Source organism: Calonectris borealis, chromosome 3, assembly GCF_964195595.1.
Source record: "Calonectris borealis chromosome 3, bCalBor7.hap1.2, whole genome shotgun sequence".
NCBI classification, from domain to species: domain Eukaryota; kingdom Metazoa; phylum Chordata; class Aves; order Procellariiformes; family Procellariidae; genus Calonectris; species Calonectris borealis.
The window spans coordinates 44483649-44627827 of NC_134314.1; positions in this window are offsets into that span (position 1 = coordinate 44483649).

Here is a 144179-nt window from a genome sequence, read left to right on the forward strand (position 1 = left end):
TTTAAACTTTTTCCTGTATATTCATAACCCAAAACATCTCTAATTTCTTCATGGTGTTCCCACTTTCCTGAATGAAATCTTCTACTTCTTTGCCAAACTTTCTACTAATCCCCAAGTTCCTACTTGAAAAAGACAACTCTCTAACCAGCTCTGAATTGAATTTTCTTAGTTTACAAATCTCTTTTCCATTTAATGTCCTTTTATAGTAGCTATTGAGTTAATTTTTTTATTCTCTGGATCTCTCATCTGTTTTTCTTTGATTTCATTAAAGAGCATAACCTGAATTGAGGAACAGCTGAGGCTCATCACAATGTGTCAGGGCTATTGTTCTTAGCTGAAAAGGAAAAAGAAGAAGACACAGAAGAAAACAAGCCACGAAAGTAACTGGAAGGAAGGGGATTAGAGACCAAGTAAAAGCTTACACAGAAGCATTTTCTGAGGGATTAATATCCAGCACAGGAAAATCAACTATGATAATTCTGAACTTGAAAAGGTAAAGGGGGTACCAAAAAGAATGTCAAAGGAATTGAGAAGATTTGTTTTTTCCATCTCTAAAGCTTTGTATTTGCTAGATAGGGACATGGGGGAGAAGCAGATATGCCTAATCTTAAGCGTTGGAGTTATGTCACAAAACTTCTGCTATGCCTTTAAAAATCTAGATTATTTCAGTAACAAATCTAATATAGGAGCTGCAATCCTAAAAGAGGTGCTGGGGAAAACAAAAAAAAGAATAAGAAAAATACTTGCATTATGTTTTGGTGGGGGTTTGTTTGTTTGTTTGTTTTTTTGTTTAGCTGGAGTGGTTTTGTTTGTGTTTGTTTGTTTTTTTTTTTCTTGTATGTAGTTAAGCAAGCTAAAAAATCACCGAGGGAAAACACTTACGCTTTTCTAGAGTGTCTCTCTTAAAACAAAAATAAGCATAAATCTCCCCCTTTTTCACTCTAGTCGCATTAGTAACATTTTTTTACTTTACAAGCAAATAGCACCTTTCTTTGGCTGTTTTAGTTAATGTCATGATCTATGCATTTGTCCGGACTCAGAAATGAGTGGTGCTTTATACAAAAGCTCAACTGTTGCTTTAGCAAAAAAAAAAAAAAAAAAAAAAGGTAAAAAAATCATTGCTAAACTGGACCAATGATGTAACATTCCAGGTGAACCTCATCTTTGTCCAAAGTAATAAAGTTGTAAGAAAGTGATCAACAAAATTTCTGTCTAAGTGTTTGATTACTGAAAGTCCATAAAATTTTATATTTCTTACCACTAAAATACGTGATCATTTAAATGTTAACCACTAGACCAGGTCTGCTATCTGCTTGAAGAAGACCAGTTCATCTCACCGCTAATTTTACGTCTAAACCCATTTGTTAATGGTCATCTGAGGAGTATTACTGTTGCTTTTGTTTGAAAAACAAGCTAGCTGTCCTTATTTAAGGAAGGAAAAAAGTATCGAAGTCTAGGTGTAAGTTTCTGAATCACTCTATTTCATAAGCACCTAGCTGAGGGATGTCTGCACAGGTTCAAGTCAAGAACTGAACTCCAGAAAAAAGAATTCACAAGAATTCTTCTCTTCCAAAATTCTGGTGTAAGTTTCATAAAAATCACTTGATTAAAATTGATTCAAAATTTCTTTGTATATATGAGCTCAATGAAATTGAGCAGAATGAAATCCAGAAGCCTGGATGAGGTAGTACCACAGTTTATGGACAGAGTTAACCCCCTAGGATTAGGATCAAGAACAAGCAGAACTGTAACAGATCTGCCTACAATAGCATCTTCAAGAAACTAAAGGATGACTTTGTAGGTTAACAGCTAAAGCAAACACATGGAAAGAGTGGAGTTTAGTTCCTGCTTCCGGAACTATTGATGTGTTTTAGGTAATAACTGTGAAATATCCATAAAGGAGTGAGTTATCTCTCTACTCGCTGCTGCAGAAAAGGTGAAGAAGGAGATACGTGAAATGGCTTTTTGAATTAAAATATATGCAAAAACTGTATTTTGAGAAAAATCTCAATTTTGACAGTACATGGTAGTTCATTCTAGGACCAAATGTTAGATCAAGTCGCTCTCAAGTTACATTTTCCACAAAGAGTCCTGCTGAGCATTTTGAAGACTGAAGTATATTTGGTCATGAACGAAAAAAGAATCTGAATGGCTTTACTCTAAAGCTACAGTGTGTCATTCATCTATAAACGTCCATGTGTTTGCTGGGAGCTCATATTGTTACTGTGTTGTCTGCCTGAGTACTAAGGCACAGCACCCTGATAAGCTAAGTCCATTCATTAATACACTAAAGTCTCAATATCTCAGTATATATATTAACTTCTTCTCCATTAACTGTTCATTTTTAACTAAATAGCTGCGCAGCAGTATTAGTATTATTCTGTAGCAGCACAGCAAGCACCATACAAGTAGCAAGTCTCATGCCTGTATTTCAGATTCTGTCCTCCAATATTTAGTGAGTCTAAATGAAAGACTTCTGCATCCAAAATTATATCAACCTCTGGTTTTTTTATATATTTGTGGTGGGCCCATCAAGTCAGTTCTAACAATCCCTAAAATTCTCCCTGTTTCATGTGGCAAATAAAGCCCTTGTTCTTATATAGAAAAGGCCAGAAAAACTCAATCAGGACTATCAAAGAAAAGTTTAGCTCCAGGGTACCTGGACAATCAATTGCTGCTTAATTAGGTTTATAATTACTAGTGACTGTCTCATTATAAAAACCAGCTGGTATTGATGTGCCACTTGAACTTACCCCTGCATCATGAGTATGTGGTAGTAAACATCAGCAATACAAGCTGCACATCAGTGCTAATGTTTGCTTAGATCTAGAAAGGAATTAAAAAACTAGTATTGAAGTGGCAGAACAGGACAAACTTTGTCTTATTCTAGGCAATAGCATTCTGGATTTTTATTTTGGCAACCTTGTACTGGATTCCCAGGGAGTCCTGATGTAGTCAAGCCAACACCCAATACAGAGCTGGAGTTCCTACAGAAGGACTAGTAAGGACTTCAGAAAATAACACCCAAAAGTGGTCACACGCAGACATACCTGACAAAGCAGCACAACGCCTGGCTCAGACATCAGCTGAGTCAGAAACAGAAGCTAAACATGGAATAACTAAAGTTAGACTGAGCTAATCACCTTATGTCCATTTAAAAGTCATATGAGAGACATCGGTGTCCCCAAAAGGGATTCACCTCATCCAAGAGGCATCTGAAATATGTGTGATTAAATGTTTCAGAAGGTGCCTACTTCTCTCCTTCACACAGGCTGGAATGATTAGTTCAGATTCTGATGTCTTTTATGTGCCTAAAGGTGCATGAGATTAATCCCATTCTAAACGTTCCTTTGCCTAAATTCCCAGAGGAGTCTGATTGGGCATGCCTTCTCGGAGCATGCCTAATTGGTACTGACAGTTTTAAGCCGAATGTAACAAGGGCCGACTCACGTTTTATCTAATGTCTTAATGACTAAACCAAAGTATGGTGCCTATGCCAACTCACTCACCAGCTTAAAATTTTCCACTTCACAGGAAATTATCCTGACCATATTGCTGTGAGTTATATAGGGATGAGAAACTCATGTCAGAGATGAATATTGTAACCATTGTATGACCAGTTAAGTTGCTCTACTAAACCTCTCATGTTAAAGCAATTCCACCTGGCTTCCACAGTTTAATGTAATAGTCATTGGACTAGAGAGTGAAAATGAATCTAAAGTTTGGTGTAACATGCAAAACCATGGGGAAAAAGGAGTCAAATGTGAATTCCAATCCTTACTACATTTAACATTTATATAGTGCATAGGGGAAAAAAAAGCAGAATAGTTTGAGTAGAAACAGGTAAGATAGATTGACATATAGGGAAAACTTGCTTTTCTTCTCCCGTTCAAAAAGAGGAAAATTAATAATGTGAAATCTGGGTGAAGGTAGGTGAATACATGGGCCATTATGCAAACAGAAGTGCATGGGTGGAAGCAGACACATCTTACTTTACTGTGAGACAACTGAACCTTCTGTAGTTTCCACCTGTTTTTGGTCAGTTCACAGTAGTCATTCCTGAAAAAGAAAATTTATAACCAAATGTAAAAATTGTTTGTAATGACTGCTATGCACACTCTGGAGCTTCAGGCTATCATTTGCTGCATAATTTTTTTTTTTTTTGTCTGTATTTTCTTAGGGGTCTACCAATCAAGGGAGTCTCAAATGACTGGTTAAAGCAGATGTTGCTCAATACATTTGTTACAGTAAGGGGGCAAGGATCTGACTCAACAAATGTTATACTCTCTGTAAGTACATTACAATTATGTTCATGAGTAAAAATCTATCTGGAATTCCATAGACTTCTTTAGGGCAGCCCGCTATGCTTTAAGATATTTTTACTTGCAAGGTGCTAATTAAAAAAGGTAACAGAATTTGGTAGAAAATGTAGGTTGATGTCTACCTTCTTGGTAAAAACCTATTTTCAAAAACAGGGAAAAGCAAGGATTAAGTAAGAAAGACATTTTATAAGATGAATTGTTTTGAAGCCCAGAATCTTTTGGATGTTTTATGTCCAAAGACGGGATGACATGCTTATAAGATGTGTACATAACCATACAGGCATTAGAATTTCAGATGCCAAAGATCCATCAATTTATCAGTCATTTTATTTTTATTCACTATGGGGGAAAAATAACTCATATGTACTAACTGAAAACAGCCATCCTCATGTAAATTACTAGATTGGTGATTCATTAGGAAAAGATTCTATTAGAATCTGGGTACATTTCTGGAAGACATGAGGTATAACCTCATTGTATTCAAGAATTTGGGTTCAGTGATAGATAGCTGAATGAAGCAGAAATAATCTGTGATAAACAGGATATAAAATTAGATTATATATTTGCCTTTTGTGGTAATAAACCTTTCCCGTATAGGGGTGATGTGGCAGCAGCTTTGTCATTTGTTCCAGTTTTGAAGTATTATTATTTCTGAGGTTCTTGTCCCAGCTTGTACATATGAAACAAGGATGTCCTGACAATCAAAGTCATAGATTTAATATGGAGCTGCACGACATTGACTTACTTCAGGACCAGTCTGAGACTGGAAGTGAGTAAAGAAGGGTTTGTGAAAAAGAAATTGGTATATTTATTTGCTTTTAAAACTCTTAAGTATTTTTGGCACTGGGAGTTTACCTGAGAAATTAGGTAGAAATGAAATAATACTGGATTATTAAACTTTCTAATAAGCACAAAAAACTGAAGCCACTGCACACTTTCTTTTCAAAGCAAGTATCAATCTTTGTGAGTACATGCATTTGGTTTTCTTTGAATGATAGCATCATAAAGTCTGCAAAATATTTTAAACCAAAAAACATTTTAAAATACTAAATACCACCTAAGAAAATCAGGAAATTTTGAATAAAATCCATCACATCTGAATAATTTTTTCTGTATTAAAAACTTTTATAATCCATCACAAAAAAAAAAGAAAAGAAAAAAAAAGGAGGAAAAAAAAAAGAAAAAAATCCTCCTACTAGCTTTTAGGTGTTCAGATATGCTGCCTTGTTTTAGGTGAAGATTATATTTTTTGTACATTTTCAAATATTTTAAATTCTTTGATTTCTATGACAATGATAGCAGCAACTTATTAGCAGTTAGTTGCATCTGTAAGCATTCTTCAGTCCTCTCAGAGTGTTCTTGTGCTGCCGGTTGTGCAGTCTGGGATTTTTTTAGTGTGTGCCAAGAGAGACAATAGACTCAGATAGGCTAGCTGTAACCAAGGGAGTCTAAACTCTTCTAGCTTCCTCCATAAAACGTTATGCATATAGATGTATACAGCTTTATGCTAAGAAAACCAACTACATTTAAAAAAATAATACTTTTTAAAAATTGTTTTAGGGTTCTCCTTGCCTAAAGGTTGTCCTGGAAAAGAAAGGAAAATAAACAAAGATGAGGAAACAGGGAAACACAGAAATAAATTATTAAGATGATGCAGTCAAAGAGCTTTCCTTCTTTTTAGGAGGGAGAAGGTTTATGAGGAAAGTAAAATTAGGAAGTCTGGAAACTTCATTGGAAGTCTGCTTCACAGAATAAGGCAAAATTACCAAAATAGTGAGGTCACTGGGAATCTAAAGTATTGTTATTTTGAGTTTTTTGACATTTATTTCATCGTAACCCAAAAGTGTGACGTTTCTGCTTTCCTCTTGGAAACTGTATATGGCTTTTTGTTTGGCTGGTTGCTTGGCTTTTTTAAACTACTCTCTAGCTTCCCAGGGAGCAGCTGCTTTAGTTTCCAGCCTTGGCCATGGTGTTCACGGCCAACCAGGACAGCCAAGCTGAAACATTATCTTCTGTGAAGCTCTCACCATATGATTTGATAGAGTATCTCTGCATGTAGGTCATCAACCTCAGGTTTGGAATGGACAAAGACGAGACATCTGGAATTTGAAGAACATTTGAACGTATGACAGAAGTTTTCCTGAATCTTGAAAGTCTATTTCAGGTTCACTTTGTTGAAGGAATTGATTTCTTGCAGTTTTCTGTTTGCCCAATGTTGGGAAGGGAGTACCAACTATCTGATGTGAAAGAGGAATGATGAATGGGATAGCAAACCATTGCCATCTGACATGTATCAATAATAAAATTTGTGGATTTTTAATATCCATAAATTGATGTACACATAAATGTACAATTAAAAATGCACTGGTATATCCATCAGGTCCCAAGGACTGCTTTAGTTTTCTTTATTCACATTTAGTAAGTCTCAGAAGCTACTTGAGAGCAAGGTATTTCTCAAAATAAGTAAAGCTTATTGAATTTGAATACAACCTTAAAGAAACACTCCCACAGATGCTCTTTATAATGTCACTTTTAAAATAAAAGAATATGTTCCTTTGCACTGGAACCAGCTGGCTTCACCAAATAGTGTATAATTTTAAATGATAAAGCCCTTTTACTAGCTCTTGCATTTAGAGGTGTAATTTGAATACCAGGGAAATCAATATCTGCTTTGCTACATGATTACAACCAAATAATTGAAATATCAGAAGGGCAGTGAGCCATAGAGCCTTTGTACTGAGCAAATAAGACATTCTAATGACAATGCTTTCAGTACAAACACAGTTCTTAATGCAATTGTGTGCAACTTTTGAAAGTACTGTTTTTAGCACTCTGCAAAGAATATAGGTGTGTAAAAATGAGCACCTGAAAACACCAGTGGCACTTTGTGTCATCAGTTTTTAAATAGAACTTCCCATTGCTCCCTACAGTACTGCTGCAGAGAAGACAGCGAAACTCAGCTCAGGGAGGAATATTATGCAAATCTAAGCCAAAGTGACAAGATTGATTTTGGACAAGTCTGAAGGTTGGAAACAAGCTGCTACTTCTTGCAAGCTAGAAACAGTGCTTTATGAACCCTGGTTCCTCTGAAAAAATAAACAGAAACGATCTGTATAAGGGAAAAACTTAATTCATGTTTTCACTTGTGAAGAAAAAAGGATTCTCCCTTATGATATAAAATCAGGAGAATCTGTAGGTGAAGAACAAGTCAAGGTTAATATAAATTATGTATCTGCTACTTAGTTGCAAGGCAGAGCAAAGGGAAAAAACAGGTTTTCTTATCAAAGAATGACTGCAATATTATTTCAAAGGTATTCACTGTGATTGTAGGATAATAGTTTTAAAACTGGAGTAAGCACGAAGGTTGAGCAGCTTACTTAATGAAGCGCTAGCCTTTCATCCCTAGCAGTATAATTTAAATCCATCTTTCAGTCCTAAGTAAAATGAGTGGCCTCATCTTCGTCCCTGATGGACAGTAAAACACCTTATATAACTATTGTATGTAATTTGACACAATTTAGTACAACCAACAGCCGTTTTGTCAGTAGAATACCAAGCTTCAGCTACCACAAAGGCTGAAATACCTCTCTTTTTTTCCAACAGAGCAATTTGCAAAATCGTGCTTTTGTTTTTACTGAGGAGTCTGTAATAATCCCCACTTTTTCCCACTGCAGCCCTCATTCCAGGTGTGATTCCTTATCTCCAACTTCTGTATCAATCCCTCTAGAATCCAGATTTTAACAATGAACTTAGTGTTACATCTGTAATTTTCTTTATTTTTTCTTTAAGTTTCCACAGGATTTCACTTTTAGATCTGAAACTCCAGTCATCTTATGTACAACATCAGTATCTGCTTGAGTGGAGATCTAAAGCAAAGCGATGTCGGGTGTTGTGGTTTAACCCCAGCCAGCAAATAAACCCCACGCAGCCGCTCGCTCACCCCCGCTCCTCTGGTGGGATGGGGGAGAGAATTGGGAGGGCACAAGTAGGAAAACTCCAGTCTTATCTCTTAAACTGGAGATAAGAACAGTTTAATAATTGAAATAAAACAAAGTAGAACAGTAATAACAATGAGAACAACAACAATAACAGAATATACAAAGCAGGCGATGCACAATGCAACTGCTCACGGACCGCCGACCGTGTGTCACGAATGGGGAGCGAGCCCCCCCACACACCTGGTTTTTATACTGAGCATGATGTCACATGGTATAGAATACCCCATTGACCAGCTGGGTCCACCACCCCAGCTGTGCTCCCCCCAGTGCAAGCACCACCCAGCAACAACCAAAACATCAATGGGCCATCAACGCTCCTCTCATACCAAACCCAAAACAGCACACCCCCCAAGCTACTGGGAAGAAAGTTAACTCTGTCCCAGCCAGAACCAGGACATCGGCTTAATATGAAATTTTGCAGAAGGTCTTGCAGCTGTTTTTCAGTTAGCTAATCTGAAAAAATGCTTACTTCTGTTATTAATTACAATAATATAAGACATCTTTGTGTATTCATAACTTACAGGGATGAATCTGAGACTACTTATCGATCTCAGTCTAATAATATATTTTCAATACACATAGTAAATTGTTACATTACACTTTGTGTTGGCTTTCCAATGAAAGTGACCCCACACACTGATGTTTAGAGACCCCCTAACTAAATTTATCAGATTTGGAAGATGTGTACTGTGAAATCATCTAGTGACCTAGTGAGTGATAGTGAGTATGGGCAAAGTGCCAATTGTCAGAATATATGGAAGCTACCTTTGCTTACATCAGTCATTTTTCTCAATATTTCACCTGCCCTGTAAAGAACATATAAAGTTGTCTTTCTTTAAGAAATGTTAATTGATTCTCATTCTATGTAGTGAACATAGAGCTTCAGTTCATGTCAGGAGCTTTTTAGTGCTTATATTTGTGCATAAGTATAACAAATTTCAGTCACATTCAGTCCCATTGACTTGGATTAGGACAGGTAGTATACACAATATTGCTCTGAGAACCTCAGTTTCTTAATTTCTTCACGTGTGTATTTGCAAAGATGAATTCCTTCTCTCCTATTCCCATGATTTAATGGGAAATTTTCTATTTAGTGATTGCATCAGTGGTTCCTTCTGCATATTGTGCAGTCTGTACCTTCATTTTTAGCTTGCTGAGCTCTATCAGATGCTATTGTTCCCTTCTGAGTAGTGAAAGCTAAGGTCTTACGTATGTTTGTGAAGCCTTTACTGAGAACAGCAAGCCCCAGTGAATCAAAACCTACCTCAGCAAAAGCAGTTACAAAGGATTGAGCTTGACTCTTTGATTAGTAACATATTTGTTTTAAATATATTTTTTATAAAAATAAATTTATAATAATGAATTCATAGGTTAGCCAAATCTGACTAATTTTGATAAGCATTGTAGTGGTATAGTCACTAGAATATTCAGATTTTTTTTTTAATTTATTAGGAACATTATCTTCACTCTGTTCCTGAGACACAATAGTAAAAAAAGACCCAGCTAAATCCTGAATGGGTCACATCTTTTTTGATTTGAAGGCACAAAGGCAATTTTAAAAGACTCAAAAACTCACGATAGATAGTTAATCTAGTACTGAAAACAAGATAGTGTTTTTATCTAATGCTCATATGTTATGGAGTACAATTATGTGATTTATAATTAAACAACCTCACTAGTGTAAGTCATTATAATTGCAAAAGGAAAAAAATTATTCTCCTTCTCTCTCAAAATTATAAACTATCCACCTCTGTTTACTCGTAAACTGTACATTTTCTGTTAGCTTATAAGGTTTTAGGCCTTTTTTTGTCTAACTTCAATCCACTTTACTTGCAGCTATTTTCAAGCAGATAATAAATTCAGAAAGGGAGAAAAAGAGCTGAAACATTATCCATTCTTAACAACATGATAACCCAGATCATTGTTGTAGCACATCAAGATACATTCTTTTTAAAAAATAATGACTTAAAAAGCATATTGTGTGTGAGTGATGGTTTCCTGCACTCAACCCTATTCAGCCCAATATAGAAATAATGTTTACAATTACCTGGAAGCTGATTACTTCTCTGAAAAATAGACATGTGTATTTAGACTAATATTTTCATTCACTTCTGTCCACAAAAGCTTTCCTTTACAAAAATAATACAAAACCCCATTACTCAACAGTACTTGAATAATAGCAGTGTGAGCTGTTTTTTCTTGGGGCAGGCTGGAGGGACTTAAGGAAAAAATAGAGAACCCAAGAACTGGATTATGACTTGACATGGTACTTAAATTCACCTTTCTAATAAGCCTGAAATACCACATCAAGGAGAATTTCAAAGACTGCCTTTTTACAAAGTCTGTACAGAAGTCCCTTTTTCTCAGTCTCAAAAGCTTTCAAGGGCAGAAAGGCCAAGACATGAACACTGTCTGGTCTGCAGAATTCCCATCAAACACAGCATTTAAGAAGACAGTTTACTATTCCATGTTTTATGAGAGAGATACTGGTTTAAGTTTCATTTAATTATTAAAGAACTTATTCCATCTTGAGTATTTATTATGAAATCCTTTTGACAGAAGGAAAACCCATTTAAATACACTGATTATCAGTTTAATATTTGTGTATTATGAAAAATGACTACACTCTGTTGTTTATTACTATGCAATCATGAGTTTGCAAAAAGACACATTACTTGATTAAGCTTAAGGAAGAGGCTGTATAGTTGACACCAGTTGTTACCTACAGGCCTGGAGTGTACTGATCTGTAAAGATATTACCAAAGAAAAATCTATATGATACTATTAAATTAAAACCGACATCTACCTCATCATCATCATGAAAGGAAAATAGAAAAGGCCATAGAAGCAAATATCTCATTATCAAGTGTGACAAAGATTTAATTAGGGTAATTTTTCAATAATGTTTTGCTTACAGGTCTGTGGCTTTTACATGTCCCTGATTCTTCAAATATTTAAAGTCAGTATTGTTCACTTCCTATTGACAAGGCACCTCTACAATAAACAAGCAATAAATTCAGCAATGTCCTCGTACAGCTTTTTTCCTTTTTTCCCCTCACGTGAAGGGGGAAGGGTTGGATACCCCAAGTCACTGAAGCAGAAGCTGTTCTTTTTTCTGCTCAAGGAGGAACTGTTGCAGGAGTGGAGCTCACAGCTGTAATCCAACCACATTTTAATGCCAAACTTCATTGAAAACAGGAAAGCAGTCTTGGAATTCTGGACCTTTATTTCTTTTTAGATGCAGTTCTTGTGTCTGTTGAAATATTTTTTTTTTTTTTTGAGGGTGCTTATGGAATTATAACACTGACTATGACTTTAGTAAAGGAATTATAAAACTTTGTTGATTAAATCCTCTTCCACTGAGCTGGGAGGAGACGTGGAGACATGTATTCTAGCAAGATACATCATGTCCATGTATATTTGACATGGTCTGGGTTCTTTAGTTGTGTTTATGAAAATAATTGTTATGTTTGGGGGGGTTAAGGGGTAACTACTCTTTGTTGATATAAGAATGCCAATTTTATCAGATAGTTTTAATTATAAATATTGCATACTTTTATAAACACAGTTATAAGATTTATAATTATAACTATTATATATAATAACTGTAAGTATATAGTTATAATTTTGTATTTATTGCCTATTCCTGGGCTTCTCTACTTAGGAAAAAAGTGAGGGGGGAGAGAAAGAGCGCACACTTGTGAGATAAAGTTTGTTTTTCTGGCTGTGGATATTAAAACAAAAATCAAGGAATAATACTTTGGATAAATGAAAACAATTCAACTTGGTGATTTTGAAACTTGCTTGGATTTTAGCATTTAAAAACACGGTCTCACTCAAGCATAATAAAATACATAAATTAAAAAAAAAAAAATCATCGGTTCAACATTTCAGAGGTTTATAGACCCAAAAGTAGTAAGATCAGAAGAAGGTTCAGTCAGAAGTCCCACGACTGAATAGGTTTTGCAAAAATTCTTGAATCTTCTTTAGAAGAATATTTAGAGGTATTTTTTATCAACATGCCATCAAAAGGAGGACTAGTATCTGCAATCAAGGATCCCTACAGCTAACTCACATTCAGGAATGGGCATGTAAAACAGAAATTTGTGTTGGCTGGATAAAACATCAAGAATATGAAAAATTTCAATGTCATCTTTTTTTTTCAGACTATATAAAAAAGAAAAATTTATTTTTATTTTTACTTGAATAAAATGAAGACCTCTGACACCAGTAACAAATTATATGCATTTTAAATAAGAGGCAAGTTTGCTTCTTATGTGTTTTAAATATTTAGGTCAATAATTTTCACTGTAATATTATTAAGGAAGAAAAATATGCCTGTACTTGATGTTGCATTTTGTTACTTATGTGGAATTTAATTTAATCTGAACCCAGCATTCAGAACAGCTTTTATTTAAAATAAGATTTTCAGCCATTTGTGAGGAAAAATATTAGTTCTGCTGGAATTATTTTTAGATATTTTTGGATGCATGTAGCTGTAAAAGTGAAAAGTTTTATTTTTGTTTAAATGTAAAAATAGAGTATCTCATATCTTTAATTGTTTTCCTTCCCTGCTTCCCTTCCCTTCCCTTCCCTTCCCTTCCCTTCCCTTCCCTTCCCTTTCCCTCCAAATTATAGGTCCACAAAAGTGCTTGACAGAGCTTTCACTTTATTTTGTAAAATTTATTTTTTATCATTTAATAAAATGTCATCATTAGTGTTTCATTTAATTGTAGTAGATTTACAGCCCTTCTTCTACCAGAAAATGAAAAGCAATTTTTCTTTCTTTGGTTTCCTGAATTACTTGTGTATTGCTTGTATGTTTACTGTGATTCTGATGTATACATCTTTTCTTAGTCATTTTCATCAAATAACGTCCCGAGACATACTGCTAGCTGAGCCTTTATGGCAAATCTCAGACCTATATGCTTTGTTTTGTTTTGTTTTGTTCAGAGTTACATAATATCAAAGAACACCTTCAATTGTCTGTGAAGCGCAGAGTGAATACTTCCGTAAGTCATAGCTGATTTTGTTTTTAACATGCATAAGAGTTAAAATAGATTTTCAGCTAAGTTGGTGTATCTTCAGGTGCTACTTCAGTGACCATAAAGAGAGTTAAAAATGTCACAAGAAAGGTGATAAGCAAATGCTTTATTTAATATGAATCTTCAATATGTGACTCTCAAGCGAAAAGGTTACACATGCCAAAGGCCTATCTAAAGCCTCCAGGTGGACTGGCTAGAGGAATCCTACTTGACTGATCCCCGGGGGCTCTGGAGATTAAGTCTTCTCTTTCGCTTGGATAAGGTCTGGCGAAGGAGCTGACTCCAGTAGAGAGTGTCAAACCTGTTGGAGGTTACTTTGTGTTGCAAAGCAGCTGCATAAATGGAGAGTTAATTCTCAGCTCCCCAGAAGTCATCTATACTTAGTTTCAGGAACATAAGCTTCATGTGGCCAAAGGCTAATGATAAAGTTAAGACATTTCCCAGATGAAAAGTAAAGGGCATAGAACATGTGCCAGTAAAACTGAAAAAGAGTGAAAAGAGTGAAAAAAAATGAGAGACTTTGAGAGAGAGGCTTTTAGAGCTATTTCTATAAAGTCTATATAGTCTTCTTTTAGGAACTTGCATCAAAAGAATTAAGTGAAGTGTTGTTTTGTCTCCATTGCTAGATGTAAGAGAAATGCACACACTCGCTTTTTTTTTTACAAGCAATTAAAAATATTTGTCTTTTTTTCTGTGTAATTTGACAGGCTATAGTGCCCGAGAATCCATTATGAATCAGAAAATGATCAATAGTAACAACAATGCTGAGTCTCATAGTTGTGTCTTAGGATATAAATCAGTCTCCATATAGAAGAAAGAGCTGTTCTGACAATTCTCCTCTGTAGTAGTGGAATAAATATATAAATAAGATAAAAGCATTGCAAAAAAATAAATTCAGTCCAACAACCATGCAATTGATTAATAAAGTAATACAGTGAATGTAGAATTTGGAAAATTGAAAAGCTAACTGGCTCCCATAAGCTGCAATATAAATGACTTTAAATCATATGGCTATCTTCAAGATTAGTAGAAGATACTTCTTCATGACCAGTTAAAATAATATATATATGTGTGTGTGTATATAAATATATACATATTATTTCTAAAGTGATAAACAACTGAAACTCATACTATGAGTTAATTATGTTGATTCTCAAGAACCCAAGGAAGGCAAGTGAACAAACTGTGGAATGTGAGTAATATAGAAGGTAACTGGCCTGATGGATAGGAAGGAGGCAATAGATGTGATATTTCTTTAATTTAGGAGCATTTCCTACACAAGGCATTCTCAGAAGCTGATGCAGACTAAATTAAATTACTATAAAGTAGGTTATGATATCGGATACTATTTCTTTATATCACAATAACTTTATATCACTGAAGTGATATAGAAATAAAAAGATGCTGGTTCATATTCTGCAAGTATGCCAGAGCAGGTACATCTCGAAGCGTCTGTGGCCGTGGTTATGTCCATGCTGCAGCAGGTATACCTCTGAAGGGATTGTGGCCCAAGGATAAGTCCACACTGGAGAAGGTACACCTCAAAGCATCTGTGGTTGCGGATAAGTCCATGTTGCAGCAGGTATACCTTGAAACATTGGTGGCTGTGCGTGAGGTCATGCTGGAACCCCTTGAAGCATGTGGCCATGGATAAGCCCACGACAGAGCAGGTACATCCCTGGAGGGATTGCAGCCATGGGTAAGGCCATGTTGGAGCAAGTTTACTTCTGAAGGGACTGTGGCTGTGGGTTAGGCCACGCTGGAACAGATATATATCTGAAGGCATTGTGGCCCATGAAGAAGGCCATGCCGGAGCAGGTGCACCTCAAAGCGACTGTGGCTGTGGATAAGTCTATGCCACAGCAGGTATACCCCTGGAGAGACTGTGGCTCATAGATAAGGGTCCACTTGGAGCAGGTACAACCCTAAGGGACTGTAGTCTGTGGATAAGTCCAAGCTGGAGCAGGGGCAAGGGGAAGAGTTCATCGCAATGTTAAAACCTATGGTTTGGTCCAAAGGGACCAGGGCTGGAGATTGTAATGGAAATATCTTTGAATTGTTGCAACCCATGATTTCAGTTGTATGTTATAGGAATTACTATACCAGGAACCACCTGAACCAATGGAGGACAAGTCTTACCAGACTTACCAGTGCAAGTGCAGCAGTGACGCAACCTGAGCTGGCTTTGGTGCCCAATAACTCCATGCAACACACCACCTCTCCTGACCTGAGTGACCACCATAACAGATGGAGCCTAAAGTCATGGACTTAATGAACTCAATGGACATTTTGTGGACATTTATGGACATTTTACAGACATTTCACAGAGGGGGTCCGTAGACTAAGTGAATGATACCTGTGTATTAAATCAAAGGATGGGAAAGTGGATGATGGGTAATGAGAATGTATTGGATGGTGTAGGACCTGAGCATGAAGTAAATGATATGGAACAAGGGGTGGACACTGTCCTGGTTTCAGCTGGGACAGAATTAATTTTCTTCGTAGTAGTTGGTATAGTGCTGTGTTTTGTATTTAGTGTGAGAATAATGTTAAGACACTGATGTTTTAGTTGTTGCTAAGTGGTGTTTATTAGTCAAGGAGTTTTCAGCTTCCCATGCTCTGCCAGGTGCACAAGAAGCCAGGAGGGAGCATAGCCAGGACAGCTAACCCAACTGGCCAACCAAGTCTTGCAAATCATATGACATCATGCTAAGCATAGAAAGCTGGGGTAAGAAGAAGGAGTGGGGGGACGTTCGGAGTGATGGCATTTGTCTTCCCAAGTAACTGTTAAGCATGATGGAGCCCTGCTTTCCTGGAGGTGGCTGAACACCTGCCTGCCGATGGGAAGTAGTGAATTAATTCCTTGGTTTGCTTTGCTTGCATGCGTGGCTTTTGCTTTCCCTATTAAACTGTCTTTATCTCAACCCACGAGTTTTCTCACTTTTGCTCTTCCAATTCTCTCCCCCATCCCATTGGGGTGGAGTGAGCAAGTGGCTGTGTGGGGCCTATTTGCTGGCTGGGGTTAAACCACAACACTGGACAATGGCTTTCTTGTGCTACATAAAAAGGAGCTGTGGCTCATATTTAATGTCTACGTTTTTTCTCAGGTTCCTAAGATGCAAGTCTGAACTATGTGTGAACAAATCATGACAAGTTTCCTTTATAATTATGGAGAAAAATAGGTATTTCTGAAGTATGGTTCATCTTATCTCATGACAATAGTTGTCACGTGAATTGTACCCTAGGCGTGCCTGTTTTGTTGCACTGGTTCTAAAGAGAATGAAGAGTAAATAACTCACAGGAAGACACCAAAAGGAGGATAATTAAGCCCCTCTACAATAAATATGTAACAGTTAAAGTAAAAAAGAGATTAAACTAGAAAGCATTTTTTTTTTTTTAAAGTCAAAATACAAAGGCTTACAACCTTTGTTCTCCATTGTACAGTGTGGCAGACTTGCTGAGAACTACTGGAGTTGGGATAGCATGTTCATGTTTATGATGGAAAGATTTGAAAATCTAAAGTTCAATTAATATAGGATTTGGTTTGTGATAAAAGAAATCAAATGCCCAGAACACATTGCACAGATGATTGCCAGATGATGAGCAAAGCTGAAGTTCCTAACTATGAAACCACTATGGAGCAAAAGTATCTCAGGATGATTGGACTATTTATTCATCATAGCCAGGAAAAAGGACCTTTTCCTGAGGCAATGGTCATGGTAATTTGCAGTGTTCATGAGAACGTGACGACGACAATGACGGTGACCACGCTCCAGTGTAACAGCATTTGGTTTGTATGATCATAAGAAATAAATCACCATGGAAGCAAATGCTTCCAAAGATGTTCCAAGAGCTTGTCCAATACAAGACAGAAGCTCTACTTCCAGTGTACCAACAGTTCCAAGAGGAATAAATCAAAATTAAGCCAAGAGTAGTAACAAACTTACTTTCTTTTGTGTCAGACATGAGATTTTATTAGCACATATGCAGAGTGCAGAAAGAAGCACAACTGAATCATAAGCCCTTTGGTTCAGTTCTCATGAAACCTCTTGCAAAGCCCCATGTCAAATGACAGTGTTTGCTACTTTAATGCGGAATAGTCACAGATATTGCTGAGAAGAGAAATTTGCAATGCAATATTGTAATCAAGAGCTGCAGAATCAGTCATGGAAATCAACAAACACTATCTAGCATGTGGCTGCATGTTCGGTTATGCTCTGGGCTAGGAAAACATATTATCTAGCCAAGTGAATTACTATTTTCCCGTTCTTCCCCCAGGCAGGAGAGACTATAAATGACTACATCAAGAGACCAGGCGACTGGTATAAAGGGGCCAAAAAGAGGCATTACCTGGGTCTCATCTGTCCATTCCAGGAAACATGCTAAAAGATTAGGCTAGTACTGTAAAATACAAACGTGTAGAAGTAATAGTACCACTTGGGTACTAGGGAATAAATTGGGGAAATCTATCTCCAAACCCAAGAAATGTTCTGAAACAAAGGTTATTAAATTCAATAAAGACAAATACAAAATACTACACTTACTTGTTAGTACATACATAAACCAGGGAATATCTGGGCAGGCCAAATGATTATATATTACTTGGGGTCAAAGTGCAATGCAAACTGCACGGAAGTCAACAACAAGATGCCACTTAAGAAAAGGTAAATGCCATTCTGAAATGGATTAAGACTACACTTCATATTTAGCCAGATCCTGCTCTGACCTGGCAGTAGTCTAACCTTAGGCTATATTCTCATCACATCCAGTTCTAGGGAATCTTACTGTAGATGGGACCTAGCTCATCCAGGTGATCTTGAATGCCCTTCTACATCCAATGTAGACTGTGGGCAATTTTGAAAACTGCCAGTGGAGGCACAGGATTGTTCTTTGCTGACTGACTGAAGAAGTGCTTATTCTTAAAGTGTGCATACCGTGAAGTTATACATGTTATTAGTTGGATGCTTGGTGCAGGAACATGCACAGAGTCATGCTGAATGTCATGGGCAGTGGCAGCCAACCCCAGAGAGCAGCACCCAGCCATGCAGCCTGTCCCCATGCCACTTGTGCTTCAGGTGTCATTGACTGATTGTACCCTGGGTAGAGCAAAGGAGAAGCAGCCACAGAGTCACAGTTTTCCTCATATGAGCCCAAAGCTCGCTTGACCTGCCACCTCCTAAGGAAGGTGGTGCCTGCTGCCTATGGCCTGTGCTGTTTATCTGACAGCGTCCAGATGAGGATACAGCAAGAGTGGATTAGGAGTTCACTAAGGTCACTAGACCAGACACAGAAAACAGACATAGCCGAATAGGAAAATTGTATGTTCAACAGGGGAGGTAATTATGTAAATTATTCTGATCAGTTTAGCACTGATGAGGCCTCAGAAGGATTATTATGCTGAGCTTTACACACCAAAGTTTAAGTAAGTTGTAGGAATACTGGAACAAAATTGAACAGCAAAATAATGATAGGGGTTTAGGAAGAATAACCTGGAAGAAAGGCTGAAAGCACTGCTTTGTTTAGTCTTTGTTTAGAAAAGAAGAGAAGACTAAGGGGAGACATTAAAAGAGTCTTCAAATATGTAAAAGATTGTTAGAAAGACAATTCGAGATCTCCACTTCAACCAAGGACAGAACAAATCATAATTCACTTAGTTTGCAGAAAGAGAGATTTAAATTAGTTATTATGGAAAAATATTTCTTAAACTGTATGGGTAGATAAGTGCTGGAACAAGTAACCCAGGGAGATATTGGAATTTCTGTTGTTAGATCTTTTTTATGAACACGTTTAAAAAACATCTGTCTGCTACTCCCATTTTTGTGAATAGGAATGATTGCTGCATTCCTAAAAATTAGATTATTTTCTTTCTTGAAAATCTATACCTAAATGCATGGTTTGAGATATTATTTTAACTGTGTTTTTTTTCCAAGGGGAAAGGAAATGAAATATTGTAAAAAAGACAGTAATACTAAAATCAGAAAGTAGATCATGGGAGCCTTGAGACTAAACTTCTAACAGAGATTTTGTACAGCACATGCTGGGGTTGGGTGGTTTCAATTGTTCTTTAAAGGGTTCTTGGCCTCTATTGTAAGAGCATTTTTTTAAAAGAAAATGACACCTCTATATCTGGAGTTGCATGACTTTGGTTATACCAAAGATGAACTTCTGTGCTATTTTTTGTAGTTTGTCAAGTGAGTCTGTAAGATTCTTCTTTCTCACTGATATTATTACATGTAATTATTTGTTGTTGTGTTTTGTTTGTTTGTTTTTTAACTGAGAACCTTTGAGTTTTTGTGACATTACTCCCTAAAATATTTATTAATAATGAGTCAGAAATGCCAGTCAGTCTCCAAAAAACTCCAAGGAGAGCTACTGATACAAGTGAATTTGAAAAGCACAGCTCACATGCATGATAATTTACTGGAGAGAAAAAAGCTGTGATTTGTATCAATTAGGCTTATCAGTCCAGATGTGGTATGCAAGATAAACACACCTTTGTATTATCTTGACACGAAGCAATAATTCATTGATTGTGTTAGTTATTGGTATGCTGCACAACATCTCTCTTGGTCAGATAACCACCTATGCTATACAAAATCTCCCCAAGTATTCCAGGTCAGGTAATAGGTTGAAGCTACTCTTGTGGTGATAATATTTCATAGCTATAGAACTGGTGAAAGCTTTGTGGGCAAAGTTTGAAAGCTCATATGCAGCCTTCTAGGGAAGGTAGTGCAGTTGCAGGTCCTCACAGAGCTTGAGCTCATCCTTGGCTTCCTGATGATGCAAACCGCTTGAGAGAAGTGGTTTTGGAAAGGGGGAGCATCTAGTGTAGTGAGGCAGCTTTATACACCCCAAAAATATAACCTGTGGGAGAACAAGGGTAAAAGATGCAAAATGTCCAAGCCCACTTTGACTTTCCCATATTCTGTGGAACAGAATGGGCAGAAACTGATTGTCCCATTCTCTGCCCTTTATTCTGGACACTATGGCATTGTAGATACATCTGGGTGAGCTCTGTTAAAAATACCAGTGGTTTTCACAAAGAAATTCAGAATTTTCAACCTTTTTTGTCGTTGTTAAAAAATGTTACACTGTTTGAAAAGGGTTTTTTTAATACAATGTCTTCTTTTCACTATTTTGTGTTTTTCTTTTCCCTTTTTCTTTCTTTCCCTCTCTTCTTTACTGTTTGGTTGCTGGGTGCCTTGCTTTGTTGTTTCATACCTCACTGTCTGTTTGAAGTGAACTGTGTCAGTGATTGGGTACTGGAATATAATATGTATTCATCTTGCTCTTATGGAGATTGCTAAATTCAGCGCAACAACATTAATGGAAAACATATGTGTATATCTGCTGTGTATACAGCAAACACTCTTATGTGTAACACATTCTGCATGAGTATCTCAAACTCTTTCAGTGCAGAAACCTACAAAAACAATAGCTTTTACACAGAGCAAAGAGAATAAGGGAGAAAAAATAAACAAAGAAAACAAGAAGAAAAAATCATGGAAAACCAAGATGGTTTAAGGGCCAGATTTAACAAGTTTGATTAGATCTGGAGTTCTCTTGTCTGTTTGTTTTCTCCTCTCCTGATGAATGCTGTCCATTGAACATTGTTTATCTTGGATGAAGAAAATCTTAGATATTTTGCCACAAAGAGATCTGTTTCAAGGAGCTTGGAAGTTCTCGTTTTCTCTCTAGACCAGCTGGCTTAGTACAAATCTTGCCTTACAACCTCACTTATAACCTACAACAGTGCTTCTACTGTGTAAATGCTGATTGCACATCAAAATTCCTATTCTGATATACATTCTGATATACAATTTTTTTTCAGGAAGCTGTTTTGCTAAATCAGGCTGTAAAATAAGTTGTCCAGAAAAGGCCTTCTTAAACAAATGAAACTTGTTGCTTTTGATCTTATCCAGCAAACTTAAAATAGCTAGAGCTATATGAATCCAGGAGAGTCTGACTTTTTAAAAGAAGTATCACCAAAGAAGGTAAAGGTTTTATCTTTTCCCATAAATTTGATATGTTATAAATAGGGAGAAATATGTACTTTACTTAATGAAATAAGTGTCAAACTTTTTTCCAAGTTGAAGTTAGGCATCGTGGTTGCTATTTTCAAAAGAGGACTCTCAAAATTGGCTACCCAATCTCAAAATCTAAACAAGGAACTAGGTAAAAACTTGATCTTTATAAATTTTCAAAACTTTTATTGGTGTTATATTAATTTGTCGCAGCAGTATCTCTGTGGTTAGTAAAGACAGTAACAGTCCTACTGAATTGAATTAAGAGAGACCTGAGGCTCAATCCAGTTGATATTAAACCAGTAATTTTAGGCCTTCAACTTTGAAGGATTCAAAATGAATATAAGGTAAAAAATACATTTTTCTGCCTTTTCAAATCATTCAAAATTGGGCATTCAAATTAAATAAAAATTATTAACTTTAAATTTCTTTAAAGCCAAGTTTTATTACTTCCTAACTTTTTTCCCTGGTAAGATCATTGCACTTGATCCAGAGGGGTTTTATGAGTGTAAGTTTGTGTTTGTAGATTTCTGGCTGCTGTGGAGTACTGAAAAAAGCTGGACTGTATTATCATCTCAGAAAGTTATATATAAAAGAGTCTCTTCATACAGCAGCTTCACACATGTAGTTCCCATTAACACCTGGGAAAGAAATATAGTTCATATATCCCATTGGAGCAAAACGAGAATGCACTGCATCACAACACCTGATAATTAAGGCAAGTCAACAGAACAGGTTGGATAAGAAGAAAACAAACCTAACTACAAGAAGTTGGTGGCTTATTTTTACACCAGTCTTCTACAGATGGTCATTTATTAAAAAAAGAAGAAAACTATTGCTGTTAAAGTGTATCTGTGTTTAGCTTGGTGTCTCATATTCAGAAGTGTCATAGACAAAATTAATCTCTAATAAGGGTACTTGCCAAATGTTCAGATTAAATCTGAAGCTTTAATGAAGGTTTATCAGTTTGAAAGTGATCTGCTTGTGTGGTCTTGTAATGGTAATTATATTTCTCTTCCAAGTCAGACAATGGAAAAGAAAAAGAAACCAAAATAGTTTCCAGGGGAAAAGTCTTCAGATTCCCATACAAAGGAATCATCACTTGCATTAGAACTATCTACACCATACACAAAACATTGATTCTGCTAATCTGTCCTAAATTTTCAGCCTAAATTTTTAAGCTTTCCTCAGAGATCCAAGAAATATCTTAGTGGAACCAAATCCTGTTAGACAGTGCTGAGAAAAGGATGCACTGGAACAGCTACTTATCTCACCAGATTTATCATTTGAGGGGAAAAAAATGCACCTCAGCTTTTGACATTTTCTGTGGATGTTTTATATGTGCATGGGTTGATTCTGGTGTACAAGAACATGTGCATGCCTATCAGGACAAGGTGCAAGCACACACCATTCCCTGTGTTCCTTCCATTCTCTAGTCCCACTGGAAGAAAACCCAGCATATGAGCAAATCCAAGCAGATGAACCCAGAAGGAGCCACAATGACATCCAACAGATGCCTTAGTTTGAATTACTGGTCTAATAAATATCTCAGCAAATTTTTTTTCTTTCAATAGCCATCCATTATTCCTTTTTTTCCTTGACTCTTTTTCCTTTTCTCAGTTCCCAATGTCTGTGAAATCCAGAATTGATGTCTAAAGCTATTGCCTCTAAGGCTGAAGAAGAAATCTGCCATTAAATGTTAGATTATGCAAAAACATAATAAAACAGGTGTAACGGAGCAGTGATTAGTGGTTGTGTGTCAAAGGCATTTTGCTAGGGTTCTAGATACATGACAATGGCAAAGGTTGCCTTTAAACAGCAGGGTTGTAAGTAGTAGAATAACAGGTTGGAGAGTATTGGGTCATTTTGGTCGAAGAGTCAAAGCTCACTAGACACATCACTTCCTCTAGTGATAGAGGACTGGGGTCTTGGGGGACAAAGAATTTCCATCTATCCAGAATGGAGTGGTAGAAGAAATGGATGGACAGCAAAAACATAAATGCAAGAAGAAATTAAGTCAGAAGACAAAAGCAGTTAATGGGGCACAGGTCAAAGGAGAAGAATACCCAGGAGAAGTGCTAACAGTAATTAATAGATAAGGAACATGCTCTGGACTAACTCTGATAACAAGTTTCAGTGCAGAAAATCAATGGACCAGAATCTACTACTGGAACAGAAACTGCTAGTAGAAGGAGCATAAAAGGTAAAATGATCAGAAGCCTAATTTGGCCAGAGAGATGACACCAAGGAGAGAAGGCTTCTGGTCTTTTCACTCTGCTATAAGGAATAAACTTAAAAAAAAACAAACCAGAGGGACTTCAATGGAAAATGCAGAAGCTTATGGAGTCAATTCTGAGATAGGAAGAGCTTCCTCTGGGAAGGCGAGCTATAAGTTAGGGAGCCATTCTTGAAGTCGACTCCAAATATTAGCAATGTATCCCAAGAGAAGAAACACTGAGGGAGACAGAGGATGAGTATGAGGAAAGCAGCATTGATTAAAATATAATAAGGCGAGTAGTAGTGACAGCTTGCAGTGTACTGCAAATTTTTGTTCCCAGGTAAACCCATGAAACACAATTTGCTCTTGTAATCAGACATGCAAGAGCAGGAACAACCCACAAAGTTAATAATGGACTCAATTTCATTTAGCCTATAATGGGAAACAATAATTATGATAAGCATCCTTGGTCTTCACTTTTTCTCTCACCTTGTCCATTTATGCAAACACTTATGTGTATGTAAAAAGATAGGTGTCACGGAGACCTGCTTGCTGCCTTAGTTCAACACATTCCCTCCTGGCATTTTAGCAAACTGGTAAGTTTATAAAGCAAAGACGTGTGCCTGCACCTCAGGGAGGGTAAAATTACTCTGACACACAGAGTTCTCATCTTAAAATATGTAATCTATTACACACTAATAAAATATTGTTTTTACAAATGGAACTGATTATTTAAGTATGCAGCACATTTAAAAATTCCTTTTATGGAGAAAAGCTATTACAATAATATGTTCTGTTGTAACTCACTGTTTTCAGAAACTAGTCAGATAGTCCAAGGATGAACAAATGAACAAATTTATGAAAATCAAACTCCCTTCACAAACAATTGGGAGACAGAAGAAAAAAAAATGAAAGATTCATCAAATAGATTGTTTGCAATTAATAGTTGAAGCCAGCTCTATTCACAGAAGATGATAATCTGTTCATTAAAGCCTACTTAATTTCTTATTACTTTATCAAAATTCAGAATATAATGCTGAAAAGGCAGTTTGGCGCTTCCAATATTTTATTACATTTTAACTTGTTGAAACAATTAGAAAACAATAATGTTACAGAAGTGACAAAAAGTAGAGAATTAGCAGAAGATACAAATCATCTCACAAAATCTACAGACTTAGCTTATCACTATATTCCCAAAAATTGAATTTAACCAAGGCAAAATTATTTCTGTGGTTCATATATTTTCTTCCTAAACTTTGCCACATTATTTTCAGATTCAAGCTCTTTCTTTTCTCAATTTTTATTCTTAATATTTTAATTGTGACTGTGAATTTTAATTCTAAGAATACCTCTCTTAAAGAGATAAAGTCCTTTGAAGGAAATTATTCAACATGTTACATTCCAGTCAGACATATTACCTCTCCTGACAACTGGCAGCTTTGCATTATACTGCATTAGTATGCTAATTATTCCCAACAACAGTATTAAATAAACTCCATGATATGCTCTTAATTATAATTTATTTTGTAAAAGGTGACAGCTGCATGGATATCGTATTTAGCACTGTATTATTGACAGAGACCTTACAGGTCATCAACTCTGCTCCCTTGATACTGCACACCATGAGAGATGTACCTCTCCCACATAGTGCTTAAGTCTTTCCCATTGTTCCCATTGGAAGGTCCAGATCTTATTTCTCTGATGGCAAAAAAGATTCTGATAAGCCATCAGCAATTGGTATTCAGTTGTCTGAAGTTAAGAGACAGCTGGGCTGATTGCCTGTGCTCCTACTCAGGTTGGAGGTGATAGGAAGGACGTATCCTGGTGGGTAGGAGAGGTGAGATATGCTTTCCTCTGGCTCGCTCTGTTGACTTCAGTGGGAGCCAAGAAGGATGACTGAGAGTTTTACTATGATGTAACTTAAGTTAATGCAGATAAACTGCGCTACTGAAGACTAGATATTTGCCAGGTGGACTTCTCATCCAGTTCTATATGCTTTATGATTTCTACAGATATATCATCATAAAAGCCAATGAAAAAACCTGGATATGTAAGGGGGAGAAGGACACTGTGAATTTTGTTTTACACAAACATGTAGATCCAAGGCTGGCGAGTCTGAACAGTCCTATGTGCTTTCTTTGGGCTAGCAGGACACTTGATATTTCCTTCCTTCCATATATTTGATATTTCAAATATCATTTGAAATATCATTTTTCTTAAGGTTGCACCATGTAAATGCAGAAACATCACAATGAAAAAGTTCTTAGTGGTTTTGTGAAAGTGCATATTTTAAATTTATTATGGAAACTTAGTTGTCAATCAAAGAATAAGAGTGTATTTAACATATTTTAAAATGTTTATTACCTAAATAAATGTATCTTCTGTTGTAAATTTTGTTAGATATTCTGTTTCATCCTGTCCATGATATTTCAAAAAAAAAAAAACACCCAAAAAGCAACTTAAGTGATAGCTTTATAAAATAGCTACAGGTCTGAGTCCTCTGGTGGTTATTATAGGCTATTTAAAAATAAATAATATAGATGAATCTGATGTGATAGGTCAAGTGTCTATTTTTGGGAATGCTCCCAACAATCTGACTTATAGCTCCTAGACTCATTATCAGGTTATCTGACAAGCCTTGCTCTAAAACACACAAAACTTTCTATAATCAATTAACTCTCAAGAAATTTCATGAAAATAGTGTCATCATTTGGAGATTCAGTGTATAGTAATAGAAGTTAGAAAGCAAAAGACTGACTTAGTTTGGAAAATATAGATGTGTCTGAATGAACCTACGGCTTTGCACAAGAAGTCTGGTAGTCACAGATTCATCTGGTTCTTTTAATGTTGAGTTTTGTTATTGCTTGTTGCCTAGTACTTACACATGTTTTGACCATGCGGTGGCTATAATTATTCACTGACCAATATTACCTTTACAGAAAAGAATTGAACACACCTTCAAGGAAAATAACACTATCAGAGATATTTGTGATAAAATTGGGAACTACATTTGGGCTAAAGAGAGAAGAATACATATGTAAAGCAAAATGAAAGCTGTTATGCTCAAAGTGACAAACGGTGAATCTGAACACTACCCATGTATTGTAAGTACTATTAGTAGCAGCTTTTAGACAACACCTGTTTTGCACATCAGTTATTCTGTATATAGGGGCTGTTTATGCAAGACTGGCTGAAGTTAAAAAGCAAAGAGATAATAAAGATCTCTAAAATCCATATTGTAGGCTCTAATTTTAGTTTGTCATTTTCATGAAGAAAATTAGCATTCAACAGAAGGAAGTTAAAGAAAGTTATGAAGTGGGCAGTGTAATGTTCCTCAGCCTGAAGTTAAAGTACTTTACATCTTTATCTGTTACTTTTCAGAAGTTTTTACATAGCTATGCTTTTGCTCCAGGCACGAAGCTAGGATGCCATTGATACACAAGAGAGCAGCTTTTCAGACAGAAAGGACAGATGATCTGTAGACTTTCACGGTAGAAATAAAAAGAATAAATAGTATAAAGTGGAAAATCATGCCCTGAAAGAGGCATTGCCGTAACTTTAACTGCCTAAAGGTGAGGAGACTGATCAAATTAGTCATCCAGCCTTTCTTCACTTTCACAGCGAATAAAGAGAAAAATGCAATTCGTCCTTCGTATTTGGGACACTTAATTTAGAGCAGGGTGTATTAATTTTCCCATAAAATATAAAGGGACTACAAGCTGATCAATTCAGACTTGATGGTGTAATTTTCATGTACATACATGAAATTAATGCCTTCAAAAGAGTAAATGTCCCATTTCACTTACATAGTAAAGCCAATCAGCCAAATGACAGCTATCGTTTCAAGAGTTCAGAGGGCATATTAAAAATAAAATACCCACTCGGTAGAAAATAAAATCAAGTATACTTTCAATTATGTACCTTCAAATATATTGGGATGCCCTCCTAAGAAATTTAGTAATGGGATGGAAATTTGTGCCAGATTTGTTTGAATAGTTGGGTCAGACACTGAAATGCACTTGAACTGAACTTTAAAACTATATTCCTTAGCTGATAATGATGAATTCATACCCTAGTATAAATGGATATCAGTTCTAGTCTACTGCTATAATGTCTAAAATAAGAGCACATCCTTTTCTTTGTTTTTTAATTTTAAATGTTTGAATAACAAATACTTCAAACTTGACAAAATCCCTGATTAAGTTCAAGTCCAGAAAGAAATCTTTTTTAAAAAACTTACAATACTATCAAATTATTTAAGCAGTGGACAGTGGTATTTGCTGCATTACACATCTGTGCTCAAGATTGTTTTGGAGATGATTCTACAAAGAATAAAGGTTTATATATTCTTCATAAAAGTTTGATAGTGTTCAGGGCTCATTAATCTCTACTGTATAAAATGTTGAGCCAAATTCCAATCAAATCAAATGCCTGGATGTTCATAACTTAGAGTCTGAGAACTAAGTAATATTTTCCCTAAGGGACTTTGCATCATTTTAATTTTTGTGTGCATGTGTGTTGTTCTTAGTAATAACTAGCGTAAATAAATTGCATCAAGTAGTTTATTCAGTTTCCTTTCATGAAATTTCAGGGAGCAAAGGGAGACCAGAGCCTCAAAAACTCTTGTAGAAAACTATTCATGGAGCGACTGCTGGAGAGAAGAGTATAGTGGGTTTGTGGGGGTGCTTGCATGACCCGCACTTGGGGTGGCCCCAATATCCCCAGCCGTTAGGGCAGGACCATGAGTGTGCGTGGGGCGCATGTGTGTTGTGGGTACAGGACCAGAAACAGAAGTAGGGAGGGAGCCAGCCTGAAAGGAGGCATAAAGGCGGCATGAAGAGCTGTCGGGTGGGGGACACCTCAGAGGGGGACCGGCGGCAGCTCCACCCGGCCGGCCCAGGCGGCAGCGTCCCCGAGGCAGCCGCCACCCCGCGGGCCGGGCAGCGCAGCCCCGCGGGCGCCGGCAGCAGCCCAGCAGGGAGGGGGGTGCCTGTGACCCACGGGCCGGGGGCAGAGGAGGGCTACCTGGGAGCTGGGGGGTGCGGGGGGAGGTGTGATCCTGGGGATTAGTTACGGGAGCTGGGAAATATGTAGCTGTTTAACACTCTGTAACTGTCTAGTATCGTGATTTATCACTTGTCTTGATATTGATCTTTGTTAACATGTTGTTAATAAATCAATGTAGTGCTTCGATCCTAATGTGGTTTGAACCACGTGAACTGACTGGTTTTCCCCTGTGACAGGATCTAGCGCAATCCAGCTTTGGTTTGCCCAAGGTCAGAAACTTGCAGTTATTTTTTCCTAGGCTCTAGATCTCAGACAGCTTTCCTTTCTTTCAGCACCGTGGCTTTGGGGAAAGGGACCGTAAACAGAGCAGGCAATCCAGAACTGATTGTTCAAGCAGAGACCAAACACTGTAATGAAAACATCAAACCTCATGTTTCTTTCTCAATATCCTACTCCCCAACTAACTAATTTGCCCACTATTCTATTTCTCAGTCTTCAGTTTCTCACTTCACCTTTCCCTTTCTTATCCATTTAGCAATTCCCTTTTTGATTTTATCCTGGCAAACAACAAAATAAAGCAGTATCTAAAATATCACCTAAAAGGCAATATAATTTCATTACCATTGAACTTTTGGCAGGAGTCACTCTATGTTCTGTCCTTTCTCTTCTCTACTGTGCTGACCTTGTCTGTGCAGACTATAATCTCTTTTAAACAGGAGAAATGTTCTAATTCTACTTTTTTATGGCAGAAACACTGTCATTTAACTGAACCATCGATATTTCCATAGCAACATGTGTAGAAATGTTCTCACCATGATAATTTGCAGGGCAACTTTTGGTGAAGCCTTATCCTCTGAGATGGAGGATCTGAATATGAAAAACCTTAGTTTGAGAGAGAATTAAACTGCATTTCTCACTTCAAAGGCAAATTAGCCTGCCACTAGACTAATATATAAAATATTATAATTCTTCTTTCTTGTTTTAAAACAAAGAATTTTAAATTTGTACAAACAAATCTCAATAGCTTGAAATTTCACAGCTGTTCATATCTTTCTCTGTGTTTATCTTTAAGAGTTGAATACAAACTGTTTAGTTAAGGTGCTTGATTGTTAAAAATCCAAATTGAGTGCGATATGAAAAAGATGAAAACAATTCTATAATTTTTCCCCTCTTTCTCAACTAGATAGATAATCAGGGAAAAGGAGGGAGGAAGAAGTACCCAGATGACATGCTCTCATAAAGCACATCCTCAAGTTAAAATCAAGCAGATACTTAAGTGCTTTGCTTAATCAGAATCCAAATCTCTCAGGAGGAGGTAACTATTTGGAGCAGGTAAGAGATTAGATTTGGATAGTAGACAAGTAAGATTGTTAATTTATTCCTTCATAGGCCACCCAGAGCTTGCTTTAGGCTCCTTTCTTTGAAAAATTATTCATCTGAAAGATTTATTAGCTATTTGCAGAGTTTAAATTTTAAAGTTCTCCTGTCATTTTCCTGGAAAGTAATTGCATGTGCAGTAATTGTTATGAGCCGGCTGGCTGGCTCTTTCAATGTCTCCATGCTAAAATTTTGCTGAGGGATTGAGTCCTATGCTTTGTCAGTGTCCTATGGTATATAAAATCTCCATGGGGAATTAGCCTGGATGCTTAAAATTTGCATTTGTACAAGTCAAAGTAGCCTCCAAGTTTAACCGAGACTGAAACTTAAAGGACCACAAGCACAAGCAAAATAATAAATTCATGTATATAAGCAAATGTGCTATATGTGTGTGAAAAAGATTTATCTAGATATAACTATAATCTCTTTGATTTTTAAATTTAAGACTTTGCTTTCTTTTTTTTTTTTTCTTTGCATGCAGGCATTGGTCTGGTTTTGTAGTGTTACTAACAAGTGTTTGGTCAATAGTTGGCTAGTCAAGCCAGTGACTGTGAATCAAGGCTACATCTAAAAGATTTCAAGAATCCCTTGATGATAATATTAAAAAATGATAAGCGATATTATAATGAGTTGTAAAAATCAAAGTAAATATGTTTTTAGATTGTGGTATGGACAATGTATTCTTGATTCAAAAATATATGCGTACATGTTCATGAAGAATAAGCTAAAACCTGAAGTTTCTGTACTGCCTTCTCCCTTCTGATGTGGAACTATTTGACACTATGCCTGGTTGCAGGAGATCCAAAGGCCTCATTCTTTAGGTCTACAAGATGTGTGTTTACAACCACAGGAATAACCTCACTCAGATGACTCACAAAATTATTTTATGTGGCTTACAAGTACCTGGTAGAGGTAGACTAAATCCATGGGTTTGCATTGACCATTTATACAGGAACGCTAAAGAATGTCATCTAAACATAAGCAACTCTGTTGCTGCCCTGAGTATTACACCTGCTATGGTGTTGTAGACAACACGTGTCTACATGTCTTTCATGTCATATAGCATTGTGAAGAGCGTGAAATGGTATATTTACTAACTGTGCTCTTATTTTATCTCCTAAATACTGAACAGTTGAAGTTACAGTAATGGCTCACATTTTAGCCCGAAATTTTGAAGGATTTATTATCAAATAGAGAACTGTCTTTGCTCTAAGATAGCACTGTGGTTTGACAGACTTCCCTCACATGAAGAATCTGAGGAGGCTGGAGCTGATGGATCTTTCACTACTTTGTCATGACTACATTGGCATAACTCAGCTGAGCAAGCTTTAGAGTAAGGCTCAGAAATTCTCCTTTTGGTACTAAAGAGCAAAATCTTTTTATATGTAAGCCAAAAAATTATTGATCTGTCCCTTGTTTGTCTGTTTACAAGATGAGCATAACCTTGATTCTATTTTCAGAGTGTTCCTACCAGGGACCAAGCAGTTCTCTCCAAATCTGATGCTACTCTGTGGATCTAGATGTTTTACTGGATGCAGGGACCACACCGCCATCCCACACATGACTGTAGCTCTCTCATGTTCCCAGAAAAGGAAGACATATGGATAAGAATTGTCCTAATAAGATTGGTCCAGATCACGTAAACCATGAATACAGTCAAAATCTTTTTAAGAGCTAAACAAATATTACCCTAATTTTCCCAAAGATGAGCAACTGAATCAAGCCCTAGTGCTCATTGGAAGGATTCAGTTAAAAATGTACTGCTTTGGTCTTGCATTTGGAGAGAGCTAAGCAAAGGAACAACATGCTGTCATAGTACTCAGGGTTAGAAACAGGTAGAAAGAGGTCTCTGCTGTGCTCAGAGGTTCTCTTTATAAAAAAAGAAAAGCAATCATTCTATCATCCTCTGTTTATATCAGACTTCATTTGATTTGACCAAAAGCCTTTTTCACTCACACTATTTCAATATTTTTCAGGTCAATATTTTTGTGCTTTCATCACATGCAAAAGTCCAGAGTAAAAGTCCATCTGCAGTAGATCTGGATAGTGGCGTTTACTTAGGAACCAACAAAATGAGAGCTTTACTCACTCACTCGCTGTCCCCACTGTGTTACGTTTCAACTTCCCTGCAACCAGCAGGGATGTCACTGCTGGTTTTTGATGGTTGTACAGAAAGCCATGTTGGCTCCTGCTGTGCCACTGCTCACAGCTGCCCATCTCAGGTGTCACTGGCCAAGATCCCTGGGCATCCCCTGGCATTTGTCTCCATGCATCTCTCATCTCCAGGATCTTTCTTCACTTTCTTCACAGATTTTTCCTCCAGCCACACCTTCTTCTTTCCAGGCCCCTTTCTTCCTTCTGAGACCTATTCCTTTCAAGAACTCTCTTTCCAGCACCCAAGGACTTTGTTTTCTGAACTTATGGGTGATTCTGTCTCATGTCTCTTTATTAATTGGAGGGTTCATGATGTGGCACTTTTTTCAGTCTAGGTGATATAAAAGTTTACAATCAGCCTGCAGCAGGTGCATCTAGCAAGTAGGAGGCTTGTGCTTGAGAGTTCAGGAGTTAAATTTTGTACATTAACACACACACATACACACAATTATCTACCACTTGTCAGTGTTCACAATTTCAGCTATTTTTTTCTGTGATGGCTTTGGCCATACGCTTCAGAAAGAGCTACTTTGTCTCTCCTGGCTGAGGTAACCTTCCTATACAATTCTACAATATGATCATGAACCATCATCACCATAAGGATGGAGATCCTTTCAGTAAGGCCGGAGGGGCCCTGGCACAGGGAGATATCCTTGGAGACCTGCACCTTTGTCTACTCAGCAGTAAGAACCAGAATGACTTCTCCTTATAATAAGTTTATCAGTATTTACTGAGACCCTCAACAGGGCCATAAGTTTAGAAAATATAAAAAAAAAAAAAAAATGAACTATCCTGTGAACTGCTGACATGTCTGGAAACAAGTTTGACAGACTTCATTTGTTATGATCAACTTTACATGAATTGTTAAAGGAGTTTCATCATTTTCCATTTCATCATTTGTCTTTTCTTGTGTGCTAAGCCTTTTACCTAACACTGGCTTTTTATTTTGCTTGCAGAGGATGATCTTCCACAAATACAGAAAGACTGATCAGGAAGAGGAATGTGCTACAACATTTCAGATGCTAGACTACTCTGGAATGTCTATTGACATCTTTGCGGATACAGTTGCTTGATGTGAAAACACACTTCCTTGGAGAAGCCTGCCAAGTGTGTACATACACACACAATACAACAAAAAAAAAGTCAGAATTTTTTCCTGGCATGAGTTCTAACAGAAACAGTTTTACTTGCAGATTCAGCTCTACAGAATCAATTTCTCTTGTGAAAACTAGGTGCAAATATTGGCTTTTGTGTGATGAGAGCTTATGTACTTCATTAAGATGCTGAGCACTGTCCCCGAGTTGCCAAACACCTCCTGTGAGTGCTTCTGTGGCCACAGTCTCACAGGATTTAGTACTACAGGCTTTACATTAACATTTGTCCCAATCCTATGGGTCTTAATCTGCTGAAATTACTTTCAAAAACTCATGTTGACTCGACTGAAAAAATGGCAGGGCCTGAATATAAAGAAGCAGAAGACTAGAGGGGCATAGCTGGTTAATTGAACAGAGTCATATGAAATTTCAGGAAAGAGATGCTTAGATTGTTATCCAGAAGTGGAACATAGTGTCTGTTTCACATGTACAGTATATCATAGGTCACAGAACACAGCACTCTGCAAGAAACTTGAGACCTACATTAAAAGTCCAAAAGCCAGAATCTATATTTCGCCACATTGAAAGAACTCTAGAGACTGAGGGTTTTATCTTATGTTTTTGAAATAACACTTACTTGCCCAGACAATCATGGAAAGTAGACTGTGTCCTGCTTTGATTGTGAAAGTTACGGGGGGCAGGGGGAGGGAGAAAAAAAGAAAAAAAAAACCAACAAAATGAAAACTAAGCAACAGTGGCTTGAACATATGGGAAAAACAACCATACAGCTACCTAAAGGATTTTTAATATCCTAGGAAAATATGTCAAGATAAGAGCTGTGACCCGTTTAGTAGCTGATCTTGTAGGGTTTTGTTTTATGATAAGAGCTGCTGTAGAGAAAGGGAAATAGAGGGTAAGCTATGTCATAGAGGGAAAAATCCCTTTCTGCTAGCTGAAAGGCACATTGGAAAGCCCTAGAACATGAGTTTAGTGTAATAAAAAAGAGCACAACCTGATCAACAAGGAGAGATCAACTTTCCTTAGACTCTTCTAAAGGTTACCAAAGAATAAGATATCTAAAAAAAAAAAAAATTGTATCATAATCTTTAGTTCCTACCTTCAAAATAATCTTTTTAATGTGCAATCATTTCCATTAGCCCCTATGAAGTGTTCCGTGGAAGAAACCAATTCTTAGCAATTCTCACCAAATGAGATTATGGACAAATGAAATTATAATTTTGAACTAAATCTCACAGAAACAATTAGCAGGAAAAAAAATAACAAAAAATATTATTATAATTTGAAGATCTGTGTATCTTTCAAACTTTTAAGAAAAATTATATGTTCTAATATTGAGAGAGTACCACTGTGTCTGTGTTTGGTAATAACCTAGAAAAAACACAGAGATAGCATCTTTGCATGAAGTGACTGGCTTTAAAAAATACCGATTCATATTAGAAACTACATAGACATATCAGCCAATATGCTGGATTGAGAGTTTTCACTTTTAGATGCCTGAAATTGGAGTGTCTCTTGTATGAAACATGAAAAATCTGCAGATGAGCCATGAAGGTGTCCGGCAAGCATCAAGGCAGACCTAGCATTTGATGAGAAATTACAAAGCCTAACATTACTTAATGCTGAACTGAACTGAGTTAGAAGGGACTCAGCCAAGGCACTAAAAATTCAGAACTGAAGAGTCCCTCCCCATTATCCTGTGGTAGAGTAGCAGTGGCATAATGCATAATGATCCCATAACACAGGGAGTCTTTCAATGTAATTAAAAGTCAGTAGAATGGAACACAATTATAAGAATTTAATTTTTTTTTTAAGTCAATGTGTGGTCAGCCAGGGAAATTCACTGTCACAGAAAATCATTGAGACGTCATCTACGCCAAAAAACTGGAAAAGACTATGATAATTTTTTAATCAGTTATAATATCTGTGGGTATCCACGGTAGAGAGAAAAGAAGCTGCACTGGACATTATACCAGTATGTGTACATTTATCTAATATATGTAGAGTATCACACATTGGGTACACCCCTGAATAAATATAAACGGTAGGCACTCCTCTTCCACAAACCACTTACCCACAGGCATAAGTGCTGTCAAGCAAGGCATTCACATACCAGGGTACTCATTTCACATTTATTTAAACATCTATAAGTTGTTTGCATAAGGTAGTCAAAGCTAGTCTTCCTTTAGACAAAGCAGGGAAAATGGCATTTCCAGAAGTCACTTCACCTCACAGCCACAAATTCTTAAGCTGATTCCTTCCTTGGATTTCTTTATTTCTTTATTTCTTTATACAGAGAGTCTGGAGTAATTATCTTGAATCTAATCAACGTTTTAGTGACTAATAAGCATTAGCTTAATCCCATCCTCAGCGTTTATGTTCTGTCTACAGAAAGAGAGAGACATCTCCAGGTGCAATTTATCCCATTTTAAAATAGATGTCTAAAGTAGATGACAGAATTTACCCTCTCAGAATACTTACTTCTCTCCATTAAGCACAGGAATAACCAAAATGACCAGACATCATTTTGATTAAAATTTTTGAATACAAAACTTGGTAGAGAAGAGCCTCACTCTTAGACACATTGTTGAAATAAGGATCATTTGCTGACTTAGCATATAAATGAACTGTGCGGGGGAAGTCAGTTAATGATTTTTTGACAATGCGACATGGGACCTGATCATAGGCTGCGATGTGACAACTGCTAGGCTCATGAATAAAGTCCCTGAACGTTAGCATGCTGCGTACCTTCTCTCAGCCAGCTATGCTGTGAGGTGAAGCCCCTCTGGAAGCACCCCCAGACATCATCTGAGGAAAAAGGGGAACGGGGCAATGACAAAATCAATTCACTTGGCATTAATAAAGAGTACAAGCATATAACTAGAGGACAGGCTCCGGTTTCTGTGAGAATAATATTCACTTTTTATTTATTTTCCCCTGCCCAGTGAAGAAATGTGGGGAATGCTGACGATCTCTGTGGTGCACAGAGCTGTGTATCAAATTATGATGTCTCACGATGATAAGAGTGTCCTAGTTTTTCTCATATCTAACAAGAAGGTGTTAAACATGCCTTAAAATACCAATAAAATGCCAGTCAACAAAAACTGAAAATAGAAATGTAAGTCAATTATTAGAGAATAGACCCTAAAGATTGCAAAGTGCAAATTTGAATCCATGTAACACTGCGAACATCCCAAACAGCCAGACAGAATTAAAATGACAATGACACTGTTTCAGCAATTTTGAGAGCTGATATAAAATATAGAGATATCTTCACAGGAATGTTACACTATCCCATACAAGTTGGCTTAAATTAACAAGGATGAGTACACTAGTATTTTACTTAAAATTATATCATAGTCTTAGGGAAAGAAGACTTTTCTTTAGATATGTTGATTTATATAGTCAAAAAGAGGAAGTCCTTCCAAAATGAATCAATAAAAACACAAAAAGGATGCAACTGGCATAATTTCTAATACACATACACATATGACTCTTTTGCAGCGTCGCTAAACTAAAAGCTCAGTCACTATTTCTATTTTACAATAAATCCATAAAATAATTGCTTTGTGTGAAAAGATGATAACAAGGCCATGTCTTATATCAGCAGGTAGTTTTTTCCCAGTAGATGTGAATCTAGAGTATAACATTTGTTGATGAGGACATGACGTCCTCGCTACATGAGTTTTGGAGGATAGGGGTGCTTCGGACTCATTCCAGCCTGACTGAAAGGACTGAATGCCTGCTAGCCCTAGAAGCATCTGAGGTGTGCTCTGAGCACACACGCAACCAGGTGTTGTCCAGAAGAAATCCATCCTGTGTTCTCTAATCTAGCACTGGGAGAGGGGACAATGGGTGGTCGATCAGCTTCAAAAGCTCACTTCTGGGCCAAAATAAAATGCTAATGTGGGAACATCTATAGACTCTAACCGAAGGGTCAGGTACAGTAAAAGCATCAACTGTATTACCTTTTTACCTGTTTTCTCTTTCAGAGTCCTGCATTAATTCAAATATGGGACTGATAGGTCTCTACCTGAGGGGAAATGTGGCACCAACCAATATTCCCCCAAACTCTACAAAACAATACCATTTACCTGCCACTTAACACTAGCTAACAGATAACTGAAAGAAACTAGACCAACTCTAATCTGTTCCCTCCAAAATACTGCTGTGAACTATGTTACATAAAAGCCATCCTGCTGAAGGAGTGCAGAGGTTGTAGGTGTGCTCATGAGGTCTCTTGTGGCAAAACTAACAGTTGTTATATGTGGTCCCCTCCGGAGACTATTCCCTTTGTTTCTTCCTTTTAGGAACAGACTTTCCTTTGTAGATTTTATTGGCCCTAACTTCAGTGCTGCAGCACTCAGAGACAGTTTTACAGATTCTGCATGTATCCCTTGGAACAGTGTGGTTTTTAATAATCTGTCCCAGCTTTGAAAAACAAGCTTTAGCTTAAATCGTCAAAGTATCTTACCATTCACATATTTAAAAAAGTTTTTCTAGTGCAAGCATAATTAGCCTCTTTCTATTGATGCACAAAGTGAAGTGCACAAAAGGGACAGTTGTATAGTGAGTTAATCACAGAGTAGTGACTAGAGCCTTGGTTATCCACTTCCACTGTAGAAATGTATTGGTCAAGGACGGCTGAATCAAACCTGCAATTATTGAGTAGAGAATGCAACTCACCCTAGGAATATCTGGAAATTTGGGGAAAATTAGGCAGACTAACAACTCTTTTTTTTTATATGACACAGAAAAAATACAAATCAGAAATATACATGCTATTGTCATCAGCAGAATAAAGCAGATAATGATTTCTTAGGTCCTTTTTGAGATGGATTTCAGAAAAATCATAACATTTTGGAGAGGGGATGAAAATACCTAACATCTTTATAATCCTAAAACAAACATGCAGGGCATTGGGCTAAGAATTGACCTGGGATTTTTTAATTTGTTTTTTGCTAAACAACTTTTTTAAAATGACATGAAGAAATAATGTTATTCTGATCAACTTAGGAAGCATTCAAGATATAATATAAATGTATCTTAAATGAAATACATTATCATCATAGTGTCTTAAGACGCTTAAGTATTCTCATCATAGATTCTGGCTATTTGGAGTTCCATATAGGGTTTTATTATATTTCTTTTCAGGGTATTTTTCTTATCTGTAAGATAGAAAGATACATGCAGACTATACCATTTGTTGAGGCTTACAGTACCTAGAAGTTTACTATATAATATTTTCTCCATATTTTTACTTAAACATTAAAAAATCCCCCCCAAAACAGTACAGTCAAATAGCACGTTACTCTGAAGCTATCATGATGAAGGAGGAATTTATTAATGGTATCCAGAAAGGTCACTGTGACACTGCTAAGAAGAAAATATGGATATAGAAACTTGAAGATGAGTTGATTCATTTCACAGAGGTAAACACTCAGTGCTGCATAACTGTCTCCTTTTAATTAGCTTGTCAAAAGATTTTGACAAAGACCTCCAGTGGATTACTGAGTAAACCTGAACTGCAGATTACCTCTATTGAATCATTTATTGTCTTTCAGAGATTTTAATAGAATTGATCTAATCAAGCCAGTTCTATTTTCTTATCAATTTTCTGCTTCTCTTTTGTTTGCATTAGTTACTACAAGGTTTTCCAGCAACATTGTTTTTTTTTTTTTTGCTTTCCTGTTTGATAGAATAAGACTGTGTTTGAACACACACTTTAGATCTTCCTTGATATCTTTATTTGAACTTCTGTAACTATCAATTTGTCAGAGAACATAATGTTCCCAGGCTTTTTCTTTCTCTTTTCTTTCACTGGTTGTAAATGTATCTTCATGTGAATGGATGACATATTCAGTTTAACACTACTACGTTAACACAAGTTGCTCTTGGAAGTAGATAGTCATTTACAAAGGAAGCTAAATAGCATTAATTGCCTTCCTCAGTGTCCCATTAACTGTATTTTACTTTATATTAGCACTTCTCTAAGCATAATTTCATGCCACCAAAGTGCATTGCAAGAATTGTATTAATGAGATATAAATATACATTTTGGTTAGTTAGAATTAGACAGATTTGGGAATACAAATGAGAAAAATAGAGTTGGCAACTATTTTCTGACTTGGAATTCAAAGCACTGGGAGGGAAGGGGGAAAAATACTGATCATCTTTTCCCATTAAGCATTTCCAAACACAGGTACTGCCTACCCTCTGAAGTCACTTAGTGAAAGTAAAGACAATTATCTTACCAACCTTTAGGAGTTGGATAGTTATAGGCACCTCAAGGAGCTTTCAGAATTTGGGTGCAGCCCTTTCCTAGTGAAGTACTTTGGTCATCTGAAGCAGTATGGTTGGAGGACAGAGTGTCCATTGCTTCTTTCTACTCACATGCATATCTGTTGGAAAAATGACTGACATTATAATAAGGGATGACACTATGTGTCAGTTACTGCATTGAATCATAGTCAACTTCAATGTCTTTTGGTATGAGATCACCTACGATGTACTTCCATCTAGATCATCCAAAGCAGCCTCTGAACTTTACAATTTAGAAATGTTAATGTAAATCACCCTCATCTCTAGCATAGTAGTAATGCTTTGCCATGTCAGGCATGACAAAAAGAACCTATGCTGTCAAAGCACATTGTCTTCAGTCTTGAATGAAATTAATGTTTTGGTTTTAATAAATATTTTATTCATTAAAAATGCAGTTTTCATTAAATCAAAAAATATTAATTATTTGTGTTAGCTCCACCAATTTCACCTGAAATGTGGGGGAGACGGGAGATTCACAAAATCAGTATTTTCTTTTAATCAGCTTTCAGCTCATGACATTATTCACGCTGGGAGACAGTGCAACTCTCTCCTGTGCCCAGAGGATTTGGATCCATACACACTGTCACATGTTATGGGCTGTCCAGGGGACCAGCGATGAGGAGCCTTATTCTTATCGTAGGAGTTATTGAAGGCACTGGGCAAATGTCCCAGGACACCAAATGGTGTGTGTTCAGCATACACATCACACACTTTCACACAATGGAAGTGTGAAGAGTATAGAGAGGGTGCAACAATATGAAGAGAGGAGACTGAATGAATCTGCTTCTTTTTCCCTATTTGTAATCTTTTGCAGGACATTTAGAACAGTTTTTCAACCTGGGTGAATTGGATTCAAATTTCATCAGAGAGAAGAAGGAATTGAATTCAATTTCCTGCAGTCTGGATAGGGGCTATGAGTACTAGGTTATTCAATAAAAGAAGGGCATTGTTCTCACTGCATTTACAGTATCTAAGTTTAGCCCTTTATTTCCTTTACTTTCTTTTATTAGAGATACCTTTTAGCAGAATATAAATAAGATGTTTTACTTGGAAGCATTTTCACTTTGAATAAAATGCATGCACACAAATATGTGTGTGTGTATATATATACAGATAAAATGTTTGTATTTATTTGTGTGTATACACAGTTTTATTGGTCCAGTGGTAACAAAGCTTTTTTGTTTGTTTTACTTTTTAAATTAGCAAGGAAAGCAAAATATCACTTATACAGCACCACTCTTGTATATCCATAATGAACACCGTCCTAAAGTTTCCAGTTGCCTAAAGACTTTTGCATTTTTTATAAAATTATATGCTATATAGCAAAATTACATACAATTATTGCAGTGTCCAAAGCCCCTACAGGATCAAATAATGAACTGTTAATTTGAAATATTTATAAAAAACAGTTGAAAGAAAAAGCTTCCTGCATAGTTTAAAGTAGATAAGAAAACCTCTCAGAGGAAAAAAAAATCTGATAAAGTGAGTGTATTTGGGAAAATATGTTTAGTGTGGCACTACAGTCCAAAATAGATGTTGTATGCAGCACATAAACATATTAATTTGTCAGCAGTTTCTCAGTGCCAAAATACTTGACAAAGTTTTAAAAGAGCTGTACTGCAGTCTGAGTGGTATGCTGGCAAGATGCCTGCACTTGTTCTACCATTTCAGTATAGTTTTACTTACCTCATAAGGATATAAACATGATTACTTTTTCAGTTCTTGTAATGACCATTTTGTCCTTCTCAAAAATGTCTATACTTTGTCTTCCAAACATCTAGCTCCTTTATCAGCAGGTTAAATGGAAAAGAAAAAAAAAAAAAAAAGAAAAAAAAAAGGAAAAAAAAAGAAAAAAAAAAGAAAAAAGTATGTCATCACCCAACCCACATTCAGAACAAAGCAATTAATTTGATGGGTTGACAGTTAAAAAAGGTAGCTTCTGACAGACATCCAGTGTGATGCCAGCCAGAATGATGTACTGTATAATACTTTCCTTAAAAGGGAAAGTAAATCAGGCATCCCAAAGGCAAGTCCTTTGTATCCGATTGAAGCTTTTAGGTATTAGTGCATCTTTGTTGTGTATTGCTGACAAGTTGTAAAGAATTCTACTGTACTTAAAATATATTTGAGAAGAATTCACAAAGGGCTGTATGCAAATCCCACAAAGGAGAGCCGAACAGCCAGGCAGAGGGCAAAGGAAGCAACAATGCATTGCTCAGTCCCAGTATAGCTGCCGTGCAGCTCTCTGCAGCTGTCAAGGGCAGTGGGGACAGGGAGCAGGTTAGCAGAACAGTATTCAGCCCATTATGCTGCCTTCAAAGTCCATTAGCTATTATAGTGGTTAAAGCATCATAAGTTACTGCTGCTTTTCTACTTTGTACAAATTCTCATGCACAAAGTGCATAACCTTTTGTTATTTTTGGTGAAAGTAAGGCATTGAAATCATACAGATTAGAAAAAAATCATGACGTCCTTAGTATTTGCATCTTGGAAACATCCCATATCGAGTTCATTGGCTCCAGTTCTCAGGAGAGAGGACAGAGCAGTGTGAACAGCCACCTCAAAGGCCTGTTTTCTGTAAAGGAAGCATGTCTTTAAGGTATGGAAGGGAAAATTTGTATGTTTTTAAATTGAGAGATAAACTTAGCCAGTACTAATTGTGAATGTTTCATACAGACATTGTCTCAGATGAAAGAAAAAAAAAATCAGCCAAGTGCTCAACATATCTCTGCTAAAAGACAAAGTGGTTAAAGCTGATTATAAAACTAATGTGTTCCATGGAGGAGTTATTTTGAAACAACATAAGGTGCACAGCCTGTAAGTGTCTTTATGTCTCTTGTATTACCAAGGGAACACTAGCTTGAGAGATAGTTGCATTGCCCATTAAGAAGCAAACCATAGAGTAATCCCATAATGGAGAATCTACCTAGTCACTCTGGTGTGACTTTTAGTTTGTTGGAAACCATGTTTTACCTCTTCTTGGAGTAACAGCAAGACCATTCATGGAGTTCTCTTATGGAATCATCCCACATATACTATGTTTCCCTTTCATGACGGATGTAAAAGACTATGCAGTATATGGAATTTTAATTATACAATCAATGTCAGGTTGCATTTCGGACCTATAACCGGGAACAAATCTATCACCTAAACTCTTTAGATGTTATGTCCAGATGACAAACAACTGCACTAAAATACTAATTAACTTTAAGATTTGTGTCTTATTCCAAATATGTTTCAGTTTACAGTATTCATTAGAAAGACTTAGCAAGATAGAACATTTTGTTAGCTTAGTTGTTCCTAGTTGCCAAACAACCAAGGGTCAATAGAGAAATAGTGGATGTACATGTAAATTGTGCAGTAAATTTTCAGGCCCACATATAGGAAGTTACAGCTACAACCCCCTCTTTACAAATAGTATGGCTTTCATCCGCAGTCTGATTAATGCTCTTACACATATAAACTTTGTGATATTGAAAGTTTTTGCATTGAGATTTTCCAAAATTTACTATACTTTGTCCCCTAAAGTCTGGGCCAAACCCTCCTTTCAGGATTGGCTCCCAGATCCGTTAGCTCAATGGACCTTGGGTTATATTGGAATTACAGGTATTGGGATTTGGCTCAATGCATTTGAAAAAAGGATTGAATTAAACTCAATATTTGAGTCTTAATTCCTTGGGATATTTTACAGTGTTCCAAAACAAGAGCCTCATATAAACATTAGTGGGACAAAACTTCAAATATATTCCTGTAGGAATTTTGATTAGTGATTGTATGCACTGATGGTCCTGATTTAGTAAATCACTTACGTCCATGCTTAACCTTGAGAAGATAAAAAACAGAGAATATTGTAAAAGGCATGTGTATATGTGCATTTGTACACACACACACATACACACACATATATATACACACATGTAGGTCTTTGTTGTGTGTGGGTCTCTATAATTCCCTCCACAAATCTCAATGCTAAAAAATGTTTAGAAAAAGGTTTACCAGGCAGTGATTTGCTCAAGTCCATGTAAGTTACCTACTCAACTATTTTGAAAATAAAAAAATTAATATTGAAGATATCATACATCTCACATGGCCCACATAATAAACAACTGCATTACTCTTATCCAGGAAAAAGAAATGGTTGTTTAGCAACCATCAACCTTAACTCCTGTTTTCCTCTATATGTTTCTAACAAATCTTGACTTTGCAGCAAAATATTTTTCTAAACAAGACTGTTACAGTGGCTAATATAACCACTGAATAAGTGAATTAACTGATACTTTTTGGTATAAATATCACTGCTGTTTTACAATAAAATTCTTGTTTAATCTAAAGGAAGATTCTGTTATTTTAAAAATAACTTTTCATATTTGAATAAACTTTTGGTTGAAGCTTAGCAGTCTCCTAAAATCTATATATGTTGATCTCTTTCTTTGTTATCCGGGGGGGGTTGTACTGTTTTCATCTTGCAGTTGTTAGAATGTGCATATCCATTTTCAGTTAGAATGTTATTTGGTATACCTTCTCCATAACACAGATATTTTAACATTTTTATTAATGATGTCAGGTAAGCTAGCACATCTTTTACAATTCCCAAATAATGCACTGCGTGGTAAAACTGTTTCAGCTATATGCAGTGACTGCTAAGTAAGCCTTTTGGTCCATGTTGTGCAATGTTTTAGATGAGTTGAGTAGTTGATTCTTCAATGCAGTGCACAAAAAGGAGTACAATGATACTTCCATCATTATCTTGTCCTTCTGACCCCACTATATTCCTCCTATCTCGAGACAAATCACCAGTTTATGGACTTCCTGAGCTGGCTGTTTTATCCTCAGTATTCTGATTAGTAGACTTCAATTAACTTTTCTTCTGTGAATTTGCCTACTCACTTTTCAGACATATTTATATTTTGGTATCCAAACATCCTTTGGCAATGTGTGTCACATTTTAATTATATGTTGTGTGAAACAAGCTTCTTTTTGTTTGTTTTAAAGCTTCCACCTGATAATTTTTTTTTTTTGTGCCCCTTGGGTTTTCTGCTATTAAAAATTGCACATAATAGTTCTAATTCATCAGCATTATCCATTCCCCTTCTCTGTGTGTTCCTCCCTCCTTCCTCAGTTGTCTTCCTTCCAAGCTTGGGAGTATTACATTAATGAATCTCTCCTTGTAATGAAGCTTTTCTTCAACTCTGATAATATTTTGTGTCTTTCTCTGTCTTTCTCAAGTTCTTCTCTATCATTTAGGACCTGAGTTCATGTGTTTTTCACACTATGAGTGCATCGTGGATTAATAAATTGGGATTTTGTTTTTTCCTGTGACTTTTCAGTTGTTTTCAGTTCTTTTCCCAGTACTCCCTAACATTGCATTTGTCTCTGAGCATTGAGCTAATGTCATAAAAATGTATATATCCACAATGAGGCCACAGTCTATCCCTGAGTGATACCTGATGTCGGGGTTGTTATGGTGTATGTGTAGCTCCTGTGGGTTTTCCTTAAATTTATCATTTTGTATTTCTTTACATTTAATTTTTTTTGGATCATTTTGATTCTTCCTCCTTTAACACAACTTTGAGGTAGATCCACTTCCTCCAGAGAAAACCCTCAAAGGCATTTCAGCTCAGAGCCTGACTACATTAGGTCTTGTTCATCTCTGGCCATGAACTGAGCTGGTTTGATGCTTGAACTGGACTAGTACTGCCTACCTCTCAGAAAGCTTATTAGATCATGCCGAGTTTATGATTCTCCAGGTACACTTCTATTCTGCAAATGCCTTGTTATGCTCACCTCAGAGAGTAAATAAAGTGAAGTCACACCTGTTGATAAAATACAGCCTGGCTGCCATACTCAAACACCACTCTTTCTGTGCTTTTTTGGTTTATAGTAGCATACGTGCTATTACAGCTGTGTTGCCACAGCAAGCAGCAGTAAATAGCCTTTGTTCAATTCACTCTTTTCCTACCTTTCCTCTCTCTCCAGCCATCAACTCTGGAGAGTAATGTAGCAGGAATATAACCTTGCTTGTGCTGTGTATTACTGACACAGAGAGGAGTGAAAAGAGTAGCCTCATCCTGCCTTGGTTATGTTGGTGGCTAGATAGTCCATGTGACAATCTAGCTTTTAAATTTCCCTCAAAGATCTGATCTGGGGGAACAATACTATTCAGTGCAGTGCTGCATGCTCACTTTTAAGTTTTATATTAGTTGTATTATTTATATTAGAAGGCTGTGTTTGTTTTAGTTGCTGATGGGACCTTTTGGATGATCATTTGAATGAAAAATTGGTTTGTTTCGCTGGTTGGTTTTTATCTCAGCTTGTAACTAAGAGATTATATATTCGTTACAAAGTGTTCTTTTATACTTTCTGCATTGGAAGCTACTTGCAGGTTTTGCCCCAGCATAAATAATTGTTTCAGTAGGGTCATGGCCTTCAGAGTTCGGCTGGCTGTCAGCATTCCAGCTGAATGGCATCTGCATTTACATCCTGCTTCAAGGGGAAATGCAAACAATCATGCTGCTTCAGGAACAAAAATCTCAATATTTATGTTAAAATCACTTTTGATTAAAAGCCAATTACACTGAAGATGATGCAAATTTGTCCTGCTTTTGTTTGGGCAAATCCAGAGATAAAAGCTCTGGATCAAAACCCACTCTTCTGCTCCCCATTGAACTGTCTGTAGTTTTGAAATTATAGCTGCTCTATAACCCTAATCAGCCACAACAGGATGCCAGAATATATGACTATATCAAGGAAGTATGCAAAAGCAGTGACTGCTAGCTACCTCTAAACTGCCATCTTCCATAACGAATCTCTTGGGAAGTTTTGGGGTATTCCTAGTTGATTGTGTACTCAATGACATTTGATATTGTGTAAAATTTGCAGAAGGAGTACAATCAGAAATCTGCAAATAATTTGATTTTACAGGAGCACCCACTTCCAAGGTTCTTGAACCCTCTGTTGCCATTCTCTGGAGAATCTGGAAATTAAATTTTCATCAGCTCTATGAAATAACCATGCTTCCATGTGATACAACTTAAATAGAAGAAGCAAATAAAAAACATAGTTTGGGATGGCATCTCCATGAGATTTGTAGATGGATCTACTTAGCTGAAAAATGAGTAGCATTCAAATAGTATGGAGGATTTATAGTTTGGTCCTTTTTTGACTTAATAATGTTGAAACTTACTCTTACACACAGGACTTCCCTATGTGTCTCTGCTGAAGCTGTATATAATCATGTTGTAAGTAATATCTAATAATAAGGTGAGGTAAATATACCAGATTCAATATCTTCAGTACATAGTTTATAAACCAACACCATTTTAAAAACTGAAAAGAAATAATTAATAGAACAGTCATATCTATAAATCAAAACGCTTGCGCACATTATTGACTAATTTGAATGTTTAAGTCCCTTTAAGTAAATTATTATGAACAGGAATGGACTTAAGCATAGATTGAGACTCGATCTAAACCAATACATCCCTTAGTGCACAGGAAACGTGTTTCACTGTTCATGAATAAACATAACATGCACAGTATGATACCACAGGAGAGAAATGATATAAGAGGAAAAGTTCCTCCTGCAAAATAAATGCCCTGCAATGTAAAATAAACACAAGACAGCAAATGGAAGAAATAAAAAATAAGCAAAGTACAAGGCTATTGTCTCACTGAATCAAGCAGACACATAAGGCATTCTATTCTGTTTACTTTTTCATGGGGTGATATTAATCAAGCTATCTACATAGCTATCACAGTATTTCAATCTATTATTTTTCTTCATTTTTTCAAGTTAGATCAAAAATGAGGGCTGTTTTTTTAGTTTTTTTTTTTCAAAAATCTGATTGAAATTCCCATTAGGCCAGCTCTGTTTGCCATAGGACATTGTCTGTAGGTAAAAAGAGTAAAATGGTAAAAGAGATGTACTAAGTTTTTATTTCTCTGATTACTTGCTTCGTATGCCTATTCTAGTAAGCCAAGTTTAAATTCTTAATATATCACATTTAACAACCTGGAAAAAAGTTCACTGAGAGCAAAAGAGAGCAAGGGAAAGGATGAGACAGAACCCTTTTCAGAGAGTCTTTTTGTAGGTAGTTCATACACATACTAATTTCTATTGTACCATTCCTGATTCTCAGAGGCAGATCAAACTTGAAAGAAGATTGAATTCAAGTACTATTTTTGCTACTTGAACTGAGCACATTGCATGGCTCTTATCATCTTCAAAGGTTGCCTCCTATTTTATGAATAATGAGTCCTTAAAGCAATGTTGTCAAAATAAAAAAGCAAGTAAGTCACCGCTATGCACAATTATAATTGTTGAAAGAAGACACTAGTAGTAAAGGGCAGAGGTGTTTTTTTAAAAGAAATTTCCAGACTAAATGGATAAGCCTTGGTCCAAGAAACAATTAGAAACAGAAATTTTAGTCCAATTATTCCAATCATACAAAACCTTTCTAATTAGAATGGAACATAAACTGGAAAGTTGAATTCAAATATACTCAAACTTCATAGTGTTCAAAGGTTACTTGAATATCAATTCAGATTTAGATATCTCAGGACCTTCTCTGACAATATTATGAACATTTCAAGCCATATAGGTAAACAAGCTCTTATTATCTTCTTATTTCTTTTTTTTTGCATCATTTCAACTTGATACTACATATTACTGTGTGCAATATTTGTGTTGCTTATTAATGCATAGCTCTGGGCAACAATAGTCAAATATAATTTTTCTGGATTTTTCCTCTAATTATTTTCTTTTCCACTTGAAAAAAGTTTTTAAAAAGTTGAAGGCTTGAAATGAAATCAGTATATCTGCCACTCTGTGAGGCAGTAAAAAAGGTAAGGGACTAGATTTAAAGGTATATCTAGGAACCTAATTTGCATTCAACTTCAGTGAGAGTTGGGATCCTAAATTCCTCCTTAGGTCTTGGCCAGAAATCTTATTCCTATACAATTTAGAATACAGAATCGATCACTTATAAACAGCATTTTCATGTTTCTGTGCTTGTCTAGAAATTCAGGGCTTCTGAACTAGAACTTATAAAGCTATTAAACATTAAGTGTTTTGTTTTAATCTTCTATGCAAAACCAGAATTTTTAAACTCTCCTTCACATCAATACACATTTACTTTTAATTAACCTGAGAACTCTCTTCTCTATGACTCCAGTAAACCACCAATTCTAATAATTAATATTGCCTTAAACATCATTTTCCTTCTCTAAACTTAACCGAGATTTCAGAGGCATTAAAGTTGAAACAACAGCCCAATCTTAGAAAAGGTTGATTATTTTTTCTGTTCAAGAGATTTAGAATAGATATATCATAAGAATTAGAAAGAAGAATTTAGATAAACTAATGGCATGTGAAAAACTGAACATACAGAATGTAAAGCGGTTTTCATTTTGTTAAATTAAAAACGAGTTAACATTTACAAAATAGTATTTGAGGTGCCCAAAATGTATCAGAATTCAAGAGAAGAAAAGTCCTCATCTACAACATAAAACCAGTAAATGATCCTAGATTAAGCCCTTTGATATTTTTTCTTGATCTGTTCAAATGTTGGTCAAGAACTACGGTGACTTTCGAGATGTCAGATCTAACATCTATCTGGATGACATTTTGAGTAGTCCAATGGGAGGTCCCTTTGTCCTGCCTCATGCCTGCTGTTGTGACTTGTAAAAAATGGCATGGCTTATGCAAATCAGAGCCACCATTTATGAATTGCACCCGGTATCAAATCGCAGATCCCTTTGCATGTATTCCTCCAGATTCTATTTGAGGGAAAAAAAAAAAAGAAAAAACTGTATGAGCAGCATCATATGGCCTTTATTCACATTCACATTAAATAGTCTATATACCTTAGTTACTTCAAATACTTGCAACAACCTGAGGCAGCTTCTGGATAACCCTGAGTCTGAGATGGGAGATGAAGCTGTTAAACTTGCTTGAGCAGCTTAAATAGGCAGGCAGTCAAACTGCTTAAGCCAGAGGGAATAAAAAAAGAAATGGACTTATTCATCTCAGTCCTGCCTAGATAGCTGTTGTACAACAGATATTTAATAACACTCCACTCAGCTCCTCTCCAGTACATTAGACACATCAGAGCCAAGTCAGACTGTCCGGGAGCCCCTGGAAAGTGTTAATTGGTAGGAGCCTGGAGTGGTGAATCTTTAAGGTCACAAAGGATAGCAGGTAGCCTATCACTACAATAAAGTTAAAATAAAATTACATTAAATGTTTGTGTTAGGTTCATCAGATGACTCCCCAATGGATTGTAAAACTAAAGAAAGCATTATGACACAATACTATAACCTTTTTGTTAGTCTCAATTTACACTTAGTCCAAGGAAGCAATGTTTGCAGAATGAAAAGGTTGTATATGCTGCCTGCCTACTTTAGAGAAATGGACAGTATAAAATGATAGACATGGCAAAATTTGTTCTGACTGTTTTTTATTTTCCTAATTCCTAATTTTGTTCCTATTTTTAGCATGCTGATACCTTGAATTTTATTTTTGTGATTTTTATGCGATCCTGAAAAAACAACTCAAAGTATTAAAGTTACTTTGTGTGAGGCCTTAATAGAGAAGAACAAGAAATTACTAGTTAATCAAATGGATTAATATCAGCTAATTGCAAAAGGTAAAGAATAAATGTTTGGAAATACTTTCCAAAGAGTTCTTTGTTTTGCTGGCTTTTATTTTATTTTATTTTATTTTATTTTATTTTGAAAATAGTCTCCTGAATTTTGAAGGTAATATTAATATTTTCTACATTACTATGGGCTTAAAGTAATAATAATAATAATAATAATAATAATAATAATAATATAATAATAATAATAATTAGTAGTAGTAGTAGTAGTAGTAGTAGTAGTAGTAGTAATTAGTAGTAATAATAATAATAATAATAATGGTCTTTAAGAAGAGTAACCAGATTACTGCTTAAAAAGACACTCAGAAGGAATAATGAGTGCTTAGCTTTTTGTACCTTATTAGCCCTGTAGCCTGTATTCTTGGAATAAACAGATTGGCAAGATGAAAGGAAAAAAAAAAAACTAAAAGCCTGTAATAAGTATTTAGCTTGCCTAAATATTTTGTGTGTAACTAAAAGTCATTTTCTATAAACTTGCATGTTTCAAACATGATAAATGGATTGCTATGGAGCAATGTGTGTCCTGTCTGTCATAAGACACAGAGAACAGTAATAATAGCATCCTGCAAATCCCCATTTGCATCCTGCAAATGCATCTTAACGTGGATTAGAAGAAATTGTTTTTGACAGTCAGCAGGTAGTCTTCTGATAGAGCTGTAAGGAAACAGGCTATACCCACAATGAGGCAGTAAAATGTGTGTGTGGCATAAAAGATTTTTTCGTATGATTCCCTGGGTAAGATGGGTGGATGTGGATGCTGCACCAAGCAATGGGCTGCCAGGAGACAGCCAAACCAAGGCAGGGTTTATGTAGGATGAGGAGAAATCCAGCTCTTCTGCACCTAACCTCCACCAACCAGCGGGTCTGGCGGCAACTTCTAAGCAGAAACTGTGCTAATTATTACCCCATTTCTTCTTGGTTTGAAAACAGGCAGAAGCACAGTGAAATCAGGAATCTCACACAGGACCTTCATTTCCTTTGCCCAATGCTATATTGTAGACATCTCTAGTTATTTTAGCTGTGGTTTTGGGAAAACAAGAAAAGAAAAGAAAAGAAAAGAAAAGAAAAGAAAAGAAAAGAAAAGAAAAGAAAAGAAAAGAAAAGAAAAGAAAAGAAAAGAAAAGAAAAGAAAAGAAAAGAAAAGAAAAAGAAAAGAAAAGAAAAGAAAAGAAAAGAAAAGAAAAGAAAAGAAAAGAAAAGAAAAGAAAAGAAAAGAAAAGAAAAGAAAAGAAAAGAAAAGAAAAGAAAAGAAAAGAAAAGAAAAAAGAAAAGGCAAAAACCTTACCTTTAGTATTTAAAAAACTTATAATTTATATAAGTAGACAATATATAAATGGCTAAAAGAATTAATAAAATAAAACAAAAACCTTGATCATGGAATAACTTGGATGAAGGGATTAATCATCATTTACCTTTTATTATTTTATTTGTGATGGTATAAAAACAAAACCGAAGCCCAGCACCAGAATCATGGCCTTTCCTTTATGTGCATATAGATTATCTGTTGATACATACACATATATATAGATTATCTGTTGGGGAGTAGACAATCCTGGGCCATGGTATGCCCCAGGACCCTGATCCCTTGACAGGGACTCAGGGCCTGCCTGAGTTCTCCATCAACTCAAGGGCACAGATTGCATTTGTGTATAAAATGGGGTGCAGGGAACAGCCTGGAAAATGAAGAGCTGGTTCCATGATGTGTCAGCATTTGCTTATTCTTTATATAGCATAACATATGGCAAATTCTGTTTTCTTCCCCTCCCATTCTCTGTATTGAAATTATTTTCCACAAAATGCTGAAAGGCATAAATAAAATGTTCTTGGCTGCAGGCCTCGTCCATTGAAATCAGTGTGTGAGGGGGAGGGGACTGCAAAGGAGTTCAATGTGTGTAAAATGAAGACATTATTTTCAAATTATCTTTTCATGTACTTAGAGTATGAAATGTGGAGATTTTTCGGGATGTCCTATTTTGACAATTATTTTCTTTGTTCACACTGCTGTAATATAGCAGCAACTGCATTATACCTCTTTCCTGATATAAGCCCGTATTTTATGCAAACTAATAACCTTGAAGTAGAGTACAGGTTGTTCAAATCACTTTTATTATACAGAATGTATTCAATATAGCATAGAAATGTTTGCCTACTAAAGTCTCTTTTATAATGGGTTGTATTGACTTTGCTGTTTTTAAACTAAATATCAACCATAAGGTAAGAGTGGGAAGGAACAGATGGAAAGTTCATTTCTCAAAATGTATTGGAATCAAAATAAATTCTTTAAAATTCATATCCAAATGTGGCTGTGGGAAATTATAAATGATAACTCCACACTATTTTTATGGCGATGCATCTGATACAGTATTAACATAATGATTGTGTAACAATGACAATAAAGAAATAATCCCTGTGTAGTATTATTAGTCTTATTGTTGAAAACATATAGCTGCTGTCTTAAGCAGGGAAAGCGGACTGGATTTGAAAAAGGAACCTATGTGTATGTTATTTTTACAGACAGTCCCCACAATAGTTTCCAAGCACCAGTGAAATATTTCATTAGCAATGTGATCATTAATATTTTATGTCATTAATATTGTTCCCATTGCAGTGTACCTGTGCATGTGTGTTATATTGTTCCTAACTTATATTAACTTAGCTTTTGGAATAAAAGTCTTACAAACTTATTTATTAACAAGTCTTTCATCTCATCTTTTCTCAGATATCTACATCTCGCTGTCTACAACTCAGATCTTATTACCTTAGTCTCTTTTTGTAGCCAATGGAAAGAAATAGGCATACATATATTAGGATTTGTTCCTTGATTATTTTATATGTGTAAACATTAGGATAACATGAGTTGCATGTACAGTGCCGATTTGAGGCCATTGACTCTGGAGGGAGCCTTGATGACAAGCTCAAATACAAACATTTACAAAGCAGATGTCTATGTTAGTTCAAATGAAGCTGAACTTCTGCGTCAGTACAGAAAGCTTTTGATAAGAAAGTGGACAAATATGTGTGGCTTTGCTAAAAAGGGCCAGCCTTCAATGCTACATAAAAGAGTTTTTATTTTGTTTTTCCTGTAAAAGTCTTCCCATTTGTGGAAACATTTAACTTATAGAATCTAATCTATAAAGCCTGGGAATTCAGAGGCAAAATTTTATGCAAGGAATGGTGCATTTATCACAGAAATGGAGTAAATAGTTTTTGGCATCGCATTGCTGAGTTGAGGGATGCTGGCTGATTTTTTATTTCATTTTTATCCAACAAGAGACTGAATGAAAAGCATTGCTCTTAGTAAAGTTAAAGGCAGAGATCATTTATGTGTTCCTCTAATCACTGGAAATAATCATCTGCATTTGGTATTCCATCAACAGATTGCTTCTGACAAATTATGCAGTCAATGTCCAGCAATCTCTTCCAGTAATCTTTAGCATGAATAATATTCTGCACTGAATTAAAAAATTGGTGGTCAAGTATCAAAACAATGCATGGTATTTAGTCTAAATTTCATGACGCTTTGCTTGTATACATACTTGGTACAATGAACCTATAAGGTTATAAGGTAACCTATAAGGTTATAATATAACCTTCAATAGAGGCTTGACTGAATGTGAGCTTTTTTTTCTTTCTTCTTTAAGGTGAAAATTTTGTGATTTATTATTTTTGAATCCTTTTTTACGTGGGACTGAAAGCAAGGCTGCTTACAGAGAAGTCAGAGGAGTTTAATATGTGTTAAAAAATAGCTGAAAAGAGGTTCCTACTCCTCCCCTGCAATTCAGGGGAAGGTACCATGTAGAAACTTCCAAGATACTGTGAAACTGAGATACTGTACCCACGTGGTTCAGCACAAGCCAGATACACCGCCTTGGTTCCCGAAAGCGTGTCAGCCAGAAGTTAAGCACTGCTCTGAATACATGGTGTTCTAGCTGGCACGCAGCACGGCATTTATTCTGCTACTAGGTGGGAAAGGCTGCCGGCGGTCCTCCAGGCCACCTGTGTTCTGCGCACCTTTCTCATCACTGGCATGCTCTGCAGATGTGGGAAGTTCAGGTTCACTTCTTTATGTGGCCCTATGCAAAGCAGCTGTCTGTATTGCAAGGTAAGAGGTCTGACTACTGAAATCTTCAAGCCTCCTGTGCTCGAGTTATGATCAGAAAACCTGACAAGTCCTGAGTTACTTGTTGTGATTAAAGTTTTATGAAATAGATCCATTTCCCAGAAATCATTCATTCCCACGATCAGCATTCTCAAATAAAGAAGCACCTCAGCAAATTCCTGACCAGCTTTACTAGCCAACAGGCTTTGTCTGTCTGAAATTCACAGTGATAACCTTGTAAATTAACTTTTGATTTTAATTTACAATATGTTTTTATTTTATGCAAGGAACAAAAGATGAGGTCTCCTGTAGTTAATTTAGCACCTGTACATTCTCAGAAATTATAATGAAACACTGCACGATTCAGCCTTTATAGAACAGTGAATTGTAATCCTGTTAGGGTAGTTCTTTAATTAAAATGTCTATTAACTTTTCTGCAGTTAATGAAATTATGGATTTATTACTTCTTGCCATTCTAGGAAATTTTTTTATGATCCAATAATATTTAATTTATAAAATCCTACCTTAGGAAAAGAACAGCTCAAATGAGTAACATATCTACAAAACCATCCACCTTAAGAAATGAAGTATCTTTTTAAAAGTTCTGAATAAACAACATACAATTAAAGGCCATTGACCTTCCATCCTGCACTTACAATCCTCCTTAAGATGTTAAGAACTACATTATAATTTAATTTTCCGTCATCGTATATCTTTTATCACACTTCCCGTAAATCTAGGATACTTCTAGTATACTTTCCTTTACATAGCATATTCTATCAGTTTAATTTTTAACTGTTCATAGAACATTTATATTTATGTTTCTTTTCTTTTGGTATGTGGAATACACTGACTGTACCAAACAAGTATTAAGGTGATCTCAAAGAGTATTTCCTTATCCTAAGAAATCTTTAAAATCCTCTTTTGTCCATATACGCTGTCATGTTACAAAATACTGGTCAAAAAAGAGACACCAGTGAAAAATAACTGATTGTGTTACTCCCTTGCAGGATAGGGAGGCAAACAGTAACATCGCAAGCATCAAACAGAAGCGTGGTTGAGATCTTACGCTGAGTGCACAATATGACCTGGTAATCCCCCTGTGGCCCAATGTTTACTGCTAACACTTTATACAGTATCAGCTGGGTTGGAAATTCATATATTAAACCATTGGCTTTCATGATTTTTATAGCTCCCCACTTGCAGTTAATGCATTTTGTATTAGCCCTCAGTGTGAAGAAATCATAACTCCATATACCAAGGGATAAACTCCAACTTAAATTACTAGAAAACAGTATCTGGAGACTTGGATATATGCACTGAGATGCCAGTTCTATTGCTTTTGCCCTGGAAAACTGAGTTTTCATCATATTTCTACCCAGACTTGAAACACTTTTTATTTTTACAAGTGTGATTTGAGACAAAAAGGTGGGAAAGTACAGCTCTCAAACACATCAAAGGCTTGATCCATTAGAATAGTCAAGACAGAAAATTGTTTCCCATAAGCTTTTGATAAATGTCCTGAAAGTTAATTGCATTGTTTTATGAGTACAACTTTGTCTCATAACAACTTGTTTGTTGCAAGTTTTAGCATAATATAAATACCAAGTTGTGCAGTACAATATACATGTCATGGCTCTGTAGCTAGTCAGAACCATAAGGCTACACAGCCATATGGAATGATTGCCCAACAATACAAAATTGGAGGTTTCTCATATTACCCAGAACTGCTGTCTGGTAGATGCTTGAATAGTTCTAATTCAGTCCAGGAAAGGGAGTTTCTAATCTGATGTGTACTGTGGGTGGAGTTGGAAAGACAGATATGAAGTTGTATTTTATGACTGTAAACAGTGGTTCTTTCCCTTTCTTAAAATGATGATTCAGAGTTTGGCAGTCACAATACATTTTATCGTGCAGTTTTAGAGATCTTGAACAGGAAATTATTTTTTAAGGACAATTTGAGTTTTGGCCACCTCAGGAATCATGCTTTTTAAAGAAAGAGATGTGTCTTAATTGGAAAACAGTTTTTTGAATACTTAGGAAAAATAAACTGTCAGCTAAGTCTTCATAAATTGCCACGCTCTGACTGCAGAGAGCAATTCTTTCCTTTTCCTGTTTTTATAAAGGCTGAAATGGCAGAAAGTTCTGCTCAGGAAAAAGCAGAAGCAAAGAAGATGATAGCATTTGAAAACCAGAGTTTTTAACAATTGTGCAAAAAGACAAAATTTTGGTTTTGCTCTCAAGAAGAGAACCAAAAGCATTCTGGAAACAGGATTACCCGAAATGGAACATTCTCAGGGCATTTCCTAGCAGAGAAATGACAGCAAAAGGTGCAGAATGTTCCTGCACAGAAATCGCTAACTTCATAATCAGGGAAAAATCTTGAAGTCTACTCCTTGACAGCGGGCAGGGGAACACTGGCTCATTTCATGTTTTACTGGTAGCTTTGAAAGATAGGGTCTAGCTGGAAGGGGTAGGGGAGTGGTCATGGGTTTTTTCCTGATGTAGGCGTGTTGCATATGACATGGGAACAGGTACAAGAATCTTAAGGCTATATGTTTGTTAAGAGCTATTTGGTCACACACCATGTTTTACAATAATTCGAGATCATGTGATATACATTAGGACTTTTTAAAGTGGGGTAACATCTGCAGCAGAGTCTTAAACATAATTCAGTAAGCTCACAGTCTATGTAAGCTGAAGGAATGAAATTACTGTTTACCACTACTTACACTGAATACCACTTTATGAAACTCTGCCTTTTCCAGGAAGACCTCTCCTACACAGACATTTACCCTTTCAACCTACCCTATAATAGCTCAGGATGTTGATGTTCAATACAGTCCATAAGAACAAGCTGATAGGAAACAAAAATTTGATTAAACTGGGTAGAAAATGTAGCTTAAAGTTGAATGGGCTGCAATAGGTAACTACAGTGATCCCTTTCTTCTGTTTATTTTTGTTTCAAGCTGTCACTAAATAAAGATAAGAAGCAAAAAAGATTTCTTTTTTTTTTTTATAAAAATCTTTTAATTACTTTACTAGCTTCAGATAATCATTGACTGCTGCCTTTCCTTCTGAGTTAGGAGGAAGGTTGGAAAAGAAAACTGCTTTTGTTTCAGCTTTGGAACATAGTTGATCCTAGCTACTCTTTTCTGTGTAAATGATCTACGGTAGGAAACATTGGTAGGAAGAAAGTGAGGATAGTTGCATGTGTGATGCTGTTTTTCTTTCCTCTAAATTCATTTTACTGGTAATGGTGGAAACCAAGAACCATATAGCTCAGACATATTACTTGGAAAATATCCAACAAAAATTGCTAGTGCAGACCTTTTCTAATATTATATGTTTGTCATTTATGACTTCGGCAAATACACAGATAATGCATTGTTAAGTGGTAAAAGGTCTTATGCCCATTCTTCTCAGTTTAGAGTACTCATAGTGATTTGTTTTATTATCAGCTAGACAATCTAATAAACCTTTCTGTCATTAATTTCATAGATCTAGGTTCTGCTTTGATATGCTCCAACAGAAATACAGACTAATTCAATATATATGGGGCTGCCAAAGGTGTACACCAGAATCCAGGCTCCCAACGGTAATTAATACTTAAAATTAGAAACTAGTGTCAACATACATTATATAAGACTACAATATGATATTAAAGTTTAGCTCTTCTCTTTTTATGAATATTTTAGTCCTAATGCTTTAAAATGTGCAAAATGCCCATATAATTTAACTGAATTAAGAAAAAAAACAAAGAAAATTGAAAAAAAAACTCATGCAAAAGACATGCAGCCTACAAGTGACAAAAACCTCATCCTGAGGGAATGAGGACAAAAGAAGAAAACTATATTAAAATCAGGAAATTTTACCTCTGTGCAAAAGGGAAGAATGTTATCCACATCATCCATTCTTAATGATCAGATTGTTCTTTCACTGGTGTGTGGGCTCAGTAATGTTTTTAAAGACTGGATCATTGTATTTTATTTTGCTCATGGCCATAGATAGGACTGGTCAGAAAAATGTTAATTACTTTGCTTTTTTTACATAAAAAACATTGTCAGGAAATTCCTATAAAACTGCTTCTTCTGTGACTTACAAGAAAAACAGTCTTACTGACTTCAGTGTGAAAACATTTCTGAGTAGTAAGAAGCACATAAAGAATCTACTAGTTCTAAATTTTACTCTGTTTTTCAATAGCACTGTGAGCTTTTCACGTTTGTTGACAGTAGTTCACTTTAGTCTCTCTTAATTTATTCTTTACGAAAAATAGTAAAGAAAAGGGCTTAGAAGATCTGTGTCTTATAGACCAAACAACCTGGGTACCTTTATTCTCCAGAGCATTTTGGACTTTTTTTGCTGAAAATGCTTCAGGAGCTTTAGTTGTGCCACCTCCATAGTGATTATTTCAACTACAAATCTGGCTGATAATTGTGAATTTAAAAGTTCATCTACCATAGCCTGTGAGAGCTCAGTGAAGATTTCTTCCCAGGGTTTGTGGAGAATATTTAGAATATTCTCAGGCTGTCCTGATTTTGGCTGGGATAGAGTTAATTTTCTTCCTAGTAGCTGGTATAGTGCTGTGTTTTGGGTTTAGTACAAGAATAATGTTGATAACACACTGATGTTTTAGTTGTTGCTTAGTGCTTACATAAGTCAAGGACTTTTCAGTTTCTCATGCTCTACCAACAGAGAAGGCTGGAGATACATAAGAAGCTGGGAGGGGGCACAGCCAAGATAGCTGACCCAAGCGATATTCCATACCATATGACATCATGCTTAGTATATAAACTAGGGGAAAGCTGGCTGGGGGGCTACTGCTCGGGGACAGGCATCAGTTGGTGGGTGGTGAGCAATTGCATCACTTATTTTGTATATTCTCTTATCATTATTATTATTATTATTTTCCCTTCCTTTTCTGTCCTAGTAAACAGTCTTTATCTCAACCCACATATCTTTTACTTTTTTTTTCTTCCCTCCCTCCCCCCGCTGATTCTCTTCCTCATCCCACTGGGGGGGGTAGGGGAGTGAGTGAATGGTTGTGTGGTGTGCCTGCCGGGTTAAACCACAACACAGGCTAGGATAGCACCACTTCCCAAGTTATCAATTACCACTTACAATTTATTCCTGTTTCATTGTAATTTCATATTTCTGTCCTGCAGACCATGGGTTTTGCATTCCAAAAAGACCAGCTTCTCCTGGGACTGCTGTTCTGCACATTTCCACAATTTCATTTCTTATCTCTAATAATTGCTCTCATGCTATATAATATGTGTCGTCTCTTGTATTTTTATGAGAAATTTAATTATGCGTGAATTGTTCAACAAAAATTCCTGACACTTTTCTCCTGTTTTCTTTGTTTCTGAGGAGAAGGAAAACAGACAGAAAGTATGTCCACTTTTTTTCTTGTTGGTGCTGTTATTGAGTTATTTACAGTGGGAATTACCTAACCGTTTATGTCTAAATGTTAGTAATTTAAATGTAAGCTAAGCATTTTAGACTCCTTTTATAGTCAGTTAAAAGAAACTGCTACTACTGGAGCAGGATTCATGTCATCTCTCTCAGACAACTAATTTAGCCGAACCGTCCTGGGGAGGTGCCTATTTCTCCCCATTGACTATAAAAAGAACATAGGTTGATTAGCTTAGATGTAGGTGTTTAAAAGTTCAATTAGGTAAGATTAAGACAGCTCAGACTACGCATATTTAATCTTAAGGGCTCCATTTTCTGTGGCATAGCTTGGTGTAATCTTGCTCAGATATATAAATATTTAATAGAAATTATCACACATGGGAGAAAAAACTGAGGTAGACAATTAAATTATGTAGCGCATAAATGTTCTGAGTGGGTCAATCATGACACCCATCACTGCAAAATGGAAAACCTCAAAAAAAGAGGGGAAAAAAGTCCAAACCAGATTGTCATAGAATGCACAGATATAAAAATGTGCCTGTTTGTCAAGATAATAAAAGTTTGAAGCAGAATTGATCAAATACAGAAAGATTTTTGCTAAGTGCTGAAACAGTTGGAGAAGTATTTTTTCCTCCCAAGACCTACTTTTAACTTCCTTTGATACAAGGTGGCACAAAGTCAAGAAAGAACTTGAAACAAGCTTCACATTAATATTTGAAAAAGGGCACCCAATGTGTTTGATGTGGCGCCCTTCATGCAAATCATGTAGTCTGAGAGAAATCCCAATAGGAAATACAATTCTTTCTTCTTAGCACTCGCTTTTTTTTCTGGCTGATAATAATGAACTTTTCACACTCCCCTTGCAACCCCCCTGAGCTATACAGAAATAAAGTTATTACTCAGTAGGTGCTGCCTATTTGGGTAGCATTTTTTGTTGCTTTTTTATTGATTTTTTTTTGTTGTTGAAAGTACAATCTCAGTTTAACACATATTTTGTACTTATTTTTCCCAGACTTCTGAATGATAAAACCCAGACGCTTTATCAAAACAACAAAATACCTGCTCTCTCCTAGGATTTTTAAATGTGGGCATATATATACATGATCAAAAATGTCATGATGATATAATATCAGGTATTGATTTGAGTGGGGAGGGTGTCTAGGTATAGGTGAGAGTATAGAATAGAGCGTAATTCTTAATGCTAATATAGGTTTTTTAAACTTTCAGTTAATTATGCTAATAATAGCAAGTTACACCTTCCAGAATTCTCCAGACATTACCATTTAAAGTATGGAGGTCACACTAATTACAATCCATCCAAAATCCAGAACAGTGTGGGTAGCAGCATTGATCATATTCCCTCTTTTTATTCTTGTTGTGCATACTTCATTCCTATGCATAGCAACTAATGTATCTCCCACATTACACCACCCACACACTTACTAACACTTTCTGAAGGCACAGGAACCTTTCTCTACAATTAATTTCCAGATTACATTTTTAAAAATGTCACAGATTGATTCTGGAAATTGTTGAAAGCAGACCTAAAAAAGGGTCAGCTCCTGCAATAAACCCTAAGGGAAAAGAAGCCTTCAGGAGCACCCCAGTGCAAGCTTCACATTGAAAAATACATCTGAGTAGGAAAAAAAACAAACAAATATTCAATGACAGTAATATTTTTATTACAGGTATAATTATTGTATTATGAGATGTTAACATTCAGAACAAACTGTTAAGATTGTCTAAGAGACAGATGCATTCTGAAGAAGGTTTAGTTTGGGTTGTGTTTTTTTTTATTTTCTGACAGAAGACTTTTCCTATGCCCTTGCAACTGAGTCTGCATGATCACAGGCCTTGGTCCTCAAGGGGAAATTCAGCTACCTCAGTATCTGCTGGAGGTACAACACAGCAGCAATCCAGAAGGTTTCTGGAGCACATTGATGACAACTTCCTGATGTCGGTGAGCCAGGGTCCCATGAGGGGACATGATCTGCTGTACTTCATACTTACAAACAGGGAAGGACGGGTCAGGGGGGTGAAAGCTTTGGATGCAGTGACCACGAGATGGTGGAGTTCAAGATCCTGAGAGACGGACCACAACGCTGGACTTCAGGAGAGCAGTCTTTGGCCTCTTCAGGGATCTGCTTGGAAGAATCCCATTAGAGACAGTCCTGGAGAGAAGAGAGGTCCAAGGAGAGCTGGACCTCCAGCTGGCTCACCTCCTCCAAGCTCAAGAAGAGTCCATCCCAATACACAGCAAGCCAAGCAAAGACATCAGGAGACCTCCATGGACAAAGTTGCTCCTGACTGAAAAGGAAGTGTACAAGAGATGGAAGGAGGGAAAGGTGACCCAGAGGGAATAAAGAGATGTTGTCTGATCATGCAGGAATAGGATTAGGAAAGCCAACGCCAGCCTCGAGGTGAATCCGGCAAGGGATGTGAAAGGCAACAAGAGGGACTGCTACAATTACATTAGCAACAAAAGGAAGACTAGAGAAAATGTGGGCCTGCTGCTGAAAGGGGCATGGGAACTGGTGAAAAAGGACATGGAAAAGCCTGATGTTCTCAGTGTTTTCTCCACCTCAGTCTTTACTGGTAAGATTTGCCTTGAGGAGTCTCAGGCCCCTGAGACCAATGGGAAAGTCTGGAGCGAGGAAGACTTATCCTTGGTGTAAGAGTTTCAGGTTAGGGCCCATTTAAACAAATTGGACGTACTTAAGTCATGGGACTTGATAAGATGCACCCACGAGCGCTGAGGTAGCTAGACAATATTATTTTGAGGACACTATTGATTATCCTTGAAATGTTATGGTGATTGGGGGAGATTCCTGACCCTGAAAGAAAGCAAATGTCACTCCTATCTTCAAGAGGGGCAATAAGGAAGATTCAGAAAACTACACACAGATGAGCTTCACCTTGATCTCTGAGACAGTGATAGAGCAACTGATAGTCCTGGAAATAATTTCCAAACATATAAAGAACAGGAAGGTCATTGGGAGTAGTCAACATGGATTTATGAAGGGGAACTCATGCTTGACCAAACTGACAGACTCCTACAATGAAATGACAGCCTTGGTAGATAAGGGGAGAGCAGTGAATATGGTTGATCTTGACTTTTGACTATAGACATCCTTATAGACATAGACTGATGAAGTACGGGATAGATAAATTGAAAAGCATCTATACTGCAGGGCTCAAATAGTTGTGACCAATGGCATGAAGTCCAGCTGGGGGCCAGTGACTAGTAGTATTCCCCAGGGGTTAATATTGGGATCAGTATGGTTTAACATATTCATTAATGACCTGGATCATGGACAGAGGGCATCCTCAGTAAGTTTGCAGATGATACAAAACGGAGAGGAGTGGTTGATATGTCAGATGGTTGTGCTCAGGGACCTCAACAGGCTGGAGAACTGGGCAGAGAGAAATTTCATGAACTCTAACAAGGCAAAAAGCAAAGCTCTGCACCTGGGGAGGAACAACCCCATGTACCAGTACATGCTGGAGGCCAACTGGCCAGAAAGCAGCTTGGCAAAGAAAGACCTGGGGCTCTTTCTGACACACTGACCATGAGGCAGCAATGCATCCTCACAGCAAAAAAGCCCAAGAACATCCTTGGCTGCACTAGGACGACCATTGCCAGCAGGTCAGGGGAAGTGATCCTTCCTCTCTGCTCAGTCCTAGTGAGACTCATCTGGAGTGCTGGGTCCAAGTCTGGGACCCCAATACCAGAAGAACATGGACAAAAGAGCAAGTCCAGCGAAGAGCCATAAAGATGATAAAGGAACTAGTGTATCTGACATATATAGAGAGGCTGAGAGAGCTGGGACTGTTCAGCTGAAGAAGAGAAGGCTGAGGAGGATCTGATCAATGTGTATAAATACCTGATGGGGGGGAGTAGAGAAGATGGAGCTGGGCTCTTCTCATTGGTGTCCAGTGACAGGACAAGAGAGACGGACAAACTGGGACACAGGAATTTCCATTCAAACATAAGAAAAAAACCCTTATTTTTTTCCTTATAAGGGTGGTCAGACTCTGGAACACCTTTACAAAAGAGGTTGTGGAGTATCTTGGAGACATTCAAAATCTTACTGGAACAAATCCTGGATAGTTGATCCCACTTTGACCAGGGAGTTGGATTAGGTGATCTGCAGAGATCCCTTCCTATCTCAATTGTACCGTGATACTGCAATTCTGTAATAATATCCACAACGTTCTTAGCCTGATATCTGTATTAGATTTGATCATCCCTTTGGTCCTGCCTTGACTTGACGATGAAATGCACAGACAAGTTTTGTTGTGTAAATTTTTCTCTAACAAAGAAAAACAATCTGACTCTCTCCATAAAGCATTCGCTCCCACTTGCTTGTTTTGCAACAGCCAACAGCCAGAAATTTTCACACCCCTCCCTTCCCCCTTATCTAATCTGCAATCTATTTTGGGGGGATGTGCCAACTAAGAAATAAAAAAATCCTTCGTCCCTTTATCTCTCAGTCTGGTGAGTGATTAGGCTAAGTTAGGCTGTGAGAGTTCCCTGTGTCATTACAATGGATGAGAGCAAAGCATGGACTGATTCAGAGGAGGGTAATATAGGAGAAAAAGTATATGTTTAAGTGAGTGGAGCAGGACAGAAAAGTAATTAGAAAGGAAAAAAAGATGGTGAAAAATAGAAAAAGAGAGAGAATGAGATTCATGATTGAGGAAAGAAGACACAACAGGGGAAGGGTGAAAGGAAGGATGAGAGAGGAAAGGAAGTAACAGTATCTGGGAAAACTGGCATGGGAGAAATAGAAGAAAAAAGAATGAATAAAAGCTGGTGAAGCATAATAAAGCATATATGTTAATAAAAAAAGTGAAAATGCTCAGACAGCAACATATTTTGATTCTGTAAGTATGGGTTCCTAAGTTTAACAATTAAAAATTTATAATTTTAGGGAGGAAATAGAGAAAAAAGCAAATTATCAAAATCAACATGTGTGAAGACATAAATTGTATCTGGAAAGGAACATGCCCTAAATGTTAGTTATCAATTTCAATTAATCTTTGAAAAATCATAAAATAAATATTTTTTAAAAACATGCAAAAGTATTTAAAACATAAATCTTGTGAAGTGTTGGAAAAATATCCTCTAAACTTCAATAACTGAAAAAAACTTTTTCAAAAAATTTTTTTTTATAAAAATTTTTTTGGTAGAATTAGTCATGCTTTCTCTTTCTTGCTTCTCTCTGTGTTCTTAACTTCTCCTCAGCAATGGAAACATGGAACAAAACCAGAGGAAGAAGGAAATAGAAAAAGAAGGAGGGAGAAACAGAAAAAGGCTTCAAAATTCTTAAATCCTTTTTATTTAAAAATAGACCAAAATGTGGAAATTTTCCTCACTATTTCTGCTAAATATATTACACTTAGTAATGTTTCAAAAATAAATGTCAAATAATAAAAACTGTAATTAAGATATTTACTGAGATCATAGCTAACCTTAAAATTATGGAACTGAGAAATATGTTGAAGTAGAGTGAAATGAAGGAAAAGGTAAAGCTAAAGTGCAGTAATGTCTGTGATCTTTTAAATTCATTTCAATTACATCATGTTCTAATGTATTAGTTATGTGATCTTGTGAAAGAGAATACAAACATCATCATATTCTTCAGGAGGTTGTCATCACAGACTGATGCAAATTTCTTTCTCATACTTGGTCAGCCAAAATTTTATATTGTTCCTAAAGTATCACAACAATTATTATCTAAAATTATAATAATCAATTAATGTTCTATTGATTTCTCTCTTTAGAACATGTATAAAACTGTATAGAAACATTAAAATCACAAAATTTTAACTGTAAGACATAGAATAAATGCTTCTGAGAAGTATTCCATTTTCAGTTAATTTAACCAGATTATTACTTCTTGATAAACCTTGAACTTCATGTTAATTTCATACTTGTAAATATCAATTTAGTCTATTTTCTTTTCTTTTGTTCTCTCATATATAGGCTTAATATTGATCTATCAAATCAATAAAACAAATTAATAAATGAAAAATCACTGTGAAATATTGTTGCACAATCACAATTACTCTTTGATCTCACATCTACTAGGAGCATTTTATTTATATTTTATTATTATAAAAGTCGAAGAACCCCTAATATATTATGACTAACCTTACTTTGCACCCTGTTTCAACCATAACAGGAAATATGGAACTGAAATTTAGTTTTCTGTTGATGGAAACTTTAACATAAGCATGAAAATGGTATTAAAAAGAAGAGTAAGAACTTGACACCACTGAAATCAATGATTATTATTTTACTTCAATAAGGGGAATTATTTTTAAGTTTCTGACATAGTTCAGGCAAGCAGTCTTTTGAAAGACCTAGTTAAGTGGCTTTAGCTTTTATTCCTGAAGCACAGGTGCGGGACATTGATCAATTACCTAGGAGAGACTTGGACATCAGGAACTGAATTTTTCCTTAAGGGAGTATTAAGGACTGACTGAAGTGGGATTCTGCAGAGGAGGGAAACCCACAAAGTTTCTTTTTGTTGACGAACATTAGTTCATTTCTTCCCCACTCCCACACACGTTTTAGTCTTTTTTTTTTCTTTTTTTTTTCTTTTTTTTCTTTTTCTTGTTATTATCTCATCCTGGTTCCTCCTTTGGACAGTAGACTGGAGCATTGGACTGCAAGGAGATTGCTGCAAGCTGAAATAACACACCCACTGTTCAAATTTTTAAATGTAGCTTTACTTAAACATCTTTAAACTAAAGAAAACTAAACATTGCACTTCTGAAACCCAGTGGCTTTAGCATTCATTACATACACACATGTTTTAAGATTGGGAAAAAAGAATACTCTCATCCAAAAAGGAAAACTTAATAATCCAAATAGAAATTTCTCTTTTGAAGACAGTTCCACCCATATAATACTTTTTTTCATAGAGAAAATAAGTATTTCAACATCAAAAAAATGACATAAGCTTTTTATAAAACTTTTTATTTTAGAAACGCAGAACTATGCAAAAAACATGCTCAATCAATGTTCACCATTCTTAGTTTGCACACAGTTACATTGCTAGACTCCTGCTATATTTTTTCTTTGCCTCTGTTAACACATCTAATTAACCAAAGCAGCATGAACTGAGTACTACAATTAAACAGACAATTTTAAAATTGCTTTTGACAAACTGGAGATTAACATGTCCTTTCCCTGATTATTTACACTAATGAAGATTGAGCACCTGAATGTTCACACACAGTGAAAACAAACGAGACACAGAGATATCAGGGATATGACTGAACAAAATATTCTTATGAAATCTCAGTCTGGAGAGGAGATGGGGAAGTAAAGTAAAAAGATGGTTCTGTCGTTTGCTCAGCTGTAGAAACAAAATCACTGTCAAAAACATACATACGCTAAAGGATGTGCAGCAAATCTTAGCTTTGATCTGGGTTGAACAGGCAACTCTTTGCTTAAGATTGGCATTAAAACTGGAGCACAAGGATGTGAATTCTCCTTCTACGGAGTTTGAACAAGTAATAAAAGCACACATGGGAGGGAGAGTTTTTAATGAAAATAAAAAAGGAATAGTAGTAGAAAACACTTTTTGAACAAAGTTTCCAAACAACTTGTTCTTGAACTGAATTTAGCCGAACATTGCCAAGCACTCAAATTTTTAAGAAGTTACTAAGTTTTGGACATTCTCTTATCAAAAAAATATGTACATGTTCACCTTTTTGTTTATTTCTCCTTTTTTGTCTCCTCTGAATCCTGTGAACTGCAGAGGACAGTATGGAAGAAGTTATCTCCATGGGGTCTGGAATGGAACATGTGTTTTCAAAGAAAGACAAATTAGATCACTGGGGGACATCTCAGGAGTAAAAGTCTTTTGGCCAAAAGCTCTTATTTATTTATTTTGAGAATACATGTTCAGAATTAAAAAAGTTCAAAGTGAATAAAGGACCAGTGCCTGTGCTTTCAGAAAGGAAAAATGAAGAAGTATGGATTGATAGGTTAAATTAATTTTAAATTATTGAAAATATGAAAAAGGATCTTCAAGGAGTAAGGCATACTCACATTTTTGACACGTCAGCTTAAATCACCTGTTTTCGTTTTTGTGAGAAAATTGTGGAAAAGATATTTATGGCACATCTGTGGTAAATATTAGTCAGGAACCAGGAAAGAAGATATGCCTAGCTGGAGAAGATTGCTGATTTTGGGTGTGAGAGGATAAGCAGAATATTCCACTTTGATTTCTTGTTGGAACTCTGTATACTGAAGTATGGGGGTTTTTTTCTTTGTTTCCCTTGAGCCTTGTAATGTCATTACAGCCAAAGGAAAAAAGTGCTTAAGACAAAGTCCCCGGTTGCCTGACTGTCAGCAAAAGCCAGGTGTGATAAAAAGGCATAAATGACCACAAGCCATATACTGCAATAACCATGGTTGCTACTCTCCTTATAATTTTTTCCTCCACTGGCTGAAAAGCAAAGATGAGCACTTAGATCTCCATCTCCCAGAAGAACACCCTAAAAAATACAGTATGAACTAAGGCACGGTATCTCTTTCTCTCTCTCCACCTTTTCATCTTGACCATAGCAAAACTAAAATCCAATATTCATGCCACAGAAGGAAAGAGAGCAGGCATTCAGTGTGTACTTCTGAGCTTGCTCAGAAAAAAGTGAGGATGTTAGTCTTCGCTTTTATCACTGTTAACACATCTTGGGTAAAAGTCATTGAATAAAAAGCAAGAATAACCCTGAAAGAGAGAAAAATAGAACTTGCAAAGGGCACAACAGTGTTCCACTGAGCTGTAATAAAAACATGTTTTATATAGTATCTACTGCCTGAACAAATCCTGCATGTACCAACCATTTTCCATATCAGCTCTGAGCATTAATCACCTCTTACTCTGTGTGTGTGTGATGGAGCTTTCTGGATCAGGGAGAAGTGTTTTCCGAAAGATCCACCCTTCTTTCCCATTTGGGAGACTGAGCTCTGTACTTGTCTTTTTCCCTACCCTTTCACACCGCCTCCATATTTTGCAGCAAAAAGAAGCATCTGGCCCAGAGTAGCTAAATCGTATGGTACGTCAGGGAGTTCTGCCAACCTTGGCAGAAGGAGTCACATAACTCCAGCTGGTTGCAATGGCTTCCCTTGTCCAAGAGATATTTATTGGATAAAAATAAAAGGTCCGATTGCAAACCCCAAATAAACTTAAATAACAGTTACAAAATGTATGACCATGAAACAAGTTTTCAGCAAAATGTTTCTGGTTTTCATCTGCATTAAAAAAAAACAGAGGGTGACTTTTTTGAAGCCTTCTTCATGAGGCACGATACCACAGACTTCTAAGAACATACACTTTCTTCATCCCAGACGATGCTCTCAGCATTTTAAGGGGAAATTGGTTTTTACTCTCTGAAGGTGATTAACTGGGGAACTTGAGGGTGAAGTATGCGGGAAAGGGTGTGTATTGACTTGTAAATTAACATGTTTCTCTATTTTATCCCTTTTAAAAACCAATTTCAAAACAAGACCAACAATATATTACCTCAAGGCCGTCTTGAAGCCAAGGAATGCACAGAATACCATCCTTGCCTAAGATGCCTCATAAACAAACAAAACGGAGAAGAATACCACTTTCTCCAAATCAAACCCCAAAGGCGATACCTTCCATTTCATCCGTGGCCGTGTTGACAAAATTTAAACTACTTCTTCACTTCTTTTCATTGATGGTGGTTGAGATAATCACCAAAAATTTTCTTTTCTCTTACACCAGGACTGGTGAAAAAGAGACATGTTCCTACACAGGACCATTTTTTTCTTTTTTTAATGTTGTTTTTCTTCAAAATAGATTTTTTTTTTTGCTAAACAGCTACAGCCAAAAAACATCTGACAATTCTTTCCTCTCAACACCCACTGTAAACCAGTAAAGACACCTGTGAATAAACATGGCAAATCACACTTTCATTTATTTTGTGTTCACAAACTAGGGCCAAGTACTAGGGCAGAGTCTGTATTCTGGCACTCAAGCATGGAAAGTACGAGCCCCTGCAAGATGTGCAGTGGGAGCCACAACAGGCTCGTGTGTGATCTGCTTATAGGGCAGATGCTGTGCTCCACTATCAACACCCAGGACTGGCTGGGGCAGTGGGACGGGCCATGGCTTCCCCCAGAAGCCCTCAGCCCCCACTGCGCCCTGCTAGTGGCCAACTGAACAGGGATGTTATGCAGGTTTAAATATGCTATAGACTTCTTCATACCAACATTTAAAAAATATTATTTTGGTATGTATCAGATGAAAAAGCAATTGCAATGCGAGTACCTGAGGTTTAACTTTGTACTAGAGTCTCCTATATCTGGGAATAACAAGTTTGCATTTTTTGAAGAATTGCATGAATGTATTACTTTATGGTACGGGAACCTCAGAAGGTGCCTCTTATTTACTATGTATCCCCATATATATAAGATTAGTTCTTGCATAATCTAAAGCTAGTCTCTGAAGTGAAAATTGTTTTTTTCCTTTGTGTGTGGCTTCAAGGTACCAAATGTCTGCTCTCTACCATCATTGTGAGCAGCTTTCCTCCTCTCAGGCAGTAAAGGGTCACTAATAGTGGAATAAAGTACTCTGAGAGGGAAAGGCTATCTTGCTGCAAAAGTATCCAAAAATTCCATACAGCAGGGGTCTTTAGCTGGGCAGCAAAGCCTGAAGAATAAGATATAGTGGCTACAACAGGAAAGCATCATTAAGGCATCATAAAATGCTCTGACTCTATGATGAGCTATAATGAACTCTGATCTCTCCACTTCTCACCACACAGAAAAGGATGTGATGGACCTTGCTAGGGGCATCTTAGATTCAAGAATTTCCATAGCAGGTTTAAAAACCAAAAAACCCTTCCAAATCGTACAAAGGTATTGCATTTTAAAAATATATTTGTAAAGATATCTAGCACTGAAGTTCTCAGTGCTGAACTTAGCATAGCCAATCCAAGCTCAATGATCAAAAATCAAAATATGTTCACTACATTTAGACTTACATAGACTTTCATAGAATTTTTAATGGATTATTTCTGAATACAGTGGTTTTAGAAAGGGCTTGGGTATCACAGTGAATATCAAAATGGATATGATTTCCCATGCTGGTGCACTAAGTAAAGGAGCAAATCAAATTAAAAAGAAAGGTGGTATTGTCAGTTTTAATGAGATTATTAACTGGCAAGACTATTAATTGGACACCACACCCAGATCTGTTGCCTACAGGTTGAAAAACATGTTAATAGTTTGAAAAGATTTCTAAGTCTATGTAATATTCTGTATATTCTCTATATTCTGTAGCTTGGAGTCTATTTTTTATCCAAAAGAGGAAATGGGTCAATCATTATCCATGAATACTGCCAGGAGGTAAAGAAATTAGATAAGGGTACTATTTAAAGTGGCAAACAACACATAATAAACTCTAATGACTGGAAGCCAATATCATCCACAATCACAGTTTAAACTCTGATGGCAATTAGGAGTTGGCACAATTTCTGAAGGTTGTGACTGTCCAATGTACTAATCATTTTATTGAGACAGAGTACCTTTCTGAGAGTTATGTTCTACGGCAACAAGAAATCAGGAAATTGGTTCAGGAACCAGTTGGTAAAATTATGTGAATTGTGTGTATGGACTGTCAACCTGACCATGATAATAACTTTTGGCCTTAGAAATCTATCAGGAAATCTCTTAGCTACACTGCAGATAAAGACTTGCTTTGGTGAAAGTTGGTGTAAATGTCACTTGCAATTAGTAACAGTCAGAAATAATTAGTAACAGTCAGAAATCTGGGGAGGGGGGTGTTATTCAAGTAATGGTTTACCACTAATAAAGTCATAACAATTTGATTTACTATGAAACTTCAGTCACCTAAATTGAACATATTCCCAGTAGTAAAAGTCTCTTAAAATAATTCTGCTACATCTGAAAAGATCTCTTCAATACAAGCATGCTATCTTCGTATACGGCTGGAGGTTGCTGAGGATATTGTTGATGATATCTGAAAAGCAGTAATAAAAATAATTTTGTTGGATTCAGCTATGCTGGAAGGACCATTCAAACTGTTACTTTTAATACTTCATTATGCCAGTTTAGAGCATGTCTAGAAAATACATGTAGAGAGAAAAAGCAGAGAAAATTCATGTTATCCTGAACTTGAAACTTTTTTCATCTGTTTCATTACTGGGATGAACATTCAGGTTGCTGCTTTTGTTATCTATAATAATTTGGTCAATCCTAGTTATAATCATAATAGCGGTTTATTAACTTTTAATATTGAGTTGATGAGTCCTTCTCAGATGATTATTTCATTCAGATAAGTTCTTAAAAAATTCTCAAAATTCAGTCACAGAACCAGTTCATCATAGGGTGATCAGTCATGGTGCAGGATGTGACCAAAACAGGCAGGGTCAAAATTCACATCAGGTAAAGGTGCACAGCATTTCACAGGAATGACTGACCTCTTTGCAGGACTGTGCTGTTCTGCACATCCTTTCTGGGAAGAAACCTGTTATTTGTTTGGCATAGATCTCTCGGCATGTAACATTGAGAACACTTACAGCAAACTATGAAATAAATCAATAATAAGGTAATCATGCTATTTAGAGGGCAATTTTTGTGTTTGAGGGTTTCTTTAGCAAATGGCAATAAGTTTAACAGTGTGAAAGATCACAAAAACAACAGCATCAGTCAGAGGAAAACAAAACATAAATGACAATGCACCAATGTGGCAAGGACTAAGTTCACCCAAATTAAAGCACAATCAGGAGATGAGGAGAAAATATTACAACATATATCACATGACAAGGAATTAAACTGATTTATGACCCAACAGATTATTTAAAAGCCACCACTTTGCCTTTTCTTTGGCAGAGCCCTGTTTTCTTGGCATTTTCTGTCATTTTTTGAGGTCAAAATGTGCTTATTTAAAAGAGTAGTTACACAGCACTAATTCTGTGGCTGCATCAGCAAACCAGAACTGCATACAGGACCATGCATTTTGTTCACTCATTGTCGTGCAAATGATTTCCCTATTTGTCCTTCATATTTTTCATGTTCATGAACTGTATTCTCAAAAATCTAGCAGTAAATATGCCCTGAATAGCATTTATATTAGAGGTAAATGCAAGGTTAATAAATCAACTGTAAGATGAAATTTCCAGGAAGGTAGTTTAGGTAACGGGCAGTAGGGTAACTGGTTAATAAATTTACATGCATACACAAAACCAGGAGACAGAAAGGGAACTTGTGTTCCTGTGACGTTTGATTTTGGGAGGGTGGAGGTGGGGGGAGCAGGGGAAGGAAGGCCTTTCAGGGGAAACCTAATAGTTAAAATACCAACAGGCTTCCAAATTCTTTCAGGTACCGGCAGCAAATGATGTATTGATTTTGCTGTTAAATTGCACAGCTGTAACCAACACATTAGACATGGAAGATAAAAGCAATGACTAAAAGCACCTTATTTCATCTGTCACACCTGAGGCTCTGCCTTCTTCAGACCTTTAGTGTATTAGCACAGAAAATCAATTAGGTAAAGAGCTAAACAAATGAAGGGAAAATAAAAAAAAGGCCTCATTCACAAAGAGTCAGGAATGTCAGCAAGCCCTGGAGACTTCAGCAAAGTGTGAGATATCTCCAAATAAACCACAGCAACTATTCTGAACTTTTTAAAAAAGTGATTAAGTACTGCTTGGATACACAAATGAGTATCTGTTAGTGCAGGTCTAACAAGTGACCAGTATTCACAAGCACAAGTGAAACAAGCACAAGTTTCTTTTCACTGAAAAGAAAATGTGAAAATTTATTTCTCAGTTTGTGTTATTTTGAATGTCTAACTATGGCTCTTGTCATCCTATTCAGTGTTGAATGATGGATCTGTTACACCCAGAAATCAAATTTTTCTGAGCAATACCATACTACAGACTATTGACATGCAGTACTTCATTAGAGTCAGGGACATATTATTGAAGCCTAATGCTATGATAGACAACAGCTTGTTCCTGCTTTAATAAAACAAAGTAAACCATCTCTAAAACAAAAATATAGTAAGTTTTTTGGTTGTCATCATATATTTTGCATCCAGAGGGCAGAGCAGATCACAAATATTTCATTAATTGATTCATAGTGATTAATAGTACACAGTGGTATATTGGAGATAACTGATTGAGATTTATCAGTGAAGCAGGATTCAGATGATCTGGATTCACTTGTGGAAACACAAGCAAATAAACACTTTCCTTCAATTTCTTATCTGCAACACAGGGGATTTCACCCCTTAGTTCTATCCTCCTCTGTCCATTGAGATTGTAAGCTCACTGAAGATAATCTTTAAAGACAGGATTTATTCAGTGCCAGTAACTAGTAAGACTGATTTGTGATTTCAAGTGGAGGTCAATAAGCCTTAAATAAATAAGTATTAAAAAGGATGTAACTAAAAACTCCTCAAATTTAGAATTTAATACAGGTCCCATTATTCTTTTTTTCTTCTAGAATATTTTTCACTATACATAGCTGCACATCTCAAGGTAACTTCTGCATAGATATATGTATCTTTTTATCTGTGACATCTGAAACAAACATACCTTTGTGGGGGGGGAAAATGTTCCTTTTGTAAAGAATTCTTTAAAAAAAAATCTGAATACCAAAACTGCCTAATTGTGAATCTTCACACATTTCAGCAGTGCCACCTAGAGGAGAGCTTCCCCCCACCCACCCCCAAAAGGAAACACTCCTTTTGCCTAACCCTTACTTATATAGGGAAGGGTTCCGCTTCTATACTGGACAGTAGTTTTATAAGGTGGCTTTGAAAACCCAAGATGTCTGGGTCATTTCCCCAGACAGCTACCAGCTGCTGGAGAAGAGAACAAAAAATTCACCAGCTTAGGCTACTCCCCCTGGAGTCTGAAGAACTCTGTTATTTGAAAAAGATGAAATTATTTTCCATGCTTGTTCAATTATTGCAAAAGAGACAAGAAAGATTTTTCACATTTCATCAGCCCAAAACATGTAAATTCAAGATGAAATGACAAGCAAGGCAGGTACGGAACTCTAGGAAGATTTGGAAACATGTTGCCAAGAAACAATTACAATACCTATAATTTTCTTCCATACTTTCATTCATTTTTTGAGAGAGAAAGAAAAATTAAGACCTTCCTCTTAAGAAAAAGCAGACAAGGTAGTACTAATTTTGAAAATAAGTGCCATACCAGCTTTTGCATCTAGATTTCATACTTTCTTTTTTTCTCTCTTCTGTTCTTTTTTTTTTTTTTTCATATTACACATCCAGTGTAGTTTTCTCCACCTCCAAGGGCCAGATTCAGTACATAACTATAACAGTTGGACATAGCATTAAACAGGCACATAGGTCTCAGTTTTAACCCACCAGCACGGAAAATCTCTAATGCTGTTTGAATTCTATGACACGTGGACACTGTAACTATGCAGATACACATATAGTTATAAACACATTCTCTGAAAACAGATTGAAAATTATACAGCACCTCCCTGAACAACCACCTTAGGAACAAAACAGCTGAAGAGCCATTGCTGAAAAATACTATGGTGAGGCATAAGAGGCAGCAGACAGCACTTAGAAACTGAAGTACAGTAGTTTTGTGCTGCAGAGCATAGTCTAGAAGAGCATCGTAAAAAGGAAAGAATGAATCATGAGCTTGGGTGTGTCAGAAATGATGCTTTAATGAGTGTCAGCTGTTAGCAGATTCCTGTCATTTAGACACTTTGAGTTAGTTCTCCATCACCACTCTCCTCTAGGCTGAATTACCAAATCTTTATTTCTATGGAAAATCCTGCAATTCTTTGGCTAAAAAGTAGGAGTTCTTTTATATCCATGGTTTGAAAACACAAACATGTATACACACAAAACTAAGGTGGACTTCTGATTACACTGAAGCTGACAGCATTTTGTTGTTGATTTCAGCGGAGACAAGATCCCACCCCAGGAACTCCTGAAAGGATTTTCTTGCTGTTCCAAGGCTAACTGTATTTCCTGGGCCAGGCATTACACACAAACACAATCAAATAACAGAGGGTGGAAATCTCTAGGTAAGCGCATGAATAAAACAATGAAGCTAAGTAGCTCAGGCGTGATTAGAAGGAGGAAGGGCGTCTCCTTCTGCACTGGTGAATTGGCCATTAGTGTCAGAGTGGCTTTTAAATTTAGAGAAATTCTTCACGTCTTTGCACTACTTGAGGTGTTCACTCAATGTTTGCCTGTATTATTAAAGGATTGAACTCTGTCAGAGGGCAAAAGCAAATTACCTGCAGGGAGTCAGGGGCCAGATGAGATGTACCTTCACTGTGCTCTTTCCTTTAGTACCCAGTGGCAAAAGACTACAAGGCTGCTTTTATGTAGATGTCACATCATTCACTGACTGGAACACCCAGCTGTGATAATAGCATAGGAATGGGGGGTGGGCAACCATTACTAATTCCTCCCTTATCCAACCTTGCTATTTGAATTATTAGCTAAATTGCCATCTTCAGATCTTAATTTTTTCTGGCCTGCAGGTTCAAGAAGTTTATTTTACAGCTCTTTGTTTAATTGTATATGTAATTACCTAATGTTATCAGTGAGTGCTTATTTTGCCTCAGAAATATTTTTGTTCTTACATTTCGTTAAGCGTAAGTATTTTGCAATGCTTGATAGTCACTATTACATATCCACAGGGTAAGCAACAATGAAAACATTATGTACGGATTTGTTCTCTATTGGAAAAAGAGATAATTCACATTTTTCCTACAAAAATAATGAGAGAAGCTCAAAACCTCTCACGTTAATACAGCATCTGGAGAAAAAATCAATTAATTCAAATACACACAAGAAATTACTGGATATGGACAAGACATGCAGGTTTTTGTTGATTCAAAACATTTTTGCTAATTTCTCTCAATTAGTTTGATTATGAAAGTGTTAAATGAAATTTTTGTAATTTTTTAGAAGAAATTTTATTTTTATTGCGTGAAACAATGCATTGATTAATCCACATTAATTTTAGTATTGAAAATACAAATGTATTTAAAAGGAAGCGAGCTACAAACTGTTTTAAAAATAACAAAAAATTAACATATTGTTATTTTTTCATACCTTATTGCAATTGCAAATACACCCTAAAAAGCTCCATTGCTCCTAGTTCTACATTAAGTAGAGTATTGAGTTACTGGGTGCAGGAGAGAGGAATAGCTGGGCTGTGATTCTCCATAGGCACTGCCTGCACATTCCAGCATATCTCAGCTGCATATAGAGTTCACTCAGATTAGAGCTGCATTGCCTCTAACAATATGCATGCATAGCATAATATCACAGAACAATTTCAGTTGGTTACAACTGATTTTCATGTTTGTAGCTCATTAAAACAATCAGCTATTAAAAGCAAAAGAAAAAAAGCTATTATTCCTTTCTTTTTTTTTCCTAAATCCATTCTCCCTCTATATCCCCATGCATCTGAGATCTCCTAACCCCTTTCCTCTCCTCCATGATATCTCTGGCCTCTGAATTTCCCAGGCTCTCCATCAGCCTTTACATTTTGCAGTTTTACTTCCAATTTCGCTTTCAACCACCTTTGATCCTGCATTGGTTAGCTGAGAATTAAAGCTATCCAAAGACTTATTTGCAAATATGAAGCTAGGTTTTGGCATGGGTTATATGATATCTATCCAGCTGTTTATCCTCCAGTCTGTCTTTGTACCCGGTTGCATCAGGAATATTCCAGAGTATTCAAAGGAACCTTAGAACCTGTTGATCTTCACATGCTCTCAGTAGCGGTAACTTTACATTCAGATTTGTATGGTGTTATCTGAGGAAAAGGTTTTTCTTACTAACAAGATGATACTTGAAGGACTCAGTCTTATTCACTGGAGAAGATCTCCTAAATTGAGTTGTCTGAGTATAAAGCTATCCTAATTTCAGGAGCCATCCCTGAACCATAAATGGGATGATGGTAGCACTTCATATTTTTTTGCATTTCAGCCAGTGAATTTACTTTTCACTTTTCTTTCTTACTTCTGACACTGATACTATTCCCTTGTGTAGTTCATGCCTATCCACTCATGATGATTTAGGAGCTGCTGGATGACAATTTTCAGTGTCAATATCTTGTTTCCTGATATTATTTCCACAAAATAAGATTTTTTTTTTTTTTCCATCCGACCAATTAGCACTTGGGAAGTGGAAATAATGCATTTCCTTCACCCCATGCTGTCATACTGTAGTATTCACAAGTGGGAAGAGAACATCTGCCCTAGCCAAATGTCAGTGTGTACAGATTATATTTGTGGTTGATGTAGCCAGAATGCCATTAAGGCTGTTAGCAACACCACCCTGGGCAGGGAACAGGCTCCCTTTGGGACTCTGAGGAACAGTTAATTCTCAGCTGGCTTTTGCAAAGAACTAAATTGCTTCCAGTAGGCCTGGTATGTGTCATTACAGTAAAACCTCTAGGCACTGGCACCAGCAAAAGGTTACCAGAGCTTCATTCTTACCCAATATGCCCCCCTTTTCATTCACCTTTGTGTTAGAGAATGGTGAATCTTGGGAGACCTCAAGCTTCTTTCAGAGGTATGGAGAAACAATTCAGCTTGAGCTCTCGTTGCAGCCCCAGGGAGATCTACGAAATTCTTTGAAGGTAAACTAAAGAATAGGTGTAAAGAGTGTAATTTTACTTTTACAGAAATTACTGGTGAACAAGGTGTTCAGTCTGATTGTGCTGCTTAATCATGATGAACAATCATTCTGGCATAACAAAAATCTTGACTGAGATCTGTTTCTTTCATGAGGTTGAAATTCGACGATACTGAACGTTATGTTGGACTCCTGGTTTTGCCCTAGTTAAACTTGAAAATAGATTAGTACCTCTTGCCATTTGATAATTTTTACCTCAGCTTTACGCACAAGTGGGGGGAAAAATCAAACAGAAACAGGGGTAACCATTTAATTTGGCATTTGCAGGCTATCTCCCACTGTCCTAGACTAAAGCTGAGCTCAGGTTTACTCTACAGAGCTGTTTCTGTAGTCCAAACATTTATGATTAAGCTAACTTTAAAGTAGAGAGTATCATAATGAAAACGGTACTGAATAGTTCTTATGGAAATATGGAGGCATAAGAGACTAATATCTCTAAAAATGTCAATCAGGTATTTTATAACACCAATCAGACAGAGCCCTCAGCTGAGGTCATGTTTCATATCAGATCTGATGTTTCATTACAGTCTATTTGAGAAGTGTTTTTCATTTCTGTCATATAAAGTTAAATTGTTTTACTCAAAAAAGGTCTTCAGTGATGGGGATTCAGAAATATAAGAATATCTATAGTAAAGCATAACAAAAGGAAAAATTCAAACATATAATATCTCTGATACAGACTGACCAAATCTTACAATAAGATATGGCAAATGAGTAGACATTTGATCAAATCTTTAAAAACAGAAGCTTATCTTGTGGTATGATTGAATTTTAAATTTTTGTAAGTTATTTCTTTCAACTTGGATCCATCTCAACTATATGCATGAAAGGGCACTTAATTAAATTACATCAGTAATATCTCAGACGGAAAGTCTGAGGTATCAGCACAATTGTCACTATAAAAATAGTACCGTAGAGTCACCTAGAGCAGTGACCAACACAGAAATATTTTATAATAAAATTAAGGTAAATTAATTTGTCACCATTATCCTTGGTTAGTCCAGAAACCAGGTGTGACTATGAAGGCCATTTGAACCACTAATATGAATCAATCAAACCTGACTTTCTTACCCAGCCTTTCTGCTCATATACTATCACATCACACATTAATTTTCAGTTTATAGATGTTGCTGAAACCTTAGATTGTAGATTTTCTGAAGCAGGACTGGTCTTTTTATATAGTACCTATAATCTACTTGCTAAGATGCAATTTTCATCTCTGTTTGGGGTTCACAGGTTGGTTATGCTGGTTATGGAGATCATTTTGTATGGCAGTTAGTTTAAATCTACTTCACTTATGTAGCTCTTCAGACTGCTATTACAGTTGTGTGATCCCCTCACCTTTTAGAACACATATTTTCATGTTTTTGTTCCTGAACCAATGCTAGCTACAGTTCTCCAAATTGTTCTCATAAAACTTCCTGATAATGTCATATTTTTGACTGCTCAGAATTTTCCTCTCATCTTTCATGACTAAATTGTTTCTGATGTTTTTTAAATATACATTTATAAATATATATGTTTTTGTGTGTGAGTTTGCAAAAATCATTTCTATTTTGAACTCTGCAGACTTTGCAATTTTCTTCCATAAAAATATCACTTATAAAAACCGTCTGAGCAATGCTGGCTTGTAAAGAAAGAAAGAAAGCACACAAGGCTAGAACACTCACTTCCCCTGCTCATTTATACTTTTAACATACACCAATAGTCAGAGGTCAGATATGGAGATGACTGAATTTGGTGATATTTGCATTCTTTTACCACCTCACAAGTGCTATGGGAGACCTATAAACTACCTGCTTCAACCAATCAGGGAGAACTGTATCTTCAAGCTCAAATTTGGGAGAAAAGTAAGAGGGCAAGGGAAGAAGATGGATGGCCTGTTGTTCACTGGGTTTAGTTGCTTTTTAATAATCTCTGCAAAGCAAAAGTAAATGTAACTGCTAGTCTATAAATCACACACTGGGTGGTATTCTTTGAGTTTAATTGATTCCTTTGAGGCAATCCCAAAGAACTTTGACCCCCTTTCCCTACATACTGTCATTTACACTTCCTTTTTTACAGTGTGCCAACTAAACTCTGGGCATTGCACAGTCACGAAGTTAAGCTCACATCATTTTAAACCAGACATCTATGAGATTTTTATCTCATATAATCTAAGATGGCCTTTCATTAGTTGCCAACCATTATACTTTACAAAGTTGCCTACATTCAGCTGTTATCCTTTGCTTAACGCTATAACTGAAAGTTCTTTAAGGCAAAAAAGAAAAACAAAACCAAAATCTTTTTGTTCTGTTCCATGAATAGGATTCCTAGACACCATTGAATTACAAATAATAAATAACTACTTCAAAATACAGAAGCAAAATTCTGTATCCCATTTCTATTATTTCTGTTTTTCTTCAGCTTCCTAGCAATTGGTTCTTGTCGTACCTTTCTGCATTAAAGAGTGCTCCTGCATCCAGTATCCACACATACCATAAAGGCACTTACACACTTTAATTCAACTCTCTTCAGAAAAGCCAAATATACTGAGCTCTCTGTAAAGGGTTTTTTTCTAGCACTTGAGCTATTTCTGCAGTTCTTTCTTTCCTTGTTCCACTTTCCAAGTTTAGACAACAGAACTACATCTAGCACTTCAGTATCAGTGTTGTCAGTGCTGTGTAAAGGTGAACTCGACTTCTCACTCTTAGTCTTCAATTTATACCTCTGAGGATTGGACAAACCATTTTTGATGCTGCATTTGAACAATAGCTAATGTTGAATCGATTGTCCAAATGTTGGCTTCTGTAGGCAGGTCTGTATACGCTGCTGTTGTAACCTTACATTTAGCTATATGAAAATATTTTGAATACAAGTCCAGCTTACAAAGTAAATCCATTTTTATTTTCAAAAGGAGCATTCTGGAAGAAAGTGTATAGCCTTAAAGGCCTTGTGCCCTAAGTAATCCAAAGCCTATACAAAATGGAAATGGAAAAATTCAGTCCTAACGGTGATGTGAGGGACACTTCTGTTCTGTAGTGTTAAGTCATGGGAGCTCAGCCTGCTTTTTGGGTCCCAGCTGATAATGTTAGTCTTGGAAATTAATTTGTAAAGCTAAGAATCTATTCCAATGAATGGAACTATGAATTCTGCAAATCTGATTTCTTATTTCATTCTTCCTGTAGGAAGATAAGTAAATGAATGCAGTTGTTTACATGAGCTAAAAATAATATGCTAATGGACCAGTCATAAAAAAAATCTTTGAAAATAAGTTCTTTAAGAGGAACTATAAAAATATTTTTTATATGAAGGAATAGAAAAAAAGAAGGGTATTTCTTTTTCTGCGTACAGTACACAGACCAGAAAGTATATATTTTTCTAAGTAGGAGTACAAGAAGTAATTTGTTCTTACTTTAATATATAGACTGATTTAAGAGTACCCTCCACTGCTGGTGAAGTCAGTCATTTAGCTGTGCCACTGAAATCAGAACAATGTTTTCAAGAAGAGTTCAAAGGGACTTAGTGCTACTGCTGCACTGTTAGTCAGAAATATCTTTTTAAATAAACATGACATTTTCAAAGTCACTGTATATAAATGCAAGCAATCACTTAATTTTCAGCTTCTAGTTACACAAATCATCATTGAAAATTTCTTTCTGAGCACAGAAAGTTTTTATATACCTGGCTGAAATTGTGTTCATGCAACTACAAGCTTCATGTCTCTTGCTGAGAAGTTTACCTATTTTCTTTTTTGGGTACTCTGGCCTGTACTCACCATCACACACTCATCATGCTCTCTTAAAAAAATGCTTAAGGAGAAGAAGGAAGTACATTGCATTTCTGAATAAGTCACTAAATAGTTTGGATATATTCAGTAACCACTGGCCATTAAATAATTTGTAGTGAACAATCCATCTTATAGATGCTACTTACAAATAATTCTCTGATTGAATTTATATATTTATATTTATTTTGTACTTATGTATGTATTTTGATTAACTATACTTATACCCACATGAAAGAATATGACTGTTCTGTGTAATCTGTTTCGGTTTGGGGGGGAGGGATTAATTTTCATTTGTTCACAAGCCATGCAAATCTACATTTCTTTGGTTTTATACACTGGGTAAACTACACTTTTTATACACAGATGGGCTTAAATGTGATTGTTTTCAGGAAGAGGACAGAGGATATATTTGGAGAAGAAATGTTATAGATCCATATTTAAATGGAGAAATAAATTCATAGGTGGATACTCCTCTAAGAAATGTTGGGAAAGAAAATGATAGATGGAATTCAGTTTTATTGGATTATTTGCTAGATTTGGATATTCTTTTTTAATTAATGCAAAGTTATATTCTTACACACTAAGCAGACATTTTTGAGAAGGACAGATTCATCTGCAGACTAACCAGAAACATTATGTTCATTGAAAAAAAGAGGAGGATAATGCTGAATACTCCTAAATAGAAGGATCAAGACAGACATTCCATAAAGTGCTTTATGCCAAAACATGTCCATAAACTTTTTCTGTATATGCATTATATGTTCTCTCTGTCTCCCTTGCTGGCTTGATTTCCTCTCATTAGAGGTCTGGCCAGGATAAAAAGGAGACTGTGAAGTTCAGAACAAATTACATCATCACCATTACATAAGAAATTATGCTTTATGCATCTGTCCATATCATGATTGACATATATAGTTTTTGACCTGTATTATTGCCAGCCTCTGAATTTAAAGATATATTATTACACTGTGATCTTTGTTTTTATTTTTATGCCATTAAATTACTTGTGCATATGAATTTGAATAAGATGTTGGAGAAGTACAGAATACTTCTCACACCATAAGGAATAATTGTTCATTTCTCCCAAATAATATAGATAATGTTAGTTTATGTTAAAAAACATTAATTTGCCGATGAATCAAAACCACTGTGTTTGCTTTTAAGATAAGAAGGAATAATGGTAGACATTCCTGAACGGAAATGAGATCTTGAGTAATTTAATGAGATGTATTTTCTGATATGAAACTTTCACTAGAATCACATTTATTCTGTATGTATGTGCCTCAATATTTCCTTGGATAATGAAATCCCTTAGACCTTTGTTCTTTTTTAAATTTATATTTGTCCCTACTTGTTCATATAATCAAAGTTTAGGTTAAATAATCTTACAATATCTATCGTCCCTAATTTCTTCAGATTATTCTTCTCCCAGAAGACATCAGCTTTTGATCTTTTCTTTTTGTCTGAAGAGAGACCTGGTTCAAGTCAACCATTTCATATTTCTCTGGCTGTACTCCCCTCTGTCCTTTACCCTCTTGTCATACCTTTATTATAATGAAATGAGTAGGACTGCCCCACACCACATTCCAGAGGTAGACTTGTTAGAAAAGAACTAGAAACAATGTTTCCTGAGTAGAAAAGGGTCATAAGACCTTAAGAGACCTGCCCAGATTTATGAGTCAGTCAGCAGTTATATTAGCATTTATATCCTAAATTTTGTGTTAGATGGTAATTCATGTACTTTATGTTTGCAAAATTCAGTCTTATTTCCTCTTTTACTTAATGTAATAATTTTTATTTCAGATCCAATGGCACTAATAATCCTTTATTCTGTTTACTATCTAGCCTGTAAATAGAATGAAGACAAGAAAATGTGTTTCTAATGTGTGTGTAATTTATATATATATAAATGACATATATGTATAAATTTATATATAAATATAGCATTAGATCTATGTCTTTATCAATAGGCTTTGCAATAGGATTAATCGGAAGAAACTAAGACCGGAGAACTGAGGGAGACCATCACTCCCAGGAAGAGAGGAATGTGGGAACTTTCAACAAATAGAAGTAAAGGGCTTGGGTTCATGGGGGAAGGCAAGGGACATAGAGAACATCAAGTAAATTGAGAATTGAAGTTCAATTTGTGGTGGGACAATGGTGCACAGACTTTTAGAAAAAGGAAACAGTAACAGAAGAGGAAGGGACATTCACCAACAGTTCAGAAGGGAAGGCAGCCAGGGAGGATGGTTCAGCAGCTCACCAGAGCCAGAATGAAAGGGGAGCATGGCAGTTAGGGGCTAAGGCTTCAAGGTGCAACAAGAGGAGAAAGGATGACTGGGAGAAGGTTGGAAAAAAATTAAAGAGATATCTTACAGGGGCAGAGATGTTGGAATGAACATGGGTGAGTGCAGTGCAATGGAACATCATTAAGAAGCTGAGGTTTTATGAATAAGATCTTTACAGTCAGTCTTCCCAACAAAAGTACCATCTCGCTTAAATCAGAACTCACTTATATACCCATCTTAAATATTTCTTGCCATGTTCACTGAATGTATTTTAAGGGTGTCAGCATTAATGAGTAATCAGGGATAAAAATTGCATTTAAATACTTCATATTCCAGCTGTTCTTGGGTGGTGTATCAACATATATTTCTAGACTAAAGCTCTATATGCACTGCTGCAGCTTTTAATTGTGTTAAAGGGCTATGTAGAATATTTTAATGGGGATAGAATAACAACAAAAGAAGCAAACAAGCTTTATTGTCCTCTCATGTTACTTCTTTTGGATCACTAGGGGAAAATAGTGCTAAATCCTCATTTAACAGAAAGTATTAAGGTCCTTTGAACTCGGTGGAACAGGTTTATACTAATACCAATGAATTGTATTCTTTTTCCTGTAATTTTATTTCACCAGACTTTCTTGATTTAAAAAAACCCTACAACCTCCCCCCCAATAAAAAAAACCTCAACCAAAGCTTTCTACATCTTTAAAACTTTTATTTAGTAGTGAAAAAAATATCTGCTCCTCTTCTGCCTGATGAATTGAAGGAACATCATAAAAAGCAGTCTTGAGCATCAAAATGAGTGAGATTATCTGATGGGTTAAAAATGTCTGCTGTGCAGTCGACACATACCTCTATCCCTCTCATGCAGAAACATAATCACATATTACACCAAGACATATATTTTCTTTCCTTTCACTTTAACTTTGCATGGCAGTGATACTGCATGTTGAAAAAGCATTTTTATTTTAAAGTGAGACAATTGTTTCAGTTGGACTTTGAAAATTCTATTAGTTTTCCAGTACTTTGTAAATTTCTATATTCAAATAAATGCACTACAAATATGCATGCATATGTGTGGTGACCTTTTGTATGCATATATTCATCCTCGGGTGACCAGTCAAAAAAATGCAGTTTAGGAGGAAAAAGAAATCTCAAGTCTCAGTTGCAGTACTCATACTCAATTATAATTTCGACAAAAATCAGAGAGAGTTCTCATGGAAAAGGTATTACATTAAATAGGTAGGGTTATTGATGTGTGAGGTTTGTTTTGTTTCATTTTTCGTACCTGGAAACAGTCTCTACTCAATGAGGCGGGTATAGGTTATTGTGAAACTTTGAAACTTGAGCTGGAAACCAATGGAAAGGAAGTAGACTGTTTTAAGAGAAGAAATACTCAAATAACTCCAACCAGAGCCACCCACCATGGCTATCAATCACACTGCTTCAGGTGAAGAAGTGAGGATGCTGATGGGTCCTTTAGCAAATGCCCACACAAACACTCAGCCTTATTCTGCTTGAGGAAGGCCAGCGCTATTGATCACAAGGACACTGGAGGGGTGAGCACAACACATACGTAGATAGATACTGGGGTGGGGAGAGGGAATAGATAATGGATAGTTAATATATAATAATTCTAACTTTTGTGAATAACTTTTTGGTATTTATTTCTTAATTTTAACTATAAGTACTAATATTGTAACTGGACTAATAGTAACTTTTTTGCAATTTGGTTATATTGCTAAAGCATTAATTAGACAAATAATAAAATCTTAGTTCTACAAATGATGGGTGCTCCCTGTTGCCACTAAAAGATTTTGAATGTAACACAGGTAGGATGAATGGGGTTGGAGGATGGGCTACCTGCCCTGAACATAGAGACATTGCCTGAGTATGCAGGGATGGAGTTAGAAAAGCTAAAGTTCAGGTGGAGCTGAAACTAGTGAGGGATTTGAAAAGCCACAAGAAAGGTTTCTGTAGGTACTTTGGCAGCAAAAAGAAGGCTAATGAAATTGCCATCCTACTGGTTAGTGAGGTATGTGACCTGTTGACAAAAGACATGGAAAAGACTGAGATACTCAATGCTTTCTCTGTATTAGTTTTTGGTAAGGTCTATGTTCAGGTGCCCACATCTCTGAACCTAGTAACACAGTCTGGGGGGGAATAAAACATGAGTTTAAAGCAGATACTTCAGAAACTAGGGAGCACTTCAGAAAATTGTTTATTCACAAGTCCAAGGAACCAGATGGAACACATCTAGCAGCTCAGAGGGTGCTGACTGGTATCAGTGTGAGGTCACCGTCTATCATCTTCAAAAGGTCATGGCAATCGGCAGAGGTTCCTGGTGACTGGAAGAGGGCAGTTCTCACACAAATCTTCAAGAAAGGCAGGAAATAAATACCTGGGGAACTTCAGGCTGATCAGCTTAACCTTAGTCCTGAGGAAGATTACAGAGCAAATATTCATTGAAACCATGTGCAGGTACAAGAACAGCAATAAGGTGACTGGGAACAGCCAGCATGGATTTAGCAAAAGCAAATTATGCCTGATCAATTTGTTTGCTTTCTAGGATGAGACAAGTGTCTGCTTGGACATCGGAAAAGCAGTGAATATTTTTTATTTTGACTTCAGCAGGATATTCCATGCAAGAACTTCTGCTGATTATGGAATAGTTTAGATGATTAATCTGGACAAAATGCCTAATTTACAGCTAAAGTGAGAGCAGTTGAATCCTGCTTTCCCTAACAACATTCTTGTCACAGTCCTTTCACCAGCTTGGGTGTATTACTGAACTTTTACTTCTAACAGTGTCTTAATTCCAGAGCTTTCCCAGGCTGGGTCAGCACAAAACTACTCTCTTTTTTGATTGATTCATGTTTATGCCATTTTTATTAAAAAAGATCTATCTGTTTTTATATCTCAAATTCAAAAATATCATTACTAGTTCTGCTATCAGCTGATCCTCCTACTGATGCTGAGGTATACTTGACCTTCTCTTCCAGCCGGAGGGTTGATTGTATCACTGACAGCTAAAAACATACAAATGATCAATTCTCAGGCATTTGGTCTATCCAGATTATATTTCTGCCCATGCTATGACTGAATACTAATGTCTGAAAATCAAAGCAACAGGTCTAACATTTATCCTTCTCTTGTCAGTTGTTTTTTTTTTTTTTCTCCAATGGACAATATTTATACTTTTCTGTAAACACAAACTTTGCAATTATGGCAGCTTTTTTTTTTTTGTACACCTTAAATACATTCTTAAAATTCCTGATAAATATTTGGTTTTAGCAATAAGGATCTAAATACTTATTTTACAGGGTTTTATTTAAAAAGTATTTAAAAGAAAATGTGTTGCTAAAAAAAATAAATTTCATGAAGGAAATTAAAATCTCGATCAGTTCCAGTGAGATCAAAGACTGGAAAGAAAATGACTGAGGAAATTTCTGGACTCTGATCATCTTCAAAAGTGGGTTTTTTTGTTGATTTTTTTAATGTGTAGGAATACAGAACTGACAGAGATCAAGGCATACTATTATAGTACTATCCATTCAGCTACACTTTGTGCATTATCTGAAAAATTTAATTATTCCAGATTGCTTTGTCCCATTAGCAGTTCATTCATCTGACTGCTGTGATAGGTTTTCTGCATTCTTGTTGATAAGCATGGAGTGGTTCCTGGAATAAATCTAAGGATTTTTTTGGCTACTACTATTTAACATTCTCCAGGATGGATTCCAGCATTTACTGTGTTTTTCTGCTTTTCCTGGTGTTCAAGTATTTCAGTACGTGCCTTGTTTGACATGAACACCATGACTGCGATGCTATTACTCATAAGCATTGTTTGATCCCTGCAAAATGGAGCAATGTGCCTTGCTATCTCTAAACATGGTGGAAAGGGTTGGATAAAGTGGTGATACTCATTTCCTGGTTTCCAGATGACTGAGTTTTCCAGTGTTACTAGTACTCATGCACTTACAATTTCATTCAAACAAATCCCAACCTTTTTTCAAAGGACTTCTCCGTTTGGCCCAGTGCACACTCCTGGCAGTAGTGAATTGGTGATCAGTTAGCAGCAAGTCCTTTGCCTCATTCCGGGGGAAAATGGAACATTTGCCAGAACCCATACTTGTCTTTCTGAGTTGCAAATCCATGGGAGATATAAATCCATATAATGAAGAGGATTACTTAATTTCTTTGATTTGCCTCCCAATGTTCTGCCAAAATAATAACTGAGGTTTTCTTACTCTTCAAAACAACTTTATGTCAATTTAAGCCATTACGGATAGGCAGCCTAGTGCTTCCCTGGGACAAAAGGTTAACTTTAACCTACTTTCTTGACATAAGGCTATATTTTTATAACATGGTACATGAGTCAAACATATTGTTAAATGAAAGTCTTTCCCTTGTATCATCACCATTGTTTCATAATGTGTGAGCCTCATCATATATTTATGGCGTATTTATATATATATGGGTATGTATATTTATATACATATGGATGCTATCTGAGACAGATATGAATATGTAGATTGTGGCACCTTGGAGACACTATAGCTAAAGGTCAATGGTTTTCCAGCATTCTTTTTCAATTTGAATGTTCTTGCAGATTCCTAAAACAGAAATTATAAATTGAAACAGAATTAGAAATTGAAACAGAAATTAATAAATATACTATCTCAGTTTTTTGGTGCATTTTTTGAGTTGAGCAATACCTAGTTCTGAACTATAAAGTGTTAATACAAACAAACAGTTTTGCCACAAAACTATTCCAAAGGAGTTGGGAAGTTTAGCTATTGCAAGACTAGTACAACTGGTTATACAAAATCTGTCAGTCAGCCTGGAGTGGTAGACAACACAACTTTCTGCTAAACTTTTTGGATGCCTCAGACACTTCTTGTTGTTGTAGTAATAGAGCAGAATTGGGTCTTTCCTACATTCTCCCACCACCAAAAATAAGGGCAATATATATAAAAAAATAATACTTGGAATTTCCTGTATATCTGATTTAGGATATTGCTCAAAACTTCAGAAAAAATATCTCCAATTGTTTTTGCTTTTTATTCTAGATGAATATTGCAGGTTTTGGAGAAAATTTTTAATTATAAGTATTTAGCACAGAAGTTCCCAACAATTCACAGCCTAATAATACCCCCATTCTTTGATTAATATGGCCATTTTCTGGCAAAAATAAATACCGCTCAGAAAAAAACATATCTGAAGAGTTTACTAAATTGAGCCCATCACATCAGTCAATCACCAAGCACTTAATATGCCGATATTCTGAGCATACAAGTTAAGTCAAGTTAACAGAAGATTTTCAGCCTAACACTTACTATGACAGAACGTTTACAAGATTCTTCCTAACAGATCGTTAAGGATGCTCTGAAAACCTCTGATGACAAAGCCAGTCAATGTAGCCAGAGAGGTTATAAACACTAGTGCTTTTCCAGGGTGACAAGGACCTGGAAAAGAGAAAGGTTATGAGATGGAAAAATACAAAGTACAGAGACTGAAATGATGACAGTTATAAACATTGTGAATTGTACTCTGAGAAAGACCACGATGTGTGCCAGCAAATAGAATTGCTGGCTATCAAAGGCTTGGAGGGCGAGGAGAGAGGGAAGGGAAGAAAAAAGAGGTGTATAGTTATAAACCGTCTAATGGGAAGTTTTCTCATACTTTGCTGGCCTGACAGAAATGTTTGGGCTGCCTAATGTCGGCTCTTTTCACTGCTCAACAGGCACTAAGTTTCCCATCATATATGAGTTTTTCTAGTCTTCATTGTGATGTTTGGAAGTGACAAAGAAGAAAAAGCAGCTGGTTTTGACACATCTGCTACTCCAAAAGCCAGTCAATGAACATTTGTTGGGTCATTTGTTGATAGTCAGGAGCTATGGAAAAACAAATTTGTTCTACATTTGTCACTGGTAATGGGTGGACTTAGAGGTAAAATGGATATAAGAAGGGAGCTATAAATAACTCCCACCATCTATCTTCTTTTACTATGATACTGTGGTAAGAAGGAAAATGGGCTGAAAAAGTAAAGACTAGAAAACTTCAGGGGACAATGATGGAGAAGAAGAAAGCCATAATAATCGCTGCACTGCTACTCCTTGTAGTGTTACTGTGTTAGACAAGAAACTATAGGCTTATATAAAATAAAGCTAATAACAGTACGATAAAATTTCTTGTCAATTTATCAAACTGTTGGTTCCAGTTCTTCCCTCAAATTTGTACATCTACTTTATTTTCTTCAACTGACATTTGTTAGACACCAAGTCTATTTTCACAAGTTTCGTAAGATTCCACATGAAAATGAAGTCGTTTTTCTCTATAAATCAGCAGACATCTCAGTATCTCTGACACAGAATACAGCTATTGTGCTGTATATTGTGTATTATAATAATGTATTAAACTTAATAAATAACAAATGCAATATATCTTGTGGAATAACTTATTGTTTTCTTTCCGTAGATCTATAGAAAAGGGCAATGACAGACAAAATTTTAATAGTTTATGATTCATGAGATTTACATGAATGAAGATCATTAATGGCAGGTTTTTTAACTAAACCCAAGAACTGCTGATTGACAAAATCTTGAACAAAATGTTCAGTATGAAGTGGTCAAAAAAACAATCTCATTGTTGGACTATGTTAAAGAAGATGTAGTAGGTTTTTTGCTTGTTTGTTTTAATCCAGTCTTCATCCTCACCAAAAAAAAAAAAAACAACAACACTGAACACCCTTGACCACGATAGGTATTGTATAAGACTTTATGGAAAAGAGTTGTTTTAAGCATATGGCTGGAATCAATTCGTTTCTGATAGGGGATAGAGAGAATGAAGGTGTTAGAGGTAGGAGGAGGGAGAACCTTTCAGTGTTAAACTGTTAAAACTATCAGTGAGGGTTAAAATCTTATTTATTTGTTCTCACAGCTGATGAAAATATAATAAATAAGGAATCTAATATGTCAAACACAGAAGAATTGTTTAACTAAAAATAATGTAGACCCAAAATACCTGATTGATTAAACCTCAGTCTGCAATCTGATAATTAACTGTCTAAACCATGTCAAAGTTTAAATACGGCAAAAGACTGACCAGAACAAATACAATGATACCCAGTTGGTAAAAAAACAAACAAAAGTACCAAAGCAAAAACCTACTATGGTTCTGAAAGAGCTATACACAGAGAAACATGGGACGTCTTCAGGAGGCATAAATACAATCAACATTTATGGAGTACACAAATTCATGCCAGCTGAGGATTTAACCCCAGCTTTGGTCAATGATTTTTTTTTTCCTTATTTTTGTACTATATTTATGTCTGTATTTTGAAGAGAAAATAACTGATATTTCTTCCATTAAAGAATACATTGTGGTTTGGCTGACTTCTCTGACAGTGACACATTGAGGACATTAATCTAGGATTGTTTTTGTGGTTTGTTTTTTTTTTCTTCTAGAGGTCCCTGTAATAAGCAACAGCAGGTTCTCTGCTAAATGTCCTAATGGTGAGCAATACAAGTCCACTTAAAAAGGCTCAAAATAAATAAATGAACCTGCTATCATTCAATTTAGCAAGGAAATACAGTACTATCCTAAAAGTGGCATAGCTGACGTATCTCTGTGCATTATAATGAATTACTGAAACTACATAAAAAGAATTGAATTATATACATTATTATAAAAAGAATTTCGTAAAAAGACTGAAGCATCCACAGGCACAGTTGAAATAAACAATTTATTGGGCCATAGATCCTTCAAAGTGAAGAGCAATTCAAGAATGAAATCCTTAACTATTAAACGGTGAGTCATAGTGTATTAAAGGGCATACATGCCTTTTTAATTCTACAATGTAGTGTGAAACATTTTTTCCCCATTAAAGTTAATGATAGAACACCCATTAACATCAATAGTGCCAGTATTTCACAAACTATATTTGTAAAGTATAGATCACATCTATTAACCATGTGTAATGTGGAAAACAACTGAAGTGAAGTGAAAACTTTAAAGCAAATTTCTACGACCTTCTTAATAATTACTAGTATGTACCCTGGCTGGCCAATAATTTGAATACTGCATATCAAAATATAATCATCAGGCTCTCTTTGCCTCTGTTAGGGTCTAATAAATTGTTGGTCTAATAAAAAAGTTCTTTAAAATCAATTATAATCTTTCCAGAAACTTCTCTGTGTTCAGACCAAAAGTCTGAAAGCTGTAATAATATCAGGAGTAGCAAGAGAAAAAAAAAGTAGCAAAGATCAATAAGATAAAATATATATTTTTTCTGACAGGTATTAACTAAAATTATTATTTGCTGAGTTCCTAGAGGTAGTGACATTACACAACTCTGTATACAAACCATTTAAAATCCATGCAATTATTAGTGTTTTCATAACTTTTGGGGGCTTATTGCTTGTGTGAATGACACTTCATCTGATCAAGGTCTTAGAGGACAGTCTATTTGCACTTATTTACTATTGTTGGAATGGCTTTATAAGAGAATTGACTAGTTCAGATTTCTCTTCCCTGTGGGAAATGGGAGGGGATCAGATCAAAGAAAGATTCATGTAATCTTCCATGTGTTTCATCTGGTTAAAATAAAAATAATAATATTAATTGCCTTCACAAAATGCTGGAAGGTATATGACGGCTAGCTATTATCATTCACGCAAGGCTATAGGGAGTTCATACCAAAGAATATGCCCCATACTCTGTAATGCCCAAAATATCTGCGGTACGTTGGGACTACAACTTGCTGATAGTTTTTTGCTCCATTCATTGATTCTGGACATCTGGTCATATCAAATGCAGTATCATTGATATGTTCTACAGTATCTCTTGGTCATGGCAAATCATAAAGTAGTGATTTATTCTATTGTTTGCATTGTGAAGGTATAAAGGAGGGGGCAATCATGAATTTTACTATGTGGTTTTTAGTTATTATTGTTATTATGCTATTTTTATATTGTAAATACTGTCAGATGAATTAATTTCAGAAATCAGGTTCTGTAATTTATTTATTCAAACACTTTTCTTTAAAATAACATTTTTAAAAGTTTCTCTGGGTTTGGAAATTTAAAACAAAAGAGTAGGGTAGAATAATTTTATTTTCAATAGCCTATGTGTGAGAGAGTCTCAGTTTGTAGTCTCCACATTCACATCAATGGTGGTCCAAAACTCCATGGAAAAAGATCTGCAGCTGATCCATGAAATAATACCATTTTTCCAGGTTTAAAAATCATGAGACAAGCCCCTTATGATCTATGAAAAATGGTAAGTGTTAATACCGGGCCTTTGGTTCAAAAAGGTTCAAAGTTTAACACCAAATGGTCCATGGAATACCAAAATAACATATTTTTAATACACTATTTTATATACGTCGTGGTTTAATCTGGCAGACAGCTAAACACCACAAAGCAGCTCTCTTGCTCCCCCACGCAGTGGGATGGGGGAGAGAATTGGAAGAGTAAAAAAGAGAACACTTATGGGTTGAGATAAGAACAGTTTAATAATAGAAATACAATAATAATATAATAACAATAATATTAAGTAATGAAAAGGAAGATAACAAAAAGAGAGAGAAATAAAACCCAAGAAAGACAAGTGATGCAAATGAAAAACAATTGCTCACCACCAACTGATGGATGCCCTGCCTGTCCCCAAGCAGCGGCCGCCCCGCCAGCTTTCCCCTAGTTTATACACTGAGCATGACGTCATATGGTATGGAATAGTCTATTGGCTAGTTTGGGTCAGCTGTCCTGGTTGTGCCCCCTTCCAGTTTCTGGTGTATCTCCAGCCTTCTCAGTTGGTAGAGCATGAGAAGCAGAGAAGGCCTTGATTCTGTGTAAGCACTGCTCAGCCATAAAAAAAAAATCTCTATATTATCAATACTGTTTTCAGCACAAATCCAAAACATAGCCCTATACTAGCTACTACGAACAAAATTAACTCACAACCAGCACAATACGTCATCTTACCTGGGTTTTTTATAGTTGGAGATTCACATATAGAGAGAAATTAGGGTCACAAAAGATGACTAGATTAGATAATCTAGTCTGATCTTCTGAATGCATAATATTTAAATTTTACCTGATTACACTCATTGTGAGTTTAATTATGTAATCTAGTTGGAATGGGCCACTCGAGACATCTGTGTATACGTAATTGTAGTACAGATGTTTCAGTATGTAGGCAATTCTTTCTTCCCACAGTAGTTAGTTTATATCATTGTGATTTTGAAAGAGCAACCAGGAGGAAAACGTGATACAAGTGTCATAGGATGTGAACATTATTTGGGAAAGTGCAACAACAGGTTGAGTAATTGTTTCAAAAGGGTACTGTAAGTTTTCTGAGTATGTTATTTCTAGAGCTGTGTGCACCTGGTAATTTAGAGTGATGAAGAGTTCAATACGCCCTTGTCCCAGCTGATATTTATCTATCATGCAGTATGTGACTAGATCCCGATAGAGTATATATAATAATTAGACCTACACATTCCTAACTGTCTAGTCTTGATTCGTTTGTAGGTTAAAGGGCACAATCTGAAACTCTGTTCTCTTAAAAACATATTAAATATGGTATTAGTGGTCTAAAGCTATATACTTCCCTGGAGACTCCCACTTTTAATAACCTCCAGGATAATAGATAAAGCAGAGGGCAGTAATCATTACTGAAATGGATTTTCTGGCAGAATTAGACATCACCTCCAGGAATCAATAATCATTTTAAGCTAACGGGGTGATTAAATGACCTTCTTTTTATTTTCCTTCATGTTGAGTTGCTTTTTATCTTGATTTAGAGCCACACAGCCAGAAAGATAAACAGAGGACTGGCAGCATTACAGAATCACAGTGAGGCCTATGCTTTATACAAGTAAAAGCATTTTACCTTAATCAATGCATTTGCTGCCCAATCCGTGACTTTTGAAGAATTAAACTAAAAATTCTAGATGCAGAATATATTAATGGATTATACCTCAGGCTAGTTCTTGTTTTTAAAAGATTTGCACCATTAGCTTTGCTGCAGCAGGTGCTATATTTTTATATTTAATAATTTATTGCTCTGGAGCTTGCTTGAGGATATCTGTATTGAATGGTAATACTTTCATTAATCCCTTCAGACCATATGGTCTTCTTCCTGCTCTCTGTAAAGAAGTATTGGATGACTACATTTCTTTTTTTCCTCCTGAAGGAGATAGATTGAGAAGCAGCTAACTTCAGTGTCTTATAGTGTTGATGAGCTACAGCTAACCAGATAAGACTGTTGAACAGTTGACTTTAAATTCTTGTGAGATTTAGTTTCACTTCTTGAAATCCAAAGATCTGTGGGGGTTTTTTATATCTTCTGAAACATACATTGGTTTTCTGTGGGTTTTTTTTTGTTTCGAATACAGGGTTTTTTTTGTTTCGGGTACAGGGTGTTTAAGTCTAACCAAAAGATTAGAAGGCTGCATGATCAATGTCTACAAAATAATGTACAGAACAGAAAAATCTAGAAGGACACTCACAGAAAACCTCACAAAAATAATTAAGTTGTCTTTATCACTTTGAACAATCAGAGAGGAGGATATGCTAATAGCGTGTAATATAGTGCATAATCTACAGGGACAGTGGTGCTTGTAGAGTAGATTGCACTCTCCATTAAAAGAACTGTTTGAGGCCGATTTTTTAGCAGCTGTTAAATCTTCATTGTTGGGGTTTTTTTGCAAAAGCTTATCTGTAGATCTAGAAAACTGCCTGCTTTTGTCCTGTGAAATTGTGTTCAGGTTTCACTGAAAGAGCAAATGTAACCAATTTAAATATGATTTTCATCTCTAACTTTTTTTAGAATAAAATGTGGGCATATTTCAAACATCTATTCTGGGACCTCACAGATCTGATCCAACACCAAACACCAAAGCATCATGCCCTTTGCAGGGAGGGGTCAATACTGGTGAGGCAACTGCGGCAAAAAGAGAACATGGCTGACTGACACTGCACTCCCTCATTCACTCACTCTCCAAACTCCCATTCAGTCTTACAAATTATAGCAATGCCATTCAGTCCCTGACTTCACTGTTTTTCTCCTCTGACTGTGTCAGATGTCATGAGAGCTCCTTAAACTCCAGATAATGCTCTGAGGGAGAGGATTAAGACAAGATATACTTTTTTTGTCACCCAAAGGTAGGAATTAGCAGCTTATCTTTGCCAGTAGAAGCTTCCCCTGGGACAGCCTGATTAAATTAGTCCTTCTGCCAGATGAGAAACTGTTACAGTGTTGGAGGGCTTTGGACTCTGATGTGCAGTAGATGGCTGTGAATGCAGCAGCAAAATGGTTGCTTCTTTCCCTTTCTTCTTTCACAGAAAAACAGTCTAAAGAAGTGTAACTAGCTCTAATACATGTCAAGATTCATGAACCAGAAATCTCAGGATTACATTTGCTGCAGATAATTTCAAATCCACTCCCTTCTTTGCATACCTTTAAATATTCTTTTAAAGTTAGTCCGTACTAATACTGTATTCTGATGAAATACTGTTGAAAGTAAATATTTCATTATTATGAAATAATTAAATAATAATTACATGGCTTCATATTGCCTAATTTCAGACATCATAGCTAACCGTTGAAGCTACTCTCATTACCAATAAAGAAAAACAGGTGCCTCAATAGGGTGGGAAGAATTCACCCATTGACCATGGAACCAGTCCAGATTTTAAGTGTAAACTAGATAAGTTTTAGAGAGCCTGTGGTGGTGCATCCCCCCCGCCTCTTCTCCTGGGCCGCTCGTTGATCTCAGAAATTCCCATGAAACCTCAGCCTTGGTGTACTGAGTCTGACGGTTGAGCGCTCCTTGACCATATCAGAAATTCTGCATGGCTAAGGCTGGGAACGTACTCCCACTGCCTATCCCAGGCACCATCTTATCTGAGTTGTAGCTCAGTTGTAACAACACCGAAACCTTCAGAATTTTAGTCACTACCGCCTTGGACTGTGGCCAGGATGGAAATTTACAGATGACTCAAGTCAATCATCTTGCGCACCTATAAATGGTAGTCCTAAGTGAGACCCTTTGAGCTCTCCTGGACCGCAGCAGGTTGTGCCCAGCATCTCCCTCTGAGTGAAATGCTCCTCAGAGTTTGCAAACTCTCGAGTTTGTGATATTCGGAGGACCATCGCCGGCTGGCACGGGACCTGCGCTGCAATGCTCCTCAAGGATCAACCCTTCACCCGTTGAGAAATGCCAAGATATTTTACGTGAGTATTTCACTGAACTCGAGGGGGATTTTTAACAGGTATGTCTTTGTATATTTAACCATCTTTGCATCCGTGTGTGTGTGTGTGTGTGTGTGTGTGTTGATGAAAGTACGTGCTAGCAAATATAGTCTGCTAAAATCTTATGATCTATCTTAAGATTGTAAATGAACCTTAGACTACTGCTAAACACATAGTCTTTAGACATATATACCGTTGACCAAGTCTGGGACTAGGGGTAGGTCCAGCTGGGTCTACTCTGAACCTCGTGACTCAACGGGAGGGTCTCCTTACCTTTTTTGTATCAGACATAAACCATTACCCAAGTCTGAGACTAAGATTAGATCCAGCCGGGTCTTCTCTGAACCTCGTGACTCAGCGGGAGGGTCTCCCTTAACCTTTTCGTTCTTGGCCTCTGTATAAATCATCCCAACTCAGTTCTAACACAATACCCTGACTTTGGCTGGGATAGAGGTAATTTTCTTGCTAATAGCTGGTATAGTGCTGTGTTTTGGATTTAGTATGAGAATAATGTTGATAACACGCTGATGTTTTAGTTGTTGCTAAGTAGTGTTTACATTCGCCAAGGACTTCTCAGTTTCCCATGCTCTTTTCCTTTGTATGCTTTATCCGCGTAGTAAGTGATAGAGTGAACCTTGTCATTGAACGCTGCTAAGTCGTGCTTTTATAAATTTCTATTAAAATCACTTTCTGCTAATACCATCACTCAAAGTGATTCTTTGAGCGGCCTCTAAACCACTCATTCGCGACAGAGCCAAAGTCATATGAGAAGAATCCTCACATGTGGATGTCCATATAGTCCATTCAGGACCTTTTGTTTACATGTCAGGAGCATGAGTCCTGAAAACTTCCCTTCAAATCCCATACTTAATTTCTAAATAGCCTAAAAAATTTATTATAAAGCAGCAAACCTTTATAAAGTCCAGAAGTTTCAATGGAAAGTTATGAGAACCATACATCTAAAATATATATTAAAAATATACCATTCTTGTCCAAAAGATTTCAATAGGCAAGGATTCTTGTGGTTCCAAAGAAACAAGTCTGCCCAATAAATTATGCAGATAGCTTAAGTTGCTAAGCCTGTTAGCAGTAGCTAGTGATTAGGTGAAAGTTTTTATTGTGTTGAAGTAAAGAAAGGAATGATGAAAGTATTTTATTTGATGCTCCTCACACACATATTTTGTACAAAATTATGCAAAAAAATCAGTAGCCATTACTCCATTAAATGCATTGGTCACCACAATATCAAATGGATGTTATTTTCCATGTTTTACATCTTAAAGCTTCAAGACCCTTTTGTCACTGCCTCATCCATGCAGGCATGCATGCAGCTTCTTACAATATATTAGGCAAAGGAAATCAGCTTTATTTAACAACATCCACTATTCCCTCAACAAAGTTCAGACAGGTCACTTCTGATCTCCATTATCACTCCTAAATTAATTATGCTTACCAGGTAACAACTTTCTCCATGTATTAAACGGACAACTAGAGAGCCAAAGCAAGTCTTCTGGCCGTAAACCAAGAGTATCAGTCTAGTGCCAGAAAAAGCCTTGAAGACCTTCCTACAGGAAACAAATGATGGTTAATGCCCAATAAAGTTGTTTTCTTTGATTCCTGGTTAGCTCAGTAGGAAGGTAAGGTCTGTGAAATGAAGAAGAATCATGGCATGTTATAAAATCTACCCTACTTGTGAATATACAAAAATGTTGGAAATAGGCAAGCTGACTAATTAGGATTCAGACACCTTTAAAATCATGTACTTTCAGAAGGACTGAGAACTAAACATAATCTCACAGGCTATGTATTATAAATTATATATTACAGAGATTGGCCTATAGAAGTGAAAGCAGGGACAGCAATAGGAAGAACAAACCCTGAATTTCTCCAGTGAGAGCTCACCTCCGTAACAATGCACAGCAATTTTCAAGGAAGAGAAAACCTTACACAAGGGAAAAATAAGTTGTGAATTCCCATTACCAGCTGTTTATGGTAATATATATTATCTTTATTATTTTTGTTTTCTTCTGGGGGCCATTTAGAGTATTTGTTTTATTGAGAAAACTTGAGGCTGAACTCCAATTAACAGCCAGGAACTCCGGGATAAAAATTATAACAAATATTCAGTGTTAATATTTTAAGCACTTTAAGATAAGAAAGATAAGAAGCTATCACAATAAAGGTGCTAAAGCAATACAACCCATCACAGTGAACCACACCACACAATAATGAACTTTGAAGAGAGTTCTATATTCCAAGCTTGAAACAGGTTAACTGGTGGTCATTAAGGTCCATCTTTCATAATTAGAGAGCACAAGCCTGGCTCCTCAGCCAGTACCAGTCAGCTCCATTCACCTGGCTTGGAGAGATGCTCCCACTTCTGTCCACTGCTTCACGGCACAGGATAAACGGGGTTTGTCTAGCTGATGTGCACTACCTGACTACACAATCCCTTTTGAAGAAAGGAAGTAAGTGATTAATTTTGGAAAGTGTATTCCAGCTGTCATGTAGCATGACTTCATGCCTAATGGAAACACAGGCTGATTAGTAAAATAATTGCAAGTGTTTTGATGCAAATAAATCACAAATGATGCAAATTATTCTCGAGTTTTATTTATCTTATTATTTATTTCTTATTATTATTACTCTTTTCCTGAATGTATTAATTTTTAAATGTTTTCCATAGTAACATGATAGTACAGATACTGGATGGAATTAACAGGAAATGTGAAAGTTATGTTGGATATTTTCAACAATTAATCTATTGTCTCATTGCTGTTAATACTGCAAGACTGGAATCTGGCTGACTTCAACAAATAGATTTAAATGCCTTTGGAATGTAAAGAAAGCTATATTTATGGAGATGAGGTCTAATTTATGACTTTTTTTTTTTTTTCCTTAAGAAAACAGAATTGGTACTTCCTGCAGTAACTTGGGGAATAGAGTTACTTTTATGACAAGTGCCTTTATGACAAGTGCATGAGTGAAGTGCATGTTCTGTGCTGTTTATAATATTAACAATAAGTAATATGTCAGTCCAGGAACTTAAAATTGTAACATGCTACATGAAAGAATTAAGTAGTCTAAAGAGCCAATAAAGTTTGCATTCACAGTCAAAAAAAGCTGTGATATGGCCTCAGTCCAAAATATGCTTAGAAAGACATAAGAGAACACAAGAACATTTCATAGCAATCTCAGGTTATTGCATCTTTAAGAAAAACCAGGAAATGTGGCCAATGTTAATAACAAAATCAAGCATGTGTAGACCATTAATACTTTACATGGCTTAATATTATTTAAAAAAAAAAAAAAAAAAAGACACAAGGCTTATCTTGGTTTGGTTGATGCTCATATAAAGTTTCCATGGAACTGTCTTCACAGTATTTTGTTACAAATTGTGATAATTAAACAAAATAGAGATTTAATATAACCTTATAGTATTTTCTTAAATAAAACTGATGAATGGAATTCATAGATCTGCATCCTTTATTAATAACGAACAAAAGAATTATTCTCTGATTGGAGGAAAGCCATGAATCTTATCTCAGTGTGAGTGGAATATGTATTACAAGTGTAATTTAATTTAAATGCATGTGTTATGGCTTTCAGAATGCTTTTATTTTTTACCTATAAGAGTAACTATAGAGGGTTTTTTGTCTTCTATTTCTTTTTTTTAAATATTTGGTTTTTATTTTCTTTCATTGTTCAGACCACAAATCTTCAGTATTAAACAGACATTACACAATATCTATTTAGAGCACTAATATAGTCAAGTAGTATTTTAAAGTAGTTTAATGTGTGGATTTTATAGGGCTATATGCAAACACAACGGTATAAGTATAAGAGAAGCTTTGTATAAGTACATTATGCATTATTTTGATAACTGTGATTCCAGTTGAACTGCAAAGGAGATCCTATCTTCAAGTATATGCCATAAATGCAGCTCCAAAAGGTAGGAAGAAATGTGTCTGGCAACTAGACAGCAGTTCTATTAGGCATTTATCCAAAGTTGCTCAGCCTCCAAGACTTTAGTAACTGAAACATTATTCATGGTCATTGCAGTGTTCTAGATTTCTGCATTTAAGCAAACACCTGGGGGCTTAAATTCAGAAGCACAATTCAAAAGAACACTAAGGCTTAGTTGTGAGTTCTGTTCCTTAGTCTGCTGCCATATGATGAGCATAGACTACAACGCCACCTTTTTGCTAGCATTTCCTGATTCCTGATTCAGTTTTATTGCAGTTCCAGGAACAAGGACTGTTCTGAAGTGAAATTTAATAGTGGCAAAACATGGACTAAGTCTTCCACAAAGTTTGAAGCTGGCACTTAGAAAAAACAAAGTTCTTTTAGAGTATGCATAGAACATCTGCTTCCTTGCAAAACGGAATGAAACAAAAAGACATAAGCCTCTGAGGAGGCTCAGTCTAAACTTGATGATCACTTTTTGCTTCTATAATGGGTAGACACAAACCCCATTCTCTAAAAGTCTCAAATTTGATGAAAATTTAAAAGAGATATTTTTTCTACTTCCAATATTTAAAACTTTATTTTATTTTATTTCAATATTCAAAGATAAAATGTTGTCAACATAGTAAAAAAATTTATTAATCTTAAAATCAGAAACAGCATTAATAATTTCTATCAGTATTATCAATTTATGTCAGATTCAGTTGCAGTGTGTATGGCAACAGTATTTTCTCTTCTTGACTCTAATAGAAATTAAAGGAACATCTATCAAGCTACAATAACATTATTATGGTAATTGCACAGGAATATGAATACAGAGACATGAGAGGGGACCTTCTGAAGTTTTCAGATATACTGTGGCAGAAACACTATGGTCACCCATCCTGATTTATCAACAAAATACTTTACAGACTTTCTTGATCTCCTCTTTGCAGTTAGTAGCTCCATATCTGTCAGGCTTGTATCCAAATCCTGACATAATTTAATTTCTTATAATCAAATTCATAATAGCACTAGGAACTACTGACCTACACGGATTAGCAGATCTGTAACTTCAACTCTAGTACTTTCTTTCCTGAATGCTTGAGACCCTCCTTCTCCACTGCATACCTCTACAGCACCTGGTGCAAAAGCAATATTAACAGCCTCCAAGTAGCCTGAGAAGAATGGCAAATCTCCCTGAGTCTCATCCACCCCATTCACATGACACTCTCCCACCACCAACCTGCCCTCATCAGCTGTTTGCACTAATACATTCGATAGAAATGTGAAGCTGAAGGTGGGCAGGGCAAACATTTGCAGGAAAATAATCCCGTCAGCTGTCTCTGCAAGATTCAATAGAGTTTTGGTTTTTTTTTTTCTGAGAGCAATAGATACATTCTGTTCTCTGCTGTCTGTTGGAAATGGTGCCATTAAAGCTTCTGTTATGGCGGTGGCAATTTCTGAGTTGTCTGTGTTGACACAAGCCTCATGCTGTCCTTGGCTAGGTGAGTCTGGCTTTCAGCTCTGATGAAAGGAAATGAAGTTCCAAACCATTTATTTCTCATTCTTCAAATGACAAAAAGCTGCATCCTGCTTAAAACCAGTGATGGACTTTGAAAAGTGAGAAATTATTTTACTGTCAAAATATGAGTGAGATATAAAATGTATCTGTGCTCAATACTAAAACAGATAAGCTAGGGTCATGATAACCCCTAAGAAATGTTATCTAAATGTTGTCTCTTTCTCAGCAGTGTTGTTTGTTGTTTTTTTTTCTTCTTCTTATAGATGAACGTTCATCATAACTAGATTTTTTTAACACAAACATACCAGTTCTGCTGAAATTTTTGCAGAGAAAGGTTTTTCCTAAGCCAGCTGGTTAGTGGGTGTGAGTCATGGACAGCATGCAGAGAGAAATACTAGAGTGTGATGGAGATAATCTGTTGAAATGTAAGTGAAAGAAGTTCAAGTTTCTGCTTTGATTTCCTCTCATGGCAGGTGACTGTTTAACCCCCAAGCCACTGTGATGTGGGTATCTCTCATATTGGACCTACTCCTTTTGTGTAAGTAAATAAACGTTCAATAACACAGAGACATGGACAACTTCGTTCAGATAAATGCTTTTATGGTCAGACTGTAGTCACTACCAAGGCCCTAACTATAGCTATTAAAAATTCTACAAATGATCTGTGTTTTATCTCAGGATGGAATTATGGGGGAAAAAAAAAATCCAAAAGGCTTGCAAGCTATCCCCATCAGCTACATTTAAGAACGTACTTTTCTGCAGCATACTGTTACTCAAAGCTTCCAATGACTTTAGTGTGAGTACTGCATACGAACATCTTTGTAGCATTTGGCTGATAGAGTATAGAGAATTCTAAATATCCACTGTAGATTAAAAAAAAAAAAAAAGGAGTAAAAATGTGTCAGCAGCCTTAATTAACGCTTATTGCACAAGATCTGCCAACCTGCTGTGCATAGGCAGTTAATAAAAAAAGGCAGGGAACCAAAGGAATAGTCCATGCTCATTTATCCATCTAAGCTGAGCCAAACTAAGAGTAGCTGGCACTGGGCTTTAACAGAATAGCATTTTAATTGCTTATCAGGATGAGAAAGGTGAGTGGCTAACCATTGCCAGTGAGAATTCTCCGTTCCCTTAGGAATCTGGCTGTTTTCCTAGGCTGCATTTTTTATTTTTAACATCATTGATATATTTTTATAAGGTTAGCAAGTTGCAGTTAGCAAACTGTTGAATTCAATTTATTTTTGTTTTCATGACAAAACTTTATTCTCCGAGAATTCTTTTCACAGGATTTCTCCTCTTCTTTTCTGGCGACTGGCAGCAGGGATACTTTGCTGAATGACCTTTTCTATTTAGCTGGGTTAGGAGTATACTCAGATACTAGAGAGAGGTTTTGTTTCATTTTTTCTGCTATAGTTCTACCGAAAAGTTAAGATTCAATAGCCAGATTAATGTTTGGTTTGAGATTTTAATTATGTTTGCTCTAGCGATCTGCCTCCTCACCTTGGTAGGGCTAGATATTTGCAGAGTCTATAGCTTCTAAGTCAGCCAAACTACTTTTTGAAATCAATCAGTTTTGCTTGAATGAGCAACACTAAGAAAAGACGTTTAAGATTTAAATGTAGTCAACACGTTCTAAATATTGGAGTTATGACACTTTGTTATAAAGTGGTATATATGCTGTGCTTTTAAATAAATGTTTCAAGTGTAATCAGAGCAGTTTTATTACACCGTGATCACTGCTATTTCAAATCACACCTTCATGTGCCAGTGTCATTGTGTGCAAGTTGGTAATCTTTCATCTAGAAGTTAAAGCAGCTGGATCTTTAGGAGGTCAGTGAGATCTACCAGTATGGAATGTCTCTTCAAAATAACACCACCCTGCAAGCTCTGCATTCTGATGGAAATATCCAAGGCATGGATACTCTTGAGCAGAGCTGCTAAGCCACCTTAAGCAGGTGATTCTTACTTTTTTTTTTCCTTTAAATACTGATTCTTTCCCCCTTCTGAAGGATCAATGCTTGGAAGAGGGAATTTTTATTTTATTTTATTTTATTTTTCTTATCTGACAGGTGTTCATTTGAAGCACAAGTGCATGTGTTGGGGTGTGGGGGAGATTAAGATGTCTAAACACTGGCATCTAGTGCAGCTTGGGAGTTTCAGCTATCAGTGAGGTAAAATACCTTAGGTTGTCTAAAATCACACAGCATAGCTATGTTTGGGCAGGTAAATCTCTCACACAGTGTCTCAGACATGGATTCTTTTGGTTTCTTAGTCATTAGAGTGCATAGTTTAACAATCTAGGTGGTCACTAGGTGAAAAATTTTAGTAATGTTTACCGCTTTCATGCCTGTCTTCCCATCACCTCACACTAGTAGGGAGGTAGTATTAGCCGTATAGGTCCCAGTGAAGGCTTGTGTTTATTTCCCCAATATTTCATACTGAATTTGCCAGCACCATTCAGAAACATAATCTCGCTATATGTATTGCATCTTCTGTATTTGTGTGATTTTTCAAAACATGCTGTGCTAGTGAATTTGTGTGAAGAGCCTGGCTTTGTGAACCTATAACAAATGAACAGTTCTAAATAGTCTGTTCTGGATCATTTAGCAGAATACTCATCAGTTTCCTAACACTTTTGCCCATCTAAGAGGGTTTTGCCTATTATCTCTAAAGCTGGTCTTCAGCTGGTATAATTTATGAAGTAAAACTCTACACGTACTGATTGCCTGTCATCCTCTTTAGTACTGTCAGTTTTTCCTGAGCCCAGTTTTATGATGCAGCTGAAAAGGCACAATTCTGCCAAATAAGGTAGTATCCACTTGGATATCATGAGCTGGCTGATGCAGCCTTTTCTTGATTTCCAATATGGTTTTCATATTAAAGTTACCAATAGAGAAATACACTAAAATTTTGTGTCTCGACTTTTATACTATTCTCATGAATTCTTAAAATTTTGGAAAAAGGTGGTTTGAAAAAATATTTTCATGGATGAGGCTCTTGTTTGATTAATATTATGTCATGACTCTATAAAAAGTTCAAGACAAACTTAGAAGTTTTATATTTTGTAAGACATATATTCAGGAAATACTTTTTATTATATATGTCTTATTGCATCATGAAAATGTTGCTGGCACGTAAACTGGAAGGTATATACAAGTTAAAAACTAAAAGTATGGCAATGTCTATGAAACATGGAAAATGTACTGAACTGCAGTTCAGCTACAGTTTGATCCATGTAAAAACTAAAATGAGAGAGAGAAACATCTTGAACACGGAAAGAAAAATGTAGTTCAGAAAAACAGCATCAGTGATGGAGAGAAAGGGCATAGGTGCATGGGTTGCCAAAATAATTTTAGGTCCTATTCTGAATGCTGGCATACAAAAGATGGATGAATGCTTCACTGATTTGTGCCTTTGTTTTTTACGGCCCATATATATCTCAAGGAGCTTAAATGGCAGGTTGCTTTGATGCCAGCAAAGTAATAAGGAACACGTTTTACTGTTTTAATTTCCTGATTTAGTAACGTTATTTCCGGCTTTGTAATCAAGAATTTCAGCTTTTGCATCTGTAGATTAAACTTGCATGCTTTTGACTTTAAATTTCTACATTTTTTTTTAAAGACTGAAGTTGGGGAAGTTGAGAAATATGAGACACTTGCTTTCTGCAGAAACAAAGGATGTGCATGCAATGAGACACCCCGACAAAGTCTTAGAAACCCACAAACTGAGATTAATCTAGGGATATCAACATTTAGAATTATGCTTCTTGTTTTGCTTAAGGACAGTTTAAGGACAAACTGACAGTTTACAAGGCAACGTTTCCCCAGAAAGACATTGCCTAATCTGGTGAAAAAAGACATCTTGCAGTTCTTGTTGCTTCCTGGTAAATTATACACAGCCAGGTGCAGGCTGGAACAGTTGCAACAGTCCTGGTGAGTGCTGAATCAAATCTTTTGCTGGGGCCTATGAAAAGTCCCTCCCAGCTATAATCTCTTGACTTGGACTGAACAACCTTTGAAACCAGAAGGCAATCAGAAGTAGAGTTTTCATGTCTTTTGCTTTTCATTTGTCTACATTTTGATCCTATGTTAAATGTCAATCAGAGTTCAAAACCTGACATTATAAAATCAACCTTAGCAGTTTCTGAGGAAGGAAAAAGAAGGGAGACGTATGACTGATTAGTTGTTAGGAATCACTTGATCGCTTTTGTTTTTCATTACTGGTGCTCTTCTGCTGTGTGTCATCCTTTCAATGATTTTTCTTCTTATGAAATACATAGAAACAGTGGCTGTAGCCGAGCAAAGCAGTTAATCCAAAATCATGGATGACATCTGGTCCTTGCGCTTTCCAGTTCTTTGTTTTTAAAGGTTGTCTTAGTCATTTTTGTTATTTGTGTTTACATTTTCCTGTTATTGAATCTCCAGTTGAATTCATTTGAAGTTGTGCAGTTCAGCTGGATTTTCCTACATGTTTCTCCAGATCTTGATAATGTATTCTGGGTCTGTGAGCTGGGGTTTTCCGTGACTGATCTTCTAGAGATTTCTTGAAATAATCTCTTTTGGCTAGCACTGCAAAGAGTGTTATTTTAATTCTTTTAGCCTGCCTTTTATTTTTTCTGAGACAGTGATATATTGTTTTAGTTCTTCTATGAATGTTTTCTCGTCTGACTCCCATATTCATTTTGAGCATTTCCTCCTTGTTTCTGATATTATCACCTTTGCAAATAGTTTGAGTTTGATTTAACCTCCCCACACACCCTTCCCCCTTCTCCCCCCAAAGAGTTTTGTTTCAAGATATATTTTTATTTTCTCTGTGGAGGATGCTGGTGTTTCTCAAGGGAAGAGTGAAGCTGATGAATTCACCATCATTTCAGAGACTTCTTGAGCAGTTTTAGCAATGCCACAGACTCCTCCTGTCAGCCATTGACCTTGATTGAATTCAGGGACTCCTGGGTTTTGCCGTTTATGCAGGGCTGGTTTCAGGCTTCTCAGCGAGGTAGGTCAGGCAGTGATTGTCCCAGGCACTATCCTCAGCAAATAGCTACGCTGCCCATCTGCCTGGTCCTATTTGGGGGCTGTGCCCACTCTCTAGTCCCATCTGAACAACTTGCCTGACAAGTCTTAAAAAGAAATGTTAGAGCCAGTTCGGGTAAGAGAAAATTGAGACAGAGTATGGCTAGCTGCCAGTTTATTCCTTCTGTTTAAATAAACCAGTGTCTACACACACACTGTGTGTGTCCCCTCCATGCTTAGCTGGCAGAGTCAGAGTGGGGTTCAGAGCAGGGCCAGGCATAGACTTGCAACTGCACCCTGTTGCTGGGATTAGGAAGTCTGCAGCACCCCGAGGTGCTCAGGAAAGATGAAGTCTGGAGGACCAGCTCCATCCTTTGAAAGTCCTGCAGAGCCTGGTCTGAGAGGGCTCGCTCCTTCTATTTCTCTCTCAAAGCCATGATTTTGCTGTGCTCCCATCATCCTGCTGCTTCTGGCAGCAGCTCATCCACCTGTATTACACCTGTCTCTGCTTATTATTATTTCTACTTTTTTTTTTTTTGGTAACATGTTAACAACCAGGAGCACAGTGAAGATCAAGGAAACATTTTACTATAGATGCTGTACAAACCACAATTAAGCAGCAAAAGTTCACCAGAGAATTTATAACGATATAGGAAGCTTGTGACAAGAGGTAGATACAGACATACAACAGAGCCCTAGAGAGCAACAGTAGTCAGCTTCACAGGCAGCTCTTTACCTACCAGCAAGCTAAACATGGCCATGTTTATAACTTCAATTCATATTTGGTTTTTCCCCTTGCTGATCATGTGGCAAGTGTGTTGAGCTTCCTATCAGAACTTGGCTCTCTCCATCCTAATTGTGTTTCCCGCCCTGGTGTAAGGTGGCATTGCATGGCACTGAGCTGCATTTGTCTCTGACAAATATGAATTAGTGTTTTCTTGGAAAAAGGAGCTTGTCTTCCCTGCAACTCTCCATACTACACAAAACATTTGAACTTGCATCTGTTTTATATGAGCAGTTTCATGTGAACAGAAAAATGAGCTAGAACTTGTGTATTCCCAAGAAAAAATATTCTCAACAACCCAATTTCCCCTATTGTTTTTTCTATGGTGAGCTTCTCACACAACCAAATACCACATCCAGTGCAAAGCAGAGACAAACATGATCCTGCTAGCATCTGTAGTGCTCCATTCAAGAAGCAAGGCACTTTACCTATTAACTTGGAATTACTATGATTAAAACCACTTGCTTTCAGAAAAATGTAGAAGAAACTATATTTTTTGAAGTAGATCAAAGGTAAAATAACATTAAAAAGCACAGTGGCTTAGTTCAGTTCTACCATAGTCTTTTGTAACCAACTTAAATGAAAAAAAAAGTGAATTAAATATGGAATTAAGTACTCAGGTAGAATTTATGTGTCATTAACCTCAGATTAAATTCTATTACCAAGAAAATAAAGCTTCCAGGGAACTCAGTACATTTTTAAAGGGGAAATGGAGGGCAAATAATATTTCCATAATTAAAGTCTTAAATCAAGTTAGAGAGACTGATCCAAATAAAATTACCTACACATTGCAATATGAATCAGAAGTTGTAGAAAACACCATTCAATTTAGTTACTAATTGTAAGTGATTATTGCTTGAATTATGGTGTTAAATTCTGAAGTTAGATTAGACGTAGAATATTTTAAGCTTAATGTTACAGCTGGCTGACAGATTTTCTCTTGCTGCATGTGACAGCACCACTACTGTATTTAGTGCAAGGGTTTGAACTTCCGTCTGCTGATTTTAAAAGTTACTGGCAGAAGTAAGGCATTTTCTGTGAGTGATCCTTCATACAGAAAGCCATTCTCTACTCCCTCTCTCATGATTCACTGAAGGCAGAGTCGATAACGTCTCTTAGAGTTTATTAAGGAGCTGCTCTTATTTCTCTGGCTTATGATGAAAGGGGTGGGAAGGAATGTCTGTTGGGTACATAGAAAACATTCTTATTTATCATCTAATATTCCATTTATCTACACTGAATAGGTTTTATTCTTCATTCTTGAATATTTCAGTAGAATAAGGAAGCAACTGGAAGAGCACCATCAAAGAAATTTGGATAAAATAAAAACAACTTATTAAAAAAAAAAAAGTGTTTTTTTAGACTAGTAATCTAAAGGTCTATTAGCAACTATCCATTTGCAAATTGGGATATGAAAGTAAAACTACATTTGGAAACAGAAAACTAATTACCTCCTCAGCAGGATGAATACATGGACTTCTTATGAACAGTTCCACTGCTTTCAAAAGCTTTTGTGTCATGATGAAAAAAATACATATATATATAAATAACATACCTGTGTGCATGCACGCGCACACACACACACAGAGCCTCAAATATAGAAATGGCTACAGAACCTGCCTTATATTTTCAAATCCTGAAAATGTATCCTAAGTGTCTTGTGATATTTGTCTCCAAAACTTTAGTCCTGGTATAAGGTCCCAGAAAATTGGTTTCTAGGTTTCAAATACAAAGTAGCTACTCTTCATAATTTTAGCACTAAAAAAAAAAGTCAAATAATTAAACTGATGCAAAGGAGAAAAAAAAAGTATCTCCTGGGTTTTGGCCCAATCTCTTAAACAGGACTGGAATGCTGTCTTGTAACAAAAAATAATGTAAACATTGTTTCTCTCTTTTAATATGCTTAAAAGCTGTTTATTAGCAACATTCAATGTATACTGTATAATATTATGCATACATGTATATTGTGATATATTGATAGTAGGAGTCTCATAAGCACTCTCCTGTTTCTCCCATAAAGGTTTTTACTTCTTTTTTCCTTCATGAACTAATTCAAACAATTACAGATCTTAATTTAAAGCTGAGTCAGAAATTTTGATGCACAGGAAATTCGTAATCCTTCCTCCAAGAATAGAAAATAAAATCTTTTGTAAGGTAGAGGAAAAGTACATTCATAAACTTTGGTCAAACTGAGGTCTAACATAACGTAAAAATGGAAAATATAAATATTGGAACACTCTAGACATTTTTATTAGGCAAAATATTTTTATTTTTCATTTAGAAATTACATTTTTACTAGTAAATTAATTTATTCTGCCTAACCCAAATTTTTCCAGTATCACATTACATTATTAGGCATATTTTTTTGCCAGCCATTGAGCAAAATACAGTGAAAAAATGTAATTGTTACAAGGTTGGATAGTTCTGTTCCCAAAGATAAACTATTTGACAGCTCCAAAAGGGAAAGATCAGCAGAAAATGTTATGTTTCAGAGGATTTTGATGTAAATTTATTACTCAAAAATTTGAAATTATTTTCCACTTTGCAGATGAATAAATGTTAAGTAGCTGGCTTAAATTTTCCAAGTATTATTTCTGAATGCGCATTCATAGACCTCATTAATTTTTATATTGGGGAAGGCACAAAAAGCAACAGCTTTAGATTTAATCTCATTTAAATATTTTCTCTCAAAATTAACCATAAGACTATGCCGTATTTTTTGCATTTAAAGCTCTACCAAGGTTAAGGTTTTCCTCCATAATTTCTTACAAGTGACGATTATTGAACTTTCATTCAATATCTTCTCTTAGGGAGGAAAGGGTTAACAATCATACAAGAGTAGAATTCTAAGTAGGAAACTTTATATTACTCTTGAAATTTTGGCTTAAAAATTAGATAATAATTTGATTTCAGCATTAAACATTCAAGTTATTGTATTGATTGACTTGACCAAATTATCTAATTAGAATTTATATCCAAGTAGATAGCAACCTTCTTAAAATTTATAAGGATTAATTATTTTTTATAATTAATCTGATGTTTTAATTTTAATTTTATATTGAGCCCACCTTGATTAATTCAGTTTTTATATGATTTTTATCTGACAGTCCTAGTGAAGCTTAGCTTTGGGGAGATATTTTTGAAAGAAAAAAAAAGGAAGGAAAGAAAAGAAAAAAAACTACACACTTCTTACAATGAGCAGCATGGGTCCATAGCTGTGCAGGAACTGGGTTAATACCAGGTGGCCAATTTAAAAGGCTAATCTGTTTTCCCTAATTAGTCTTTGGTTCTCACACATCTACTTCCTGTAATGCAACAGGGTGCAGCAGAATCGGCACAAGCACATGTCAGAGTAGAATTAGTTTCTGTCACTTGCTCTTCTTAGACACATTAACAACTCACTACTTGTTTACCAGTCTGTGTTCATCTACTGTGGCATCCTGACGGCAGCTGCTGATCCTCTCTAATCTGTATTTTACATCATTCTTATTCTTAAATTCCCCATTTGAAAGCAACTCTCCCACAGTTTTTTGTGGTGGTGGTAGTGGTGTTTTTTTACCTGGCTTCAAGAGTCTGATGACAGAAAGCTAGCAAAAGTGCCCACTAAAAAACATGCTGGATGTCCTCGACACTATTGGCAGGGCAGTTATTATCTCCCGTAGGTATAAATTCCCTGTCCAACCAAATCCCAGAACTTCTTTGTAATCCAAGTGGATTGATATGCTTAGCATACTACTGTTCAGACCTGACTTTAGCACTAGATTTCCTTTATAAGCTGACACTCTTAAATCTTGAAGGCATCTGTCCTGAACTGTTTTGACCTTTGATACATTTTAAGGCTTTAGATTTAATACAGGTTACAAACCACCTGAGGAAGTCAAGACTGTGGGAAGCTTAATCAGCCCCTTGATAGTCCTGCAAGAGGAACAACTTCCCAAGCACCTCTCTCCGGCACTTCCCCAACCTTAGCATTTAGACCTTTCATGAGCTCTTGATCCACTTTTAACTCCTTGAGTGTTGAACTATGAAGTGTTCTTTTTATTTTATAAGGTGCATTGATTTAACCTTTTAGCAGCCCACTCTTTAACTGCATGTGGAGCATTTCACTAACTCCAAGTTTTCATTCAAACTGACGTCTTCCTTGACATCTAACATGACTGCTAGGACTTCATACATTTAAATGCCCAAATGCTCAGCAGGGATGAACAGGAATAACCCCTCAGACTTCAGCAGAATGATATGAATTTAGACCAGCTGACAAAACTGGAATTATATGGTCATTTTGAGACGTTTCACTTCATCTGCCTCATATGTTGTCTTTTTGGACGAGCCCATTCTACATGCATTTTTACCAAGCTCATACATAATTTTTAGTTCAGTACAGTCCTAATAAATAATAAAATGGAAACAGTTTTTCCCTTCAGTCAGCACCAGCCTTTACAGTTTTGGATGACCTCAAAAAGTAATTCTGTTCTTTTCTTTACACATGACACATTCACATCCCCATGGCCTCATCATCTGATGTAGAGCAGCCAAAGGATTTCAGTGAGATGATACTCTGGGATGTTCTCCAATTTTGACTGATCCTCAGTGGAATTTTTTCAAGGGCACAGTCGGCTCTCATGTCCTCAGCTCCCAAAGGAAATCAGAGACTATGCTATATAACAAAGTTTATGCTGGGGGAGAAGAGAGATTCTATTATTTAAAAAATCTTGGACCATATTTATTCTCATTGTCATAGGTGTTGTGACAGATCACTCAGCCTTACTGCAGCATGTGATGCACATGGCATTTCAGGCTACTATAGGAGTAATATAGAATCATAGAATCATTAAGGTTGGAAAAGACCTCTAAGATCGTCCAGTCCAACCATCAACCCAACACTACCATGTCCACTAAAACATGTCCCTAAGCGCCTCATCTTTTAGGGATGGTGACTCAACCACTTCCCTGGGCAGCCTGTTCCAAGGCTTGACCACTCTTTCAGTAAAGAAATTTTTCCTAATGTCCAGTCTAAACCTCCCTTGGCGCAACTTGAGGCCATTTCCTCTCATCTTATCGCTTTTTACTTGGGAGAAGAGACCAACACCCACCTCACTACAACCTCCTTCCAGGTAGTTGTAGAGCACGATAAGGTCTCCCCTCAGCCTCCTCTTCTCCAGGCTAAACAACCCCAGTTCCCTCAGCTGCTCCTCATAAGACTTGTTCTCCAGGCACTTCACCAGCTTCGTTGCCCTTCTCTGAACACGCTCCAGCACCTCAATGTCCTTCTTGTAGTGAGGGGCCCAAAACTGAACACAGTATTCAAGGTGTGGCCTCACCAGTGCCGAGGACAGGGGCACAATCAACAAGAACAAGTAAGATGTCACTGAGGAGATCTGTAACAGGAATATTAAGATTGATATGAACTATGAATGGAAATGCATACATGTCAACTTCAATAGAAACAGTAAAACAAGGGTTAAGAGAGTGGAATGTATCGTTAACAAAAATTAACTGTTACTGTTCACAGCAATAAAATTGAAAAATGTGTTGTTTCTATCAAGACTGGAAGGTCTGCAGTCTTGTAAGACCACAGCACAAACAACTTGTTGGCAGAAGGCACTGTGCTGTGACAACAGAAGGATGAAAACAAACTTGCAGCACATCACACATGCCATTATTTCTCCTGTTTGTCTGAAAGGAAGACAGGCTGTATCCATGAAGATTTGTGTATTCCAAACAAAGAAAAAGAGGCAATGGGTGGCAACCTTGCCTAATATTTATGGAGGTTTAGATAAGCTAAATTCTGATGCAAAAGAATCACATAAATAACTGTTGGCATCTAAAGTGTATAAAAAGACTAACAGAAAAACTAATTTGTCATCACTAATCAAAAATACTGCAAGAGATGTGATGACGACTCAGTAGCTGGCATACAAGTGGTCCTGGCCAGATTGTCTGGATCCCCATCTTGTGAAGACAGGAGTGTGAGAATATGAGTAAGTGAAATCACTTAGAAACTAAATTCTTACAGTGAGTTTTGTTACACTAATTTCCTATACCACAGACTCCCAGAAACTGGAAAACCTGAGGAGGGCAGGGAAAGGAGGACCCTGTAAAATGGCCAGGCAGGCTGATGAGGAGAGATTGTCGGACCATAATTAAAAGTTGCTGTGCGTGTCTGATACCACAATTAAAAGAATGCCCAATTCTGTCCAAGATCCTTGTCCCTAAATCTTCTTCTAGAATTAAGCAACAAAACCTGCTTATCTTTTATTTACTTCCATGTTAGCAGAGCAAGGATTTTTCTTCTCACATGAGTAACAGGCACAGAACACTGGGGTCACTCATCTACCCTGTTTGGGTTAGTCGTGTCTGGTTGCTTTTTGCCCAAGGTAAATCCCAGTAAATAAGCCAGAATAATTTCCACTAGAGAATACCTTTTATTTTGAAATAGTCAAGCATTCTGCGCTGGTATGGTAAACAAACAACTGGTTTAATCACATAGCACAATAAGGACTTGAAAAATATCCAAATACTACTAAAACCAATCTAAAGTGCCTAAGGATTTTAGGTATCAGAAACGTTAGACAGAAAATAAGCAATATTTCTCAGGAACTCAAGTGGCACATAAATTTCCATAAATTCCATTCTCCTTTTCCAATAAAATCTGAATTTTTTGCTAAGCTTGGGGGTTTTTTTTTTTGTTTTTTTTTGGGGGGGCAATATTTAGTTAAGTTTTAAACCCATTGTCCAATTGCATCAAAGATAGCAAAGGAGAAGTGGTCTTAAATATAATTATATTTCTGCAAGCTTTGTAAAGTAAATAGCTGATCAGAAGAGTTAGTTAATCTTTGACTGTCTGACAGTATAGACTTCCATCTTAAAATCTCAACCTAAAATTTTCACTGTCCATCCTAAGTTTTGAGGAATAATGGTTGACTTGTTTTATAGAACCTTACTTTTTGTGTTTAAAATGTGAAAATTTACAAAACTTTCCAGACATTATTATTTGTTTGTTTGTTTCAGTGACACATCCTTCTCTTTTGTGCTGTCAATCTAAAATGATCCCAGACTTCTGCTAATCTGATTTAAATCACTAAAATGAAATTCAGAATTTGGTCCATCGTCCCAACAGTGACATTAGAAAACTATGTTTTACACAAGATTCTGTACTATTAGAATAAATTACTGGTATTGTCTTTAACTTTTTATATTCAATTTTGAGACTTATGTATGTTTAATCACTGAGTGACTTTCAGGAATTCTTTCATTTATTGTAGTATTTTTTTATTTTCATAAAAGAGAAAATATTAAATGTAAAATATAAAAATAAAATCTTAACAGGAAATTAGAAGCCCTATCAATTCCACTTTTTTAAGAAATTGGCAAAAAACAGTGTGCAATTTCAGATAATTACATGTAATCCTTAGTAATCCTCCGCAGACAGCATGAACTGGCAGTCATTAGTATGCTTTGAGCCTTTTATTTTGCATACACACCAGGATATGCAGAACGTTAGTGTCCTTGCTGACTTTCTGACTAAAACACAGAAAATAACGTAAGATAAAATCAAATCAAGTAACTGTTTAACTTCAGTTGAGAACTGGGAGAAAAAGATTACTGAGTAACATGAAGCAATAACTTTTTTCCTCTCAAAGACTTAAGTAAAAATAAATGCAGAAGTCTGTTTGGGGGGATTTTCTTTTCTATTTCAAATTCAGTGGATAATTGAGTGTTTGCTGTTTTGACAGTTCTAAAATAAATAAATTCAGCCCAATATACTTGATTCAGTTTGGGGGTTAGTTTATTTACATTTCTTGAAAATCACAAAAAATGTCAAAATCAAGAGAAGGCTATTGTCTCAAGTCCACAAATTTTAAAAGGAAATTTTAAAAAGAATTAGTATACCTTTCAGCATTCACTTTTTCATGCCACCTATCACAAACTTTGTGATTCAAGCTGTGAGGAGAGGTAGGTGGCTACCAGGTTCTGAATTAATAAGCATTTAATTTATACAAATTGGAACAGCTTCACACTCCAGGCTGCTTTATAACTTGCAGACTAAGGCATTTTGCTGAGAGAGGGAAAATTTCTGGTAAGACTTCTCTTCTGAGATAGGCAGAGACAGAACCCGAGAGTAGCCTGTCCCTTGCAGTCAATTTCACTCCACCTTTCTTAGTAGCTCTGTCTTGAATTTGTGGAATTACACCTGGATCCCAACATGCCTCCCTGCAGACCAAAATCAGCATATGTCACCTGGGGATTGCTGAAATTATCTTCTCTGATGTTTTTGAATGTTTAATTTATTTTTGTTCAACTCAAAGTATTTGTTATATTTGATCTGAATTTGTGAGTAGTTTCAGCTACTAGAAAAAGTTTGGTGAACAAGTCCTTTCCTAAAAAAAAAAATAAATATTGCGTTTATTACACTGTGCTATATAGTCAAGGAACCCAGAATTTCCTAATACAAAACTAAAACCTATTTCAATTGCTAAAATGCTTGCAGAGATTTAATACTGCAAAAGTCTATTCAGGTAAATCTTTCCACCCAATTAACATCACTCTTACAGACATTGTGACTATTCTATTCTAATAAACGAAACCTTTCCAAATCCTTCCTTATACCATTACATAGTTAGATTAGTCCTTGGCTGATTTGGCCTGATAAAACCAGTATCCTCCCAGATACCTCCTAGACATGGCTTGAAGTGCATATGGAGGCCAAGAGAATCCCCAACTACTAGTTTGAATGCAGATGCCATATTCTGAAGGGTAAGAAAATTTAGTAATGGCTAATTAGATATGGCTTATTTGTGCCAGTTGGCCTCAAAGCCAGAGAGCAGGACTTGACACTGTTTAATTTACTGCTGCTGATATAGCTATGTGTCCTGGTTTCCATGAACGTGCTTTTTTTTTTTTTTCTGCCTAGAGGAAAATGAATTTATCTAGGTGGGAAAGGAGGAATTTGGCCATTTGTATTGGATTCCCAGAAGTACAGCTGCTCCATCAGAGCAAGAGCAATTAAAAGAAATTAAAACAAAAAGCAATTAAAACAAAAAGCAATTAAAACTCTCTGCAATTGCATAGAGTCAAAAGCATCAGGAATGCATTGGATTGTTCACAGAGTGTATCAGTAAGTGTTTAACACACCTGACACATTTACAGCATGTTGAACTGGCTGCACATGTATTCAATCTCCACATGGTGTGTGCAGAATATGATAGGTTCAACTGATCAAGCACTGCATATTTCACAGTATGTTCAGTCTTATTTCTGCTTGGGATTTTGGAGATACCAGAAAAAAAGAGGTTTGGTATTTGCAGACTGACCTGAATATTTAGATTACAATTTAGAATCTTGATAGTGAAATCCAGCAAAAGCTGTCATTGACTTCAGCGGGACCCAGATTTCTCTCTTTCTGATATTGCAACAACTGTTACCGCGTAATTATGCTGAAGTGTACAAAGTGCCTTAACTGCGGTAGGTTTTGGATTATGTTGACAGCGGAAAAAAGAAAGGACATTGTGGAACAATTAGATTAGAAAGGTGTTCCGGCTATGCCACTGGACAAATGGTGGAGACAGGTGTAGTGTAGAAAAGGTATATATGGAGGAAGTGAGATGTCTCATCACTCAGAGTAGCTTTGGAATAACTTGCTGTGGCACAAAGAAGGTGAAAAACAATTATGGTCATTGGCATATATTTTTACATAAGGGGTTCTTGAATACATTGAATAAATCAGCAGGAAATAGAAAATTGTCTTCTAACCTGAATGTAATCAGTTAAGAAAACAGTATGTAATATGAAAACCAAGCTGATACTCTGAAGAGTGGTAAATGTTCATCATGCATACATGACTATGTATCACTACAATACATGGAACTACTTCAGTATAGGAAAGTGTTCTTAGGTCATATTAAGTAACCTATCAGTAAAATGTGTCTTAAAAATGTAGAACATTTAGGGTGGTTTGACAGTAATGCAAACATATTCAGCACTTGATACTTCAGCACATCTTAGATTAATTCTCCTAAGAAATTAAATTTTAAAACTCTTTAAAAGCTCTTTAAACCTGTGTTAAACCAATCTTAATATGAGGTATTATTTAATATGATGTGGCTATTAGTCTAAAGGATTTCAATACACTTTTATATATCATTTGCGTCACTGAAAATATCTAATTAAGGCATATTTGAAGCTTATAATATTAATTTCTTAAAATACTTGTAATGCATTGTAGTTCAATATTATTACATAGAATATTATAGAAATCAAACAGGTATATATTCTGAAGTCTTGTTTCTTATTTCAAAGCATATCCACTGGCTTTGTCAACCATTTCTCATAGAATCATAGAATCATAAAATCATTAAGGTTGGAAAAGACCTCTAAGATCATCCAGGCCAACCATCAACCCAACACTACCATGTCCACTAAACCATGTCCCTAAGCACCTCATCTACACGTCTTTTAAATACTTCCAGGGATGGTGACTCAACCACTTCCCTGGGCAGCCTGTTCCAAGGCTTGACCACTCTTTCAGTAAAGAAATTTTTCTTAATGTCCAATCTAAACCTCCCTTGGCACAACTTGAGGCCATTTCCTCTCATCCTATTGCTAGTTACTTGGGAGAAGAGACCAACACCCACCTCACTACAACCTCCTTTCAGGTAGTTGTAGAGCGCGATGAGGTCTCCCCTCAGCCTCCTCTTCTCCAGGCTAAACAGTTCCAGTTCCCTCAGCTGCTCCTCATAAGACGTGTTCTCTAGACCCTTCACCAGCTTCGTTGCCCTTCTCTGGACAGGCTCTAGCACCTCAATGTCCTTCTTGTAGTATCATTAAATGCTCTAGTGAAAGAAACAGATTACCACTGATAGGACTTAGAGCTACTGCAAGTGTTTTTTCTAGAACTGCTATATATAAGCAAGTTCCAAATTTGAGTTTGACATGCCTTTTCACAGATAGGAAAAAATGCCTCTGTGTGTAATGTTCAATTATGTGAAAATATTAACATGCAGAAGTAAGTTTAACATTTATACAATGATCATTTTTTCCCCTTGCACATTTATTCCAGGTTTGAGAAAATGATGCACTGGAATGTGGTAGTGAAATAGAAAAACTGTTCTTTATTAACTCAAACGAGGGAAAAAAAACTCTGGAAGTAGACAGTTACAGCTTAAGCAAAGGAAAGGTGACAGAAAGTGAAACAAAAGATGGAATACATTTGTACTTTGTGGAAGGAAAGTGACAAAATTCATTAGAAAAGAATGTTTAATCTAAAAATGGGACAGTCATTACAGCACACAAATAATTTGAGCTATTAGAATTTTACAACATGCTTTCATTTTTACTTTGTTTTTTTTTGTAATGACAGTTTGAAAGTGCTGAAAATTGAACTTTAATTGTCTATTCTCAAATAACATATTGGCTTTGTCTAATTAAGCAAAATTGAATGTGCTCATAAAATCATGAACTTCTTGTCTCAAATCACATTATGTGTTACAACAATTAAGAAATGTGTGCAACAGTAAAGATGCTACTTAAAAGGAAGAGAACAGTAGATTAACTTACTAACCTTTGATTCCAGGTAGCACGCTTTTTAAATGCTAGTTGAGGTCACAAAAAAACATTAATCTGACAATATCCTCCCATTCCCCACTAACCTGCTTTAGGAAAGGCCTTTAGAATTTGCAACAGCTGGCATTTCCTGCCAACTAGGCTTTCAGAATATTTTAAATATATTATTTTAATATATTTTTACTTGCTGACCTCTGGAAAAAGCATTCATTCATTGTGATATATGTATCTGGTTTTATTTGTGTGATTCAGCTGTGTTGCAGCTTAGAAATTGAAACCACTCTGACTTCACTTTGACTTTCCTTGCAATTTTCACTCTGAAATAGAGGCTTATGTGGAATAATGTGTCAGGTTAACATACAATATTTGTGTCTTGTTAACTTGCTAGTTAAATCATACTTACATTGAGTTGTGGTGCCTCACTGTGTTCTGACAAGGTAGATCATTTTGCCTTTGTTCCTAAGGCTAACTTTAACATTTCAAAAATTCCTGGATCTACGTATTGTGCACGACCTATTCTAATCAACTGTGTCTGATGCTCAATAAGTGGTTGAAAATAATCAATCCACATTAGTCTGCACACATATTATACCCATGTGTGATACTTCAGTAATTCACCTACTTATTTTATTTTCCAGCAAAATACTTGTTTTGTATTGCTATAGGAATGACCTGACTAGGAATGACCTGACTTGTAATACTGGAAATTCAACACTGTAGTTCTCCATCAACTCAAATTAAACGTAATTGCCTGTGACCTCAGTTCATTATCACCTTTAATGTCCAATAGTTAACAAACAGTAATTCTCATTTTATCGCAGGGGGAGGAAAAAAAAAAAAGCAACCAAAAAAACCCAAAACAAAACAAAACAAAACATAAAAAAAAAAACAAAAAACAAACCAAAACAAAACAAAACCTCTCAAAGAATCTAAATTTAGTGTGGTTTTAATACCATTTTCAACTGAATTCTCCTCTTCCAGTAATACCGTTGTTTGAATAAGGTTGTCTACCCCCACCTAGTGGGCAACATATTTAATGAACCGGTGAAAGAGCACTATGTACACTTAGCAAAACTGTGAGACAACAATTGTTCCTATTATAATTAAATAATGAATACAACTGCGTAGATCAAATAATTGAGGCTCATGACTTCTGTTGATAGCTGTGATTTAAAGTGAACTTTAAATGGCCCTAACCAGCTTTATTGCACATTGTAGATGTTGTTTCAGAGTTGTGTAACTCGTTGCCTAAAAAAACCTGCAGGCTTTCTCCAAAGAGTTACAGCACCTCTACAGTCAGCAAATACCTATAAATATTTTTCACAAGCTGTGTCATTAAAGGAGGATGGAAAAAAAAACCTCTATCAATAATACCCTTCAAGAATTCTTTTGCATCTTTCTATTATCGAAAATCTTCCTAGAATATCAGAATTCGCCTTATCTCAGTGATTACCTCTCATCTGGTCTGGTGAATGGAGTGCAAAGTCTGCTGTACAAATGAGCTAGGGTTTAGGAAGAGCCTTGCCTATTAAAGTGGATGCAATCTGCATTGTAGGGTTACATGAGCAGGAAATTGTGGAGATATGGGCATCTTCGAATTCTTAACTTTCTGTCTCCTCAAGCTGAAGGTGAATTCATCTGCTCTGAATCCACAGGGTAAAACATGCTTCCAAGGAACTGAGCAGTTCTTATTCTTTTTGAAATAATGAGGAGGAGGGAAATGGATGTGTTGTTTGCTTGTTCTACATTGCATTTAAAGGACTTGTCGAGCAAGTAAGACTCCCAGATTTGGTTTTCTCGTTGTTTACGGAGTGTTTTAAACTCCACTGACAAGGTCACTTGTCTTTCACTTTCTCTCTTTCTGGACTTCTGAATCAAGTATTCCTGGCTGCAGAGTGGCATAGCTTCCAAAGGAGGAATGATGAGGACATAACCTTGTGATCATGGTATTCATTGATTATGTCTATTCTACTAAATTAAGCAAGGCCAGGACATATGGTCTAATACTGGCACTTTCTCATCCATACTGTTCCATCATCAGCAAGCTCTTAGCATGGTTTTGGCCTATACCAGCCCATACCATACTAGCACTCTCCCAGGCACAATTCAAGACATAGCAAGACCAGGGTTTGTTCCAGTTAAACAGTATGAATGGGACCACCAAGGGTTTCACCATAAGGACATGAGGTATGCCACAGCACTTACCCTTGCGGTCCTAGTGCATTCTATTTACTGGTATAAAATAGATGGAGGAGATGGAAGTTCAGACCTTCCCAGGTTAAGGAGACCTGAACCAACTACTATGCTGCCCTCAGTGTGCTCCTACCACTAAACTATTTTCCAGAGAGGTAGAGTTTTTACCTGCTTGTATTTGAAGTGAAAAGAGTGACCTGTGCATATGAACCGAAGTGGAAGTTGAAAACTCTAAATCCTGGTTGCACAGAAGCAGCTAAGGAAGACCCTGCAGAAAGGCACTTTCAGATGCATCTGTCTTTGATGCTTTTTATTCTTTCTGCTAAGAAAAGCATCCCGGAATTCAACATTCTGATCAGTCTTCCCTGCATCAGCCTCAGTCTAATAGCATCCCATCCTAGAGGGGTGGTTACAAGGACACCTGTAACACCTCAGTGAGAAAACTGAATTATAGTCTCAGAGTTAGGTGCATAACTTACAGACTTTATAACTCAAAGTGTCACAAGACCTAAGTCTACTTATTCAGCTGACTATAGATATTTTAATAATAGTGCCAAGACATAGGCTTGAAGATCAAATGGTGACAATATGAAGGTTTTCAAAGTCGTTTGTTTTTTTTTTTTAATATTTGGATGTTTATTGTCTACTTGTAATATTAAGTGCCTAAGTTCTTAGCATAGTGAGTGTGTATTCATAGTGCTAATGAGCCAGTCTTAATTTTTAATATACGAAATGTATTTAAAAGATCAGCAAAATGTTCAAAGCTTTCATTTTTTTCATTTTTATTTATCATTTTTAGTCATACATTTCTTTAAAATATACTAGAAAACAGAAAGAATGTATTTAGCCAAATAATAAGGCTATACAAGGCCAAGTGCCGGGTCCTGCACTTCGGCCACAACAACCCCAGGCAACGCTACAGGCTTGGGGAAGAGTGGTTGGAAAGCTGCCCAGAGGAAAAGGACCTTGGGGTGCTGATTGACAGCTGGCTGAACATGAGCCGGCAGTGTGCTCAGGTGGCCAAGAGGCCAATGGCATCCTGGCCTATATTAGGAATAGTGTGGCCAGCAGGAGTAGGGAGGTGATTGTGCCCCTATACTCGGCACTGGTGAGGCCACACCTTGAATACTGTGTTCAGTTTTGGGCCCCTCACTACAAGAAGGACATGGAGGTGCTGGAGTGTGTCCAGAGGAGGGCCACAAAGCTGGTGAAGGGCCTGGAGCACAAGTCTTATGAGGAGCGGCTGAGGGAACTGGGACTGTTTAGTCTGGAGAAGAGGAGGCTGAGGGGAGACCTCATTGCGCTCTACAACTACCTGAAAGGAGGTTGTAGTGAGGTGGGTGTTGGTCTTTTCTGCCAAGTAACTAGCGATAGGACAAGAGGAAATGGCCTCAAGTTGCGCCAAGGGAAGTTTAGATTGGAGATTAGGAGAAATTTCTTTACTGAAAGAGTGGTCAGGCCTTGGAACAGGCTGCCCAGGGAAGTGGTGGAGTCACCATCCCTGGAAGTATTTAAAAGACGTGTAGATGAGGCACTTAGGGACATGGTTTAGTGGACATGGTGTGTTGGGTTGACGGTTGGACTCGATGATCTTAGAGGTCTTTTCCAACCTGTATGATTCTATGATTCTATGAGATGGGGATAAGAATCTGGGGTAATGGGTGTTCAAGATGATGAACAACAATATTTGAAATAAAGAGAATACTTAGGTAAAAGAAGGGACACAAATCTTATGTTCAGAGTGAATATCAGTTGTATTTAATCTATTTTTCATTATACCTTTATGTGTAATAAATTCATAGAGTAAAACAAACCCTAATATGCAGATTTTACTGTTGCAATAGTAGCTGGCAGTAGTCACATGACAAGATAGAGATTTGCTTTTACATTTTCATGGCTTTAAAAAGTTCATCCTTGCCAAGCGTGCCAGGATTTTGCTCTGGAACTCTGCCCATCCATTAAGACAGACAAATAAAGTTTTAGGGCTGGTTTACCTGAAATGTGCCTTTGATGTAAATATGAATAGGTTTTGTGATTTTTCTGTCACTATACAAAAAAATCCCTGTAAAGTTAGTTCTTAAGGATTTTTCAGCTGTAAAAATGCTGTATCCCCATTCAGCTTACAGGATGTATATTCTCAGGAGATAACAGGAAATGTTCGTCAGTGGAAGGATAGCATAAAATCCCTAGGTAAAATTCTCCCTAAATACCTTTTCTTATGTTTGCTTTAAGGAACCAGCATTCCCAAATGCCTAATTATACTCTACATGTAATCTATGACCTTTCATAATTGCAAATCATTTAACACTTGAGGTTTAACCTACTGATCATTAGTAGACGCCATACATAATTCTAACACATATAATGTGTGTTATGCGAAATTTGTTGAGACTTTGGATGTAAACTCAATACAAAGAAGTTGAATGTATTAAAGAAATGTATCTTCAAAAACTACTTAGGAATTTATTTTAAAATAACAGAATCTCTTATATAATTTGTCAAAGTAATCTGACACAGTGACGAAGCAGCAACAGTCCTTCTTAATATGGTGTCTGTAAGCACTAAATGTCAGGCTACAAAATATTGAGGTTTTTTCATGTCACCTCCCTTGTCAAACTGCAGACCATTGTTTAGAAGCCATGAAAGGATTTAATCAAGAAATGTTCCCCCCTTATCAAGGGGAAAGGGAACATTACCAAGCAAAAGAAATCTACTTTTAGTAACAATAAAGAATATCTTTCTGCCTAGATTGATTCAAAGATCCTGCAGTAGGTAATGAATTAGAAGTTCTCATTTCAAGCAATTTAATTCTTTAACAATGCAGTCTGTAAGGCAAGAGAGTTTTGGTTTAAAAAACAACAATACAGAATGTGAAAACTTTTGACTACTCTAATTACTTATTGACCTAACAGTCATTCTCAGAGACAATGGCAAATACTTGTAAAGTAGTATTCAATATAACATATAGGATCATAGGATCAGATTAGGAGTTTTTACCTGCATAAGGGCTAATGCTAAATTACATTAAATAAGGACTTGGGGGTTTGGTGCATGGGTATGTAATTTAGACATTATTAAACTTCACTTACTGAATGTTCTATCTTATTATAGGTTTGCTAAGAAAGAAACAGTATAATTCTTATAATCAGTCAAGAGCACTCCGGATTGAAAGTGCTATAACTGTCATATGAAACAACAGAAAGAACCTCTGTTTTACAAATTAATAAAATAGAGCGTAAAAGACAAGCAATTCTCCATACTCGTTTGAAAAATCAGTAATACAGGAGTTTCATGTGCACAGATCATTTCCTGTTCCTCCAGATCCCTACATCACTAAAATAATGTCACAACAATTAGCTGCAGGCCCTCTTCTTTTTTGGGGGGAGAAAGACTAGTTTGATTTCCTACCTAATAAAAACCATTACTGAAAATCTTATCATAACAAAAAGGGTACAAAAAAGCCAAGTGCATTACCACAGCCAATTAGAGAGGATTATTTTTTCTTCTATCAGTATGTTAACTTGCTATTATGGCTGTTCTGCAAAAGTAAACAGTATATTGAGGCAAAAGTATATTCAATATAAAGAAGAAAGGCAGGGTGCCAAGTTATCTGGAATAACATTAGTAACAGTTTTTGTGAATATGTCCAATTAGGTTCCTTGTGATGCATTTACTGAATAACAGAGCCACAGTAACCTGAGGGAAAGATAAAGCCTTCTCCCACGTACCTTTAAAGAGATGGCGGTGGAGAGAAGATAGGCTTTGACGTAGATGGCTGCCACCAGCAGAATGTGAAGCGATGGGCCGTAGGGAACTCTTTAGGAAAAAAATGTCTACGAAGAAGCTGCAGTGACTCAAAGGACTCTATAAGTAGAGAATTGGGGGGAGCAAGGGAGACAGATGTGTTGCTTCAGTTCTGATGATCTATATCTTCCTAGCTGATAACTAAATAACACATAATAAAGAAATTTGAGTACCATTGAATTAAATTAAAACGAATGTGAATCATCTTGTGTATAAAGAGCACATTTTCAGACCTGAAACTTTTTTCCTTGTCAATACTCTTCTCCTCTGTGGTAAACCTTTAATTTCTGCAAGTGAAGACACAAAGAGGATCTGCAGCACCAGTGGTGCTGGTGATAACAGCTGGCGAGGGTGAAAGTGAGGGACAATAATATTTATCAGATTTATCTTCGATGTAGGCAGTAACATTGCATCAGAGTAACTTGAAGCCTGGATTTTCTGTTTGAACAGATATGAGACCACTTCAAAAGACAGTAATTTTCAGCTGGTACTCTGACACCCACCTGAATGAGTATGGTATATATATGCTTAAACAGCCAGACAGAAATCAGAGGGTTTTCCTGACTGTGTGGTGTCAGGAGCAGACACTCCTGGGCTGGCAATGGCACTCCGATGACTGTCCATCAGAAGTCTTTTGCCCTGAATGTGTCAAGTACTGTTGCACTTCCCCCGTCATCCCTGCCCTACTTTTTCATCTGGATCTTTATATAACTTACTGATTTTTAGCTCTTATCAATGGCCACCAATGAAGCAGCTCACAGATATTTTATTTGCACTGTCCACTAAAGTGTTCTGGAAACTCAAATTAAGGCTTTTAGGAGCTCTCTTTATTGTTGTTTTTGTGTGTGTCTCATTTTAAACTGCATATTGCTTCTGATAGCTCTCAGAATTTTTCATAGTCACATTAAAACATTCAGGTTTTCCATAATTTTTTTAATACATTCATACCATGGAATACAGGTGAAGGGGATATGTTAAATTTGGACTACATTATGGCTAAGGTAAGGATCCATCAGTATAAGAGTAGCTTTCTTCCACGTTGCTGCTTGGAAGTTGGAACATAAATCTCCATGCACCATAAATTACCTTTATCCATACACATTTGGAAACTCATATGTCAGGAATTAACCCTGCAGATTAAAAAAAAAAAAAAGTCATAATTTGAAAGGTTGTTGTACAACTAAGTAGTTATTCCCTTATTCATTGAGGAAGGAAAGCATATTGAGTACTGGGTGCTCTGCACTTCAGAGGTAGAGCAAAAGCAGCCCAGTACATATTTCCATTGTTTTTTAATAAGTATGATGAATCTGCTCATTCACATACATCTTCTCAGTTAATTTTTGTGTTGCACTCCTATCTTTACGTGACTTTCATCCCTTTATACCCACTTACCCTGAGGTGATATAACCCCTTATTTAAGTCACCTGCAGATCTTCTAATGAAGGTTTATATTTATAGAATTACGATTAATATGTATTAGTAGAATCACACATGAACCCAGAGTTTCTTAGGATGTCTCAAGCAGATTAAGTAATTTTAAAACCATGCTGCTGCAGCTAAAGATAAACCACTCACACCCTGCAGTTTCCCTTGACCATGCCTTCCTCCCACCCCTCGCGTGCTGAAAAATAAAAAAAAAAAAAGAAAAAGTTGTCAGCATAAGGAAAGAAACAGAAACATGCAGTCAGGGTACAGGATATGGACTGGGGAACAGCTGGGTGGACACTTCCAGCCCCACTCCAGAGCAGGATTATGGTAGCTCGTTATGCAAAGCTATATGAAATAAAGATAAGAAAGAAACTTTTAAGAGAAATATTTCATGGTTTGAAATTTACTAATTTTGTCTGTCTTGCAAAACAGCCAATGTTTCCCTTTTCATGAAGTTTCCTTCAGTTTTCTGCTCACTGTCAGGCCCAGGATCTCCCAGGGGGCCACCAGCCAGTGCCCATTCCACCGCCCCAGCCAGGAGCAGGGCAGCCGGGGGCACCAGGCCCCTTACTGGGGATGGGGAGAGACCAAGGTCAGGCTGGGACATGGGCCCAGCGGGCTCACGGCCAGGCAGGGCAGGGCTGTGGGGAGCTGGAGATGGACCTTGCTGTGGCATCAGTGGGGCAGGTGCTGATGGCCCCAGGGGGCTGAAATTGGGTCCTGGGCCACGGTTAGGGTGGGGGGAGCCGCGGAGTGTGGGCTGATGGTGCACTCGGGGGCCCTCACAATTAGCAGCTTTCATCTTCAGTAATTGTTCAGTGCGTGAAATTGCAGGCTATGCATTTCAGAAGAGGGAGAAGCAGAGGAGCACGAGCAGGTGGGAACTGAAACATGCCATGAGTCTCCTCACGTGAGCTGAATTCAGGTTTCCACCAGAGTGGGTTTTATGAGGAAATGTATTCACACAATCTTTCTTGCCAGAAGGAATTGTGAAGTTGTTAAAATACTGTAAAGAGCTCAACAGTACCCTTTTTGGTTTTTCTCCTTTGGCATTAGGTATAAGGAAGTTAAAAATTTATACAGATCTTGGTGCTTGTGGAAAGCTTCTGAAAGGCTACTCATCCTTGGGCTAAATCTGGCTGTTTATAGACAGATACATCAGCAAAAGCCTTACACCAGTGCTTGTGAACTGCCCTCATTAAGACTACCTCTGTGGGCGAGACTACAAACCAGTGGCACTTGAAGCCTTTGGGTTCTGACTGGTGAGCCAAGGTAAGTAACCCTGTGTAGGACAACATGGGTGACCATGCACCTCCTCATCCATCCCAGACCCTGCAGCCCCTCCATGTGACTCAGACTGTCCACCTCCCTCTTCTTCCTCTTCCACAATGGAAGGTAATTTTTCCGACCTGGTAGTGCGGTGCCGCTGTGCTTGGGGATGCTGCCTGCTCAGGGCTGAACTGACATCACCGGCTGCACAGGGTTTACTGAATAGATTGATTTTAAAGTAAATGTATGCATTTGTTTGGGTGGAGGGAATGTCAGACGGTCTTATCATAAATGCTAAATGAGGGGGGAGGAATGTAGGGGCAGAGTTATGCTGTTGTTGGGCAAGTTTTATTCTCTTCTTTTTTAACCCTATTTGGAAAGGAATGGAAAAGGACAAACAAGAGAGAAAAGATGGAGACTCCTTACATGCCTACCCAGAGGGAAGATGGAAAAGAGAAAGCAAAGAGCAAGTAAAGTATTAGGCTATGAGTTTCTTCTCTGCTTTTTCTCACAGAAAGGAAGCCAGATGAGGTAATGTGAAAAGCAGCAACATCAACTAACCATAAAAGAAAAAGGCCTGGCTGTAGTTTGACCTGAAAATAATGACAGGTGATGTAGACAGAGTTTAAGGCACAGAAACAGCAACATCCTGGAGGTCTAGTGTGAATTACCATCATGGGGGGAATGACATAGGGGAGCATATACAAATAAAGAAAATCAAGCTTCTGTGGCTATGACAACTTTCTTGGAGCACGTCCAGCAGCCTCCTTGGGGCTCAGTAAGTTCAAATAGTAAACCTTGCTGTGCCTGGACAGGCCAAGCAGACTCCCAGGGGTTCCTTGAACATATAAGACATAGAGGAAAAACAGAAGCAATGGACAGCTCATATAAAATCACAGTCACTGTCAAAACAAAATATCAGCGTCTCTTTAGATATATTACTCTTACGAGATAGCAGTGGGCTGGTATCCCAGTGCAATTAACATACTCAGCTGGAGGGTTGAAGACCCAAGTTTAGGTCCCTTTTCTGAATCAGACAAAGACAGATGTAGTGTCAAAGTTGGTCTAGATATCAGTGTGAAGGCTAAGCACCTGCTTATTGAGCACTGCAATGACTGTCTTTCCTTTTAGAGTGGGTTCACTCTGTCAGGGCTGTTTAAATATTCTGTGAGTCAGAGACTCATGCACTAGAATGACCTTTTGGGTTTTATCTGATATATTCACTAGAAAAGGCAGTGATATCAGTTAAGAGCTTTTTTTCAGTGACTGTCCAATTATCTATATGACATGAATTGGTTTCCTTTCTCCACCTCACCATTCTTCAGCCTTAACACAGAATTACAGGTAGCATTACAGGTGTCGGTATGGCTTCCGATCTCTTCAAACAAAGTGGGGAACTGAATCCATGTCTTGCAGTCTTGGGGGAATGCTGTAATTCCCAAACTGCTAGATAAAATATATAATCAATGAATCCACTTTTCTTTACCTTTAAATTTCTTACAAGAGCCCAACACCAAATACTTTATTTTCAGTTCAGGTGGAACAATGCATTCAATACCAAATGAAACAAAATTGTACATCTCTCTACGTGATAAACAGTGCTTTTTGCTATGTTTAAGGAAAAAAGAAAACATGCAACAACTGATCTTTAAATAACAAATTATGGGCATTTAAAAATAGCACACTGAATCTGAACAGCATGTTTGTTTTTCACAGCATCTAAAAGATGCAGCAGGGTGTGCTGTTTTGAATGTGTGCAGGTGTGAATAATTAAAAAAACACATTTATGTGTCTTTGATTACACAATCGTTCTCATACCTACAAGTGATTCTAATCAGCTAGACTGAGAGGTGATGGGACCTTTATAAATAGCATATACAGTGAGTTTGTGTAACCTCTGTATAGCTTCTATCTCTTTCTTAACATGCACATTGCTGAACAATAATAAACCTGTAACAATAGACTTCACACATTTTCAGAACTTCTTTTTCCTCTCATTGTATTGAAGCCTTCAGAATAACTATCTTTTCAATGTTAAATAGTTGTGCAATAGCAATTTCTTTCCTCCAAACTGATCCAAAACACACTGACATTCTAAATGTCTTAATGACAATTTAATTATAACAAGCCAGCAGATATCTATTATTTTGATAAGTAAAAAAAAAAAAAACCCACACTGAATGAATTCCCCCCCTCTCTTTTCTAGTCCTTTAAAAAGGAAAGGAAAAAACCAAACAGATCTATGACACAGTTTTGTTTTTTTTTTACCTTATCCAATTCAAAGAACAATGCCTCATTCACAAACCAAAGCCCCCTCATGAACAATACCTCTGGTGACATGCTATTGTACTCACGTACAAATAACTTTTTGACAGCTCTTGATCATTAGTCTTTGCCCTCCCTGAGTCCACCTTTTTTTGGTTCTCCTATACTTCTTTAGTGATGTAGTGACATGCTGATCCATAAACCTTTTGTGCTTCCAATGGGTCCACACTTACCAGTTGTGTAGGTGACCTTATCTGTCCACCCACCACTCAGCTGTTTTTATTAACACACCAGTACCTGGAAGGTCTCAAGGAAATAAGGGATCCAATGTGCCACCACTTTATAAGTTGCCCATGTCCCAATGAATTAAATTGTCTCAACACACATGAGAGACACAGCAGATAGAAATCTGCAAAGGTAGAAGGAGAAGTGACCAAAATGACTCATTTGAGATCTTTTAGGAATCAGTCAAAATAGAATTTGGATCTCAGGACACCTATTCAGTGCCTGGTCTCATCAGTACAGTGCTACAGTATAAGCTATCTGTCTGCATTTAATTCATTAATCATAAGTCTTAAAGGCCAGCAAGGTTTTCTGATATAGACTTTATCAGGTGGGAGTTAATAAAATAGGAGGTGATCAACAGGAAAAATAAATTGACTCCTCACAAAAATCAGGAGTTAGTCTTGTCCTTTTTCGCATCTTAATTCTTCCAGGCACACTTGCCTTCTCCTGGATAGGATCTTTTTACTAAAGTGGTAAGAATGGGCTTAAAAATAGGACAAGATATTTGTATGGGAAAAATCGGGCACCCGTAAGACCTGTAGCCAATTTTCCAAATCACTTTGGTAAAGAGATGTCAGATTGCCTAAAGCCCTGAGGTTAAACATAAAGGTTTTGATTCATTCCCACACAATCTAAAAGACGCAAAGCCTGCTACTCAAGCTTTACACCCATAAAGTAAATTTCACTCAAGGTCATTCAAAACACAAACCTAGCCTAAATGTGAATGTTAATTTTGATTAAATACACAGTAGAAAAAAATTTTTTAAAGGGAAGAAAAGTTAAAGGCTCTAAAGATGGGATAAAATTAAGAGTTATTGAATCTGGCAGTAAATGAATTTAACTTGTTACCAAAACTATTTAAAACTTATTTTTTATATTACTCACTTGATAACCTATTAACAATCTGTGCTATACTGCTGCAACTGTGATGCAGCTGCTTTCCTCATTTCACAATACTATATAACTGTTATAAATAATATAATGATCTGATTGTTCGTCTGTGAGTTGTGAAAATAATGCTTGAGTCCCATTTGCATTAGCTCCCAAGCCCACACAAGCACAAAGCACAAAGCAAAGCAACAGGACTTCAATAAAGCATCCATATGTCCAAAGTGTTCCTTTATCTGTGTGCATAACACTTCTTGATAGTAAAGGGAGGAAGATAGGTGATGAGGAAAACTTTTAAAGCCTACAATGACACATTTAAGCCCACAATTACACATCTTCCACATGTAAGCGTTTGGGATATAGCTTATGAGTACCTGTCCCCTTAATGTTGGGTGACAGTACCCTACTTTCCTGAACAGTGATGCAGCACTTTTCCCAACATACTCCCCCAACTCTTTTCCTGGCTTCCTTAACCCCTTGAGGAAATAACTACTTCGAAGCCACAGGTGAAATATTGAACCCTGAAATTTTTGCTTTGGCTTGACAAAGGTCAGCTATATACAAATCCACAGAGTTGTTTCATTCAAATTTATTTGCTTATTTTTGAACTCACAATAATGATTCTTACTTTTCATTCTTATAATATGAGCAATTACTCTCACATTGAGGCTCCCAAAAAAAACTTACAGTTTCCTTATAAATCAAAACTGTGACAGAAAGAGCATTGTCATTTCCATTGAGGTAGTGTCCAGGATTTTGAAGTTGTCAACAGTGAACTATAAGCATCCTTCTTTAATGTTGAACAAAATTACTGAAATAACAATAACATGGTTTTCATTAGAGAAAGAGAGTGCTCTCTTATTGCCCTTTTTAGGTTAGGAGAAAACAAGATATCCATGATATGTCCATTTAAAAGTGCTTTAAAAGGAATAGAAATTCAAAGATTGATGTTCATCAAGATCTTGGCAGAAAATAAAATAGAGGATATTCATATTAGTGACAAAAAGTTCTATCTTGTATCAGAATTTTACAGAAATGTGAGAAATAAGGTTTGTATATCTTTACATGTACTTTGATAGCACTACTGTTTAAGCTTTTCTTAAATTTGAAGGTTTTTTTTTTTGCATAACTTCCAGGAAATATAGAGCATTGCCTAATAATTCTATGAAAGTACGATAGAAAAGATGATAGTTATTTTTCACCTCTTCCCTCAGTTTTCAAAAAAAACAGTTTAAAAGTAGTTTATGAAACACATATATGTATAAAACATAAGTGTTAAAGAACACACTCATTGTACAAATTATTGCAGTCACATCACATGTTGTTACTAGAGCAGATTAAATTTTCCAATGAACATATACCCTGAAGAAAAATTAGTTTTCTCTAAATTTCTTAAAATACATTTTTCTTTGAAATTTTAATTTATTTTATACTTCCTGCTTTACCAAAAATAATTAAAACACGAAAAATATTTCTGTTGGAGAAGCAGGAAACATTATTCTAGCGAAAGTAAGTGGTGGGGAAAAAAATCAAAAAGGGGGATATGGAATATTAAAAATAAAGTTAGGCATTTTTGTTTGTGGTTTTTTTGTTTTGTTTTGTTTTGCCAGAAAGGAAAAAAACCTATTTTTGTTTATATCTTCTGGTGTTTGGGGTTTTTTATTGCTTTAACATGAAAAATAGTTGATGATTTTCGAGCTGTTTTAGTCTGACTCTCTGTTAAGTTGATCTGTGTAGATGAGGAAACACTAGCCTAAGGAAAATGTTGTGATAACCTGGTTATAGTCACTATCTTTTCTGTGGTTGCCCAAGAGGCTTACTCCTTTGCCCCTTGAAGTCCGATTCAGATACAGAATCAGGTCAAAAGCAACTTCAGAATCCTAATTTTGGAATTCAAATTCTAGAGCCTTTGAAGTGTTATGGTTGCCCACATTTCCACAAATTATATCAATAAATTGCACATGATTCTTTACTTCTGTCACTGAGCATACACTGATATTACCCCAACTCTTGCAGATTCCATAATCACAGCGAGTAAGCAGAACCCTACACAGAATTGAAAATGTTGGAGCAATAGTATTGAGTTGTCTAAACAAATATCCTCCAGCTGCCACCCCAGAAGCATGTGGGCCTCTCACAGGGCCTGTGAGAGCTGTAAATTCCAAGCAGATGTCTTGAATACCCCAGAGTGTGTAAAATAGCCTATGTTTAGGCAACTCTGTCCTCACTAGTCTGAGAAAGATACACCAACCATATCAGAAAGCAAACACCAGGACAGTATGTTTTCACCAGGATAGTGTGTTTTCACCAGCCCTCTTTTATCAAGCAGTTTTTGGCTGGACAATTAAAATTTTAAGAATGTCAGGTCCCAATACCTTCTGTTGTCTGGGGAAGATACACACCAATATGCTATGCAGAAAATAGCCCTTGCACCAAAAAAATAAGCCTGGGGCTAAAAAGGCTTTTTCTATTCCAGCTATGGAATATCCACCATATTTGTGTGAATTAAGTAAATATGCACTGGGCCAAATGAAGAGAAAATTTAGAGATTCACCAGGTATCCGTTCAATCTTTCTTTATGCCAGTGAATATTTCATTAGCTTTACAATGCACAATGGCTCCACAGCAGAGGCTTAAGTACATCCAGTCATTCAGAGCTACCAGCAGTCTAGCCCTGGAATGAGTTAAAGCTGAGTCCAAGTCCTTTTCCTGATTTGAAAACAGGTTCCCTCAGGGAGTACCAAACTGAAAGTGAGATGCTTAGCAAAAACAAATTGGGGGAAAATAGGGTCTATGCTAATATAGACTCATCCTAAAGCTACTCTGACTCTCAGCAGAGGCCTCTCTCCCATTCACATGCAAGTAAAGTTGCAACTGCATAGCTCTCCTCCTCTGCCCTGGTAACCTTGTTAAGAAAGAGCCAAAAGTAGATCATTTTGCAGCAACTGACTTCATGAGTACTTCTCATAGAAAAGGGACCTTCTTATAGGAAGGGACTATCTGGACTATTGAATCCAGTCCCCTGAAGGCAATTACATCACAGATTGTTTGTTTATGAATGAAATACCACTTATGAATTACTTTTTGTCCTCCATATTCCCACTGGAAAGCTGTGGGACTCTTGCATGGTATCAGATAACTTAGTTAATTTAGTACCATCATTGTCCACTAATGAAAGCAGCTATGCTTCTGGTTTCCTCATTATCACTCATTCCCTACACCCCTGCCCATACATTCTGACCTACCATGTCCCCCCTTCCTTCCTTTTTCTAGACCTTTGCTAAACAGATTTACATTTTGTACACCATGTTTATATACTTGACTTTCAGGCACTCCAGATCATCATAGCAGTTCTCGTTTTCATTTATTGAGGTTAAATTTATCCTCCTTCAAGATGGGTGACTTGCGTGACAGAACTGCTCACAGTATCTGTTAAATTGTAGGCTCTATATTTTGTTAATATTTGCCAAACCTGACTGGAAATATTTAGACTGACATTATCTAGGATCACATTTCCATTTTCACAACCATATGATACATGTTGCTCATAATCAACCTGTAATCCATTAATGTGAAAAGTTCTTTTTCTTCCTCAGTAAATTCCAACTGCTGACATTTCCAGAGTAATGCTTAGATTGTTATTATTAGTTCCTAAGAGTCTTCTGAAATCCTTACTATTAAATTTCATTCATATTCATTAGACAAGTTCTCAAGATCATACAATTTCTCTTGATACTCCAGCAAGCTTTCATTGTAGCGGTATCTCTGAACTTTAGGATATGAGCAAATTTAAACAACGCATTGTTTCACTGATTTTAACATTCATCTTATTTTGATCCTTGTGGAATTCTGACAGAAATATAATGATCCTGACATCACTAACTATTGTAATTTTCCTTTTAGCTAGTTCTTTCTTATGCATTTCTCTGGTTTAATTAATGGTTTTCTGTGTCTCTCCTATGGAACAGATATTTTATTAAAAGTCCAGAAGCATGGCATGTACCCTGTTTCTTTCATTGACAAAATAAGTTTATTAAATAAAGTTACCAGGTTAGTTTGTCAGCCACTATGTCTGCTAAAATGATGTTGCACCTTATTTCATCTGACTGACCTGATTCATCATCATCATCGTCATCATCATAATACCCACAGCTGTGGTGGTGCATTCCTCTCCCCTTCTTTTCCTCTGGGCTACAATAAAATCTCAGAACCTTCTGTTAAGCTTTAGCCATTGTGTGTGAGTTGGGCTGTTAAGCGTCCTTGGCCGTACCAAGCGCTCTTGCATGGCTAAGGTGGGGAACAACACTGATCGTACCAGGGACACTAGCTACATGATCAAGGTAGGGAACAGAAACAAGAGATAATTCGTCATCTCTGACAGCTCTGAAGCATTACCTACCTGGATCATAGCTCAAGTGGAACAATACCATTGTTACCGTGAAACAATACCATAATTACTACCCTGGACTAACCACCTCGGATAGTTGCCAAAATGGAAATTTACTGATGACTAAAGCCAATCATCTTGCAAACCTATAAACAGCGGTACCAAGTGAGACCCTTTGAGCTCTCCCGGACTGCAGCTGGCTGCATTCAGAACCTCCCTCTGAGTGGGACGCCTCTCAGAGTCCGCAAACTCGAATTTGCGATACTCGGAGGATCCTCAAGATTCTGGGCTGAGACACTCCTCAGGGCTCAATGTTTCGCCCATTGGGAAATGTCAAAGCATTTGACGTGAGTACTTCACGGGACTCGAGGGGAATTTTTAACAGGCATACCTTTAACTCTAGGCCTTCCATTTAGCTTTGGTACCATATTCATATGCATATATATATATATATATGTGTATTGATTGATCTAAATCTTTTGCATGCTTACAGTTATAATCTGTAGTTACATATACATGTATTGATTGATCTAGATCTTTTGCATGCTTACAGTTATCTGTAGTTATTGATTGATCTAGATCTTTTACGCGCTTACAGTTATCTGTAGTTATATATGTATAAATTGATCTAGATCTTTACACACTCATCTATATAGTTACTAACAAGTATAACCTGTAGTTAAATTGTTTTAAACTTTGTAGTGTCTTGACTAATTCTTTGTGCAAGCTGTCAAATTGATCAATGTTTAAGCATTGTAAGACTCTATGTTGCTGCTAAAAAACCCTTAACCCTTTAGTCATAAACCGTTGCCCAGGTCTGAGACTAAGGGTAGATCCAGCCACACCTAGGCTCCTTTTTGAGAAGGAGTTTAGAAAACAAAAGGGTCTACTCTGAACCTCGTGACCCAACGGGAGGTCCTTCCTATCCCTTTCTGTATTAGACACAGACCGTTGTCCAAGTCTGAGACTAAGATTGGGTCCAGTTGGATCTCTTCTGAACCTCGTGACTCAACGGGAGGGTCCCCCTTTTACCTTTTACCTTTTACCTTTTACCTTTTTATCTTTTTATCTTTTAACCCTTTTACTCTTAATCTCTGTACAAATCATTCCAACACAATTCTAATACGATTTTCCCCTGTGTAACTTAATCCATGTAATAAGTAATAGAGTGAACCTTGCCATCAAATTCTGTTAAGTCACGTTTTTATAAATTTCTATTAAAATCATCCTTTGCCAATACCTTGCCAGTGATTCTTTACGCAGCCTTAAAACCACCCATTCGTGACAACAGTAGAAATAATAATCAATACTTACATAGTACTGTGAATTGTTTAAAAGCAGTAACAACAGATATTTTGGCTTAGAAAAAAGGTGAATGCTTTTTAGATATGGTGGACTTAAAGACAAGAGAAAAATTACCTAAAGCTGGTGTCAACACTGGGAATGGAACTCATTTCTTTTGAAGATCCAGGTTGATGCCGGTTTTCATTCCACAGAGTATACTATGACAAAATTTATAACATGCCTGTATTTTATGAATTTTATGATAGCTTATGGAGTGGTTTGAGATTAGCATAAATTACAAAAGTGACCAGGTACTCTTTTGGTAGAAGATGTTGAACACATATGCTTTTATGGTGCCAGGATGAAGAGGGAAATAGAACAGAAATTAATAGAATTCATTTGGCTTCATGAATGTTTGCTAGTCAGTCTGAAAACAGTATGTGCCAAAACAATTTTTTTTTTTCCTTCCCACATTTTAATAGCAGGGCTTCTGACAGAGCATAGATGTTTATTTCAATCAGTACCATAAAATTCTAATGTCATCCTATTTCTTTGTCTCTGAAGATTATCAGACTGAACTGATAAGAATAGTTGTATAATGGCAAGAACTGGAGCTTTTTCTGTTTAACAGGAGACTTAAAAACCTTCCTAAGAGAAGATATTTTTTTTTAAAAAAGCATACAGATACAGCTGTAATTTCACATTATTCCACTCAGCCATTCCAGCATGATTTTTTTCTACGCATATTAACTGGGGGTCTTAACATGTAAGGTTTTAAAAATTCACCCTCTATGTTTCAATCCAGCAAAGTATTTTATGGTCTCATGTTACAAGTAATTGTTATTTTGTAGCATATGGCCATGAATTTAGGAAAAATCATTTCATGTGCACCTTTCACCTTTGAAGCTCTTCAAGACGTTTTTTTTTTTTTGTCCTTAGTAACTAGTACTGTCAGGGTTTGTCCAGACGATTTATTGGCTTCAGACACAAGTATCTTGGCTACCTATGCTCTACAATACTGATAATCTGCAATAATTAAGCTCCACCCAATCAACAAGTGTCCAAGCCTGTCCAGGAACCTTCTAATTCTTACATCTACCACTTTGTTTTTTTAAAATTGCCAAGCATCAAAATGTTGAAGTATTAGCTTTGTCTCTGTTCGTAAACATCACAACACTATTAAACAAAGATTAAAAGAACTGGTCATAATCCTTTCACTAATGACTTGCAAATCTTGCTGTGCATGTACATACATGCACACACGTCATTGCTCTTTATTTCTGAAAGAAAAAAAAAATCTGTTTTGCCTTTTATTTTGGTGCAGAAAGGGTTATGACAAACAAGATCTTATTATTCTCAAGTCTCATTTCTCTTTGTCAGAAAAATCTTTGAAATAAACCAAAATGCATTAACACAGAAGCATAATCACGCATATTCCCATTTGTAGAGAATGGAAACTCAGGGTTACAATTGAGAAGAAAGGGGTCCACAAAGTCTTTTACAAGAAGTTCTGTCTGTATCCAGGCACATGACTGCTTATATCCAGCAAGCTAGGTAGGACGAAGCACCAATGTGCATGAACTTGAAGATGTCCCAGCTGACTGATGGGCACACATAACCATACCAGTTATAGCCTGGATCCCTAAGGAAACTACTTTTATATAATCACATGGGTATGTGTGTCTATGGTTTTTGAACCACTGGCCAATTTCAACAGGTTCTCAAAGAGGGATAAAGGTCTTTAAGCCATAAAGTTCCTACAAGTTTTATGAAAACCATCTGTCTTGTTTAAGAATAGTACCGTTAGTGACCTTACTCAGGGAAAGACTATAAGGTCAGCTTAACCTTATTATGCTCAAGAGAATCCAAAAATAATGCAAAAAGCTATAGGGAACAGGTTTTTGCTGCTCACAAGATTATGTTAACATTATGTTATGTACAGGAAATTAAGGCTCAGTTTACAATACTATTGAAAACTTCCTGTATAGAATCAGACATAGTAATTTAGGTTGGAGGGGACCTCTGGATACCAGCTACTCTTGGTCAGGCTGCTCAGGGCCACAGAATCCTTGTTCAACACATTCCAGAGCTTAACAGCTCTTTGTCGAATTTATTTTTTTCTTAATATCCAATCAGATTTTTCCTTGATTCCAGTTCTGCCTGTTTTCTCTTTTTCTTTTGCTGCACACCTCCAAGAACAGTCTGACTCCATCTTCACTATAGTCTGCCATTAGAGAGTTAAAGACGGACACTAGGATCCCTATTTCTTCAGACTTAACAAAACCAGGTGCTACAGCCCCACCTTGTAGATCTCATATGCATGTATCTGCAAATCAGTGAAATGGCAAGGCTTCCTTTTTCTAACATTCTTTTGTCTTACATATTCTGATTTCTCTTCAGTCACTAAATAAATAAATAATAACAGTCAGATATCAAGGTGCTTAATCGGAATTATAGAATTTTGTGTGAAATGTAAGGAAAGTGTGGGTTGTGTGGAAAAATTATAATCTAATTAAATTTAAAGGTGGTAATAAATCTTTTTTTGCTGTTCTTTTGTGGTAATAAAGTGGTTTATTGGCTACATCTGCAGTTTTTCTTTTTAATTGCAGTATGACATAGTATAGGATCCCTACTTAACAATGAGCAATGAATTTTACACACCTCTAATCAACTCAAGTGTGGCCAGCTGAGGCATCTAACTTCCTTCTCATCCCATACCATGTGAAATTCAGATGGAAAAGGGAGGTGATGTCATTCTTTTAAATCCTGCTTTGAAGTTTTCCAGAAAAAGATCCCAGCAAACCTTTCACACATCATCAGAGTAATAATGAAATGCATTAAAACTAATGTTCACTTCTCTTTTGCGCTTTGAAGCAGAAAAGGAGTCCAATGAAATGAAGATTTATAACGCTTAGTGACTCCCTGAAAAATGCAAAATACATATGGCTTAGATTGTGCTGGATGGAACCCAGTATTTATGCTCTAGTAAGGGCATTTTCTTCTAATGTAAAAATCACAATCCTTTACACAAAAGCTGTGAAACATAAGAATTGGCAAATGTCTGAAATATGTATCAGCAATATCATCATTTTTTTAAATGTGTAAAATCAAATACATGGGGAAAAGTCAGGTGACATCATGGTGAACACAATACCAGGAGAAGAGTCAAGCACCAAGATTTGTTCAAGGAAATATACCTTTTTACTGGAGAGTGAGGAGGAGGACAGGACAGACAGAACAAAGTAGGTAACCATTAATGTGAAAAATATTTTTTTGACTTAAAACCATAGATAAGGAAGAATACTGATACTGATGACAGGCAAAATTTTAAAAATATTTCACTATCCTTTCCCCATTTCATCTATGTACATGCTTATCACCCAGTTTAACATCTTAAAATTTTGTGCTAGAAAGATATTTTAAGCTATCATTTGAGACTGTGATCTACCGAGAAAATTTAATATGCATTATGTGTAGTAGATAGCATATGTATCATCCATCAACTAAATGTGATCTTGCTGTAACCCACCTAGGGAGTAGGCTGTGACCTTCTGGATTAGTTTTGGTTTTGAATTTTTAGTCTACACCCAGTTATACAAATTGCAGCATGATAGTTTGGAAGAGCCAAGTATGTCTCAGGGTTGGTAGGGCTTTGCCTGAGGAGTAAGGGCAAATGTTCCTGGCAAGGTGCAGACAAAAAGTAAAATTTCTTTGCAAGGATATTTTCTGGCTAACTAGAAGTAATAGTAAAATCAGTATGATAATAACTCTACAAACTACTTTAGCTATAAGACAGTAGAGAAGGACACTCAGAGTGACAATCTGCCTGTCTTGCAGGCATGTTTTGCATGCCTCAGGTCAGCTCCTCAATTAGTACATGCATTTGGTAATAAGAATTTCTTTATAGAGTTCTAGAAGAAGATCCAATTCACCTAAGCTTAAGCAGCTACAAGGTTTTGCCATAACAGGCTGCAATCAAAAAGAAAGACACGGAACTTTATGGTTACTTCTCTGCTAATTAAAAAAAAAAAAATAAAACCAGGCCAAGGACTCATCTCTGGCACAGTAGTGCCATAGTACAACTTATGTTCATACAAGTAAATTCTCTTCCCTTCCAAACCAGTATGACTTTGTCCTTCCTGACTGCTAAGTGTGAAAGCCTCTCTTCTGTATGTAAGTGCTATTTAATCATTAATACAGTTAATCAAGAGCTGGTACTTGAATCGGTGCTCTTACTGAGTTTTCTAAAACAGGCAAAGCCTGTATGGGATTCAACCTTTTGGAGTCCAGTTGGACATGTGCCCGCTTAGGTGTGCCCAACTTGCACTTAAATCTTTCTTGCTAGTTGTCCACTCTCTTACACCTCTGAATCCTAGATGTTTCACCTTCTCGTGCCATGTCTGGAGCTAGGGTCCTGAAGACAGTGGGTTAGAAGTGGGTGAGTCACAACTTCTTACACCACATTGAGATTTTAACAGTGTGAACAACCTCAGCCCATTTCTGTGCAAGTCAAACGGATTAGTTTGTCATCTCCAAAGGTTGTTCATACTCACCTGTTTTGATTTTGCAGTCAAATGGACAAGGTATGCTTACATGGTTAGTGACCAGCAGTTACCATCAGTATCTCATTTTGGAGAAAGTAGTCAGCTGCTTCTTAAACTGTGTCTAAGCTGCAAATGAGGCTGTAGGACAGATGTCTTCCTTTGATCCAGCTGGCTCAGTACCTGACATTGCTCCACAACACTTTCATGAAACGTGAGTGTTTTGCAAATCTGTCATCATTGCAGCATTGTGAAAACCAGCTCCATTATTTTTGACCAAAAATTTAGTGTTAAATTGTTTCAGCAAACTAGGGAGTATTCATACAAATTATGCCACTGACAAATCAATGAAGGCAGAACTTTTTAGGAAAGCACAACAAGCAGCTAAGGGAAGTAACCTTTTCTACTACCATAGAGTGATCCAGAAGAAGATACCTGTTTTCAGATTGATTACATGAACTTTACTTGCCCTTTTCAATGCAGTTATTTGTTTGCTAAAACCAACTTCACTAGTGGTTTCAACTAACCTGTTAGATTTCGAATGGGAGAAACAAAATAAAAGCAATCATACTGAGATCATGCATCAGCTGGGAGACAGTAAACTCAGTGGGATAATTCCTATGTAACTGCACTTCCCAAATTATGTTATACAGAAAGTTGTAGGATACAGATTTGTTAAGATTTGCTGTTAGCAGAGCTAACCTTCAGCTATTCCCTGAACTTTATTTCTTGAACCTTTCAGACGTGCATGTGGAAAATCACAAGTACTTACTGGATCAAGAAATTAATCAGTCATAATCTTGCCCTGGACCAATGATATAATGTGGATGTGCCACAACTTCTGATCAAGCCCAGCAGATAGTTTGTATTATTTTTATAAAGGTTTCCATTTGGTCAAAAATCAGCTAATCATGTGAAACTAGATAGACAATTCTGTTTTCCATCAGACTTCCCATTTCCTGAAATTTTGAGAGGGAGATAAAATAAATGTCTAGGATATCTGCTTTAGGCAACTGTAAGTTATTTGGCCAGTTCTGATGACATTCTAGGGCCTGTCACATGCAAAACCCAAAATCAGTGGGTCCAAGATCTCTTCTGACTTTAAAAATCTATTTTCAGAAGGCCATTAGGTTTATGAAGGAGAACTATCTAAATATGATAGAAGACTTTGCTTATGTTTACCATAAATGTTTTGTGTTTTGCATTCTGGCAGCAAAA